The 131,935-nt window shown below is 64.9% G+C and overlaps 10 protein-coding genes across 25 annotated transcripts; 1 reads left to right on the forward strand and 9 right to left on the reverse strand.

The window, feature by feature from the left end:
- Nucleotides 1-18,444: 18,444 nt before the first annotated feature.
- Nucleotides 18,445-31,627, reverse strand: RHPN1 (rhophilin Rho GTPase binding protein 1). 3 transcript variants are annotated; one of them, XM_080646546.1, is made up of 15 exons: nucleotides 31,457-31,627; nucleotides 27,533-27,648; nucleotides 26,991-27,056; nucleotides 26,687-26,762; nucleotides 26,118-26,195; nucleotides 25,594-25,718; nucleotides 25,323-25,489; nucleotides 24,977-25,170; nucleotides 24,417-24,573; nucleotides 24,203-24,325; nucleotides 23,666-23,860; nucleotides 23,167-23,243; nucleotides 22,902-23,048; nucleotides 22,663-22,824; nucleotides 18,445-22,506 (listed from the first exon to the last, which is right to left on the reverse strand). In XM_080646546.1, exons 1-15 carry the CDS (start codon nucleotides 31,535-31,537, stop codon nucleotides 22,348-22,350), a joined length of 1,923 nt encoding a protein of 640 aa, XP_080502672.1. In that variant the 5' UTR covers nucleotides 31,538-31,627; the 3' UTR covers nucleotides 18,445-22,347. The 3 variants fall into 3 exon arrangements, with proteins under 3 accessions (XP_080502672.1, XP_080502671.1, XP_080502673.1); XM_080646545.1 differs by having other exon boundaries at nucleotides 26,991-27,119; XM_080646547.1 differs by lacking the exon at nucleotides 22,902-23,048 and having other exon boundaries at nucleotides 22,663-22,776; nucleotides 26,991-27,119.
- A 9,380-nt stretch (nucleotides 31,628-41,007) lies between these two features.
- Nucleotides 41,008-45,986, reverse strand: ZNF696 (zinc finger protein 696). Of its 4 annotated transcripts, none has more exons than XR_013959357.1 (4): nucleotides 45,918-45,986; nucleotides 45,435-45,524; nucleotides 42,893-43,979; nucleotides 41,008-41,124 (listed from the first exon to the last, which is right to left on the reverse strand). XR_013959357.1 is itself a non-coding variant. In XM_080647227.1 (3 exons), the coding sequence occupies exons 2-3, from the start codon at nucleotides 45,448-45,450 to the stop codon at nucleotides 42,943-42,945; spliced, it is 1,053 nt and encodes a 350-aa protein (XP_080503353.1). In that variant the 5' UTR covers nucleotides 45,451-45,524; nucleotides 45,918-45,980; the 3' UTR covers nucleotides 42,835-42,942. The 4 variants fall into 4 exon arrangements, 2 of the variants coding, with proteins under 2 accessions (XP_080503353.1, XP_080503354.1); XR_013959358.1 differs by having other exon boundaries at nucleotides 42,888-43,979; nucleotides 45,918-45,984; XM_080647227.1 differs by lacking the exon at nucleotides 41,008-41,124 and having other exon boundaries at nucleotides 42,835-43,979; nucleotides 45,918-45,980.
- A 2,829-nt stretch (nucleotides 45,987-48,815) lies between these two features.
- On the reverse strand, nucleotides 48,816-52,998 carry GLI4 (GLI family zinc finger 4). Its single transcript, XM_080646795.1, has 4 exons — nucleotides 52,962-52,998; nucleotides 51,486-51,644; nucleotides 50,543-50,656; nucleotides 48,816-49,854 (listed from the first exon to the last, which is right to left on the reverse strand). Exons 2-4 carry the CDS (start codon nucleotides 51,607-51,609, stop codon nucleotides 48,938-48,940), a joined length of 1,155 nt encoding a protein of 384 aa, XP_080502921.1. The 5' UTR covers nucleotides 51,610-51,644; nucleotides 52,962-52,998; the 3' UTR covers nucleotides 48,816-48,937.
- An 898-nt stretch (nucleotides 52,999-53,896) lies between these two features.
- Nucleotides 53,897-59,451, reverse strand: ZFP41 (ZFP41 zinc finger protein). Of its 2 annotated transcripts, none has more exons than XM_080646924.1 (4): nucleotides 59,331-59,451; nucleotides 57,802-57,946; nucleotides 57,181-57,356; nucleotides 53,897-55,641 (listed from the first exon to the last, which is right to left on the reverse strand). In XM_080646924.1, the coding sequence occupies exon 4, from the start codon at nucleotides 55,495-55,497 to the stop codon at nucleotides 54,922-54,924; it is 576 nt and encodes a 191-aa protein (XP_080503050.1). In that variant the 5' UTR covers nucleotides 55,498-55,641; nucleotides 57,181-57,356; nucleotides 57,802-57,946; nucleotides 59,331-59,451; the 3' UTR covers nucleotides 53,897-54,921. The 2 variants fall into 2 exon arrangements, with proteins under 2 accessions (XP_080503050.1, XP_080503051.1); XM_080646925.1 differs by lacking the exon at nucleotides 59,331-59,451 and adding an exon at nucleotides 58,688-58,751.
- Nucleotides 59,452-61,424: 1,973 nt separating this feature from the next.
- GPIHBP1 (glycosylphosphatidylinositol anchored high density lipoprotein binding protein 1) lies at nucleotides 61,425-67,590 on the reverse strand. 2 transcript variants are annotated; one of them, XM_080646374.1, is made up of 7 exons: nucleotides 67,568-67,590; nucleotides 67,393-67,465; nucleotides 67,051-67,117; nucleotides 64,186-64,320; nucleotides 63,560-63,685; nucleotides 62,349-62,462; nucleotides 61,425-62,248 (listed from the first exon to the last, which is right to left on the reverse strand). In XM_080646374.1, the coding sequence occupies exons 3-7, from the start codon at nucleotides 67,052-67,054 to the stop codon at nucleotides 62,019-62,021; spliced, it is 609 nt and encodes a 202-aa protein (XP_080502500.1). In that variant the 5' UTR covers nucleotides 67,055-67,117; nucleotides 67,393-67,465; nucleotides 67,568-67,590; the 3' UTR covers nucleotides 61,425-62,018. The 2 variants fall into 2 exon arrangements, with proteins under 2 accessions (XP_080502500.1, XP_080502499.1); XM_080646373.1 differs by having other exon boundaries at nucleotides 64,186-64,323.
- A 6,190-nt stretch (nucleotides 67,591-73,780) lies between these two features.
- LY6H (lymphocyte antigen 6 family member H) lies at nucleotides 73,781-76,482 on the forward strand. 2 transcript variants are annotated; one of them, XM_080646670.1, is made up of 5 exons: nucleotides 74,208-74,389; nucleotides 74,508-74,614; nucleotides 74,857-74,982; nucleotides 75,612-75,731; nucleotides 75,935-76,482. In XM_080646670.1, exons 3-5 carry the CDS (start codon nucleotides 74,916-74,918, stop codon nucleotides 76,168-76,170), a joined length of 423 nt encoding a protein of 140 aa, XP_080502796.1. In that variant the 5' UTR covers nucleotides 74,208-74,389; nucleotides 74,508-74,614; nucleotides 74,857-74,915; the 3' UTR covers nucleotides 76,171-76,482. The 2 variants fall into 2 exon arrangements, with proteins under 2 accessions (XP_080502795.1, XP_080502796.1); XM_080646669.1 differs by lacking the exon at nucleotides 74,508-74,614 and having other exon boundaries at nucleotides 73,781-74,389.
- A 10,896-nt stretch (nucleotides 76,483-87,378) lies between these two features.
- LOC308236627 (lymphocyte antigen 6H-like) lies at nucleotides 87,379-88,900 on the reverse strand (the record flags this gene model as incomplete). Its single annotated transcript, XM_080646481.1, has 3 exons — nucleotides 87,379-87,602; nucleotides 88,501-88,617; nucleotides 88,849-88,900. 3 exons carry the CDS (start codon nucleotides 88,898-88,900, stop codon nucleotides 87,379-87,381), a joined length of 393 nt encoding a protein of 130 aa, XP_080502607.1.
- Nucleotides 88,901-92,669: 3,769 nt separating this feature from the next.
- LY6L (lymphocyte antigen 6 family member L) lies at nucleotides 92,670-96,720 on the reverse strand. Of its 3 annotated transcripts, XM_080646289.1 has the most exons (4): nucleotides 96,525-96,720; nucleotides 96,068-96,204; nucleotides 95,810-95,926; nucleotides 92,670-93,259 (listed from the first exon to the last, which is right to left on the reverse strand). In XM_080646289.1, the coding sequence occupies exons 2-4, from the start codon at nucleotides 96,183-96,185 to the stop codon at nucleotides 93,033-93,035; spliced, it is 462 nt and encodes a 153-aa protein (XP_080502415.1). In that variant the 5' UTR covers nucleotides 96,186-96,204; nucleotides 96,525-96,720; the 3' UTR covers nucleotides 92,670-93,032. The 3 variants fall into 3 exon arrangements, with proteins under 3 accessions (XP_080502415.1, XP_080502414.1, XP_080502416.1); XM_080646288.1 differs by having other exon boundaries at nucleotides 95,810-96,204; nucleotides 96,525-96,673; XM_080646290.1 differs by lacking the exon at nucleotides 96,525-96,720 and having other exon boundaries at nucleotides 96,068-96,305.
- A 13,402-nt stretch (nucleotides 96,721-110,122) lies between these two features.
- Nucleotides 110,123-113,418, reverse strand: LY6E (lymphocyte antigen 6 family member E). Of its 4 annotated transcripts, none has more exons than XM_080646361.1 (4): nucleotides 113,342-113,418; nucleotides 111,187-111,295; nucleotides 110,932-111,051; nucleotides 110,123-110,844 (listed from the first exon to the last, which is right to left on the reverse strand). In XM_080646361.1, the coding sequence occupies exons 2-4, from the start codon at nucleotides 111,236-111,238 to the stop codon at nucleotides 110,627-110,629; spliced, it is 390 nt and encodes a 129-aa protein (XP_080502487.1). In that variant the 5' UTR covers nucleotides 111,239-111,295; nucleotides 113,342-113,418; the 3' UTR covers nucleotides 110,123-110,626. The 4 variants fall into 4 exon arrangements, with proteins under 4 accessions (XP_080502487.1, XP_080502490.1, XP_080502489.1 ...); XM_080646364.1 differs by lacking the exon at nucleotides 113,342-113,418 and adding an exon at nucleotides 113,211-113,307; XM_080646363.1 differs by lacking the exon at nucleotides 113,342-113,418 and adding an exon at nucleotides 112,920-113,224.
- Nucleotides 113,419-120,803: 7,385 nt separating this feature from the next.
- Nucleotides 120,804-127,630, reverse strand: LOC308236508 (cytochrome P450 11B1, mitochondrial-like; the record flags this gene model as incomplete). Of its 3 annotated transcripts, none has more annotated exons than XM_080646275.1 (10): nucleotides 120,804-121,573; nucleotides 122,368-122,426; nucleotides 122,593-122,787; nucleotides 122,873-122,951; nucleotides 123,271-123,437; nucleotides 124,771-124,925; nucleotides 125,253-125,456; nucleotides 125,630-125,829; nucleotides 127,037-127,192; nucleotides 127,395-127,630. In XM_080646275.1, the coding sequence occupies 10 exons, from the start codon at nucleotides 127,628-127,630 to the stop codon at nucleotides 121,414-121,416; spliced, it is 1,611 nt and encodes a 536-aa protein (XP_080502401.1). In that variant the 3' UTR covers nucleotides 120,804-121,413. The 3 variants fall into 3 exon arrangements, with proteins under 3 accessions (XP_080502401.1, XP_080502402.1, XP_080502403.1); XM_080646276.1 differs by having other exon boundaries at nucleotides 121,358-121,573; nucleotides 122,318-122,426; XM_080646277.1 differs by lacking the exon at nucleotides 120,804-121,573 and having other exon boundaries at nucleotides 122,186-122,426.
- Nucleotides 127,631-131,935: the final 4,305 nt, after the last annotated feature.

A 131,935-nucleotide genomic window follows, 5' to 3' on the forward strand; every position in this document is an offset into this window, starting at 1 on the left:
CATCATCACCACCATCACTTCTACCATCATCACCACCACCACCACCACCTTCACCACTATCACCATCATCATCATTATCACCACCATCACCTCCACCACCATCACTTCCACCACCATCACCACCATCACCATCACCTTCACCATCACCACCACCACCTCCACCACCATCACCATCACCTCCATCACCACCATCACCTCCACCATCACCACCATCACCATCACCTCCACCACTATCACCATGATCATCATCACCACCATCACTTCTACCATCATCACCACCACCACCATCACCTCCACCACTATCACCACCATCATCATCATCATCACCTCCATCACCACCATCACCACCACCACCACATCCACCACCACCACCACCATCACCATCACCTCCACCACCATCACCTCCACCATCATCACCACCATCATCATCATCATCACCTCCATCACCTCCACCACCATCACCTCCACCATCATCACCACCATCATCATCATCATCACCTCCACCACCATCACCTCCACCACCACCTCCATCATCACCTCCACCACCATCACCATCACCACCACCTCCATCATCACCTCCACCATCACCACCATCATCACCTCCACCACCACCTCCATCATCACCTCCACCACCATCACCATCACCACCACCTCCATCATCACCTCCACCATCACCACCATCATCACCTCCACCACCATCACCATCATCAACCTCGTGAATTTCTGAGAAACACAAGTGCCAAATTGGCTATTTTTGCCCATGAAGCAGTGAACAGGGAGGTGTCTCAGCTTCCAGAGGCCTGTGCCCGGCCACTGGGAGGGGGTCAGGAAGAACAGGTGGTGAGTTGAATAGCATGACCAGACAGGTTGGGGGGGGGGGGCGGCAGGGGCGTCCTGCACTCCAGGCCCCCGTGGGCCTGAGACAGAGGCTGCAGGGAGGAGCCTAGTCCCACACAGGCTCCCAGAGAAGAGGGCCGGACAGGGGTGTGGCCTCCAGGGTGGGGTCCAGGCCACCGCCCACCCTGCCCGGAAACTTCAGCTCAGCCTTCGGGAAGGTGGCCCGGGGGGACTCACTTCCAGGGGCATGGGGAGGCGGGCAGAGGGTTGGGGTGCCCCCAGGACCGAGGGTCTCCTGCCGGCCTGCCTCTCTTTGTTCATCCCCTACCCCACCCGCTGCGGTGACCAGGGTCTCTTCACATGTCTTTTCTGGTCAATAAACCTCGCCTGGGGGGGGGCCTGGGGAGCAGGCTGAGCGCGCTGCCCACCCCCGCAGACACTCGGCTGTAATTAAGCGTGTGCAGCCTAATTAATTGAGTGGTCAGGATGCTAATTAGCGGCTTGATTGAGACTGGAGGAGGGTGAAGGGCAACCTTGGCAGTGAGCACGGCCCTCCTGGGGGCCTGCTCCCTCCGCCCCGGCCCTGCCCTGCCCTGCCCACTGGGCTGCGGCCGCACCCAGCACCCTGCCTGCTCTGGCCTCGGCATCCCCTCCCTCTCTGTGGCTCCTCCCGCTGCACCCCCAGCCCCGGCCCCATGGCCTCGCTGTCCGCTCTGACCACCTCAGACACATGGGCTCTGGCCGCTCTGCACCCCCTTGGCATCGCTGCCCGAAGGCCGCGGTGGGCCCGTCTGTGGCAGAGTCCACTCCTTTCTGGGGACACCTGTCCTGAGCCTCCGGCCGGGCCCTGACGTCCTGGCCTCGGGCCACGTGCTCTTGCCCCCTTCAGGGTCTTGGCCCACCTGTGACCCCCAGGCTCCCCGCCCGGCTTCCCCTCCTCCACTCCACGCAGCCACAGGCCGATGGGCACCTGGACACCCCACAGGTCACGGGTGACAGCCCGTTAGGGGTGGGAAGGCGGTGAGGAGGGGAGGAAAGGCTGGGGGTGGGTGTGGTGGGAGGTGTGGGGTCCGTCCAGCCCACAATCCCTGAGCTGCACCCCAGCCAGGCCTGCCCCCTCCACCCCGCCCCAGGAGGTAGGCTCTGAAGACCACCTCTTGTTTCCGGAAGGAGTCACTGGGCAGGAGAGGAGAGGCGCCCTCACGGCCTCAGTTTCCTCATCTGTAAAGTGGGCGCTGATGGCCGGATCCGGACGCAGGCGGGGCCAGGGCTGGTGCGTGAACTTGACCCAAGAGCCGGCCCAGAGCTCTAGGTCGGCTTTGGGCCCCACTCGGAGGTCAGCGCACCCAGCCCTCCCTCCATGCCTCCCCAGCCACCCACCCATTCCCGGGGCGGGGAGGGGACGGGGACGCAAGGAGGGTGTGGGGCTCAAGGGATGGGGCCTGGCAATCCCGGGGAGATGGCGGCGACGGGGGCGGAGGGACAGGGAGGGGGTGTCAGATGGCGGCCCTGGGGGACCCCCGCCGCCGAGAAAGCATCTGGAGGGGCCCTGTGTCTGCTGCACCGCGCAGGGGGCAGGCGAGGTGACACAGGCCGGGCGCACGGGGTGGGACCCGCCGGCACAGCTGCCCCCGGCGAGCCTGTGGGGCGCCAGTGCGCATGCTCCGTCCGTGGTGGGGGGGCGGGGCGCTGCCTCCCACACGGGACAGGGGCCTGGCCTTCGGGTCCCCTTGGGCTGCTCCAGGGGGAGCAGTGTGGGTGGTGGTGTGGGTGTGGGTGTGGGTGTGGGTGTGGGTGTGGGTGTGGGTGTGGGTGGTGGTGTGGGTGTGGGTGTGGGTGTGGGTGAGGGTGAGGGTGTGGGTGTGGGTGTGGGTGTGGGTGTGGGTGTGGGTGGTGGTGTGGGTGAGGGTGTGGGTGTGGGTGTGGGTGTGGGTGTGGGTGAGGGTGTGGGTGTGGGTGTGGGTGTGGGTGTGGGTGTGGGTGGTGGTGTGGGTGTGGGTGAGGGTGAGGGTGAGGGTGTGGGTGTGGGTGTGGGTGAGGGTGAGGGTGAGGGTGTGGGTGTGGGTGAGGGTGAGGGTGAGGGTGAGGGTGTGGGTGAGGGTGAGGGTGAGGGTGTGGGTGAGGGTGTGGGTGTGGGTGAGGGTGAGGGTGAGGGTGAGGGTGAGGGTGTGGGTGAGGGTGAGGGTGAGGGTGTGGGTGAGGGTGAGGGTGAGGGTGTGGGTGAGGGTGAGGGTGTGGGTGAGGGTGTGGGTGAGGGTGAGGGTGAGGGTGTGGGTGTGGGTGAGGGTGAGGGTGTGGGTGAGGGTGAGGGTGTGGGTGAGGGTGTGGGTGAGGGTGAGGGTGAAGGTGTGGGTGAGGGTGTGGGTGTGGGTGAGGGTGTGGGTGTGGGTGAGGGTGTGGGTGTGGGTGAGGGTGTGGGTGTGGGTGAGGGTGAGGGTGAGGGTGTGGGTGAGGGTGAGGGTGTGGGTGAGGGTGTGGGTGAGGGTGAGGGTGAAGGTGTGGGTGAGGGTGAGGGTGTGGGTGAGGGTGAGGGTGAGGGTGAGGGTGAGAGTGTGGGTGAGGGTGTGGGGTGCATGCAGAGAGGCGCAGAGGGCAGGCTGCCTGCGTGTCTGCCGGGACCTCCAGGGCAGTGGGGTCCCAGGACAGTGGCCTGGCCCCTGTGGGGTGGCTCTGGGGCTGCAGGGGAGGCAGCCCCCCAACTCTCAGAGGCAGCGGAGCGCAAGGGTGCTGTGAGCACTGGGGCCCCACGGCGGGGTGCTGTAGGCCATGGAGGAGGGGGGCCAGGTGCACAGCGGAGACCCAGGCCCCTCCCTCACACCCCTCCCCCTGGGCAGCAGGCGGCCCTGGCTGGGTGCTGTGGGCAAGGGGAAGGGTGGGGCCTGGACGTGGAGGGTGCCCAGAGGGTGGCCACCTGGCCCTGGAGGAGATGGTGGCAGCATCCCGGGGGGACACCCTTGGGCAGGGCGAGCGCTGAGGGGAGAGGCAGGGGGCCTGGGGCAGTGGTGGGGACACAGCTCATGGAAACACAGCCCCGCGGGGAATGACTCCATCATCAGAGGGGACACCTGTTACCGCCCTGCAGCCGGGCTGGGGGCTGAGAGGGGCTCTGGGGTGTGGCCTTCTTTCATCTATTTTTTATTTTTTTAATACGTTTTTATTGATTTCAGAGAGGAATCGGGGGAGGGAGAGAGGGAGAGAGAGAAGCATCAATGATGAGAATCATCCATCAGGGCCTCCTGCACGCCCTCCACTGGGGATCAGCCTGCAACCTGGGCATGTGCCCTTGACCAGGAATTGACCCCTGACCTCCTGGTTCCTAGGTCGTGGCTCAACCAGCCGGGCGTGGCCTTATTTTGAAACCTCTCAGGCCACTGCTCTTTCCTTGAAACAAATTCGATTCCAGCTGCATCTCCTGACCTACAAGAGCGAGTGTAAAACACTGGCCGGGGATGGGGAGGGGAAGGGGAAGGAGGAAGGGATGGGGAGGGTGCTGGGGGGAGGGGAAGGAGGAAGGGAGGGGGAGGGTGAAGGAGGAAAGGGGAGGGGAGGGGAGGGTGCTGGAGGGGGGGGGAGGGGCCGGGGCTGCAGCCAGGGCTTCTCCCAGCTCCCTGGCCTCCCAGAGGCTCTGGTTCTGTGGGACCCCCAGTGCCCACCTGCACCTGGGGGACTCGGGGTCACCCTCCTGCTGCCCTCGCCCCACGCCCCGTCCCAGGCCCGAGCAGGTGAAGGTCACACACACCCAGGATCTGCCACCCACTCCAATGGGACGCTCATTAGGCCAGACCTGGGGCGGCGGGAGGGACAGGCCGGAATGGGAAAGGGGCATTGGTCTCACTGGGGGAGGCATCCATGGACCGACGGACAAGTGGACGGAAGGACGGATGCCTGGGGGTTCCGGACCCGGGGGCGCCAGGCAGGTGCTGGGACAGCCGGAGGCCAGGGACCTGCCTGGGGGAGGGACGCGGGGCCCATGGGGGGCGCCGGGGCCTCGGGAGCTGGAGGGACAGTGGCCGGGGCGGCCTCCTGCCTCTGTGGCCTCCCAGGTGACCCGCGGCCAGGCCGGGGCCCAGCAACCCGAGGCAGCAGGGCCCTGCCGGCCTCACCCCTGCTCACCTGCCAGGCCCTCCAGGCCACAGGCTCTCCCTGCCCCCACGGGGTTGGCAGGCGGAGGGCCCTGCACCGGAACCGGAGCCCCTGGCTTGGGTTTCAGACGCTCTGCACTCTGCGCATGAATAATGCAGCTGCTGAGATTGGAAGGTGACCTCAGCCCGGGCAGGGCTCCCCCAGAGCCCGCCGCCTGCCCTGCCCATCGGGACACAGGGTTCCCTGCTGGCTGTCCACCTGGCCCGGCCTCTGCTGTGGCAGCGGGGCTGGGTGGGGGGGCGGGCAGCCAGGGTGTGGGGGCATCCAGGGCGGGAAGCAAGCAGGGGGGGCAGCCAGCCCCCCAGCTCTGCTGACACCCAACGCGGGCCCCCCCCCCCCCCGTTCCGGGGTGTGGGCAAAGGAGGGCGCACGCCAGCCCCCACTTCCCAAGCTGAGGACAGAGACGGTCCCCAGAGCTGGGGCCGGGCAGGTCCCATGAAAAGGAATGGGAGAGACCAGAGCCCCCGTCCCGCCCACCCTCCAAGGCTGCGGAATAAGGACATTTTTAAAAAAAATTTGTATTGATTCCAGAGAGGAAGGGAGCGGGAGAGATGGGAACATCCATGATGAGAATCATGGGTCGGCTGCCTCCTGCTCACCCCACGCTGGGGATGGAGCCCGCACCCCGGGCCTGTGCCCTGACCGGGAATCGAACCATGACCTCCTGGGTCATAGGTCGACGACGCTCAACCCCTGAGCCACTCCGGCCAGGCTGGAGCGAGGCATCGGAGCCATGTGGGGTCCCCAAAGGGCTGCCTTCGTGTGTCCTCTCTGAGGAGGTGACCCGGCCGCGTGAGACAGCAGCGAAGGGGGGACATGGATCCAGGACAAGGGGGCTCCACGCAGGGGAGGCGGCAGCAGGTGGAGGCCCAGAGGAGAGGCCTGGGGAGGCCGCTGAGCCTCAGGGTGTGTCAGGCTGGGAGGGCCTCGGGGAGTGAGGGTGTCAGGGAGAGGGAGGGAGGGAGAGAGGGAGACAGAGACCGAGGGAGAGACAGAAGGAGGGGGAGAGGGACAGACAGACAGCAGTGGGGGGAGAAGAGGGACCGGCTGGGACCTGTGAGCCTGGGGCACAGCCGCTGGGCCCCCCTGACAGTGAGGAGCACCCGGGCGGCGGGTGGGGCAGGGCCGCTGAGCTGTGGGAGGAGCAGGCCGGCTGGAGCTGAGAAGGCACAGGGAGCCTCACAGCCTCTCAGACGGAGAGAAGCCGGCAGCCTCGCTGCGCTGGGGGCCGGGCGCTGGGGGCGCTGGAGGGCTGGGCGCTGGGGGCACTGGAGGGCTGGGCGCTGGGGGCGCTGGTGGGGCTGGTAGGCTGGGCGCTGGGGGCGCTGGTGGGCTGGGCGCTGGGGGCACTGGTGGGGCTGGTGGGCTGGGCACTGGTGGGACTGGTAGGCTGGGCGCTGGGGGCGCTGGAGGGCTGGGCGCTGGGGGCGCTGGGGGCGCTGGTGGGGCTGGTAGGCTGGGCGCTGGTGGGGCTGGTGGGCTGGGCGCTGGGGGCGCTGGTAGGCTGGGCGCTGGGGGCGCTGGCGGGCCGGGCGCTGGGGGCACTGGTGGGGCTGGTGGGGCTGGTGGGGCTGGTGGGGATGGTGGGGCTGGTGGTGCTGGCGGGCTGGGTGCTGGCGGGGATGGTGGGGCTGGTGGGCTGGGTGCTGGCGGGCCGCCCCTGGACCTCGCTCACTGCAGGCGGGCGGCGCCTCGAAGCCAGTGTGGCTGCTTCTCAGAAGGAAACATCCGCCCACACCCCACCGGCCCGCACGCTCCTTGGCGTTTGCCCACAGGAGGTGGGAACGTGTGTCCACAACCGTCTGTCACCGCCCGGGCTCGGCCACAGCCAGCGCTCCCCGCAGACGGCCCAGCGCTCCCCGCAGACGGCCCAGCGCTCCCCGCAGACGGAGGGCCCAGCGCTCCCCGCAGACGGAGGGCCCAGCGCTCCCCGCAGACGGCCCAGCGCTCCCCGCAGACGGCCCAGCGCTCCCCGCAGACGGCACAGCGCTCCCCGCAGACGGCCCAGCGCTCCCCGCAGACGGCCCAGCGCTCCCCGCAGACGGCGGCCCTGTGCTGAAGACGGAAGGAACCGCAGTGAGAGAAGCCAATCTGCCCGCCGGTGGCTCAGGGGCTGAGCGTCGACCCAGGAGCCAGGAGGTCACGGTTCGATAACCGGTCAGGGTCGGGGCACAGGCCCGGGGTTCGGGCTTGGTCCCCATTCGGGGGCTTGCAAGGAGGCCGCCGGTCCATGAGTCTCTCTCTCATCGTGGATGTTTCTCTCTCTCTCCCTCTCCCTTCCTCTCTGACATCAATAAAATATATTTTTTAAAGTGTTAATTTCACATATTTATCTCTGTCTGTCGGAGGGAACAGCAGAAGGGGGCCCTGCCCCCCAAAGGGAGGGAGGGGGTCTCTGAGGAGCTGGGGCTCCACCTTTTCCCCTCAGGCAGGTGGGGCTGGGCACACCGCTCCCTCTCCTCTCCTGCCTCTGAACTTCTCTCCCCATCTCTCTTCCTGTCTCTCTCCCAGTCTCTGTCCCTGGCCCCCGTTCCCTGCTCCCCTCCCCCCTCCCGCCACCCCTGGGCCCTGCTCTCCGAGGCTCTAAGTCAAATGTGTCACCTTGATCAGGGGCACAGGAGCCCAGGGACCAGCCCCCTGGCCTCCGCCCACCAGGCTGGGTCCTACCTGGCAGGGGGAGCGGTGGGGGGCAGGAGGGGGCAGCCTGGGAGGGGCTGGGGAGGTGGTGGGCCCCAAGGTGTAGCCAATGAGGCTGCCTCCAGCCCCCCACCAGCCACGGGCCTGCTTCCCTCACACCCAGGTGATCTCCCTTCAACAGACACCAGGACTGGCCTCCCTTAGGAGCGGCCCTGCCCCCACCCTGCCGTCCTGCCCTTGGCCCTCGGCCTCCCCAGCTCTGCAGACCAGCCCCTGCCCCAGGACATTGGGACCTGCCGGTACCTGCAAGGCGCTCTCCACAGCACCTGCACAGGCCCCACGGGGACGGGAGGAGGGAGGAGGGAGAGGGAGGAGGGAGAGGGAGGAGGGAGAGGGAGGAGGCACCGGTCTGGTCCTGGCTGTGGGCGCTCAGCCCCCCCCTCCCCCGGTGGCTCAGGTGTCCCTGAACCTGCACCCTCCCAGTCTGTGTCCACAGACCCTCAGCCTCCTCTTTGCTCAGGTGACACGGTGTCGGCACCGGCCATGCTCCAGGAGGCGAGCAGTGAGCAGCCAGGGCTCAGGCCTCTGCACCCTGCCCCCCCTGCCCCCCCCTGCGCCCCCCCCCACTCCCCTGCCCTCTCCTGCCCAGTGGGGGTGGGGCCAGCTCCCCGGGGCCCTGAGGCCCTCCCCACACTCCTCCTCCTGTTGCACTAACCACCTTTGTAACTAATCACAGCGATTCCTGGGGCCCCTGTCGCTGCCCCCCCACACTGGGGAGGAACCCGGGGAGCCTGTGGGCTGATGTCCCCCACGACCCGGACCTGGCCTTGCCCAAGTCAGACCCCAGCCTGTGGGCAGTGCCACCCCTGTGGTGAGGGAGGGTGCAGCCCGCCAAGGGCCATGGGGTGGTGGGTGCAGCGTGAGACCCAGCCCCCCTCCTGTCCCTGGAGACCCCGCCCCCAGCAGAGGCGGGCAGCCAAGGTCAGCAGCTGCCTATTGACGGCCTCGTCCACCCAGGCTTTGGGGGGGCACTCGGCTCGATAAGGCCCATCTTGTGAGACGATAAATTTGGCCATTGACCCAGCAAGCAGACATCGATAAATGAGCAGTTAATATAAACATTGTCCTCCCCAAATTAATCCCGGCAGCGGGCGGGGCCCAGGGCAAGTGGGAGGCTGGAATATGGGAAGGAGGCGGGCAGGGGCGGGCAAGGGCGGGCAGGGAGGGACGGGGAGGGACAGGCAGGGACTGGCAGGGGCGGGGAGGGCCCACTCAGGCCCACGGCCCACCCCACCCCCACCCCACCCCAATCCACAGGCAGGGGAGGGCAGGGGCGGGGAGGGACAGGCAGGGGCAGGGAGGGACAGGCAGGGGTGGGCAGGGGCGGGGAGGGACGGGCAGGGGCGGGCAGGGACGGGCAGGGACAGGCAGGGGCAGGGAGGGACAGGCAGGGGTGGGCAGGGGCGGGGAGGGACGGGCAGGGGCGGGCAGGGACGGGCAGGGACAGGCAGGGGCAGGGAGGGACAGGCAGGGACAGGCAGGGGCGGGGAGGGACAGGCAGGGGCGGGCAGGGACAGGCAGGGGCAGGGAGGGACAGTCAGGGGTGGGCAGGGGTGGGCAGGGACTGGGAGGGGCGGACAGGGACAGGCAGGGGCGGGGAGGGATGGGCAGGGGCGGGCAGGGGCGGGCAGGGGTGGGCAGGGGTGGGCAGGGGCAGGGAGAGGCGGGCAGGGGCGGGGAGGGACTGGGAGGGGCGGGCAGGGGCGGGCAGGGGCGGGCAGGGGTGGGCAGGGGTGGGCAGGGGCAGGGAGAGGCGGGCAGGGGCGGGGAGGGGCGGGCAGGGACTGGGAGGGGCGGGGAGGGGCGCGGAGGGGCGGGGAGGGACAGACAGGGGTGGGCAGGGGCGGGGAGGGACGGGCAGGGGCGGGCAGGGGTGGGCAGGGACTGGGAGGGGCGGGGAGGGGTGGGGAGGGGCGGGGAGGGGCGGGCAGGGGTGGGCAGGGGCAGGGAGAGGCAGGCAGGGGCGGGGAGGGGCGGGCAGGGGTGGGCAGGGGCAGGGAGAGGCAGGCAGGGGCGGGGAGGGGCGGGCAGGGGTGGGCAGGGGCAGGGAGAGGCAGGCAGGGGCGGGGAGGGGCGGGCAGGGGTGGGCAGGGGCAGGGAGAGGCAGGCAGGGGCGGGGAGGGGCGGGCAGGGGTGGGCAGGGGCAGGGAGAGGCAGGCAGGGGCGGGGAGGGGCGGGCAGGGGCGGGGAGGGACGGGCAGGGGCGGGGAGGGACGGGCAGGGGCGGGCAGGGGTGGGGAGGGACGGGCAGGGGCGGGCAGGGGTGGGGAGGGACGGGGAGGGGCGGGCAGGGGTGGGCAGGGGCGGGGAGGGGGCGGGGAGGGGTGGGCAGGGGCGGGGAGGGGCGGGCAGGGGCGGGGAGGGGGCGGGGAGGGGCGGGCAGGGGTGGGCAGGGGCAGGGAGAGGCGGGCAGGGGCGGGGAGGGGCGGGCAGGGGCGGGGAGGGACAGGCAGGGGCGGGGAGGGACAGGCAGGGGCGGGGAGGGACGGGCAGGGGCGGGGAGGGATGGGCAGGGGCGGGGAGGGACGGGCAGGGACTGGGAGGGGCGGGCAGGGGCGGGGAGGGGCGGGGAGGGGGTGGGCAGGGGCAGGGAGAGGCGGGGAGGGGCGGGCAGGGGCGGGGAAGGACGGGCAGGGGCGGGGAGGGACGGGCAGGGACTGGGAGAGGCGGGCAGGGGCGGGGAGGGGGCGGGCAGGGACTGGGAGAGGCGGGGAGGGGCGGGCAGGGGCGGGGAGGGGCGGACAGGGGCGGGCAGGGGCGGGGAGGGACGGGCAGGGGCGGGGAGGGGGCGGGCAGGGACTGGGAGAGGCGGGCAGGGGCGGGGAGGGGCGGACAGGGGCGGGCAGGGGCGGGGAGGGGCGGGCAGGGGCGGGGAGGGGCGGGGAGGGGGCGGGCAGGGGCGGGGAGGGGCGGGGAGGGGGCGGGCAGGGGCGGGCAGGGGCGGGCAGGGGCGGGCAGGGGTGGGCAGGGGCCAGCCCTGAGCTTCGCCCGCCGGGCTGGGGGTGCTGGCCCTTCTCTCCCCAGGAAGGTGCTCAGAGGGCGGACTCAGCCCGGAGCCCGAGGCCCGCGTACATTCAGATTGCAGATGGGCCACGGTTTGCTGTCTCACTTATTTCTCCGTTACTCCCCCACGCGGCTTTCCCAGTGATCTTTAGAGAGAGGGGAGGGGACGGGAGAGACAGAAACACATCCATGTGCCAGAACCGGGGATGGGTTGCCTCCTGCACCAGCCCCGACTGGGGCCCGGGATGAAGCCTGCAACCGAGCTACGTGCCCTTGGCCAGAACCGAACCCCGGACCCTCCCGTCGGTGAGACGATGCTCTGTCCACGGAGCCAAACTGGCCGGGGTTCAACAACAACATTTCCGTGTCCCACACACGACTGGGAGCTCACCCTGAACACCAGCCTCGGCCACACCAGTGAGCGTCTGTCTGACCCGGAGACCCCGGCAGGAGGGAGTCTGTGACCAGGAGCCGCGGGGCCCCAGGCTGCCGGCCCCCCCTTCCCCTTCCCACCACCCCCAGAGCCAGGACCTGCAGGCCCCAGGAGCCCAGGGAGCAGGCAGGGTGTGGGCGCAGTGGGCAGGTCCCACCCATGTGGCCCCACCTGCTTCCCCACAGGGGGCGCCCGGGGACTGCTGCCTGGGGGTGCACATGGGCCACCTTTGCAGGAGGCACCTCCCCCCGTGGCCCGGGGTTCCCCGGCCGGGCTGGCACCCCCAGGAGAGCCCTGCAAGTAACCGCAGCCCCAGGCCCGCCCAGGCCTCCGGGAGAGCCAGGAGCTGCCAGATCTCCAGCAGCGCCCCGCCCCCCGACTCCTGGCCGGCACCCCACGCTCAGGCCAGTGAGGCCAGTGGCTGCGCCCTGTCCCAGCCCCGGGGTCACGCTGGCTGCAGTGTACCCCCTGGACCAGGGATGAGCAGGCTGGCCCAGCGCCCTCAGGGTCCGCCTCAGGCCCCCCTCGCGGGCGGGCTGGGGGGGCATCGCAGACCAGCCCGGCCTGGCTCTCCGGGAACACGCTCTGGCTTGGGGAGCTGCTCCCCAGTCTCCCACAGCGTCCTTCCTGGACACACAGTTCTCTGGGGGGCAAAGGGCCCACAGTCAGGGGGGGGGGGCTGCCCTCAGAGGCCCCCAACCCAGACCAGGTGGAGGGGGCTGCAGACGCCAGGGTCCTTGATGGACAGGGACGTGGGGCTGTGGCCCCGCCCCCAGCTGGGCAGACAGGGAAGCAGCTGTCACCGTCTAATGGGCCGGGTGACAAATAGGGTGGGGGTGCCAGGAGCTTCCGATCTGTCCCTGCCCCCCACCCCCAGCAGGGCCAGCGGGCAGGGCAGTTCCGGCAGCAGAAAGAGGTCAGCGCTGTGCCCCCACCCCCCAGTTCTATGGAGGTTCCGGGGCCTGTGGGGCGGGGGAGGGGGGAGAGGGCGCTGAGGTGGGCCTGGCTGGCCACACGGGGATGCTGAGCTCAGCACCTCTGACCAAGGGCCTCAGGGACCATTAAACCCTCTCGGCCGCCGCCCGAGACATCCATTTGCTGCTGGACTGTAGTTACCGCTGCCGCTGCCTCCCCACCTCCTCCATCAACAGCACCCCTGGGGTCCCGGGGTTCCGGCCTCCTCCCCCCCGCCCCCGCCTCCCTCCCAACCACTGCTCGCCATGTGGGAACCTCTGACCCTGGCGGCCAGCTCAGCTGTGGTTTGGGGTGCGGGCGATGAGGGTGCAAGGGGGGTGACCGTGCTGCTGACCCTCCTGGCTGAGCTGCTGACCAGCCCCAGAAGCACGAGCCCCATAGGGTCCCCCGAGCAGAAAGCTCCGTGGCAGGAAGGAAGGGGTGCCGGGCGGGCAGACACCGTGGGAAGCTGTGTGATGGGTGGTGTCCTTTGGGAAGGGACGGCTCACCCCCCCCCACGGCACACGGAGACGGGGGCCTGCATGTCACCCGATTTCACCACGGACTCTGACGTCTTGAGTTCACACACTCAGCCCCACGGCCCACCCCACCCCCACCCCCACCCCAATCCACAGAAGCTGGACTGAGGGTGCCCCACGCAGTCTTTCTACCCCTGTCCCAGGAGGACAGGCACGGGTGGGGTGCAGGGACAGAGGGGCGGGGGGACAGGAGGGAGCTCCAGGCCTCACTGAAACCGTGCCTTCTGAGTAGCAGGTACCCCACCCCCAAAGCAGGATTATGGTTAGGGTTAGGGCTAGGGTTAGGGTTAGGGTTAGGGCTAGGGCTAGGGCTAGGGTTAGGGCTAGGGCTAGGGTTAGGGTTAGGGTTAGGGTTAGGGCTAGGGCTAGGGCTAGGGTTAGGGCTAGGGCTAGGGCTAGGGTTAGGGTTAGGGTTAGGGCTAGGGTTAGGGATAGAGCTAGGGCTAGGTTTAGGGTTAGGGTTAAGATAAGGTTAGGGTTAAGATAGTGTTAGGGTTAGGGCTAGGGTTAGAGTTAGGGCTAAGGTTAAGTTTAGGGATAGGGGCAGGTTAGGGTTAGGGTTAGGATTAGGGTTATGGTTAGGGTTAGGGTTAAGTTTAGGGATAGGGCAGAGTAGGGTTAGGGTTAGGATTAGGGTTAGTTTAAGGTTAGATCTAGGGTTAGATTTGAGCGATGTCTAGGATTAGGTCTAGGGCCAGGGCAGGGTTAGAGTTAGGGTTAGGTCAGGTTAGGGTTAGGGTTAGGTTAGGGTTAGGTTTAGGGTTAGGGTCAGGGTTAGGGTTAGGGCGCCGTGGGCAAACTACGGCCCGCGGGCCAGATCCGGCCCATTCGGCCGTTCTATCCGGCCTGCGGAGCCAAAAGAGCGGAGGGTTCTCTTGCTCTCCCCTCCGCTCCTTTACTTTGAATTTATATTAGTTCACACAAACACTCCATCCATGCTTTTGTTCCGGCCCTCCGGTCCAGTTTAAGAACCCATTGTGGCCCTCGAGTCAAAAAGTTTGCCCACCCCTGGGTTAGGGTCAGGATCAGGGTCAGGGTCAGGGTCAGGGTCAGGGGTAGGGTTAGGGTCAGGGTCAGGGTCAGGGTCAGGGTCAGGGTTAGGGTCAGGGTCAGGGGAAGGATTTGTGTGTAGCACCATCGTAGGGAGGGAAAGAAGCAGTGTAGGGAGGACCGGGGAAGCCTCGCCTTCGTGCTGGAAATGTTTGGACTTGGCGCCAGGATAATGCAAATCAGGGTCTGGTCTGGGTGGATGTTTGAGGTTTTGACTCTGCCGTGGCTTTTCACGCTCGAGCTGGTGGCTGCTGTGTCCGCTGACCTTGGAGGGGCTTTGAAACGCTCCCTGTCCCGTTCCGGCCGTCCTCAGGCACGGGCGGGGCCCTGGCAGGTGGACGGGCTCCCTGGCTCCCTGGAGCCGGCCGGCGGCTGGCACCCGCAGAGCAGTCAGCGGCAGCTCAGCGGCCATCGACCCGCGGCCGCCCTCCGCGGTGTGTCACCGCTAGAGAAATGGCCGCAGTCCGGGGTAATTGATCGGTTTTCCTCTTTAAGAATATTCATGAGCACCGGTTCCAAGAACAGGTAAATCTTAGTCGCCAGCCGCTCAGTCTTGGGGGGCGGCTGGAGGCACCCCCACACCCTCCCTCCCGGGCAGCGCACAGGGCACTGCACATGTGTGGGGGGGTGCCCCGCAGGGAATGTGGGGGTGAAGCCTGGGCCTCCCCTGGACGGCCCTAAGGGAGCGTCTAGCCCGCCAGCCTGCCCAGATGCTGTGTGACCCTGGGCAGGTGTGGGAACCGCTCTGGGCTCTCAGAGACGCCAGGCCCGGCCCACGGGCTGGTGCTGACCGAGGCTGCCCCCCCATGGCCCCTGCCCCCTGCCCCCTGACCCGGCCATGACCCCCCTCACTGCCCCTGGTGGGAGGCCTCTGGGCTCGAAGCGCTGGCCACGGCCCCACCCGCCAGGCAGCAGCAGCAGCAGCAGCAGCAGCGCAGGCTTGGGGGTCAGGCTGGCCCCCCTGCTGATTCCAGGGACTAGACAGGAAGCAGGGAGGGGAGAGGCACTGCGGGGGGCTCCATCCCCTCCTCTTGGGGACAGGGTGGCAGCCTCTGACCAGGCAGGGCCCAGGCCTCAGTGGTCATCCCTGTGGTGGAAGCTCACCCCCTGCCCCCCCTCGCTCCTCCCCCCGCAGCGGGGCGGCCTTGCCCACGAGAGCCCCTCGCAGGGCCCTGGGAGGCCGCCCGCTGGGCCAGGGAGACCACCGGGGCTGGGCGGGGCGGGGGGGCGGGCGGGGGGGAGGCGGGGAGCTCCAGCTGACCCCCGCCTGCTCTGGGGGCCGCACCCCAGTGACAGCAGGGCTGGGCCGTGGTCCGCCGGGCTCCCCGGGGGCTGAGGAAGCACTGCCGGAGGCTCCGCTATTGACGAGGAGGGACAGGAGGGCGGGCGGCCTGGGTCAGCAGATCCGCCGGGGGCTCAGAATGCGCCCGGCATTGATCGGCCACACACCGGCCTGGCCGGGCCCTGGGGAGGGGGGTGCCCGCCCAGCATGGCAGGCTGAGCGAGCTCCCAGCATGCTCTGCTCCACCCACCCTGAGGACCTGGGTCCCTGACGCTGCCCGGGCACAGCCCCCGCCCCCCGGGGCCTGGCAGGAGCCCAGGACACTCCTGGCACCCTACTCCTGCCGGGCAGGGACCCTCACCTCAGGCAAGGGGCTGTGACCTCTGCACCCTGGTGGGCACGCTGCCAATTCCATTCTGAGGGTGTGGGGAGTACGGACACGGGGAAGAGCCAGGTGCTCCCAGAGGGACCAGGAACGGGGTACCCGGGACAGGGAGGAGGCGTCCACCCTGAGACCGGGCTGCGGGGAGGAGCGGCCTCCTGGGAGCCAGGCTGGAGGGGGAGCCGGGAAGCAGGGCCCGAGGCACCGGGGAGGCCGAGTGGAGGTCCCAGGAGAGGACTGGGCCCCACCCGCCCTGGGCACCCTCACCCCTCAGAGGCAGGGCAGCCTCAGTCCCCCGTGCTGCCCACACCGCTGCCTGCCTGCGTGACTGGCATGGCGCACACCGATCGATGATTGGAAACAGGTGGCCACCCCGAGAACCGCAGACGGCCCGGGCCCCCGCCCACCCCACCGCTGCCCCGGCCGCACGCTAATGAAATGGGATTTTACCTGCAAGGCCACAGCCCGCAGCGGGACTGCCTGGCTCCGGAGGGCTGGGTGAGGGCGGGCAGCTGGAGCCGGGCCCCCAGCCCCTGAGGGGCCGTCCTGCTGGCCGGGGACCACCCGCGGACTCCTGCAGCAAGCCCCAGGGTGGATGAGCTGGGGGCCCGGGGCCTGCAGGCCCCCCACTTCTCCAGGCCCCCACGGCACCTGCCCCAAGCCCACTCCCGGGTTCGCCCCCAGCCCAGCCTCCTGCCCCAGACCTGGGCTCGCCTGTCGGCCCCCAGCAGCCCACGCACTCCTGGGGGCAGGGGACTGAGCCCTGTCCCTCTGGGCAGCCAGCCAGGCTCCAGGAGAGGCTCTGACGTGCGATGAACGAATGCACGAACGAATGGGGTGAAAAGACACCCCAGAGAACGCAGGAGGGCGGCACTTGGGGCGACTGCTTCTGGAAGGACCCACTTGTAAAGGGCTGTAGGGTGGGGGTGGGGCACAGGGCACAGGGAGGTTGGGGGCCAGGGAACAGGCAGGGGGAGGCGTGGACCCAGGAGACGGGCTGCCGAGTCCAGGCCAAAGGATGCCCCGGGGGAGCTGGCGTGGAGGGGCCAGGAGGGCTGCCGGCCCAGGGTGCCGGGACGGAGGGAGGAAGCCAGAGCCTCACCACCCTCACCACCGCAGTAAGAAACCGCAGACCGGCTCAGCCAGCCGCTCCCAGGCCCGGCCTCCGCCTCCTACCGGGAGGGAGTCCCCGGGCCTCCTGCCTGCCCTCTGGCTCGCCCGCCCGTGGCCTGGGGCAGTGGGACAGCGAAGGGCCTCCACTCGACCTCCCAGGCCAGGGGTGGGCAAACTTTTTGACTCGAGGGCCACCATGGATTCTTAAACTGGACCGGAGGGCCGGAACAAAAGCATGGATGGAGTGTTTGTGTGAACTAATATAAATTCAAAGTAAAGGAGCGGAGGGGAGAGCAAGAGAACCGGATAGAACAGCCGGATCCGGCCCGCGGGCCGTAGTTTGCCCACGGCTGTCCCAGGCCCTGCCGCCCAGGAGCTGCCTCTCGGGCGGGAGGGGGGCGGGCACGCCACAGCTGTCACCACAGTGACCTGTGACCACAGCCTCCCTCGTCACCCACGCGGGTCCTCCTGCCTCCACGCTGCCATTCCTGTCACCACCGCGGCCCCCACCACACCAGCCCCTCTGCCCCGCCGTCTGCCCAGCTTCACCTGCCTCACTGCGACCGTCTACCCGGCCCTGGCCTCTGGGCAGGGGAGCCTCAGGGCTGGGGCCTCCGGGTCTGGGGTGGGGGGGGGAGGCTGGGGGTGGGGGGGGGCGGCAGGTGTCAGTCTCAGATGTAAACACCGCGGGTAATGAATGGCCGCGGGGGCGGGGACTGACCGGCTGTGGAGCCACTGCCCGCTGGCGGCCGGCGCATTATGAAGGCTAATGGATTTTTGAAGCTAGATTGATTTTTCATTAATTTGGTAAAAATCTTTTCCTCTCCCCTATAATTCTGTCTTAAAACGCTCCCCCTGACAGCTCGATAAGTCACTCCGGCCTTAATGCACGTCTGGCTCACCCTCTGGGGTGGGGCGGGGGCTGGAGCGGGGGCTGGAGGGCCTCTTCAGGTAAACGCTGCCTTCGGCCAGGCCCCCCGCCCCCCCTGGCCCCTGGGAACACAGCCCAGCCTCCAGGGCCGAGGCAGCTGGAGACCAAGAAGAAGCTGAGGCTGGGGGGACCCCCCTCCCAGTGCCCGCTGCCCAGGCCTCCGGGCCAGCCTGCTCCCCCAGCTCCGGCCCCGGGCCTGGGAGGGTTTCCCCGCAGCCAGACCAGCAGGGCCCTGACCCCCTGGGCCCCACGCCCACCTCCACCCTCCAGAGGCCTCAGGCCCAGAGCCAGCCCACAGCTCCAGCCCTCACCTCTCAGAAGGGATGGCTCTGGGGGGGAGGTGGGGACACACTGACCCCTTTCTCTGCCTCCTCCCCTCCTCCCTCCTCCACTCTTCTCCCCTCTGCCCCCCGCAGCCCGGCCTCTGCTCCCTGGACATGGCTCAGCGTCTGTCCCATTCCAGGCTTTTCTCCTTGAGAGTCCTCTCCCAGACTTTACTTGGGGTCTCCAGACTGCTCCCCGCCAGCAGCTCCCTGGACGATGCCACCGGAGGCTCTGGGATGGGGGAGGGGGCAGAGGGGCAGGTGGGGTCAGCCTCCGGCCAGACAACCCCGAAATCCAGGTGCTCAGGCCACTGGCTCCAGGGGCCCAGCCACGTGCCTCGGAATCTGGGGGCGGGCAGCCTTCCCATGTGGGTGCTTCTCTCGGCCGCCGGGGCTGAGCCCCCCACTCCTCCACCCTGAGGTCCCGAAGGTCACGTCCATCCTGCAGAAGGGACACTGAGGCCAGCCGCACGGCCGTGGGGGGGCCGTACTGTTTCCAGCCGCTGTGCCAGCCAGTGACCTCCCCCGGCTCCCGGCCTCCCGGCCTGGCCCCCCCCCCAGGGTGCTTGGCTCCAACCACCTGGCCTTCCCAAGGCCCTTCCTGTCCTGTCCTGTCCCGTCTCCTACAGTGACGGGTGTCGGTGGGTTCAGGGCCTGCGGGGTAATCCGGGAGGACCTCACCCTGGTTCTTAATTACATGTGTAAAAACTCTTTTTCTTTCTTTTTTTAAAATATATTTTATTGATTTTTTACAGAGAGGAAGGGAGAGGGATAGAGTTAGAAACATCGATGAGAGAGAAACATCAATCAGCTGCCTCCTGCACACCCCCCACTGGGGATGTGCCCGCAACCAAGGTACATGCCCTTGACCGGAATCGAACCCGGGACCCTTCAGTCCGCAGGCTGACGCTCTATCCACTGAGCCACACCGGTTAGGGCCCCTTTTTCCTTTTTCTACGAAACATATTTTTATTGATTTCAGGGAGGGAGGGAGGGATAGAAACATCAGTGAGGAGAATCACTGACCGGCTGCCTCCTGCACGTCCCACACTGGGGATCGAGCCCAAACCCGGGCCTGTGCCCCGACTGGGAATCAAACCCTGACCTCCTGGTTCATAGGTCTACCCTCAACCACTGAGCCACGCCAGCTGGACCAAAGTCCTTTTTTCCAAACAAGGAGACAGTCACAGGTTCCCGGTGGCCGAATCTCTGGGGCCCGCATTGAACCCCCACTCTCTGGCCTCACCTCGGGCTGGCTCCCCAGCAGGGCCTCCCATTCCCTCCTAGGCGCCCCATCTCTGGGTCCCCAGGGCCCGGGGGTCCCCCTGGCTGGCCCTCAGGTGGCCGTGCAGCTTTGGGGCATCTCAGCCCCTCGGGTCCCCAGTGCCCTGTCCTGAGGGTTCAGCCAGGGGCAGACACCTGGGCACGGAAGGTCGACTGAGGCCTCGGAGGTTGGAGGGACCCGGGCTGGGCAGCAGGGGAGGAGATGGGGAGCCAGGGTTGAGGGGTCAGGGGAGTAAGGGGGGTGGAAGCCTGGAGGAGAGTGAACTGGGAGGGGACAAGGGGCAGAGGAAAGCTGGGAAGGGACCCCTCCAGGTGCGCCCCCTCCACGCTGCGCCCTGGCCCCGCCCTCTGGCTCCTGGGCCTCCTCCACGCTCCTCCTCACATCCATCCCTGCGCCAGGCTCGCTGCTGACCCAGCGAAACGGGGTTCGCCTTCCCTCCGCGCAGTTTCCTGTTGGCGAAGCAGAAAGGCTGGCGGTGCGCTCGCACCCGTTCCTCCGGCCGGGGGGGTGGGGAGCCGCTCTGCAGTCAGCCGCGCCTGTGAGGGCCACCGCTTCCGGGTAGCTCAGGGCGCACCGGGGACCCCGCCTGCGGCCCCTGCACCTCCCGCTCCGCACTGGGCCCCGGGGGCCAGGCGGTGTCTGCTGCCGCCTCCGCGCAAGGCTCCCGCGTGGAGCTGGTGGATGAGCCGATGAGCCCGGCCGTGACACAGGGACACACGGTGACGTGGCCCGGCCAGAAAAGGGAGGCTGAGCCCCGGACATGAGGCGGCCGAGTCCGGGGAAGGTTGAGGGGTGCCAGCCGGGAACCAAGAGGCGCAGAGAGCGAGGGGGCAGGAGCCAGGCTGGAGGTCCGGTGTGGGGCAGACGCCTGGGGGAGGCAGACTCTAACGCAGCGGAGCGCAGTGGTGGCCCCGCGGCGCACACCCATCTCCACACACGCCCCCCACGCGTGCACACCCTGAGCCGGCCCGGCCAAGGCGGCCCCGCCACTCGGAAAAGACCTTGTCCCTCGCCCAGGCTGGACGGGCCCCCACCCGGGCGCACAGGGCAGGCACTGAGCCACCCTGAGCCCCTGGCAGGGAGCACCCAGCGGGCCAGCGCAAGGCTGCCGCCCTCCCCTCCCAGTCCTGGTCCCCGGGGGGCACAGCATTGCTCCCCGGGTGGGGGGTGCAGGCCATGACTGACCTGGGGTGAAGCTGTGGGTCCGGCCAGGCCAGAGCCATGCCCTGGACCTCATCCCTAGACCGCCTGGAGCGAGGCCGGTGTGCGGGGCAGGGGAGGGGCTGAGGGAGGGGGGGGGGGCCACCTTGCGGGGGGCCTCCCTGACAGCCTGGTGCAAAGCAAGAGGCAGGCGGGGCTCCGGACCCCAGCTCTCCCCAGCGGAGCGCTCTGGGCAGGAGGGGTCACCGGTTCTCCGCAGGGACTGCAGCCTGCCGTCCCCGATTAGCAGGTACCGGCCTCCTTGACGCAGTTTTATTAACCAAACTAATTCCTGCGGAGGTGACCTTGGCCGGTTCTGCTGAGAGGCAGGTGGGTCGCCGAGAAACACACCTGTACCCCGCCGCGCGCCCCCCCCCCCACCGGGACCCTGAAGGCGGCACTAACGCGGGAGGGAGGCGGTGGGCGCGCCGGGCTGCACAGGCTGCTCCTGTTTGGGAACCCCACAAGGAGGAGGGAGGGGGGAGGGGGGAGGAGGGAGGAGGGAGGAGAGAGGTGGGAGGTGGAGAGGCGGCCCTGGTCTGCAGGGGGTCCTCCGCCGCCCGCCCCGCCCCTGCAGATCACGCATCCGCGCCGCAGGAGCAGGCGGCGGCTGCCCCCTGGTGGCCACAGGGATCCCTGACCAGCCGGCCCCCAACCCCCTCTGCCCGGTGGCATCTGGGGCCAGCCACCCCTCCTCCGCCCACACAGCCCTTCTCCCCCTTTCCCCTTTTTAAATCCTCACCCCAGGATATGTGTATTTTTTTAGAATTGACTTTTAGAGAGAGGAAGAGGGAAACATCAATGTGAGAAACACGGATTGGCTGTTAGGGGCCCCAACCAGGGATCAAACCCACAGTCTAGGTATGTGCCCTGGGGGTCAAACTGGCAACCTTTTGCTGCACTGAGCGCGCCCCAACCAGCTGAGCCACCCACCATCCTCAGCCAGCCACCCCACTGCCATCTCCCCCTGGACGGAGGCCGAGCTCCCTGCCGCCCTAACCACTGAGCCCTCACCTCTACTGCAGTGGAGGCCATGCCGGAGTGGCTCAGCGGCTGAGCATCAACCAGTGAACCAGGAGGTCCCGGTCGGACTCTCCGTCAGGGCTCATGCCCGGGGCAGGTGCCTGCTGACGGCCTCGGGGGCCGTCTCCTTGTGTGCACACAGCTTGGGGACACTGAGGCCTCGGTCTGAGGTGCCCAGCCAGTGCCGAGGGGAGGGGTGAGCACGGAACCGAGGGGCTGGGCTGGCAGGGGCACCCCTCGGTGCTGGGCCCAAGCCCGAGGGTGAGGTGGCCTCAGGCAGGTTCCAAGTGGGCCAGCAGCCCAGGAGCCCAGGCAGGGCTTCAGCACGGGGCCAGGACGAGGGGCGCAGGGGGGCTGGGAGGGGAGTGGGGGACACTGGGCAGCAGTGAGGGGCTGTATGAGACCCAGGCCCTGACACAAAGAGGGAGCGTGTCAGGATGAGGGGCCTGGAAGAGAAGCAGGGAGGGTCCCTGTTCTGTGCGCGCAGAGGGGACACAGCAGGTGTTGCTGGGGCATCGTGACTGGGACCCCACCCCGAGGGAAGGCGTGCTGAGGCCACCCCGGCTGCTGTGTGGAGGGCAGGGAGGGGCTGAGCCTGGCCTTGGCTGTGAGTGCCTGGAAGGTGAAGGGGTGCCCGGCAGGTGTCCTGCGGGCCAGGCAAAGCTTGGCTCCGGGTGGACCCAGCCCTGAGGGAGGGTGTGGACAGGGCAGGGCATGGTGGGGCAGGAGGGAGACAGGCCAGCTGAGGGGCCCTGGGAGGCCACCACGGGGGAGTGAGAGGACCCAGCTGCAGGGACCCACTGCTGACCCCCCCCCCCCCCCCCGTAGAGGTGGCTCCTTCAGCTCAAAGATGAGGCTAGACCCCCACCCCACCTGGGAGCAGCCCTCCTTGGGCCAGGCCCCGGTGAGTGACATTTCCCGTGAGTGGGGTGCAGGGCCGTCCCCACACTGGGCTGACACGCCTCATCTGACACCGTCATTAATGGCAGTGTGGGCACTGGGCAGGGCAGCGAACTGTCTACAAGGTCCTCCGGGGTTCGGGGAGGGCACGATGGGGTCCCCGCTCCCAGCCAGCTGGAGGCCAGGCTGGGCCAAGCCGTGGGGAGCCCGCCCCTCACGCCTCCTCAGGCAACCAGGGGTGAGGCGAGCAGCTCAGGGCTGGGGGGCCGGGGACAGCCGCGCCCCCGTCTTGCCCCTCTTGGCCTTGCGGCTCCAGCCGAGCAGGGGCCTGGGGCTGCCTCTGGTGGGCGCAGACTCCCAGCCGCGCTCCTGGTTCCTCAGAAGCCCCCGCAGGGCTGGCCGGCGGTCCCCCTGCGGCGGGAGAATGCACAGCGGTCAGCGGACGGGCGTGGCCACCAGCGGAGGAGGGGGGAGTGTGGGGCACGTTGGGGGTCCCCCCAGGGTGGGCTGGGCCTCAGGCAGGGCTGGGGCTGCTGCGTGGAGGCCCCCAGCGAGGGCGGGGCTCACCGTGCTGGGCGGCTCGGCGCTGGGCAGCAGGGTGGCCACCTGCAGGCTCACGCCCTCCTCGCCCACGCCCTTCAGCCGGGCCACCACCTCCGCGTGCTTCCACCACCTGCACGGCTGCCCGCCCACGGACACGATGTAGTCACCCTCCTGGAGGCCGGCTGCCTGCGGGGGCAGGGCATTGCGGTCCGCGTCCCAGCAGACAGCGTGCCCCCCAGCCCCGCGTCCTCCCCCAGCCTTACCGCGGCGTGGCCCCCGGGGATCACGGCGGCGATGAGCACCGGCGAGTCTCCCCGCAGCGTGAAGCCAAAGCCGCCCTCCCCTCGGGTCACGTGCACGGGGCCCACCAGCCGCCAGCGGTTCTTGGCTGAGAACACGGACAGGGGCCCCTGGGGGCACCCCCAGGTCAGAGGCCTGGCCTGTAGCACCCCACCCAAGCTGTACATCCTGGGGCAGAAACTAGGGGGTGCCGGCAGGGCTGGGCCGCGAAGGCGGGAAGGCGCTCACCAGGCGGTGGAAAATGTCAGCCACCTTCACCTGCGAGAAGCTGGGGGCCCTGACCTCCGGCCTCTGGTACGTCTTGGCTGAAAGGGCAAAGGTGAACGGGGGGCAGGGCTAAGCCCACGGCTCACGGCCCCGAGAACACGGCTGGATGCGGCTCAGCCACACACAGTGGGCGACAAGCGTCCCTCTCCGACATCGGGGGCCTGGCTGCACCCCCACTGGTGGGAGGAGCCGCGGGGGTTCCCTCCCAGGTCACACACGGGCCTGAGGGGGTCTGCCTCCCAGGGGCAGCTCCCGGCAGAGCCAGGTGCGGGGCGGGGACCGAGCAGGGGCGGCAGCGTGGGTGCCCTCCAGCGCCCTGCTTCTCGGCTCGGTTGTGGGCGTGGAAGCTGACGCCTTCATCCCAGCAGGGGCAGGGCTCCCGCCCCGCCGCCACGCCCAGGACACACCCGCCCCGCCCCGCCCCCACGCCCAGGACACACCCACCCACGGCGCTGCTCACGCGGGATGTCGGGGGCCTCGGGGGCCTCGAAGAAGTCGTCCTCCAGGTCCAGCTCCGAGTACTTGGCCAGCGAGCGCCGCAGCGCCTGGGCCAGCACCGCCTGCAGTGGGTCCAGGCGGCGCAGGGCGCGGCCCACGGCATGCAGCCTCAGCGCCGCCTCCTGCCCCAGGATGGCACGCCTCAGGTGGGCCTTGCCTGCACAGACGCGGGGACAGCGCACATCGCACAGCCCCCCGCGCCCCAGCCCCCCCGGCCCCCGCCGGGATGGGACAGGGGAGCTGCCGGGTGAACGCTGGGCCCGGAAAAGCCGCCCACGTGTGCCCCTCCTGCCCTGGGCATCACCCACCAGTGGGGGGTGGGGGGCATCCAGGAGGCAGGCTGGCTACCCCACCCGCCAACTTTGGGGTACCAGGCGTGCCCAGAAGGAGTGACCTATGAAGGGCAGAGTAGGGTGGGGTGGCCCCCGGGGATCATTCCCCCCCCCTCCCCCCCCCCCCCCGCCCCGCAGGGCCCCGCCCTCTCCCGCAGCCGCCTCACCCAGCTTCCTGCGCTCCTCCGGCTCCTGCGGCAGTGCCAGTGCGGGGCGCTGGGGCTCAGGGCGGTCCAGGGGCTCCAGGAAGACCTCCTGCTCCCGCACCAGGAGCTCCGCCTCGGCCGCCACTGGGGTCAGAGAGGGCCATGAGCCCCTGCTGTGAGGCCTCCCCCCGCACGCACGGTCTCCCGGGCACGCAGCGCTGGGTGGGGCACTCACCGGGGCCGCCACAGAGGGCCGTGGCCATGTGGAAGTGCGCCAGGGCGCGGAAGTGCTCGGCCTTGACCATCACCAGCGTGGTCCAGGCGAAGGGCACGTAGTCTCGGACAGGCGGCTGGGCCATGGCCCGGCGCACCTGCTCATACTCGGCTGCCACCTGCCAGGGCCAGGGCAGGACAGTCCGCGCCCGGCCCAGCCAGGGCCCCCCCCCCCCGCCCCCGCAGCCTCAGCCTCGCCTCCCCACCTGGGGACCAGCCTCCACCGGCCCTGGCCCACGTGGGTCCCAGCAGCCCCCCCCCCGCCCCCCCTCACCCCGCCCCCGCGGCCTACACGGGACCCAACTTGGGGTCTGTGCCCCCAGTTCCTGTTCTGGTTAGTGCCGTCCCAGAGCCGGACTCAGGACCTTGGGTCCCGACCAGCCCTCCAGGGACCAGGGACCAATAGGAGACGCAGCCTCCGTACACCGCCCAGGCCCCCTGCTCACCCAGCTGGCAGCTGGGCCAGGCGGGGGCCCAAGGTGCTTGTTCGGGTCTCGCTTGGGACAGGGTGCCCGTCCTCACCTGGGCGGCCTCCTGCGCCAGGCGCAGCTGGGCCAGGCAGTCGTGGGGGGCGGCGGGGGCCGGGAGCGAGAGGCCCTCGAAGACACACTCCTGGGCCTGGGCGGTCATGAGCTGCTCCAGCACGCAGAGCGAGGCCGGGCTCATGTCGGGGCTCGGCGCCTGCGAGAACTTCTCCCGCAGGAGGCTGAAGGCGCCTGCAAAGGCGGTGCTCACAGCGCAGGCAGGGCTGCCCGCACCCCTCAGCCCTGAGCACCCCACACGGGTACAGGCTTAGCCCCTCTCGCTGGGGGTCCGTCCTACCCACCCCCAGCTCTGGCCCCCGAGAACGGCCGGCTCCTGCCCTCACCTGCGGCCCTCTGAAAGGCCTCGGCTGCGCAGCTGGCGCCCCCGGGGCAGGTGCGGTCCTGGCGCGCCCCGATCTGGGTGTGCAGCGCCCCGATGTTGAAGAGCACGCTGCCCTTCTCGAACGCCAGCGACCGCTGCTGGGCCGGGACCCCCGTGAGCGAGTCGTACCTGCGGGGCCGGGTCAGGCTGGGTGGAGTTCCGAGGCAACAACCCGGAAGACTGAGCAACGGGGTGCAGGCAGGGGAGGCCCCGGGGCCCCCACGCGGCCCTACCAGTGGAAGAGCAGCCCCAGACCCCGGGCGGGGCTGACGAAGCGAGCGTCCAGGAGGCAGAGCTGGTTGTAGTAGGACATGAGCAGCTCCAGGCCGGCCTCGCTCCTGCTGGGCGTCCGCATGGCCTGCGGGAGGGAGCAGCTGACCCACCCTCCGGGCCCATCCCCGCGAGCACCCCACCCCGAGAGCCTCCTGGGCCATCACAGCCCAGGGGAGCAGCCGGGTCGGGAGCGGACGGGGTCACACTGGGCATCCGTCCTTCCTGGGCTGTCGTGGGCCTCACATTCGCCCCAGGAGCCTGAGGGGCCCGGGAGGGACAGGCAGGGCCCCTGGGAGGGGACAGGCAGGGGGCAGCCGTCCCTGAGGGGAGTGCCCGGGTGCAGGGCGCTGGCAGGCATCGGAGCCCAGCAGCCATCCCCACTGCCCGAGGCTAGTCCACAGTGAGCCCCATTGTGCTGCCAGGACTGAGCCCCAGGGGTAGACTGGGTGTGGCCGGTCTCCCTGTGGGTGGGCGGGGCCCCTACCTGCCGCAGGTTGGACAGCTCCCTGATCTCCGCCTCATAGGTGGTGCCATCCTCTCCAAAGTGCCCAGAGATCAGCTCCTGGGGGGAGGGGGGGCGGGCACTGGCCTTCCCTGGAGTCTCCCAGCCAGCCCCACATCGGGGAGACCCAGAGTGGGGGGAGGCCCCGCCCCCGAGAAGTGCCGCCCGGGTCCTCGCCTCTGGCCACCCCTCATTGCGAGACTCTGCGCTGTTTCTGCTCGAGTTACTGTGCTAAACCCTGGGTGGCAGGGACCGCAGGCCACACGGGCCTGCCGGGCAGTGGCCATCTGGACAGGACAGCCCGGCTCCTGAGCCCCCACAAGACTGGGACCAGTCGGTTCTCACCACAGGCACTGGCAGTGGGACCCTCAGAGCGAGAGTTGGGGACCCTGGGGCTCTCCTCCAAAGCCTCCCAGTCAGAACCCCAAGCTGGGGGAGGGGGCATCCCCAGGCCAGACGCTGCCCCGCGGGCCTGTTTCCCGTCCGTCCAAAGAGACGGCCGGACGGGGAAGCCTCCATGACCCCCGGCCCGGCCCGCAGGCCGCACTCACCCTCAGGGCTGTGGACCAGTCCAGCTCCTGGGTCTCCTTCAGCCCCAGGGGGATCAGGGGGACGGCGATGCCTCCACTGGAACCAGAACAGTGGTGCCGACCCTGAGGCTGGCCCGGCGTGCCCCTCACTCCCCGCGGGACACCACACACCTCCCCCCGACTCCGAGAGGCATCCTTGCACACCCACACACGCCACACAGGGCTGCCCCAGGTCACGTGCCTCGCACACTGCACGTACACACACACACACACACACACACACACACACACACACACACACACACACACATATATGCACGCGCACCTCCCGGGCCCGTCCGTGTCCCCGCCGCAGTCCAGCTCCTCCAGCTCCTCCTTCAGCAGCTGCAGGCTGGAGTTGACGTAGCTCAGCTCCAGGGCCACGGTCTCCCTGACGCGGGTGTTGCTGGTGGCTCTGGGAAGGCCGGGCCGAGGTGAAGGCCAGCCCTGGGGGCGGGCCACAGGCCTGGGCCACGCTGCAGCCTCGCCAGCCCCCGCTCCAGAGCCCACTCCTGGGGCAGCAGCGGGTCCAGGGCCACGAGGTGGTCCCCTTTCCCGAGTCGCCTGAGGCTTGTGCCAATTCCTGCCCCCGCGAGCAGCTCCTGGCTGTCCCACGGCCTCCAGGGCACAGCCGCCTCCCCCAGGCGCAGGCCATGCCCCCTGCCGACACTCGGAACCCACTTCCCAGGGCGGGCGGGGCAGACCGCCGTGCTGCATCTGGGTGCCCACAGAGGGGCCAGGGATGGGCCAGGAGAGCAGGCACTGCCCGGGGCACGCCCTGCCCTCTGCCCGCGGGGCCCGCTGCCTGAGGCCCGTGGCCGTCCGCACCTGTACAGGTTCTCGGCGCCCGCCCGCATCCGGAGCTCCTTGCTGATCTGCTGGTGGACGCGGGCCCTGCGGCTCTGCAGGCGGCCTCGCTGCATCTGCGCCAGGGGGTCGCCGCCCTGCACGGAGGCCACGGGTCACAGGCTCAGCACCCCTGAGGCCGGGCCAGGGGTCTCCTGCCCGTGCGGCAGGGCGTGAGCCGGCCCACCTGGCATGGAGCCGGGGCTCAGAGGGTGATGCCAGGAGGAAGGCAGGGGGCCGGGGGGACACGGTGGATGTGGGACACGGCTGGGCTGATTGGGGCCCGGCAGCAGCGTGACGGGGCTCTGGTCTCGGCCCAGCCTGGACACCCACCCCCTCTGGGAGCCCCGGGCAGGAGGCAGCCAACTGCTCACCACGCAGCCTCTGGACTTCTCACCCGTAGCCCCACTCACACCATTTCCCTAGCACCGTTAGCCGGGAGGGGTGCCGGGGGACAGAGACCGAGGCCTGGAGGCTGGCTCTCGGGCCCCCCCTCCAAGCGGCGCGCGGCCCCTGCACCTTGAGGCTCTGCTGGGCTCCGTTCCAGCTGATGACTCGTGGGGACCCTTTGGCATGCGCCCAAACCACAGGCCCAGGGTCGCTCGCTCACAGGCAGCAAGCCAGGCCTCCTGACTGCCCGCTGCCCGCCTGGGCTCCTCACGCTACGGGCAATGGTGCCAGCCTGCCCGCGTTTGGGGCCGCAGGTGAAGAGCGGGGCAGCTTAAAGCAGGGACGTGCGGACTCCTGTGAGGTGACAGCCAGGGCCACCACGCCTCCTCCTGGCCACACAGGGACCTCCTGCTTGGTCAGCCTCCAGCCAGGGGTCAGGAAGGACTCAGAACCACCTTCCCTGGTCGATGCCCACATGGGCACTCACTCCACCCGACCCGCAGGGGAATGAAGACAGTGCCTCTTGGGACGCCGCTGCTGCTGCAGGGGCCAGAGGGAGGATTTTCTCCTGCAGCGCTGCCTCGGCTTCCTGCTGTCTGCTGTCTCCCATTACCCCAGCATGTAGCGTGTTCTCGGCACGCCCCCCACGCACAGGCAGTGTCAGGCCTCCTGGGCCCCAGCTTGCCCCAGCACCTGGAGAGCGCCCCCTGAAAACGGCCTCTCCCCCCCCATAGCAAACGCTGCTGGCGCACAGCCACCTGGGCTTACGCCCAATGTGTCCAGACTCCAGTGTTCTCAACAGGGCAATCAGGGAAGACTTCTTGTAGGAGGAGGCACTCTTGTGAGACATGAAGGACAGGAGGCTGGGGAGAGGGGGCGTGTCCCTCCCAGAACTCGGGGAGAAAGAGCAGTGGTGGCGGGGACTCCCCTGGCGGGGTCCTGGGGCCGCATCTCTAGATGGGGTGGCTGGTCTCAGGATGGCACACCCCGCAGCGCCCACTGTGCAGGAGGCCTGGGGGGGGGGGGGGCGGCGGGCAGAGCCCAGGCTGCATCCCGCTCCCCTCCTCGTGAAGCTCTGACGGCCATGGCCGTCTGCCCGGGTAGGGGGTCCTGTGCTGGGCAGAGGCTGCAGGATCAGCAGGGCTGTCCTCACCAACACGGGTCCTTTAGTCTCTGTGTCCAGGGCTCCCAGAGAGACGTACCGGGAGTGGGGACCCCAGCCTTCGAGCCGGGCCCACTCTGAGTTCTGGGGCACCCCTCATGACCTGGACCCTAACACTCCCACCAGGCCAGCGGCTGGAGCCCAGGGCGGTGGCGTGAGACGAAGCAACCGCCTGACCTCCGCGGCTGGACAGGCGGACGGAGCGCCCGCTCAGGACTGTCGCCCCTCCGGTGGAGCTGGGCCCGGGGTGAGGGGTCGGCTACGGGAAGGGGTGCAGGCGCCAGGTGACCAGCGTTCCCCGTCCGGAGCCCAGCCGGGGGGAGAGGGGTGGAGAACGGAGAGGCGACCCCCTTACACCCACGGCCGCGGCCCTGACACGACAGGACGGGCGCGCTGGCTGCCAGGAAGCCCTGGGCCTGCGGCCCCAGCAGCCCAGGAGGAAACACCCGGGGGGGGGGGGGGCGGGCAGTGGGACAGCTGGAGGACAGTTATGTCAGCACAAGCCGCGCTGGAACAAACAGCAGGGCCCCCGCCCTGCGCAGGCTCCCCGCTCCGCTGGTCCCCAGACAGAGGCCCTCACGCCTGGCAGACCAGCTTCCCCCCTCTGAGCCCTGGGGTCTGCCTGCGATGCCCAGCCTCCCCCCGCCCCCAGCCTCAGGGACCCCCCTCCCTCCCTTGGTCTCACCTGAACACAGAGGACCTGGACACCCCAAGGAGTGGGGCCCAGCATCCCGCCCTCCACCTCTGCCATCCCCCCAACACTGCTGCCAGGACACGGTGGCTGCAAGCACACACATGCCAGGTGGACCACAGACCAGGCCCCTCAGGCCAGCGGGTGACCCCCGCCCTTCCCCGCGCCCTCTCCGAGGCTCACTCGGGCACCGGTGGCCTCTGGGGCCTTCAGACGGGCCCCACTCCCAGAGCCCCTGCTAACTGGGCCCTTCACTGGTGTTGGGGCGTCCCCACTGGACACCAGGGCTGGGGGACCCACTGACACCCGCTCTCAGCACTCTTGGGGCAGAGACACCGCCCACACTGGCGTGGCTTTCCGGGGCATGGCTGGCGGCCCTGTCCTGACTCTGAGCACTGTCACCCGGACAGGGACCAGCCTTCCGCCAGCCCAGCAGCAGCGGGCAGGTGAGACCTTCCAGGGAGCAAGAGCCACTAGGGCAACAGAGGAGTGTGTGCAGGGTGCCATCCAGAGCCACCCAGGGCTGCGGTCCACCCCACCTCCCACCCAGCTCCCAGCCCAGGCCTCCTTGGGGACGGCGGGCTGCCCGCTGCTGGGTCAGCCCCGGGAGCAGGCTGGAAAGTTCCAGCGCCTTCCCAGGGTGCCTTGGGGCAGAGCGCCCTCGAGAACACCGTGTGTGAGTAGCCTCCCCGGCATTCCACCCGACACCACGTGCCAGGGCCCCCGCGGGAAGTGGGGTCACGAAGGGCAGTGCCCACGTTTGGGGGCCACTGCCCAGTGTGCTCCCCACACATAGTTGCCACCGCACCCGGCATCTCCTGGGGGTGAGGAGGGAGGGCCTGCCCCCCCTGGGGTCTGGTCAGCGTCACGTGGCTGGTAACCTGGGGCCCATGTCCCACCAGACACCCCCTTCGCCCCCTGGAGGCCCGGCCCCAGCCCACCGAAGCTGAACAGAGCAGCCTGACGTGGGGGAGGGAGGGCAGGCACCGCGGCGGGGACACCGGCGTCTGCTTCGGAGCGAGGCCGCCAGGGCAGCCCCTCTTCCCACACACGGGCAGGCCTCCACCCGCGGCCCTTCCGGCGCCTCCCCGGCGCTCCTGGGGCTGCCGGTCCACAGTCCACAGCCGGCGCCGGGGTTGGGGCTTCCCGGGCGGGTGTGCAGGGACGTGACCTCCCGCCCGTGAAGCTCTCCAGCCGTTTCCTGTGCCTGCGAGGCTGCAGCCAACACCGAGCCGGGTGCCCAGGGCGAAGCCGGAGCCCCGAGGGGGGCGGGAGGAAAGGTGCAACGGGCGGCGCGGGCTGTGCCCGACCGGAGCCCAGCACCTGCCGACCAGGGAGCCCGGGAAGCGGCGAGCTGGGATGGCGCTCTCCCCTTCCCGAGCCGCCCGGGAGGGGCCTCCGGCTACTTCCCGGACTTGATCCCGACCCGGCAAGAGCGGAACCAGCGCAGGCAATTATCGCGGGGTCCCCGGGCCTCAGTTTCCCCAACAGTGCGCCCAGCTTGCCTTTTGGGGAGAGCGAGGTGTGGATGGCGGCCACCTGGGAGTCTTCCTTGCATTGCGCTGGGACACGGGAGCAACGCCGCAGACCCAGCCCCGCGCCCGCCCGCTCCCGGCGCCCTCCTCCCGGCGCTCCCCCCACCCCCCACCCCGGGCGCGCCCACCTTGCGGACGCTGTCGGCCGCCTGCAGCCGGGTGCTCTCCTCGCCGGCGCCCGGGCCGTCTCGCCTCTCCTCCGGGATCATCGCCGCCCGCCGCTCGGGCCGCGCCCGCCTGGAAGCCGAGGCCCGCGTAGGTCCCTCCCAGGCGCCGCGTCGGGTCCCCCGCACTGTCCTCTCCCCGGGTGGCGGGCCCGGCGGTCGGGAGGGGCGTGGCGGCCCGCGCCGAGCGTGCGAAACTTTCCGCTGCCCAATCGGCGACGGCGGCGGTTCCGACGGACAGCAGCCTCGACCAACCAGAGGGCGAAGGGGGTGGCTCCGGGCGCTCAGGCTCCGCCCACCCACCCGCGGAGTCCTAGGGGAATGCGGTCGCCCCTGGCAACCGCCCGGCCCGACGCCGAACTCGGCCGCGGGGCGCGCAGTGCGCGTGCGCGGGCGGCCGCGAAGTGCGCCGAGAGGTTAGGGGAAAAGGAAAAAATAACGCGAAACGTGAAACTCGCTCACTGCTCCCGTCCCGACCGCCTCGGCCGCCTCCCCGCGCGGCTCCCTTCCCGCGCAGGCGCCACGTTTTCCGCCGCGCGGGTTTATGCCGTCCTCCGGCAACAGGGGCCCCCCGGGGGGCTTGTCCACAAACGTGCACGTGGAGTTCTTAACGGTTCGGAGACGCGGGGCTGGAGCGAGGTCGTAAACAAGGCTGCTTCCTCCTCCCGCCGCCGCCGCGGGCCCCGCCGGGCCCGCTCCGGGTGGGTGACCTCTGCAGGTCCGGCGTCCTGCGCCCCCAGAACCTGCCTCCCTGCCTCCGGAACCTGCTTCCAGAACCATTGCATGTCCACAGCCTGCTTCGGAACTGACTGCAGAACTGGCCCATTTCCAGGATTGCACTCCCCAGAACCCGCGCCCCTGCAGGGTGTCCCCAGCACTGTGCCTCCACCGGGTCCCCTCCTAACTTCCCCGAGTTCCCGGTGACTCAGGAACCCGCTCAGGTTTCCTGTGGGTCCGCCTCCCCTAGGAACACACCCTTTGTAGGGGCAGGAACACCAGAGCCTGAGCAGAAGCTAATCTTTTATCAGTTTCCCTCTAAAGTTCCAGCCTGCTCCCCCCCGCCCCCCCTCTCCGCCGGGCCTGGGTGCTGAGCCCTGCCCGGTGCCCTGCACACCTGATCTGCCTCCCTCCCCAGAGCTGAACCCTGGAAGCTGAGCTCCCTCCGCCTGCCTGGCCACAAGGAACAGGAGCAGCTGTGCAGGAAGTAGAGCCATCCCTAGAATAGTGCCCGACTGGGTGCCCGTGTTCCTCATTGCCATAGCAATGTTCCCAGATGTCCCGGCGGCCGGCCCGCACCATTGCGATGTGAGTCTATGGGGGCGGGGGGGGGGGGGGGGGGAACCCTGTCCTCCTAAGGCTAAGCCGCGAGCTGGGCCTGAGTTAGTAAAACCCCAGCGGCAGAAGCATGTTGTTCGAATGTGGATCCGATGCCAAGTCATCAGCTCCAGGAGCCACGCAGGCCGCCCAGGGAGGGAGTCTTGCTGAGCAGGTCTGAGAAGCCGGGCCCTTCCTGGCAGTGCGATCGCAGGGTTGTGTGTCTAAAGAGGGGACGTCTAGGAATTGGCCATAAAAAAACATCCAAAAAAGAACAGCCATTTGGAAGTGAAAAGGTATTTTCTGAATGAGGTTTGAATTAAAAGACAAAACAGCACATCACCTAAAAAGTAACTAGAAAGCAAATAGCACCATACAACATTTTTTAATATATAACATCATATATAAACTAGAGGCCCAGTGCACGAAATTCCTGCACGGGTAGGGTCCCTAGGCCTGGCTGGCAATCGGGGCCAATCTGTGGGGTGACCGACAGGACGATCAGGGGGCCCTGCTGGCACCTGCCTTGGCCGGCCTGGGGGCTGGGGGCAGCTCCTGCATTGAGTGTCTACTCCCCTGGTGGTCAGTGCGTGTCATAGCGACCGGTCGTTCCACCCATCATTCTGCTGTTTGGTCAATTTGCATATTAGGCTTTTATTATATAGGGTAATATATACATTATAACTAACAGTATATAAACAACATTATGTATGTATGGAATAAACACATAAAATTCTGTAAAATCAGGTGAGTTTGTTGCATATATATATATATATATATATATCCTATATAATAAAAAGCCAATATGCAAATGGTCATCACGCCCTCACGCCCTCATGCCCTCGAGCCCTTGCGCCAGGGCCAGGGGACCTGAGGCTGCACCCCCACCCTGCATGGCTTCATGGGGGTGGGGCCAACTGGGTTTGAGTCTCCCATGATTTCAAGGTGCACAGGGGTGGGCGGGGACTTGACTCTGGGTCCCATGGTGAGCCCCAGACTCTTGACAGGAGGGAGATTTTCATATACATTTTACTAATTTTCTTTCATCTCTGACACTTCTATTACAGAGAAAGGGCAAATAGCAATATTAAAATATTTTCTCTAATTAATTCCCTTCTAATGTGCATGAATTTTGTGCACCGGACCACTAGTTTATATCTAATAAATTAACCGAATCAAAAGAAAGTAGCAGAAGGAAATTACTAAAGGTTAAAAGCTGGCATCGGTCACACAGCAAAAAGCTGAGAGAAAGGGAAACAAGGCTGATTAACCCCCGAGAGGCTCAACAGGGGGAAGCGATGGTCTGAGCCGATGCGCCTCTGCTGCACGTGGCCGGCATGCGACGCGGTGGCTTATGCAGGTCGGTGACCCCCACCCAGATCCCCCCATTCAGAGGTGGAGCTGGGGTGCAGCCACAGGGCCCCCACTTACTCCTCGGGCGGGTCCTGTGTCCTGGGAGGAAGAGAGGAAGGCAAACGGCCGAGATGCCCTCGGGGGCCGAGGGGCTGCTGTCCCGCCCGCTCGCCGCCCGCCCACCGCCTGCCCAGCCGCTGGGGCTCTTCCTCAGGGGAAGGAGAGCGGGGCCGGGTCGCCGGGCAGTGGCTGCCCAGGGCGAAAACACAAATACACGACAGGCAGAGCGAGAACCGGGCCGGGAGGCGGTGCCAACGGGAGAGACGCTGAGAAACGGTGCTCCGGCGCCCCGACGGGTGATGGAAGGAGAGGGGAGACGCGGGTGACCTGCCAGGGCACCGCCGCCTCCTGCAGGGGGTCCCTCTAACCTGCAGACGGGGCTCCGGGGCGGGTCCAGCGTTCCAGCTGGGAGAGGGCAGCCCAGCTCGCCGAGCTACAATGCCAGCATCCACCGGAGAGGCCACCTCTCCTCACTGCCGATCTGCGCCACCCCCCCCCCCCCCCACACACACACACACACACACGGGTGTGGGCCTGTGGGTGCCCGGCCCCGCCTACCTGCCCTGCCCCTGTTTGCTCCTCCTCCACGGCCCGGCCGCGCGGGGCCTGTCTCAGCCCCAGAGGGCGTAGATAACGAGGTGCTGGAATGTGAGGGGCAGGACGGGGATCACCAGGAATCGCTGAGGCCTGGCCATAGGGGCTCCGTGGTGGAGCATCAGTGATGAACCAGGAAGTCAGGGTTCAATTCCCCGTCAGGGCACAGGCCCGGGTTGTGGGATCGGGTTGTGGGATCGGCAGGAGGCAGCCGATCAGTGACTCTCTCTCATCATTGATGTTTCTCTCTCTCTCCCTCCCCCTTCCTCTCTGAAACCAATAAAAACAGTTTTAAAAAACAAACAAACCATAGTTGCCTTAGTCTCTGGTTAGGATGCGGCTTTGGCCCCGTGGGCAGGAGAGGAGGGTCCAGGGGCTCCTGGGAGAGCCCCCCAGGGGAGACCAGTCCCCCAGCCCAGACGCCTGTGATTGGGGAGGCGGGGGTGGGGGGGGCTGGTCTGCAAGGGCAGAGAGCCCTGGCCCTGCTCCTCTCTGACTTGTTTGGCGAGAGAGCAAACCTCCCCTCGGCTCAGACACTTGGGGGGGGTGGTGGGCTTCTGGTCCCTGGCGCGTGATGGCAGGAAGACGGCTCTCCGCCCGGCGCCTTCCCAAGCCCCCCGGTGCCCATTTTGCCACTCGTTGTTCAAAAGGAGGTGCAGGCGGGGAAGCCAGGCTCTCACCCCCACTGTGATCGCCGCCAGGGCCGCCGAGATCCCGGGCTCGGGGAGGGAGGCCCCGCGAGGAGGGGACCCGGTAAATGGAAATAAATAACCGTGAGGCAGGAGGAGACGGTGACGGAGTGCCTGGAGGTGACGGATGGGGCCGGGGCCGGGAGCCTTAATCGATGGTGGCAATGGCCGCTGTCAGCCGGGCAGGGGTCCGCAGGCCGACCCACGAATTGTTTGTAAACAATCGACGCTTCTGTGTTGGCGGGAAAGCCATCCGTCACCTGGAAACCACCTTCGTAAAGGATGCACCTGCCTCGGGGAGACGGGCCATTAATCCCCGGTCCCCGCGGCCGTGGCGAGCACAGAGCACATTTGTTCTCGTTTGAGGGCAGGTTGACAGTCCCCCGGGCGCCGGCTTGCCGTGGGCACAACGCAGAACCTACTTGGAAATGGCCCCGCGGGTGTGGCTCAGTGGCGAGAGCGCCGGCCTGTGGACGGAAGGGTCCTGGGTTCGATTCCGGGTGAGGGCACACACCTCGGTTGCAGGTTCCCTGGTCGGGGAGCGTGCTGGAGGCAGCCAATCGATGTGTTTCTCTCACATGGATGTTTCTCTCTGTCTCTCCCTCTCCCTTCCACTCTCTCTAAAAATCAATGGAGCCCTAGGCTGGTGTGGCTCAGTAGATAGAGCGCCGGCCTGCGGACGGAAGGGTCCCGGGTTCGATTCCGGTCAAGGGCACGTGCCCGGGTTGTGGGCCCGATCCCCAGTGTGGGGTGTGCAGGAGGCAGCCGATCCATGATTCTATCTTATCAGTGATGTTTCTATCTCTCTCTCCCCTCTCCCTTCCTCTCTGAAATCAATAAAAATATATTAAAAAAAAATAAAAATCAATGGAAAAATACCTTCAGGTGAGGATTAACCAAAAATAATTTTTTTTTTAAAATAAAAAGCTACTTGGAAATGAAGAGACTGCCTTAAAGGCCCCTCTGTCTGGGCGCCCTGCCCGGGGACCCCGGCAGGAGGGGCTGGGGGAGCCTCGTGTGCTCAGCGCGCTGTCGACCTGAGGCTCTGGGACTGGCCTGACCACGGGCCTCCCACCCTCTGCGGCGTCCCAAGGGGCTGGGGAGAGGGGCCTGCCAGGGGGCAGAGGCCCGGTGGAGGCGACTGCTGGGCGGAGCTGGGGCGAGGCTGCAGACAGAGCCTGGCGTGGGGTGTGCGGACAAAGGGCTGCTTTGGCGAGGATCACGTGTGGACCCGCCCACATCTGGGGCGCTCTGCTTAGGGGAGCAAAGAGCTGGCAGGTCGCCTGGTTGTGGGGCCAGAGAAAGGCCGGGGGGGGGGTGTGGTCGCTGGCCTTTCAGAGCTACGGACGGTCTGACCGCAGGAACAGAAGGCGGAGGAACGGCACACGGTGGGCACATGGCGGGGACGGGGTGCACACGCTCCCGTGGACTGCTCCTGGGTGTCGGTGACCCGGAAGCAAGGCCCCCACTGAGCGTGGCCGGGAGGGAGGCTGGAGGCCCGGGAGGGGGCTGGAGGCCCGGGGGTGGGAGGGCTGGAGGCCCGGGAGGGAGGCTGGAGGCCCGGGAGGGGGGCTGGAGGCCCGGGAGGGGGGCTGGAGGCCCGGGAGGGAGGCTGGAGGCCCGGGAGGGGGGCTGGAGGCCCGGGAGGGAGGCTGGAGGCCCGGGAGGGGGGCTGGAGGCCCAGGAGGGAGGCTGGAGGCCCGGGAGGGGGGCTGGAGGCCCGGGAGGGGGGAGGAGGGGACCAAGGCCCGGGGCTGGGTTTGCGCAGGGCTGCGGGGGGAGAGGGGCCTGGGTAGGCATCTTGCCCGCGTAGCCTGTGGCCCGTCCAAGGGAGACTCAGCCCGAGGGCTCGTCACTGTGGCCTGAGCCGGGAAGGTGGCCCTGATCTCGAGTGAGGGGTGACGCTGCCGTCACTGCTGGCCCCCGTGACCCCCGTGTCCGGCGGGTGGGTGTAACTCACAAAGTGACTGTGACCCCTGCCCAGCCGGTCCACGGCAGCAGGGCTCCCCCCGAGTCGGGGACCCCGGAGACAGCGGCCCTCGGGAGTATTTATCGTCAGGAAAACTCATCGTTCAGTTACCGAGCGCGAGAGGGCGTTACTCCTCCCCGAGCAGCCGCTCCGTCTCCACGTGCGACTCATTCGTAATCTCGGGGTGAGCGTAACGCCGGCCCGGGTGCTGGCTCGGCTGTTTAAGCAGCGTGATCGATGGCCTGGCGGCGGCCCCTCCTGGTGGCCCTCCCCGTCCCCGGGGCGCTCTGAACAGACGGGTTCAGCCTCCTGGGGCCGGTGAACCGGGCGCAGTGGTAGATGAGCTGCCGTCTTTCAGCCAAGCAGCCGCGCCCCCTCGGAGCGTCGCCGTTACCGACGCAGGAAAGCAGCCATTTACCTCCGTCCGTTTGTCGGAGGCAGGCGTGGCCTCTGTCCTAACCTCACGCAGAGGCGCTGTGAGGTCAGGGGGCAGGGACATCACGGCCCCCATGTCCCCAAGGGGCCCCGCAGGCAATTCCCTGTCCGTGCAGGGCTTCAGGGTCAGAGGGCAGCTCCGCCCCCTGCCAGGCTCTGCTCCTGTCCCCCCATCCTCAGCCCTGGACAGAGGCCCGGAGCGCCCCACGGCCTCCCTGTGCCCTAACCACTGAGGGCCCTCACCTCTAAAACGCAGTGGAAGCCCCCAGCGTGGCTCAGTGGCCGAACCCCCTTTTCTCGGAGTCTGGTCTCCGCCGTGGGACCGGGACCCGCCCGCCTGTGCTAAGCCGGCGCTCGCTTCCTGTGCAGGAGCCCAGAGCCGCGGACTGCAGGGTCCCCGTGACCGGCCGGCCCTCGCGGGCAGGAAGCGGATCCGCACATTCCTGGGCGCAGGGTGGATGGGAGGCCAGTGTCCCCCCCCCCCGCCCCCCTCCCCGCCCCCTCCCCGCTCTGTCCTCCTTGTGGTTTGTGTTTAAATAAATGATCTTGTCGGGAACCTTCATAAACCTGCTATCGATCAAGGTAACCACATCTTTTTCAAAGAACAGAACCAAGAACGGTTGGAAAGGCGTCGGCACACAGCGTGCGGCCTCCCCGCCGGCCTCCCCGCCCGCCTCCCGCTCCCCGCCTCGCAGCCTCGGGTGTCGGGTGAACGGCTTCCTTTGTGCCGAGAACAAAGGCCTGAGGGGAAAGCCAGCAGGTTTTGCTCCTGAAAAACTTGGTGCCACGAACACCAGCCGTGGTGAGAGCTGTGATGACAGGCGTGGTGAGAGGCATGGTGACAGGCTTGGTGGCTGGAGTGGTGATAGCGTGGTGACAGCCGTGGTGACAGGCGTGGAGAGGCGTGGTGACAGCCATGGTGAGAGCTGTGGTGAGAGCCGTGGTGACAGCCGTGGTGACAGCCGTGGTGAGAGCCGTGGTGACAGCATGGTGAGAGGAGTGGTGACAGGCGTGGTGAGAGGCGTGGTGAGAGCCGTGGTGACAGCGTGGTGAGAGGTGTGGTGACAGGCGTGGTGAGAGCCGTGGTGACAGCGTGGTGAGAGGTGTGGTGACAGGCGTGGTGAGAGCCGTGGTGACAGCGTGGTGAGAGGTGTGGTGTCAGGCGTGGTGAGAGGCGTGGTGAGAGCCGTGGTGACAGCGTGGTGAGAGGCGTGGTGAGAGGCGTGGTGACAGGCGTGGTGACAGCGTGGTGAGAGGTGTGGTGAGAGGCGTGGAGAGGCGTGGTGAGAGCCGTGGTGGCTGGAGTGGTGATAGCGTGGTGAGAGGCGTGGTGAGAGGCGTGGTGGCTGGTGTGACAGGCGTGGCACCTGTGCTCCCGTGGCTGGGATGGACGTTCGGAATCGGGGTCTGAGCAGCGCTGCGTCAGATAGCGTTTCTTTTTAAAAATATATTTTATTGCTTTCAGAGAGGAAGGGGGAGAGAGAGAGAGAAACATCAATGATGGGAACCACGGACCGGCTGCCTCCTGCACGCCCCCCACTGGGGATGGAGCCCACAGCCCGGGCCGGTGCCCTGACCCAGAATCAAACCGTGACCTCCTGGGCCATAGGTCGACGCTCAGCCCCTGAGGCCCGCCGGCCGCGCTGTGAGCCGTGGGTCCCTCCTCAGCGGGTGCGCGGTACCCGGGCCCCCACGCTCCAGGCTGCCGGGCGCTCCGGTTGCAGAAATTGGGGTCTTTAGGGTGAAACGTCTCTGGCGGCTGGAGTTTTACAAAGACGCTGGGCCAGGCAAGCAGAAGGCGGGCGGCCGGAGGGAGTCGCCGTCACCGTCCAGCTTCCGCGCTGTGCCCGGCGCCCTCCTCACCGCCGAGGCCCGGCCCAGGGGACACGTCTGGGCCACGGGGGACCGCACAGGGCCAGGAGGCGAGGGGCTGCAGGTGGTGGGGGGCTCCTGCACCTGCTCAGGGCTCTGCTGGGGAGCCTGCGCTTTTCCTTTGCCCAGGAATTCGTGGGAGACGTGGCTTAAAATGGCAGCCTGTTGACCCCAAGTCCCCAGGTAGGTGTCGCGGCAAAAGGAAAGGTTACAGCAGGAGAGACAGCGGCAGAGGGGGCGCCGGGGGCGCTCTGGGCCGCGTGCCCACCTGCAGGTGGTGCCTCCGGTTCCGCTCAGGGCCTGCGTCTGTGCTTCTAACGAGAGGAACCCCTGGCCCGCGGCTCGCTCCCTGGTTGGGGTCGTGCAGGGGGCAGCCGATCTGTCTCTCTTCCTCTCTCAGAATCAATGAAATCGGATCCTCGGCTGAGGGTTGAGAAACGATCCAGGAGCCGTTGCTGCGTGAGAACGGGGTGCGGCTCCCCCTCAGGTCTCTGTCCACAGGAAGCCCTGCAGCTGAGGTCAGCAGCCTGTGGGGGGTGGTCCCTGGGGTGGAGCTGGGGGGCACAGGAGTCGCCCCCAGGCCCCTCTGCCTCTGCAGAGCCAGCACAGCAGCAGCAGGTGGCGGAGGCTCAGGAGGAGGGGAGGAGGGGAGGGCGGGCCTCAGGTCCGGGGGGACAGCAGGTCCAAAAGGTGAGCGACCCGAGGGCCCCCGCCCAGGCTCCGGCCTGCGGGCCTTCCGAGCTCTCGGGAGACGCCCTGCGCGAGCCGGCGGTGGCGCCCGCTCCCAGCTCCCTGCAGGAGCGGCGGCTGAGCACCCAGGCTCCGACCGGGGGAGAGCAAGCAGGTGGCCCTGGGCACCTCCAGGCTCACCTACCTGGACCCCCATCAGCATCGCCTGGTGCGTGACCCAGCTCCGGCCGTGCTGTGGTCAGCCCGGGGCCTTCCTGGGGCGGGGCCCACTGACCATGTGCGCCCCTGGGCCTCCCACTCGGAGCCGCTGCCTGGGGAGCACCCCCCACACACACACTGTCTGGGGACCCGGCCTCCTGCAGGTGCAAGAGGTCCCGGTGCCCGTGGACATCAACAGACACAGAGGGAGGGGCTCGCTGTCGCGGGACTGGGCGGCGAGGACTTTGCATTCTAAGTGGGCTCTCCCCGCCTCGCCGGCCTGACTGCGTGGCTCACTGTGAACGCAAAACGGGAATTTCTAGGGTGAAATGTTTTTTCTTAAACATGTTTTTATTGATTTCAGAGAGGAAGGAAGAGAAATATCCATGAGGAGAGAGAATCACTGACCGGCTGCCTCCTGCACGCCCCCCACTGGGGATCGAGCCCGCACCCCGGGCCTGTGCCCTGACCGGAATGGAACCGTGACCTCCTGGTTCCTAGGTCCACGGGGTGAGGGTGAAATGTTTGCTGTCACACAGAAGGTCCCGTCCTAGAGCTCCCCCCCCCCACACCGCACCCGCGCTGTGGCGCAGGGTTTCTGTGGGGGCGGGGCTGTGCCGGTAGAGCCCCTGAGGACCCCCAGGGGGCGGGTCAGGCGACGCAGGGAAGGCCTGACTGCGAGGCCTGTGAGCCCCCGCCCCGTCCCCACGCTGGGCGGGAGCCCCTCAGACACTGCGACCCCAGAGCAGAGGGACAGCGGGGCCGGGGGGCCTGCCCGAGCTCAGTTCCCAGGGGGGCTCAGTGCCCACAGCCGGGTGCCCCTCCTCGCGGTCCTGGGGCGGGAGGTGCGGCCTGATGGAAGGAGTCCACCTGGGCTCAGCGAGCGGGCCCCCCGCCCCGAGTGCAGGCGAGGCCCTCCTGGGACGGGCGTGGGGCACGGAGCTGTCTCGGGGGACGGTCCTTCGGGTGAGGTCCGGCTGGGTGGCAGCACCCGATGGCTGGGACACGCAGGCGGGGCCACGGGAGGACTGGGACGTCCCGACATGCATGCTGGGAGGGACGTCCCCTCTGGCCGGGTCCCCACCCTGCCCACAGCCCCTGGAGCTTACGGTCCTGTGTTGGGGACAGTTTTTCCTTCCAGTTTATCAGTCTGACCACAAAGCCGAGAGCAGCAGCCACGGGAACCGGGTGCCGGGGGGCGGGAAGTGCTGTGGGGCGGGAGGTGGGGGGGGTCAGGAGGTGCCTGGGGGTCAGGAGGTGCTGTGGGGGGGGTGCCTGGGGGTCAGGAGGTGCTGTGGGGCGGGAGGTGGGGGGGATGGGAGGTGCTGTGGGGGGGAGGTGCTGGGGGCGGAGCAGACAGCCGTGGCTCTGGGGGGCGGGGGACATGAAGCCGGTCAAACGGCGGCTCGGCTGGTCAGGGCGCCATCCCCGCACGGAGCTGCAGGCTGTCGGTCAGGGCACAGGCCAGAACCAACCACGGAAACAAGGGGAGCAGCGAACCGACGTCTCTCAAGCCAGTGAAACAACGGGACGAGGAACCCGCTCGGGCCCTGGCCTGTGGGGTCTGTGGCTGGAGCGCCGGGCCGACCCTGAGTCAAGGGCTCGTACTGGGCTCTGGGCTCCCCCCTCCCGTCCCGCTCTCTGAAAGGCGAGGCGTAAACACCCTCGGGTGCCGATTAACAATAAAACCTGGTCCCGCGTCTTCGCAGCCTCCCCGCGGCACCAGGTGTGCCCGGCCCTGACCCTCTCGGCCTCCGCGGGCAGCCCCCGCCCTGGCCCTGGGCCACCCCTTGGCCGTCGGGTGGAGGCCTTGGCTGAGGGGCCTCCTGCGAAGCAGACCGGGGAGCAGGACCCCAGGTAGCGCCCCGGGGGGCTCGGCGGGAGCTGGCCACGGCCCGGAGGCCCGACCACAGGCAGGCGCCCCACCAGCGACCCCTGCATTCCGCGAGCGAGCGCCTCACAGGGTCTAGTGCGCCGACCTTGGCTGCGCGCACACCGTCTGCCCAGACTCGACCGTGGAGGGTCCCGCCAGGCTCCTCCCCGGAGCCGACCCCGTGCTCCTGGCCGCGGTGGGTGTCACGGAGACTGAGCGTCTTCGCGCCTCCAGCCCGTGAGGCCCTCGGGTGCGGACGCTGCCGCCCACGGAAAGCACGGCGAGCAAAGCCCCGGCCAGGAGGTCACGGTTCGGTTCCGGGTCAGGGCACAGGCCCGGGCTGCGGGCTCCACCCCGTGTGGGGCGAGTCCCTCTCGGAGACACGTGACCGCAAGGGGCGGGGTCACTCCCGGCCGTGGAGCCTCTGGTGCTGGATGAGATGGAAGCTCAGGCGGAAGGCGCGCCCGCACTCGGTGCAGCGGAACGGCCTCTCGCCCGTGTGCACCCGCTGGTGCCGGAAGAAGCCCGACAGGGCCCGGAAGGCGCGGCCGCACTCGGCGCACGCGTAGGGCTTCTCGCCGGTGTGGATGCGCCGGTGCTCCCGGAGGAAGGAGCTGCGGCTGAAGGCGCGCCCACACTCCTGGCAGGCGAAGGGCTTCTCGCCCGTGTGCACCCGCTGGTGCTGGATGAGGTTGGAGCTCTGGCTGAAGGCCTTGCCGCACTCCCGGCACGCGTAGGGGCTCTCCCCGTGGTGAGTCCTCCGGTGCCGGGCGGCGTTGGAGCCGTGGACGAAGGCCTTCCCGCAGGCCCCGCACTCATACAGCCTCTCCCCCGTGTGGATTCTCCGGTGTTTCTCGGCGTCAGACCGCTGGCTGAAGGTCCTGCCGCACTCGGCGCACTCGTAGGGTCTCTCTCCGGTGTGAACCCGCTGGTGGCGGATGAGGTTGAAGCTCTGGCTGAAGGCCTTGCTGCACTCCCCGCACGCGTAGGGCCGCTCCCCGCTGTGCACTCGCTGGTGCCGGACCACGTGCGAGCTGTGGACGAAGGCCTTCCCGCAGTCGCCGCAGGCGTAGGGCTTCTCCCCGCGGTGGGTGCTCTGGTGTCGGACGGCCTCCGCGTGGCACCTGAAGCTCCGCCTGCAGGCGCTGCACCGGTAAGGCCGCCCGGTCCCGGAGCCCGAGTTCAGGACGACGCCCGACCCGGACGCACCGTCCTCCTGGCCGCCCTGCCCTCCGGTTTTCTCAGAGACAGCTGGTCCCTGCGGGGCCTCCCCGGGGCCCTCTCCGGTGTCCGCATTCCCACGGCGGCCCAGGCACAGGCCGGGTGCCCTCTCTCCACGGTGCTCCCCTTCTCCCGAAGCGGCCTGCCGTGGCGCCAGCTCCCTGCTCCGAGCCCCCTGCTCAGCAGCCTGGCTGCCCGCTGACGCCGGTGGGGAAGGAGCTGGAAGAGAGCAGCGGGGAGGCACGTTTTAGACGTGAGAAACCATTAATTACGCAAGTGAGCTCGAGGTGGCCCTGGTGCACCAGACGCCCTATGGGTCCCGCCAGCTCTCCCTCCCGCTGACTCCGTGGGGCCAGGAAGGGAGGAGGGACTGGGGACTCGGGCTCTGTCCATGACTCCAGGAGCCGAGGGGACAGGCCCGGCACAGCTGTGCCCACTCCACCACCAGCCGGGGACGCAGGGCAGAGGTGCGGGAGGCGCGGGGACGCAGCCCTGACGGCTCATGTCCTGGTTCCCACTTATCACTCTGACCCTGGACTCCCAAGACAGCACTGCCCTTCACACCCCCCAGGCCTGCTCCGTGCAGAGGGACCAGGTGGGTGCAGAGGGACCAGCTCCGAGCAGAGGGCCCAGCTGGGTGCAGAGGGACCAGGTGGGTGCAGAGGGACCAGGTGGGTGCAGAGGGACCAGTTCGGTGCAGAGGGACCAGGTGGGTGCAGAGGGACCAGGTGGTGCAGAGGGACCAGGTGGGTGCAGAGGGACCAGTTCGGTGCAGAGGGACCAGGTGGGTGCAGAGGGACCAGTTCGGTGCAGAGGGACCAGGTGGGTGCAGAGGGACCAGGTGGGTACAGAGGGACCAGGTGGGTGCAGAGGGACCAGTTCGGTGCAGAGGGACCAGGTGGGTGCAGAGGGACCAGGTGGTGCAGAGGGACCAGGTGGTGCAGAGGGACCAGTTCGGTGCAGAGGGACCAGGTGGGTGCAGAGGGACCAGGTGGTGCAGAGGGACCAGTTCGGTGCAGAGGGACCAGGTGGGTGCAGAGGGACCAGGTGGTGCAGAGGGACCAGTTCGGTGCAGAGGGACCAGGTGGGTGCAGAGGGACCAGGTGGGTGCAGAGGGACCAGGTGGGTGCAGAGGGACCAGTTCGGTGCAGAGGGACCAGGTGGGTGCAGAGGGACCAGTTCGGTGCAGAGGGACCAGGTGGGTGCAGAGGGACCAGGTGGGTACAGAGGGACCAGGTGGGTGCACAGGGACCAGCTGGGTGCACAGGGACCAGCTCGCACATCAGCACCAGCGAGAAGCAGCCTGCAGGGGTGGGGGTGCCACCAGTATGGCCACAGTCCCCATGGCTAGTTAACGAGATGGCCGTGGCTAGTTAACAAGGTCCTGTGGCTAGTTAACGAGGCCCCCATGGCTAGTTAACGAGGTGGCCATGGCTAGTTAACGAGGCGGCCATGGCTAGTTAACGAGGCCCCCATGGCTAGTTAGCGAGATCCCATGGCTAGTTAACGAGGTGGCCGTGGCTAGTTAACGAGGTCCCGTGGCTAGTTAACAAGGCCCCCATGGCTAGTTTAACGAGGTCCTGCGGTCAGACTCGGGGAGCCCTGGCTCCTGAGGTGTCCCGCCCCCTAGTCCAGGCCAGCCCCTCACTCCTCCGGGCCGGGCCGCCCCCTCACCTGCGCGGGTGTCCATCAGGGCGGCTCTCCCCGCGTCCTGGAGACCAGGCCCGGCTCCCCTCCCTGCAGACGCTCCAGGAGTGGGGACACCTGCTCGGGCAAAGGAAGGAAGGGAAGTGACGGGAGAGCGAGGGGCTCCCGGGCCCCCGCCACTCGCCGACCTGCCAAGGCCCTGAAGCCACAGCGACTCCCGACACTGGAACCCCGGTCCATCTACACGGGACGGCGCCTCCGGCGTCACAAAGGGACCCTCGCGGTTCTGCACTTTCCCAAAGAGAACGGACAGGTGACCCACGGAGCACCTGGGGCGCAGCGCCCCCTGGCGGCCGTCACTGGCCGGGGGCCGCAGCCGCAGCGCCGTCTTCCGCTTCCACTCTCCGCAGCGGATGTGCGGCTCTTTCTCCGCGAGAACCCAGGACGGACACGCGGTCCTGCGCCCCGGCCTCGCGTCAGCCGACCCCGACCCCGCCCGCCGCCTCTCACCTGCAGTCCCCGCTGCCAGCCCGAAGCGACTCAGGCCCCTTCATCCGCTACGCGACCCTTCGGCGACTCTCTAGGCTGCGGGAGGACTGTGCACTCGGCTGCCCGGGAGGCCGCGACGCAGGCATTTCCTGCGACGCTCTAGGCCGCGGGAAAAAAAACAAACAAAACTTGGCTGCCATGGAGACCACGGCGCGAGCACATCCGGCGACGCTCTAGGACGCCGAAGAATTGTGCTTTCAGCTGCCCTGAAGGCCAGGGCGCTGGTACTTGCGGCGACTCTCTAGGCCGCCAGAGGCCTGCGCTCAGCTGCCCTGGAGGCTGCAGCGCAAACACTTCCGGCGACGCTCTAGGCTTACGGAGAACTGTGCACTTAGCTGCCCTAGAGGCCGTAGCGCGGAACTTCCGGCGACGCTCTAGGTCGCAAGAGAAGTCTGCGCTCAGTTATCTTGGAGGCTGCTGGGCAGGCGGGCCGCGTGCCCAACGCTGGCCTCCCTTTGAGTCTTTTTTTTTTTTTTTTTAAATATGTTTTTATTGATTTTAGAGAGAGAGGAAGGGAGGATAGAGAGACAGAAGTACCATTGATTGGCTACCTCCTGCAGGCCCCCTACTGGCAACCCCGCCCGCCCTCCTGCCACCGCGGGAATTCAGACTCGGGACCCTGCCAGCCTGCACACCCCAGCCGCTGCCTGCGGCACCTACCGCCTCCCCCTGGGCTCCGCCGTCCAGCCGGGGGCGGGGGTGAATGAGGTCGGGGAAGTAGGTCTGGGTTTGGTGGCGGAGCTGACCGCGCAGTGAGCAAATGAAGGAAACCGGCGCTGGCGGAGAAAGGGGGCGCCGGGGCCACGCCCACCACACCGTCTTGTTTGTTTGTAACAAGTCATACAAAACATGCACGGAAACGCTTAACAAGGGTGATCTAAGAGCGGAAACGGGTTTCCCCGCATCCCCGGGGGCCCCGCCCCCAGGCACTCCACCTGCACCCGGCGGACGGCCCCGCCCGCGTCCTCCACATCCCGGCCAGCCCGGCTCTTCTCCCGCCGTGCAACCGGGAAGGCGCCCTGCTGGCCCAGCCTGCGCCCGCAGGACCCGATGGAGAACCAATCGGGCAGCAGCTGGGGACCGGCCCGGGGGACCGGATTGGGGAACTGGTGGGAGGACCAGCGGGGAGACCGGATCGGGGACCGGAGAGCCTCAGGGCGGCTGGGCGCGCGCCCGGCGCTGTCCGATGTGCTGGGCGGGGCGATGGCCTGGGAGGCTGCCCGCCAGGCAGAGACTCTGGGAGGGAGGGAACGAGCGAGGAGCACCCCACTCAGGCCTCTAGGACACCCCTGTGGTGGTGGCGGGGGGGGGGGGGGGGGACGGTGTTCCGGGAGTCGAAGTCCGGGTGGTTGGGGGACACGGCTGGCGGCTAAGGCACGTCTCCTGTGACCCGCGGGCGGAGCCGAGGCTCAAAAGGAACGGGGGCGGGGGGGGGGGGGGGGCCCTGGGCTTGGCCGCTGCCTCCCGAGGCCGCTCCTGGACGGGCAGCCGGGCGGTGACAGCGAAGGCAGAGCTGGGAGCAAGCAGGGGTGAAAGGGTGGACTCCGCACCAGCGCCCCGCAGTTCTGCCCCGAGCGGGCGGTCTGGGCAGGACAAGACCCGGCTGTGAGGGGCTGGATGGGACCCGCACGAGGCCCCCAAACACCAGGGCAGACGGGCGCCGGTGTCGGGAAGGGCTTCAGCGGGAACGAGGGTGGGGCCGAGGCCCGCAGGTCCGCACCCTGAGCTGCGCGGGGACTTGCTCTCACACAGGCTGTGCCCAGGTGTCAGCCGCAGCCTGCGAGGCCCAGAAGTTACTCCAGGAGAACACGGGCCAGGTCCCCAACGAGCAGGTCCCCTTTCTAGACCGCAGCCCCCCAAAGTTCTCCGGCCTGCAAGCCTCCTGTCCCTGAGAGAAGGGGCCGCCAGACCGGCCGTCGTGTGGACATGGAGCCCAGCCTGGGCGCTGAGGCTGCAGGGTGACCCCCCCCCCCATCACACACTGACCCCGCTGCCCGTGAGGCATGGCCAGGCTGTACTGAGAGAGCCGGTGGGGGGAAGGCGGGCAGTCCCGTCCCCCCCTCTCCAGGCCTCAGGGACAGAGTTCCAGGTGCCTCTGACCCCAGGATCCGCACGGAGGTGAGGAGGTGAGGAGGTGCTCCGGCCCCTGAAGCGATGTCCAGAGAGCCTGGCCTCCAGGCCTCTGCCCTGGGCGGCTCTCGCCCCGGGGGGTGCCGGGTGGGGAAGCCCAAAGCGCTCGATGCCCTGAGTGCGGCCTGGTGAGGGGCCCCATGGGCCGGGTCCCAGCAGGAGGCTCGGCTCCCAGTTGCAGTCTTGCAGTCGTGGGAAGCCAGGCCCTCCTGCACCCGGGGTGGCGGAGCTGCCCTCTCCAGCAGGAAGCGGCAGGGCAGGAGTGGGCACGCGCTGTGGACACGGACACAGCCCTCCCACCCAGAACTGGAAGGCTCATCGCCACAAGGCGGACATAGCTGACCTGAAGAGGGGGCACCTGTTCACGGAGCACCCGGGCCCCTTGGGGGGGGGGCGGGGCCAGAGGCCAGCAGAGCACGCCAGGGGCTGGCTGCGCGGGGAGGGGACTGTGTCCCCGCGCCCAGGACAGGGGCTTCACCAGGCGTCCTCCCCGCACCCTGGGGTGTCTGCACCCGCGAACACCCGCCCTGAGGTGCCTGACCACCTGAGTGTGGCTCCGGGTAAGTCATGACCCCTCCAGGCTTGGTCCCTGGTGAGCTCAGACCCCCGGGGCCCCAGACTACCGCCGCACTGTTAGGGCCCCAGGTCCCTTCTCCCCCGAGACAGGCCCTTTGGGGACAGGAAGCCGCCCCATGGCCGGCCCCGCCCAGGCAGGAGCAGCTCCGATTTCCGACAATTAAAAGGAATTTATTCGGGGACGCTCTGTGCGCGTGTGCGGTGCCAGCTGGGAAGGAGCGAAGGCTGCAGCCCCCCCGCCCCCTCCCGCTGGAGCTGGAGGCCCAGCTGGGCCGCTACTCGCGCGAGTGCACGCGCTGGTGCTGGATGAGCTGCGAGCTCTGGCCGAAGGCCTTGCCGCAGGCGCCGCAGGCGAAGGGCCTCTCGCCCGTGTGCGTCCGCAGGTGCCGGAAGAAGTGCGAGCGGCCGCGGAAGGCCTTGCCGCAGGCGCCGCACTCGTAGGGCTTCTCGCCCGTGTGGATGCGCTGGTGCTCCATGAGCACGGAGCTCCAGACGAAGGCCTTGCCGCACTGGCCGCAGGCGTAGGGCCGCTCGCCCGTGTGCAGCCGCCGGTGCCGCGCCAGGTTGGAGCTCTGGCTGAAGGCCTGGCCGCACTCGCCGCACTCGTACGGCTTCTCGCCGTTGTGCACGCGCAGGTGCTGCGTGAAGTGCGAGCTGTGGCTGAAGGCGCGGCCGCACTGGCCGCACTCGTAGGGCCGCTCGCCCGTGTGCAGGCGGTGGTGCTGGATGAAGCCCGACCAGCCGCGGAAGCGCTTGCCGCACTCGTGGCAGGCGTAGGGCTTCTCGCCCGTGTGGATGCGCTGGTGCTTCAGCAGCAGCGACTGGTACCTGAAGCTCTTGCCGCAGGCCTCGCACCGGTGCGGCCTCCCGCTCCGCGGGCCCTGCCGCCCCCCGAGGCCTGAGTCCTGGCTGAGGCCTGAGTCCCCCAGCTCCGGGCCGCCCTCGGTCCCAAAGGCGCTCTGCGGCACGAGCGTCCTGCGGCCGGCGCCCCTCTTCTGGGAGCAGGACCTGGGCCCTGGCGGCTGGTCCGCCGGCTGCTCCAGGCCGGGCGCCTGCGCAAAGCTGTCCGCACACGCGGGTCTGCGGGGGAGGCCCCTCAGCAGGGCCCTCAGCGCCCCGCCCTGGTCCGCCCCGTCTGCAGGGTCCGGCGGGCGGGGAGACCTTAGCGCCGGCTCGGGCTCCGACTCGGAATCTGAAACGAGGAGCCGAGAGGTGGATGGCGCCCGCCCAACGCACCCACCCGCCCATCCATCCGCCCCTGGGCCCGGCTATGCCGCTGGGGGACCCGGCGGACAGGGGCGCCACAGACTGCGGGAAGCAGAGCCGCTGCTCCAGAGGGCGCTGCCCAGACCCGCAGGAGGGGGCGCGGTGCCCCCTCCACGCAAGGAGGTGCCTGACCTGTCTCTGAGCTACAGCACCTCCAGGGGCCCAGCCCCGCCCCCTCACCGCTCTCCTTCCCCAACCCCACCTCAGACCTGACACCAGCAGGACCTCCGGGTGGGGCGGGGCGCCGGGGATGGCTTCTCAAGGGCAGGAATGGGGGGAACTGAGAGCTGAGGGCCCAGATCAGCGCAGCCCAGCCAGGTGCGGGGAGAAGGGGTTGGGAACCAGAGCTTGATTTGGGGGACAAGTGGGGGAAGAGGGGCCCAGGGACTCCCTAGTTGCCACCCTGGGGGGCGGTGGTGCTGAGGAGGAGCCCCCAGTCCCACAGGCAGGTGGATCGGGGGTCTGGTTGCGCTCGGGGCCTCGGGAAGCCTCCGGGAGAGGGGTGTCGTGGGGGAGGGGCGCGGGCAGCGGCGCGCAGGGCCTGGCAGCGTGGGGCCTGGAGCAGTGAGGCTGCAGAGCCTGGCACGCGGCTGGCGGGCAGCTTCCGCTCTCACCTGGCCAGCAGGCGTCCCTGCCCGCCTGGACCTCCTCGTCTTGGACATGCTGGTCCACCAGATCCTTCTCCCACGGGGGCTGCGAGAGCACCTCAGGGCTGTGGCCGCGGGAGCCTGGGGGTACAGGGGGGCTGGGCTCATCTCCCGCCTCTCCAGCCCAGGGCTCTCTCAGCAGCTACAGGATGCCACCTGCTCCTAGGTCATGACCCCCAACACACAGCACACCTCCTTGCCCCCCAAGCACCCCCCCCCCCAGGGCCTGTCCGGTGGTGGAGGGCCGGGTGCACCAGACGAGCAGGGCCAGGAGGCTCCTGGCAGCCCAGCCCAGGGTGCTGCTGGGAACTCAGGTTCCGGTCCTGCAGTGCCCTTGGGTGACCTCAGGCCACCCCAACCTTTCTCATCTGCTAGTGCCCCAGAGGCTGCCCCGGGCTTCCGACCCGCCCAGAGCCTGGCACTCAGCACAGCCGCTGCCCCACGGACCTCAGCTTATTTGTGTCCGCGGCGAGGCCAGGCCTCCTGGGGACGTGGGCGTGGACGGGCCCTCTGAGCAGGAGCCGCGCCCAGGGGCACCATGTGCTCGGGGCTTGGACATCCTCCCCTCGGGCTCCTTCCACACCCGCACAACTCAGACCCCGCGGGGGTGCGGGGGCGGGGCTAGGCCCCTGGGCCCGCCCACACCAGCCCGCCCAGAATTCTGGGCACCATTTTCCCAGGCTGGGGAGGGAGATACGGTGACTCGCTTCCATCTAAGACCCAGGCACTGAGGATGCTGTTCTGTTTGCGCCTGACGCCCCTCCCAAAAGGAACAGGCCCAGGGGACTGTCCCCAGGAACCACTGCTCACAACGCTGCCCCCCCCCCCCCCAACCAACACTGCCTGGGCCCCAGGGTTCCTGAGGGTGCGGGAGCCCAGCAGAGAAAGCCGGGTGAGTCCGGGTGAGTACCGGTTTGGTGGCTGAGGAAGAGAAGCGGGGCCTCCTGGTGGTGGGTTCCAGGCGTCCCTGGTGGCTCGAGACTGGCAGGGGGCGGGATGCGAGGGGGCTCCTGCCTGTCCCCCAGGGCTGCCATCGCCCCCGGCCTGATGGAGGTGTGCACGCCTGGACCTGGGGAATGAAGAGCATGGCAGGATGAGGGGGTGAGAGGGGTGCACTGAGGCGGGGGAGGGGGACACCAGCTGCCCATCAGCCACAGGCGAGCTGGGAGGGACAACAAGACGGCCCAGAGGTATCGTGTGGGGCCTGGGTGCCAGGGACGTCGTTCCACGTCATCAGCACAAACCGACCCGAAAAGCTGTCCCCCGAACGGCCGGGTGTGTCCCCCACCCACCCAGAGGAACCTGCACTGCCTCAGGGGGCCGCTGGCCTGGGGGAGGTCGAGGTCGGAAACGGGACCTTGTCTCCTGGAGCATGAACATTCTAGGCTGAATCTCACTGAGACTTTCCCCAGAAAAGCCCTCCTCAGACCCGCAGGGCCCCGGAGGCTGCAGGAGGTACCTCCCAGCCCTGCCCATGGCGCTCAGCCTCTTCTGGGGTCAAAGACACTTTCCTTTAACCCGGTGAGTGAGGCCGGCTTGTGCGATGAAGCAGGATTCCTCATGGGGGAGGCGGGACATGGGAAGGACAGTCGATGCTCGCTCTGCAGTGGGACAGCAGCTGCAGGAGGAAGCGGGAGGCCCCAGTAGGGGTCCCGCCAGGGCCCCGACCTTCTGGGTCAGCCACCGGCAGCCTCATCCCTAACAATGGGAAGGGTCTCGGGCAGCCAGGTGGGTGGACACAAGGCGGGGCTGCAGTCACGAGATGTGGGTGCAGGTCCTAAACCCCCAAATCACCTGAAGTGCTTGGTTAAGGTCCTGGGGCTCATCTGGGAAGGAGCAGGCTCGGCCCAACGCTGGCTGTCACACGGGACGCCCACAGGGACACGGGCACACAGTGAGCGCAGGGTCCACGCCGCCGGCCCTGGAGCAAACCTTGCTCCACCCCCCTCTTCCCAGCGTGGAGCCTGTGCCCGGGGGTAAGGCTCGACTTGTTGGGGGTGGGGGGGACGCCTGCCTGCAGAGAGCAGCCTGCCCGGCCGGGTCAGATGCTCACACGCGCTGGCCGCGGACCTCGGACCGGGGACTTCTCAGCCTCAGTTTACCATCTGCAAAGCGGGCCTGACGGTTCCCGTCCCTCGGGTTCCGGGCGCGTGGGGCGGCGCCCGCAAACAGACACGGCGGTCGCCAGGGGCCAGTGCGCCGCCACCCGGCGGAGGCCTCCTCTCCGCTCTGGGGCGACCACCCGCGCCCCCGAGGCCGGGGTCAAGGTCACGCGGCAGCGGCGGCTACGGGGCCGGGTTCGCCGGGACAACGTGCGAGCGCAGACCGAGCCGGGCGCCCCCGTAGCCGCCGCACCCGTCCCCGCTCCCTCCAGGTGCCCACTCACCTTGCAGACCGTGGTGGCCACCGCGCCTGAGCAGACCGGAAGTGATCCCGCCCCCCGCCCCGGCCGCGCGCACTTCCGGCCGCTCTGGGCGCCCGGAGGACTGCCGCCTTGGTGGCCCCAAGGCTTGTGATGGAAGCACACACCTAACTTGTTCCCGACTGTGTTGTCCATGAGTGGACAAGGGCGGCGGGCCTGACCCTCACCAGTTCCCCTTTTCTGTCTATCCCGCTTCTCCTTGCCCGGCCACCCTATGTTGCCCTGGGCCCTGGGGGGACAGGACCTGGGGGTTCTGGTTACTCCTTGCGGAGAATTAGCCAATCGCGGGGTTCCTCCCTCCCCCATGTTCGGGGTTACCGACCCTGCTAGCTTCTCCCCTTGAATGGCATCTGATCAAGCAAGTGCTCAGGTTTCTGCGGACAGCTCCCCTGACCTCAGGGTCGCCCTATGGGATCCCAGCAGCTTCCCTGCCCCCACCTGTCAGTTGTGACAACAGCAAACATCCCTAGACATTGTCCGCGATCCCTTCTGAGGCAGACTCGCCTCTCCTGCTCTAAGGCAGGCAGAGTGAGCAAGGGTGTAGGACCTGAAGCGGGGAGCCGCAGGTACCAGGAAGCTGGCCCGGTGCCTCCCAGACACCCCTGTGGGTTGTGACTGCGTTTCCCAGGTAGGGAGGGCCACAAAGGTGGCGCCTACAGAGGGACTCGGTATCTTGTCACTGCAGGGGTCACTCCTGTTCTGATTTGTGTGTTCTCTCTTAGGGGTTTGGCTAATGTGAGGCTGCCCCCCAAGACACCCACGGAAGGCAGCAACCAGCTGGATCTCTGGCCATGCTGGCCCAGGCCAGCTTCTCCGGGGGGCGGGCGCACGTTGGTGGCTCCCTGAGGAATCCCAACTGCACCCCCAAGCTGCTGAGGTCAACAGAACACAGGGAAGGGGTCAGGACAGATGTTTATTGCTGGAGAAAACAGGTGCCAACAGCCCAGGACAGGAGGCATCATGCCGAGTGTGGGGCCGTGGAGTAACCAGGAACCAGTGCGGTAGGCAGACCAGGTGGACGCTAGGCCACAGGCGACCACGGGAAGCAGAGAGCGCCCTCCGAGGGTGTGAAGGGACCACAAAGTCAAAGTCAACCACTCTGACTAGTTAGGGTTAAACTTCTGGACGATAAATGGACAGCGGGAAGCACCACCACGGCCCAAGGCCACCAGCTGCGTGTGAGCGCGCTTACGGCCACGGCCACCTTGAGCCCAGGGGACGGGAGGAGAGGCCAATGCACCGAGTACACAAGCCCGCCAGGAAACAGGCGCCAGGAGGCGCAGACACGGAACACAGAACCAGGATGCCGCGTGGGTAAGGCCGCAGGGACACTGGGCACACGTGGAGCAGTGCGTGAATCCTCACGAGCTCCCCAGTGCCAAGACCCAGGCATGCACTGGAGCCGAGGCATCCTGGGTGCTGGCCCAGAGGGCGGTGACTTCAGGCCTCAGAAACCAGGTCCGCAGGGGAGTTTGGGCAGCAGCACCCGCCCTGCCCCCCGGCCAACCTGGATCCTGACAGGACCCTGGTCACAGGAGGCCACCCTGCAGCTCACCCAGCATGACCTGATCCATTCCACACACAGCTGAGGCTGGGGTCTGTGTGGCAGGTCACATCCGGGGCAGCACTCAGGCCTGAGGAGCTGTGTGCCACGTGGCCCATCCGGGTGAGTCGGGCAGCTCATCTGGGACGATGGCCGGCCCGGAGGACACACAGGGGCTGGTGCTCTAGCCCGAGAGGGACCTCACCGCAGCCAGCCGAAGCTCTGCCGTCAGGCTCGGGGCCTCGGGCCTCCTGCCGGCTGCGTGGGCACGGGCTCGGCACCCAGTGGCCAACGATCTCAAAGGAGCAGGTGAGCGGCCGCAGCCCGAGTGGACACCACAGCAGGGCGGCAGCGGGAGGTGCTGAGCGGACAGCTCCCCGCTCAGCGCTTCTTCCTGGGGTGCCGCTTCCGGTGGCGAATGAGGCAGGAGCTGTAGGCGAAGGTTCTCCCACATTCCTTGCATTCGTAGGGCTTCTCTCCAGTGTGCGTTTTCCGATGTTTTAGGAGATTGGAGCCGCAGTTGAAGGCCTTCCCGCACTGGCCGCACGTAAAGGGCTTCTCGCCGGTGTGGACCCGCCGGTGCTTGGTGACGTCGGAGCTGTGGCGGAAGGCCTTCCCGCACTGGCCGCAGCGGAAGGGCTTCTCCCCGCTGTGCACGCGCTGGTGGCGGCCGAGGTCTGCCTTGTGCTTGAAGAGGCGTGCACACTCCCCGCACTCGTAGGGCTTCTTTCCCTGAAAAGGGCCGAGCACGGGAACCCCCTCCAAGTCATCGTTAAAGGAAGCATCGAAGGCGTCCAAGATGTGGGCCTCGTCCCCGGGGCTCAGGCCGGGCTCCCTGCCGTGCTTCTCGGCCAGATGGGCTCTCCGGCGGGGCCCCCTCCCCGCGGACGCCGGCTCGTCCTTGGCGGCGCCCCCCTCCATCTGTGTCTTCCTCTTCCTGCCCATCGGCTTCTCCATGTCTCCGCTCCCAGGGGCGGAGGGACCACGGGAGCGCCGGGAGGGGGAGAAAGGCGGGCGGGCGCGGTCCTCCAGCCTCACAAAGGCCTTTCTCTGGAACCTTCCTCAGGGCCCTGCCTGTGCACTCGGCACTTTCCCGCGGACCTGCAACAGAAGGAGTGATGGCGACCCTGCGGGGGCTGAGCACCGGGGCGAGCACACAGGAGCCTGAGGGCGAGGGAGGGCGGGAAGGGGGAGGGGCCACGGGGACTCCCCTTCCCGCCCCTGCTCCTGCGTGGCCACCTGACCACCTAACAGCACCTCAACGGGACACGACCAACCAGAGCCCCGGCCCCCAGAACCCCTGCCCTCCGGCCGGCTCCCTCATCTCCAGAGGGCAGAGGCGTCTGCTCAGCTGCTAACCAAGGAATCTTCTGCCAGGAGACGGGTCCCCACACCTGTGTCAGGTGCCGGGCATGAGCCACGCCTCCTTGGCGGACCCCACGCTGGAGTTCCTGGGTCCGTCACTTCCTGTATTCAGGGCCAGAGGGCGTGCCTTTGGAGCCACAGGGGGCGGGGCCACACGGGGGAGGAGCCACGTGCCCCTCCCGGAAGGCACCACCCACCACCTCGGCCTGGATTCCAAGCTGCATGACCTCAGGGTGGACTCCCTGGTGGCCGCCCCAGCCCTTCCCTCCCCTCCCTCCTGATCCATTCCACACAGCAGCCAGTGCCCACACCCCCCAGGGCTTCCCTCACACCCCACACACTCCTGCCCCCTCTGGCCCTGGCCCGCCTCATGGCCGACCCCTCACTCCCTCCATCCATCCAGCCTCCTTTAGGTCCCAAACATGCCCAGTTTTTCCAGTCCGGTGCCTGGCTGCTTCCGGAAACAGGCCCTGAGGGCGGGCACTGGTGCGCTGGCCCTCTCCCATTCAGAGGCCGCCCTGCACCACCCACACCTCCTCCTCGCTGCTCCCTTGCGCACCCCCTTTCCTGGCGGCACATCACCTGCGCTAGCTCACCCATGGAGGGCCAAGCCCAGGGTCTGAAAATCCAGTATTGCTGCTCCCTAATTCCATCTAAAGCATCCCAGCCCCGGCCGGTGTGGCTCAGTGGATAGAGCGTCGGCCTGCGGACTGAAGGATCCCGGGTTCGATTCCGCTCAGGGCACATGCCTGGGTTGCGGGCTCGATCCCCAATTGGGGGGTGCAGGAGGCAGCCAATCAATGATTTCTCTCATCATTGATGTTTCTATTTCTCCCTCTCCCTTCCTCTCTGTAATCAATAAAAAAACCCAAACATTCAAAATAAATAAATAAAAGCATCCCAGTTCCACACATTCAAACAGGACCTGGCTGTCCCAGCGACAGGCCAGGCCAGCTGCTCACGCCCCCCGTGGGTGGCTCAGTGGTTGAGGGTCAACCTATGAACCAGGAGGTCTTGGTTCAATTCCCAGTCTAGGCACATGCCTGGATTGTAGGCTCAATCCCCAGTAGGGGGCGTGCAGGAGGCAGCTGATCAATGATTCTCATCATTGATGTTTCCCTCTCTCTCCCTCTCCCTTCCTCTCTGAAAATAAAACTTAAAAAAGAAAAAAGCTCCCTCATCTGTCTTTCCCCATCGGCCCCTCTGTGCCCACCGACGGGATTCCAGCATCGCGCCTTCACACACAAGCTCTGTGACGCTCCTGAGAGTAACTACCCAAGATCCGGAGGCAGCACTGTCCTCTGGGCCTGGACCCCGCAGAGCGGCTCCGAGTCCTCAATCCATCGCTGCAGGAGGCGCTCTTAGCTGAGGCGTCTGGTGGCTGTGCGGGTTACCCTTGTCTGCGAGCGGCCTGTCATCCTGGCAGGCGGTCTCACCCCAAACGGTGGGCTCTAGGAGACAATATTCCAAGTTGCAAATGTTGGAAGGTACAAATGCTTTGAATTCTCTGTTAGGTCACAAGGGGATACCTGGGCGGCCCCTTCTCTAGCACGCGGACACAATGCGTTCAGTGACCACATGGCCTTCCCAGCTTGGCTAGGGCTGCGCATCTGGTTCCGGAGGAAAAGTGCAGATACACCTGACTGCCGCTCGGCGGCATCGCTCAGAGGGGGCAGCAGGGGGGAGCCAGCGCTGGGGGTGAAGGGCGGTGGTCTGGGCTCCGGGGAGCATGCAGAGAGAAGGGGGCGTCTCCGCTGAGCAGTGTGTGTGTGGGGGGGGATCTCAGCCCCACTCCACCAGCTGCAGCTCAAGGCTGGGGCCTCGATTAAGTGAAAACCGAGAACCAATAGGAAAGCGCAATCGGCTGGGAGGCCTCCAGGGCCGGTGCAAACTCACCTCCATGTCCCTCGGTCCTTCTCGGTCCTGACCCCTCCGGGGCTCCACACCTGCTGCCGGAGGCCTGCGTGGGGCTCCTCTGTGTTGCAAGCGTGGCTCCCTTCTGAGGATTCTGGCCGCTCTCCACACTGAAGCGGCCGTGTCCCTGTGGGGCGCGGGTGGAGGGCAGGGTCGTGTCCTTTTCATCCCCGACCCCCTAGTTCCCGGTCTAGAGCGGACGCTGCTCGGTGCTCAGGACACCGGCAGCCCGGCTCCGGCTCCAAGCGCCTCACGCAGAGACTGGGTCTCCTCCCGGCTTCCTCTGCGCGCTGTGCACACCAGGAACAAAGCGATGCTGAACACGGAGACGACCAGGCCTGCAGACAGAGGGGCCGCCACAGGGACACGCACGCCTCGGCCCCACTGCGGGCTGGGCGGGGGCGCTGCGCCTGCTGTGCAGCTTCGGGGTCCCTGTGCGGCTCCCGGGACCGCGCCCCTCGGAGCCAGCGGCTCCGGGCTCCCGGGAACCTCGCTCACCGCAGCCCCGCCCCTCGCCGCAGGGGCCTGGGTCTCAGAGAGAGACCGCGTCCCAGCGGCTGTGAGATCGGGGCAAACGGGCGCCGCCTGGGGCCCCGGCTGCAGCGGCCGTGCCGAGGCCGACGCGGGAGGCCCAACAGGGCAGCGCCGCGCCGACGGCAGAGCCTCGCCAGCCGCGCGGGAGACGCCGTCACCTCCATCCGCGCGGAGCTGGTCCTCGCGCAGCCTCGCCCTCCGCCCGCGGCGCCGGGAGCCCAGGCGTGGAGGCCCGTGCCCGGAGCCCACACCCCCTCGGAGGGACCCGGGAGCCCCTGGCTGAGGGCGGGGCGGGGAAGGAGGCCACCCTCGCCGAGTCCGGCCGCCGACCCACCGCTCAGACACAGACCTCGGCAGCAGCCCAGCCCCGCAGCCGGGCCATGGCGCCTGCCGGAAGCGCCCGCCTCTGGGCCCGCCCCTTCCGGTGCCGCTCTAGGAGGCGAGGCTCCCGGCCTCTCTGTGGTGCGTCGCGGAGGACTCCGCCCCCCCAGCCGGCTCCTCCCACTGCCGTGGGGTGCCGCTGGCCCCTCACTCTCCCTGAGCCCCCCTCTTGCACCCCTGCAGCCCCCTCACTCACCGCTGCTTCCCTCGCTCACCCCTGCGCGCCTTCCTTCACTCTGTGTCCCCTCACTCTCCCGCACTCCATCACTCACCCCTGCACCCCGCTCATCTCGGGCAGGAATAATGGGCGGTGATTAAGAGCGGGGACCACACGTGAAGCCTTTTCTCACGTTGCTCCAACCTTCTCCCCACTTCCCCGCCCCCGCCCCGCCTCTCTCCACCCCCCATTCTCCGAGGCCGGAGACCCAGCCCTGGTCCCAGGGGCGCGCTCCTCCCGGTGGCGCCTCCCTGCGTCAGCTGGGTGCTGAGCGCCGCCCCCGGTGGGACCCGCCCTGAGTCAGGGGTCCTGCGAGGTGCACAGGCCTGAGGTCACCCCTCTGCTCCGGGAAGTTCCTGCTGGCCGTGGGGACGCTGACCTGTCCTGTCCCTGCAGACCCCGCTGTCACGGAGCGTGGGGGGCAGTCATGGCAGTCTCCCTCCTCAGGAAGGTCCCGCTTTGGGTGACTCCTGCCTCCTCCTCACCCCCTTCTCCAGCTCGAGAACAAGGACAGGAAATGCGCTGCGGCCACCTGCTTCCTGTGCTGGCAGAAGCCAAGACTGGGTGGGGTGGGTCAAGCGAAAATGGCAGGTGCCCCACAGGACAAAATGGATCTGAGTGGGGGCGAGGGGGGAGGGGACCCGCGGTCTTTGGGGAGGATGAGAGCTGCATGGGAGGGGTGCCTAAGGAGGCTCTGCTCCCCAGGGGGCCCCAGAGGCTGCTGGGCCCAGATAAGAAGGGAACACAGTGTCCCCCCTGAGCTGACTCCCAGTGCCAGGGCTGGGGGGGGGGGGGACACAGGGCCCTGCCGTGGCCCCAAGGGCTGGTTTCAGGGTGGGGGTGGCAAGGCAGGGAAGGGGTGCTTTAGCCCAAAGGCTCTGTCGATAGCGGGCACTGCCCTCCTCATTAGGGGCAAGTGGAGGGGGTCACTGAGGGAGCAGGGCCAGCGGGCTGACCCAGGGCCGGGGAGAGGGACAGACGGATGCCCCACAGGTGAGAGCACAGAGCCAGGGCCAAGGTCGGAGCAGGGACCTGAGGCCTGGTCCGCATCTCAGCCCTGGGCCCCCACAGCCCCTTTATTGCCCTGAGGGCCCCTGGGTCCCCCCAGTCATACTGAGGGAAGATGAGAAGCTCCAACAGCATCTGAGTTGCAGGCAGAGCATGGCCACGTGGCTCCGGAAGCTTCCAGCATCGGCCTCCCTCGGCCAAGGGCCTGCAGGCCAGCTGAGGGGCGGCTCTGGAAGGCCTCCCTGCGGCTGGGGCAGGGGCAGGGGCTGGAGAGAGCCCTCTGAGGCCTGGGGCTGGCTTCCTGCTTCCCCAGGGGCTGGATGGGGTGGAGTGGGAGGGGCTGTGCACTCAGACCTCCTCAGATGACAGCGCCCAGTACTTCTCTGGAGGGCAGGTCCGAGGATATTTTTTCATTGATGTTTAAAGAGCGGAAGGAAGGGGGACAGAGAGAGGGAAATATCGATGTGAGAGACACATCGATTGGTTGCCTCCCCTGTGCGCCCCAACTGGGGCTGGGGCTGGGGATCAAGCCTGCAACTGAAGTACATGCCCTTGACCAGAACCGAACCCGGGACCCGTCAGCCCGCAGGCCGACGCTCTCTCCGCTGAGCCAAACCGGCGAGGGCTCATGAGGTTGCTGGTCCTAAGGGACTCCCTCCCCATCAACGTGCTGGCAGAGAAGCCACCTGGGAGGCCCAGAGTGTGGGCTGGAGGGCGTGGCCTAACATCTGAGCCAGGGACCGTGACCCCTGCTGTGCCCCATCCGCTGCGCCTGAACGGGCTGTGAGTGTGTCCATAAGTGTGTGCACACACATGGGTGTGCGCGCGCGCGTGTAAACATGCAAGGGACAGAGAAACCGAAGACAACTGGCTTCCGCACCCAGAAGTTTCTCTCCAACCCCGGGCCGGTATACCCGCTCCAGGTCACCCGCGATCCCGGCCCTTCCTCCACGCTGCCCCGTCAGTGTCAGAGCCGCCTCGTGGCACAAGGGGCATGCTGAGCGCCAGCCCTCATTCCTGCCGGCAGGAGGGCGGAGGGGAAGGGGCCTGCCACCTTCCAGCGAGGTGGCGTGAGGACTCTGGACTTCCCAGCCCACAGCCCAGGGATGTGGCGCTGGTGGGGGACTTAGGGGCCCTCTACGCTTGTTCCATAACTGCTCTGATGGGGAAACTGAGGCCCAGGTCAGGCCTCCGCCCCCCACAACTCAGGGCTGGTGAAAGCAGAGTTTGGTGCGGTCAAGAAGGCCAAGCACACCCGGCCGGCGTGGCTCAGGGGTTGAGTGTCCGCCTATGAACCGGGAGGTCACGGTTCAATTCCCGGTCGGGTCACATGCCCGGGTTGCAGGCTCGATCCCCAGTGGGGGGCGTACAGGAGGCAGCCGATCAATGATTCTCTCTCACCATTGCTGTTTCTCTCTCTTTCCCACTCCCTTCCTCTCTGAAATCAACTTAAATTTTTTTTTTTAAAGAAATCCAAGCATGCAGCAGCCAGCACACAGCTCAGCACAGCCAGAGCAGACACTGGGAGCCCAGAGGGACAGGGACAGGGCCACCCTTGGCCCAGGCAGGCTGGGCGCTCCTCCCCATGCCCTCCCACTGCCCGCTCCCCTGCTCAGGAGCCCACAGGCCTGCTCCAGCCCCTCCGCCAGCTCCTCCCACCTCCTCCCACTCCGGCACCCACCGGGCTGAGGGGGTGGGAGAAGTCCTGTCTTGGCTCACCCCTGCCTCCCCTTTTCTCCTCTCCAGCCCTGTCATTATTCTTGGCCACCCCCTGCCCCCGTCTTTGCAGCCCCCGCCCCCCCCCATGGGAGGCAGATAAGTGGACGGAGGCAGGTAGCTGGGGGGAGGGGTGGACTTCCCAGGCCCATAGCCAGCAGCTGAGGCCTGCTCAGCCCTCCACGCACAGGCAGAGGGAGAGGAGGGCAGACGGGGAAACTGAGGCAATGTAGGTGGGCTGGGAGGAGCCAGTGCTGGCCTCCAAGTTTATTCTCCAAAACTGGGGCAGGAGCGGACGATACTGGGCAGGGTTCTGGCCGGGCCGGGGGAGGGCCCGCTCCGCTCAGGACCCCACGGCCCCGCGGCCGCCGAGGAGCAGGCTGAGCAGGAGGGCGGCGGCCACGGTTGGGGGGCTGCCCTGGGGGCCGCTCGCCCCGCTGTCCTGCCAGGGCGGGGAGTTGCACAGGACGGTCTGGCAGCAGATCATGGTCATCTCCGTCCCCTCGACCGTCCTGGCCACCGGCTTGCAGGCGTCTGTGCACCAGCCTGAGTAGGTGGTCAGAGGCGCCGATTCTGGGGGGGCGGGGCAGAGAAAGGGGGAATGACGCTGGAGGGGGGTCAGGGAGGAGGCCCTCGGAGGGCCGCGTGCCTTGGGGTGTTCGTGGCCACTCACCAATGTCCCACCGCGAAATGATGGACTTGCAGAAGCGCTGGCTGAGGGGGCAGCGGAGGGTCTGCTGGCAGGTCTCCCCCTCGTGCAGGGACGAGCAGGTGTAGCACCGCAGCCCTGGGGACAGGGGCTCAGCCTTGGGCACCGCCCCCACCCCCCCCAGCTCTCCCGCAGCCTCTGCCCTCCGGGCCCCCCAGCTGGTCCCAGGCAGAGCCAGCCCCTCCTCCTCCTGATGGCTGGCCCTCAGAGCCCACCCTGGCTGAGGCCTGGGGTGTTAGAGCTGCGGGGAATTCGGGGAGGGTGTGGGGGGGCAGACATCTGGGGGGGGGGAAGGGCAGCAGTGCTGGGAGTCCCAGGCCACGCAGGCTGAATGCTGGCGATGCCCTCGGCTTTATCCCCGTGGGTGGGACAGAGGAGGTGGCCCAGCCATCTGGTGAGGGCTTGGGTGAGTCTCCTCTGTGCTCCGCGCTCTGCTCTAAGCCCCTCGGGCTCCCTCCTTCCTGCAGGAGCCCACCCAAGCCGGCCCGGGCCCCCCACCTTGCCCTCCCGCCGGGCCAGGCTGCCCCTGGGTTTTTGTTGTTGCCCATCCTCCCCTGAGGATATTTTCCCACTGATGGTCAGGGAGAGTGGGAGGGAGAGGGAGACAGAGAGAGAAACACTATGTGAGAGAAACACATCGATTGGTTGCCTCCTGCATGAGCCCCTCCCAGGGCCTGGGCCAGGGAGGAGCCTGCAACGGAGGCAGGTGCCCTGGACCGGAATCGAACCCGGGACCCTTCGGTCCAGAGGCCGACGCTCTATCCACTGAGCAACACCGGCCAGGGCTGCTGCTGTTTTTCTGATGGGACTCAACCGGGGTCTGTGTGTCCCTGGCCTCTCCATCCTGGGCCCACTGCACCCCTCTGCTTGGTGAACCCCTGCTCAAACCCTCCCCCCCACCCCCCACCCCACCCCCCTCGCACCATTGCCCCTCCCCCTAGTGGCTCTGCTGGGCTCCTACTCTGGGGGGCAGTCAAGGGTCCCGGTCAGGGTGCTGATGAGGGTGCGCTGAGTGTCAGGCTCCCTCCTTCCCTGCACCCCCTGGCTGGGAGGTAGGTCCCCGTGGGGCCTGTCTGTCCATCACTCCAGCCCACACCTGGCCTGGACTCCAGTGCCCACAGGAAGGGCTGAGCGTGAGGAGCGCGTGCTTGCGGCCGGGGGTCAGTGGACGGTACCTCTGTCCCCGCTGCCAGCCACCACACCAGGCCCCTCGTCATCCTCTTCCTCCTCGTAGTCATCGTCATAGCTCTCCGGCCCCAGGTCCTCGTCCTCCTCCGCCCCGTCCTGTGTCTGTCCTCTCCCTGGCCACGGGGACCCCATGAGCCTCCGCTCCTCGGTGCAGAGGGCGCGCTGGGGGTGGGAGGGACGGCCCTGTGCGCACCCGCCCCGTCTCCCAGGCTGCTCACCTCCCTGAGTGTGACTGGGCACTGTCCTCACAGCACCAGCTGCTGTGGCCGGCTCTGGACAGCAGCCCCCCCCCCCCAGGATGGCCTGCCCACCTGCCCATTGTACTGAGGGGGAAACTGAGGCTGGAGGGGAAACCCCAACGCTTGTGTTTCAGAGAGGTGGAGTCTGGGGCTTAGGGGAGGGGAGCCCGTGCCCCCAGGACTGGCTGGGGCTGGGGCTGGGGAGGTTTGGAGACTGTGGGGGCCCAGGGCAGCCCCCTCCACCTCCCTCCGGCCTCCTACTCTGGCCTCATGCCCTCCTTCCCAAGCTGCGTCTTGTCCCCAGGCTGCGGGTCCCCCTGGGCGGGGACTGTGTGGCACCCCCTGGCTGCAGCACCGGCCCTCTTGCTGAGTACCTGGCTGCTTGCACAGCAGCAGGGCGAGCAGGACGGCCGCGAGTGCCTTCATGCTGCGGCCGTGGTCTGCGCAGGCCGTGGTCTGCAGGCCGTGGTCTGTGCGGGTCTGTGCAAGCCGCGTATCTGCACTCTGTCCTGCTGGGGCCCGGGACCCGTGGGAAGTGTGATAAAGAGCATTGCTGAGGGGCTTCCTGGAGGCTCCTGCCCCCCCCGCCCCCCCAGCTCCAGCCTCAAACAATTGGACAGTTTCCCTCCCGGACTTCAGGGACCCAGGGAAGGGAAGTCAGTGTGGTTGGCCTTGGGGAGCCCCAAGCATCTGTGCGGCTCTGCCCAGCCTAACGCGCTGCCCCACGCCTCAGCCCTGCAGCGCCGCCTGCCAGCCGGGCCATGCATGTCCTTTACTTTAACGAAGTGGAACTCAGCTCCCTCAACTGACCGTAAAAAACCTCAGAATAGCCATGGCTGGTGTGGTTCACTGGTTGGAGCGTCAGCCTGTGCATGAAAGGGTCATAGCTTCCAGGTCAAGAGTACTACCTGGGGCCAAAACCGGTTTGGCTCAGTGGATAGAGCGTCGGCCTGCAGACTGAAAGGTCCCAGGTTCGATTCCGGTCAAGGGCATGTACCTTGGTTGCGGGCACATCCTCAGTGGGAGGTGTGCAGGAGGCAGCTGATCGATGTTTCTCTCTCATCGATGTTTCTAGCTCTCTATCTCTCTCCCTTCCTCTCTGTGAAATATCAATAAAATATATATTTAAAAAAAAAAAAAAAAAAAAAGAGTACTACCTGGGGCCCTGACCGGTTTGGCTCAGTGGATAGAGCATCGGCCTGCAGACTGAAAGGTCCCAGGTTCGATTCCGGTCAAGGGCACGTACCTTGGTTGCGGGCACATCCCCAGTGGGAGGTGTGCAGGAGGCAGCTGATCGATGTTTCTGACTCTCTATCCTTCTCTCTTCCTCTCTGTAAAAAAATCAATAAAAAAAAAAAAAAAAAAAAAAAAGCACTACCTGGGTTGCAGGTTCAATCCCTGGCCCTGATTAGGGTGCCTGTGGGCGGCAGCAAGTCAATGTGTCTCTCTCACATCGAAGTTTCTCTCTCTCTCTCCCTCCCCTCCTCCACTCTCTCTAAAAATCAATGGGGAAAATATCTCGGGTGAAGATTAGCAAAAAACAACACAAAAACTTCAGAATAACTGCAGGGATCTGTGCACCATGGAGAGGAAGGAAGCAGCTCGTGTCCTGAGCCAGAAAAATATTCCGTGGAAGAAGCGGGCAGAGAGCACACACTGTCCTGTGTGTGAAAAGGGAGGAAGTAGCCCTGCCTCCCCCGCTTTGCATCTGTGCGGAGCTTGGGCCATCTGGCTGCCCCAGGCCCCGCCTCCTGGCTGCCCCAGGCCCCGCCTCCTGGCTGCCCCAGGCCCCGCCTCCTGGCTGCCCCAGGCCCCGCCTCCTGACTGCCCCAGGCCCCGCCTCCTGGCTGCCCCAGGCCCCGCCTCCTGGCTGCCCCAGGCCCCGCCTCCTGGCTGCCCCAGGCCCCGCCTCCTGGCTGCCCCAGGCCCCGCCTCCTGGCTGCTCCAGGCCCCGCCTCCTGGCTGCCCCAGGCCCCGCCTCCTGGCTGCCCCAGGCCCCGCCTCCTGGCTGCCCCAGGCCCCGCCTCCTGGCTGCCCCAGGCCCCGCCTCCTGGCTGCCCCAGGCCCCGCCTCCTGGCTGCCCCAGGCCCCGCCTCCTGGCTGCCCCAGGCCCCGCCTCTTGACTGCCCCAGGCCCCGCCTCCTGACTGCCCCAGGCCCCGCCTCCTGGCTGCCCCAGGCCCCGCCTCCGGGCTGCCCCAGGCCCCGCCTCCGGGCTGCCCCAGGCCCCGCCTCCTGGCTGCCCCAGGCCCCGCCTCCTGTCAGCAGGGGCCCACCCTCCTCAGGGGCTCCCGGCCCCACCGGCCTGTCCTCAGCTGTGGGACAGGCAGCACTGGTGGCCGCCTGAGAGCCAGCCGCTGGGCAGCACCTTCCAAATCCCAACCCAGGGGCTGGAGTCTTGCCTGGGTCCAGGGCTGCAGCCCCGGCCGGGAAGGCTCAGACCCGCCTCCACCTGCGGTCCCACAGGTGCTGTCCCCTGAGCTGGACACACCCTTCTGCTGACATGGAGGCCACGATCGCCTCTTTCTTCAGCGCAGCCCAGGTGCCTGGTCCTCCGGTGCCTCGTGCCCTGACCTTCAGCGTGTGGGCCCCACAGAGTTGGGGAGGACTGCTGAGCCCTCTCTCCAAGCAGCGGGAGGCCCCGGAGGGGAGGGCGGCCTGACCTGCAGGTGTGTGTCCCACTGGCCGCTGGGTCTGACCCCAGTGGAACAGGCAGGTGCGGGAGAGAAAGCAGCCTCAGGGGGCCCCACCCAGGCCCGCAGGTCAGCAAGATAGAAACAGGGGTGCTGGTGCTGGTGCTGGAGGGGACGCAGGGAGCGCACCAAGGGGCAGCGGAGGCCTCTGGCGGGCGGCGGGGGGCGGGGGCGGGCAGGAAGTTCTGTGAGTTTGGACACATGTCTAAGGATGTGAGTCCACCATTACAGTAGCATGCAGAGGGTTCTCACAGCCCCCCAAACCCTCTGCGCTCCCCTACTCCTCCTCCCCACCCTCGCCCCGCTGCACCCCCTTCCCCGCGCGACTGCTGGTCCTGTCACGGTGTGCACAGCGCTGCCGTTGGCGTCTGCCACGCCGGCTGGACTCATGTACTGTGTTCCCTTCCCAGACGGGCGCCTTCCCTCGGGAGCAGTGAGTCTCTCCACGTCCCGGGATTGATAGCTCGGAGCCCTTGAGCGCCGGGTCACAGGCCACCGCCTGGATGGACCGAGTTCATGTGCCCGTCGCCTGCTGACGTTTACTTACCCATTGCGGCTGCTCCACGTTCTGACGATTCGGGGGGCAAAACTGCCGTGCAATCGGTGTGCAGGTTCTGTGTGGACACAGTTTTCATCTCCTTGGGTAAATGTCAACACAGATGGTCCCCCACACACCCATCTGCCTCCTCTGGGTGACCCCGCCCCAGGGGGTGTCGGCTCTGGGGAGGGGGCTCCCACCTCAGCTGCAAGATTCAAGGGCTCCAGACACCACGGGGCGCAGGGGCGCGCAGAGCCCTCTGGTGGAGGCTTCCGGGATGTTTAGGAATCCCCACTCCCCCTCCCGGTTCCCCCCATCACTCCCGTCCCCACCATGGCCAGGGAAGCAGACCTGCCGCCCCAGTTCTTGGCAGCCAGGAATCAGGGGGCCCTGAAGGACCTGGGCGTGGGAGGAAGCTGATAGACTGGAACCAGAGCAGAGACCGGGCACTGAGCAAACAGACTCTCTCGAGTGACGCCTCCCCGACCTCCAGCTCCCGCCCCGGGGACCCGCGTCCAGCTCCCACCCTCCCTGTCGGGCTGTTCTGCCTCACTGTCTCCTGCGTCCCCTTCTTGCTCCTTCTCTGCATCTATTGCCCTCGCGAATCTGAGGTGCAGAAGCCCGTGCATTTCCAGGGTGTCTCTGGGGTTGGCTCGTGAGGGCAGCAGCTTCTCTGGCAGAACGGAACCGGGGCCAAGGCCTTCGGTATCCCAGTCATTATGTTTGGCCCCAACGTGCGGTGTTCTCTCCAGGACGCCGTGTCCTGCCAGTGGGGCCTGTCACCTCCGCATGTCGCATGATTGTGACGAAGTTGGTGAAAGTCTAAGTTCTGTGCTTTCTGCGGGAAGTGCCCATCTTTGCTCTGAGGTGCCCCGCCCAGGTGATTCCTGCCCAGGCCCCCTGCACGCCCCCTCCTCTATGTCCATGCCTCCCTGCCACCCTCTCGGTGGCAGGTTACCCCCACCTGTCCCGGCCACGTCCCTCAGTGACCACCTCACCTCCTGTGCCCTTCCCTCTGCCTCACCCCGCCAGCCCCTCCCGAGGTCACATCAGCACGGCCACCCGTGGCCGCCCACAGCTCTGCTCCAAACCTCACCCTCGGGTTTGCAAGGTGCTTCTGTGCTGTCCGTGGGTCGGGGGGAAAAGGGCGTGACCCAGAGGAGGGACGGGGAGGGGAGGGTCCCGCCTCGGTCTGCACGTGGCACCCTCTCCTTTCCTTTATGGGGACCCCAGGACTTCATCTCCGGGTCCGGAACGTAATTCCATCTGCAAAGACCCTTCTTTTCTTTCTTTTAAAATATATTTTTATTGATTTCAGAGAGGAAGGAAGAGAGAGACAGAAACATCCAGGATGAGAGAGAACCATGGATCGGCTGCCTCCTGCACGCCCCCCACTGGGGATGGAGCCCGCAACCCAGGCATGTGCCCTGACCACCGGGAATCGAACCTGTGACCTCCTGGTTCATAGGTCGACGCTCAACCACTGAGCCACGCCGGCCGGCAACCCTTTTTTCAGTAAGGTCACAGTCCCAGGTCTGGGGTTAAGATTTGGACATCTTTTGGGGGCCACCATTCAGCCCAGCACACATCCCACCCCTCACTATCCCGGGGCCCCTGCAGGAAACGTGCTGTGTGGGTGACAGATGTCCCTGCTGACCCTCGGCTGGCCCCTCGGTGAGGCCACGCTGTCCGTCTTTTGGGAAAGCAGTCCTTCGTAACACGGCCGCCAGCCACATCCCCAGTCTCCGAGGTGTGGGGGAATCCGATGGTATCCCCGCAAATACCGGGTGGGGACCCCAGCCTCGGCCCTTCCCCGCCAGGGCCCGAGCCAGAGGCCTGTTCTCTGGGCTTCTGAGCCCCAGATGCCTGGCCAACGGCTGGAGAGCCGCGGCCTCTGACACTGTCCCTGGTCCTGACCGCCGCGGAGAGGCTGTGCTGTGGGCCTCGCTGGCCCATGGTCCTGGACCCAGAGCACAGAGTCGCCCCAGGCTTCGGGCAACTTGCCAGAGTGGCACCTGTCAGGGCAAGATCCCGGTGCCCCTCGCCAGGATCTGGGCACCTGGGCGGGGCAGGCTGGGAAGAGGGAGGGCAGGCCAGCTGTCACCCCTCCGGGCCAGAGGGGCCAGGCCCACACAGGGGCTTCGGGCTCTTGGCCCCTGAAAGACAGCCCTTCCTTTTGCTACTCATGGCAGATTGTCACTCGTGTTTGCACAGCCCTGATAGGGTGAAGCTGACCCACGTGTGTTGGGAGGGAGGCAGAGTAGCTTGGAAACCGGGATAGGAATCTCTGTTTCCTTGGCAACCAAGCCCGGCGTGGGAGAGCCCAGGTCTCCGCTCTCTGGGGCCCAGAGCTGCATTCCCCAGGGGCTGGCCCCACCTCCTGAGGCAGTAAATGGCTTTGGACACCGGGCTCCTGCCCCTCCTGCCCCCATACTGCCCCCCACCCCCGTCATGCCCACGCCAGGCCCCCGTCACGCCCCGCCCACCTGTATGCTCTTTTGCCGCATTACAGATAACCCCAGAAGGTAGGGGCTTAAAACACCAGCACGGATGGCTGGCAGTGTCTGGGACAAAGTAGAGAGAACTTGGGAATGGCTTCAAGGTCAGTGAGCAGCGATCAGGAGGACCTGGCTCCTGCAATGATGGAGGCTGGACAGTCCAGCATCTGCACGGCGGCCCGGTGGCCAGCGGCCAGGGGAGTCAGGAAGAGCCAATGATTCAGCTCAAGTTCAAAGGCCACCTGCTGGCGGCATCCCCCCCGCCCCTCGCCCCTGCTCAGGGCAGTCAGTCCTCAGTTCCATTCAGCCCTTCTACTGATTGGGTGAGGCCCACCACGACCACGGGAGGCAGTCTGCTCGGCTCACAGCCCGGCGGCAGTGGCGGCAACGCTGATCTCAGCTACCGCCTTCCGAGCACGTCCCAGCCTTGATGTCACCGCCTCTGGGCTTTCCGTGCTGCTGTTCGAACGCTGCCGCCCGTCCGGCTGCCAGCCCTTCAACGCTGACCTCCCTCCCTTTTGGCTGATTTAAAGCTCTTTCATCTTTTTGGTTTTTTTTAATATATTTTATTGATTTTTTTTTACAGAGAGGAAGGGAGAGGGAGAGGGATAGAGAGTTAGAAATATCGATGAGAGAGAAACATCAATCAGCTGCCTCCTGCACAATCCCTACTGGGGATGTGCCCACAACCAAGGTACATGCCCTTGACCGGAATCGAACCTGGGACCCTTCAGTCCGCAGGCCAATGCTCTATCTACTGAGCCAAACCTGTTAGGGCTCTTTTTTTAAAAAAAAAAAAATAGAAATTGACTTTATTTAAAAGTGTATACGCCCTAGCCAGTGTGGCTCAGTGGATAGAGCGTCGGCCTGCGGACTGAAGGGTCCCGGGTTCGATTCCGGTCAAGGGCATGTACCATGGTGGCGGGCACATCCCCAGTGGGGGGTGTGCAGGAGGCAGCTGATCGATGTTTCTCTCTCATTGATGTTTCTGACTCTCTATCCCTCTCCCTTCCTCTCTGTAAAAAATCAATAAAATACATTTTTTAAAAAGTGTATATATCTTACCCTACAAAAGGGTAATATGCAAGTTAACCATAAAGGTCTTTCGTCTCCGCTGGTGTGCAGTTTGTCGGTGTCATACCTAGGTGTGGATTGTTTGCCTGTTTGTTTATTCTGTTTATTTTTTTTAATATTTTATTAATTTTTTACAGAGAGGAAGGGAGAGGGATAGAGAGTTAGAAACATCGATGAGAGAGAAACATGGATCAGCTGTATCCTGCACACCCCCTACTGGGGATGTGCCCACAACCAAGGTACATGCCCTTGCCCGGAATCGAACCCGGGACCCTTCCGTCCGCAGGCCGACGCTCTATCCACTGAGCCACACCGGTTTTGGCAATGTCTTCAAATATTTTTTTTTTAATATATTTTATTGATATTTTACAGAGAGGAAGGAAGAGGGATAGAGAGCTAGAAACATCGATGAGAGAGAAACATCGATCAGCTGCCTCCTGCACACCTCCCACTGGGGATGTGCCCGCAACTAATGTACATGCCCTTGACCGGAATCGAACCCGGGACCCTTCAGTCCGCAGGCCGACGCTCTATCCACTGAGCCAAACCGGTTTTGGCAATGTCTTCAAATATTGACTCTCTGTCCTTTGGGGCTGATATTACTCTCCCGGCACACTGTTTCTTGTGTATTCACATTTCTTTTCTTTCGTTTGTTAAAAATATTTTTGTATTGATTTCAGAGAGGAAGGGAGAGGGAGAGATAGAAACATCAGTGATGAGAGAGCATCATTGATTGGCTGCCTCCTTACGCCCCCTACTGGGGATGGAGCCCACAACCCCAGCATGTGCCCTTGACTTTGGAATGGAACCCAGGCCCCTTCCGTCCTCAGGCCGACCTCTATCCCCTGAGCCAAGCCCGCTAGGGCCAACGTTTCTTTTCTATTCCCCACCTCCTTATCCCTTGTGCTATATTCTTGATCGTGTCTTTCGATTTACATTCCAGTTCACAAATTCCCTCTTCACCTGCGTCTAACATGCTGCCTAACACACTTGCTGAGTTTATGTCAACAGCCGCTTTATTGAAATATAATCCACATCCTATAAAACTCACCCTTTTAAAGTATACAATTCAGCGGTTTTCAGTGTATTCACAGACTTGTGCCACCATCATCACTCCGTATTTTTAGAACATTCTCATCCCTGGGAAAGAAACCCCTTGGATCATTAGCAGAAACGACCCATTCTTTCTTTCTTTCTTTTTTTTAAAAAATATATTTTATTGATTTTTTACAGAGAGGAAGGGAGAGGGATAGAGAGCTAGAAACATCGATGAGAGAGAAACATCGATCAGCTGCCTCCCGCACACCTCCCACTGAGGATGTGCCCACAACCAAGGTACATGCCCTTGGCCGGAATCGAACCCGGGACCCTTCAGTCCGCAGGCCGACGCTCTATCCACTGAGCCAAACCGGTTTCGGCTTTGCTGACTTTTAATTCGGTGCAGTGTATTCACCGCTGGAGGTTCTGTGGTTCCCACCGGAGCAGGGTCAGTTGTCACAGATCGCAAACTCCGTCCAACAGGCCGGCTATCTCCGCCCAGACCTGAGGCCGTCCATTCAGAACGGCTGCGGGATGTCAATGCCACTCATCATTCCGGAGGCTTATTTTCTTCGGGTATTTGTGGATTGTTGACTTAGAGCTCATGTCTGAGTTCTGTCCAACCCCTGAGTCAGGGTTGCTGTCCATGTCCGCCTTCGCCTTCCTTCCTCTGGAGCAGGAGAGCGGGAGGCCAACATCCGTGGCGTCACCGGTCACCGTGTCACCGTGTGACCTTGACAGGGAGCACGCCCTCTCGCTGCCTCGGTTTCCTCCTCTGTAAGATGGGGATGATGACAATACCCGTGGGCAGGGATGCTGTGAGGCTGTGCTGAGATATAGATCAAGGGTTCATTTTAAAAAAATACTTTTTTTTTTTTATTGATTTCAGAGAGGAAGGGAGAGGGAGAGAGAGAGAGAAACATCAATGATGAGAGGGAATCATTGATGGGATCGAGCCCACAACCGGGGCATGTGCCCTGAGCGGGAATCAAACCGTGACCTCCTCCTGCCCTGGCTGGTGTCGCTCAGTGGATAGAGCGTCGGCCTGCAGACTGAAGGGTCCCAGGTTGGATTCTGGCCAAGGGCGCATGCGGGGGTTGTGGGCTCAATCCCCAGTGGGGGGCGTGCAGGAGGCAGCCAATCAATGATTCTCTCTCATTATTGATGTTTCTATCTCTCTCTCTCTTTTTTTTTTAAATATATTTTATTGATTTTTTTTTTTTTTTACAGAGAGGAAGGAAGAGAGATAGATAGTCAGAAACATCGATGAGAGAGAAACATCGATCAGCTGCCTCTTGCACACCCCCCACTGGGGATGTGCCCGCAACCAAGGTACATGCCCTTTTTTTTTTTTAATGCTTCTTTTTTTTTTTTTTTAAATATATTTTATTGATTTTTTTACAGAGAGGAAGGGAGAGGGATAGAGAGTTAGAAACGTCGATGAGAGAGAAACATCGATCAGCTGCCTCCTGCACACCTCCCACCGAGGATGTGCCCGCAACCAAGGTACATGCCCTTGACCGGAATCGAACCCGGGACCTTTCAGGCCACAGGCCGACGCTCTAGCCACTGAGCCACACCGGTTTCGGCTGTTTCTACCTCTCTATCCCTCTCCCTTCCTCTCTGAAATCAATAAAGAAATATTTTTTTAAAAAGTAAAAAAAAAACACAAAAAAATCACAAACAAACCGTGACCTCCTGGTTCATAGGGTGCTCAACCCCTGAGCCGCGCCAGCCAGCCGGGCCGGGCACTTTGGAGCACACAGTAGGTGCGATTGGCGCATCTCAGGACGACACATCAGCGACCATCGTCTGTCTCATGTGCGATTCTCATCGTGTTGTCGGGGCCCCAGGGCGCGCTAGGCCAGCAGCGGGGAGAACGCGAGGATAAATGGAGGCAGGATGCAAGGAGCGACCCCCACGTTTGCTCCGCGGCTGCGGTTTGTTCAGGCCCCGGGGACCAGGTGCAGAGGAGGCGGGCGAGAGACGAAGCTGAGCCGGCAGCCGGCGGCAGCGGGCCTGGAGGTCCCGCTCGGGAGGGGGGACTGGCCCCTGGGTGTGTGTGTGGTGGAGAGGGCAGTCCGGGGGCTGCTTGTGGGGGGGGGGGTGTCGACAGGGGCGCTCAGAGGGAACAGCTCCAAACCACCAGAACCGGGTTGGGTTGGGTTGGGGAGGGGAGGAGCCCAGGGCTGTGCGCCCTGAACGGGACTTGCACCCGCACCTGCGCTCCCTCCCTTCCTCCCTCTCTGCGTCTTTGTGCGTTTCGCTTCCTTTCGCAGTAAACGTTCCTCCGAGAAATTCCGAGGGGACCTCCGCCGAGCAGAGAGGGGAGGGCTCCCGCCCGCTCCGGAGTCGGGGAGCGGAGGCGGCGGAGGGAGCGGGCGTGGGAGGGCGGGCAGCGCCGCTGGCTCAGGCACAGGACGCCCCGGACAGCGACCAGGCTCGGACCCCGGAGCCCCCGGAGCCCCCGGCTCCCCGGCCTCGCGTCTCCCGCCGCCCCCGCCCCCGTCCCGCGCGCCCCCGCCCCAGCTCCGCCCCGCCCCGCCCCTCGCGCGGGGTCCGCGTCTGCGGCTGCGTCCCCCGAAAGACGAGGCTGCGCCCGGGCTCCGGTCCGCAGGGAGACCGAAGGACACCGCTCCCCGCGCCCGCGCCGCCCGCCCGGAGCCTCGGAGCGCCGACGCCCCGGGGATGTGAGTGCGCCCCCGACCCGCGGCCTGCGCTCCACGCTCCGATCCGCGGTGAGCGCCCAAGCGCGCGCGGGGGCGGAGGCAGGAGGGGGCTCTGCGCGGGGTTCCTGGCTCCCCAGCCCAGGGGTGGGGGTGGGGACGTGGCGTGCGCTCCTCCCCCCGCCGGCAGGTACCCGGCCTCGCACCTGGCCCTGCCCTTTCCTCTCCGGACGCACCGACCGCCCCCGCCCCCCCGCCCAGGAGAGGACGCGCCCGGACACCACCTCCATCCCACAGGTGCTGGGCGCGGGTGGGCACCTCGGCCTGTCCCCGTGCCCGGCGGGCAGCCCTGGTCTCGCCGGAGGGGATGCCGTGGCGGTGACGCCTGGGGGATGGGCGGGGGGTGGGGCTGTGCGCGCTCCCAGCGACCCCGGCCCTGGATCCGTGGCTGGAGGTCGGTTTGGAGGCTGAAAAGGCGAGGGTCCTTCGGGCCCGGCCGGCCGGTGCCCGAGTCTGCTGACCGGGCTTCTCCCCGCCAGGCCCGCGCCCCAGAGGACCCTCCCGCAGCCCCCACGCCTTCGCGAGGCCCGCCCGGAGCATGCTGCCCCCGGCCATGAAGGGCCTCGGCCTGGTGCTGCTGGCCGCCCTGCTGTGCTCTGCGCCCAGTGAGTCTGGGGCAGCCCACCCGGTGGGCCAGGTCTCCGGGAGAGCCAGGGTGGGCCCCCCATCAAACCCACCCCCCTCCTGGGCCCCCAGCCCGACCCTCGCTCCCTGGCCCTCACCCCAAGACCCTCACCCCGCGGCCCTTGCCCCCTGGCTCTCCTTCGGCCGCTCCACCTCCAGCCACGCGCTCCTCCTCTGGGCCTCGCACCGGCAGGTCAGGCAGGGATGCCCTGGCTCAGGGCAGGGGTCCGGTACCCCATCACCCTCTGAGCCCCATCCACACGCCCATCAAGTCCTGTTTGGTCCTTGGAAGCTTAGAACCAACCGAGCTCTGGGAGGGGGCGGGGTGCAGGAGGGCAGCTCAGGTGTGGGTGCACCTCTGAGGGGCAGGGAGGTGGCTCCGGAGCCCCAGGGCTGGGATCCCCCCACCCCACCCCATGCGCTGGCAGGAAGCCAGGCGGCTTCTCCAGGGCCTGCCCTCCGGTGCTGGTCTGGCCCTGTCCCTGTTGGTCGGTGTGTGTGTGTGGGGGTGCCACAGCCGCATGGCAGCAGGCAGGTGGGGGTGCAGGGGGCTGGCCGCTAGGCCCCAATCCCTCTGATCATTCCCCTCCTCCTCCTCGGGCCTGCCCAGCTCACGGCCTGTGGTGCCAGGACTGCACGCTGACCACCAACTCCAGCCACTGCACCCCGAAGCAGTGCCAGCCCTCGGACACAGTGTGTGCCAGCGTCCGCATCACCGACCCCAGCAGCAGTAAGCCAGGCCCAGCGGGTGGGCGGGGGGGGGGCGCACAGGAGGTGCCACCTGGCCCGCGGCGGGACAGCGAGCGGCGCCTGTCCAGCCCTGGTCCCTCCGGGCCCTTCCCAGGCCGTGGGGCAGCGTGGGTGGGTGAGAGCCGTCTGCTGGGCAGAGAGGACCAGGCAGGGCTGCCACCTCGGCCCCCTCCCCCACCCCAGGCAGGAAGGACCACTCGGTGAACAGGATGTGTGCTGCCTCCTGCGACTTCGTCAAGCGGCACTTTTTCTCAGACTACCTGATGGGCTTCATTAACTCGGGGATCCTGAAAGTAGACGTGGACTGCTGTGAGAAGGATTTGTGCAACGGGGTGCCGGGGCCGGGGGGCAGCCCCTGGGCCCTGGCAGGGGGGCTCCTGCTCAGCCTGGGGCCCACCCTCCTTGGGGCTGGGCCCTGAGGTCCCCCCTCCCCAAGGGCTTCTAAGCTTGTTCCCTAGGCCTGGCTGCCCCTCCTCAGCCTGGCTCGGCTGGGCCTGGCTCCACGTCCGAGGCCCTTGCCCCTCCCTGTCTCTCCACCAGCTCTGAGTCCCAGCCAGCCGGTCACCTCCAGGCCACGTGTCCGTCGTCCGTCGGGTGGCAGGAGGTCTGGGGGTGAGGGCAGATGGCTGGGGCCTCCAGGTCTCGGAGGGGAAGCTGGGCCACGCCAGGCCCAGCCCAGCAGCCCAGCTGTGAGCCTCTTCTACAGAAATAAAGTCACTTCTGAGTCTGGAGACCTGGGTCTGAGCCTGGGGGGTGGCGGGGGGGCTCCCGGCAGGGTGGGAGGGGGATGCCGAGGGAGGGAGAGCAGGTAGCGCCAGTCAGGCGGGCACCGGGCGGGCGGGCGGGCCATGGTGCTGGGCTGCTGGGCCTGGTGAGGTTGGGAGCAAGGCGGTGGGGGAGGGTAAAGCCCAGATGGACAAGGTCATAGGTGGGCCTGGCATGCGTGTGCACAACGTGGACGGCAGCTGCGCACAGATGTGCAGACTCACGCCCGCACACACAGATACGGTGGCACACACGCCTGCAGCATGGGACACCCGCATGCATCCACGCCCCTATTCACACGCTCACGCCCTGGGTCCTGTGAGCAGGTGGGAGGCCTGCACACACTCACACACCTGACTCTGCCTCTGAACCAGAGATTCCAGCCCGCCCCCCTCCCCCCGCAGTGGGCGCCGCGTGGACGGGATCCTGTGGGTGGCACAGAGGGACTGGGGCGTTTGGGGTGGGAGGGGGTGGGGAGGACCCTGGTGTGGCGTAGCCTGGCCCTCCCTGCTCCAGCCGTGGTCCGTGGCCCCGTCCCTGCGTCGAGGCCAGCCCAGCCTCTGGCGCCCACTGGCCGTGTGGCCCACCTTGTTCGCTGGGCGACGCTGGGCGGCCACTCCAGGCTGCCCCTGGGGTCAGGACTTCGTCCAGTTCCTCCTCATTCCTGTGTGGCTGCCGCAGGCCCTGGTCCCTTGGGGTCCTGAGCTCTGTGGGAAGGACAATGATTCCACTAAGAGCCGGCCTTGACCTCCCACCCCCACTCGGCCGATGAGCCCTGGAGAGGGGCAGGGGGCCTGGGGGAGTGAGCCGGAGGAGACAGCGCGGCCCCTGGAGACTGGCGTCCACCTCCTGCCAGCGGCAATGGCCGAGGGACTCAGCCGGGGCACCTGGGCTCTGCTTGAAGTGGGCTCTGCCCGAACCTCAGGAAAGCGTGTGGCCCACCGCGTGTGGCCGGTGCTTTGGGCGTGGGGACGCGCCGCTGCCGGTGACCCAGGGCAGCTCGCCCCGGGCCGTGAGGAGAGACGCTGGCAGCTGTGATGAGTGCTGGGCGCCCCGCGGTCCTGGGAAAACCACCACCGGCCACACCCTGGGACGGTTCAGAGCAACGTGATGTCTATCTCTGTGCGCGGGGCTTACCGTTTCAGGGAAGTATTTACAACAGGAAAAAGGGAAACGCTCCCAGCGTTCAAAAATACATTTTCATTGCCCTGGCCGGTGTGGCTCAGTGGATAGAGCGTCGGCCTGGGGGCTGAGGGGTCCCGGGTTCAATTCCGGTCAAGGGCATGTACCTTGGTGGCGGGCACATCCCCAGTGGGAGGTGTGCAGGAGGCAGCGGATCGATGTTTCTCTCTCATCGATGTTTCTAACTCTCTATCCCTCTCCCTTCCTCTCTGTAAAAAATCAATAAAATATATTTAAAAAAATACATTTTCATTGATCTCAGAGAGGAAGGGAGAGGGAGAAAGAGTTAGAAACATCAAGGATGAGAGAGAATCATGGGTCGGCTGCCTCCTGCACGTCCCCTACTGGGGACGGAGCTCGCCACCCGGGCATGTGGCCTGAGCGGGAATCGAACCGGCAATGCTCAACCACTGGGCCCACAGGTGGAGCTCTTCCACTCTCTCTAAAAATCAGTGGAAAAATGTCCTCAGGTGAGGGTTGAAAAAGAGAACAGATGCCTTGAAAGAGGCCCTGTAAAGTTCCAGTCCCGCCGTCCCCCCTCTTTCTGCCCCCCGCTCCCTCCGCCACCCCGCTCTCACCAGCAATGGACGTGATCCGACTCTAGGAGTGTTTGCCCGGCTGGTGGACAAACACTAGCCAGCCGTGGGCAAACTACGGCCCGCGGGCCGGATCCGGCTGTTCTATCCGGTTCTCTTGCTCTCCCCTCCGCTCCTTTACTTTGAATTTATATTAGTTCACACAAACACTCCATCCGTGCTTTTGTTCCGGCCCTCCGGTCCAGTTTAAGAACCCATGGTGGCCCTCGAGTCAAAAAGTTTGCCTACCCCACTAGACTCTCGTCGAATTGCTGTTTAAAAACGCAGGAGCGACAGCGACCGTGTGGTGTGTGGTCAGCCGCTGTGTTGCTTCCGGAGCAGCCGAGGCGCCCTGGGGTCCTCCCTCCGTGGGGTCTGTCTTTCCTGGTGGATTCGCAGACCGTGTTGTGTATCAGGAACGCGGTCCTGCCCGGGGTGGGCGTTTCCCAACGATTCCCCGTGCCCTCGCTGTCCCGTAGGCCCGGGGTTGGGTCCGATGGTTCTCATGGTTTCTGGGTTTCAGATCTTAGAAGAAACGCCTCTGCCCTTCCCGTAAGAAAAGACTCTCCACGTTTTCTTTCTCAGAAGCATGTATCTTTATCGATTTCAGAGAGGAAGGGAGACGGGGCGTGAGAGAGAATCATGGATCGGCTGCCTCCTGCACACCCCCTACCGGGGATCAGCCCGCAGCCCAGGCCTGTGCCCCGCCAGCGACTGGAACCGTGAGCTCTTATCTCAGCCACTGAGCCACAGGGGCCGGGCCTGCAGATGGAGCGGAGGGTCCACGGGTCCCGTTCCAGAAGAACGCGCTCCGAGTTTTTAGGGGGTTGCACGCCTGTGGGTATGGAGTTGGGGAAGGCGGAAGGCTTCTCTGTGTGACGGCTCCCCCTTTGGAACCCGGAGCAGCGCCTCGTTTGCTCGGTCTCCCCAGAGGGCCCCTCGGCACGATTTCACTGCCGCGGCACGCATTCCGTGTCTTCGCAGATACGTCCATCGCTGGCCGTTTATCGTTGTGTGGCGTCTTAGCGGGATCCCTCCCCTTCCTTTACGTCGAATTTGTCATTTCTGGTGTGGTGAGTGATGCCTTCCATTTCCTGCATGGCGGCTTTCCCTCCGTGCCTCCCCACCCCCCACACAGCAGGACCCTCTAAGCAGGATGGCTGGGGCGGGGGGAGGGGTTCACAGGGCGGACAACGGGTGGGCTGGGCCTTTGATCGCTGGGGCCTCTACCCACCGTGCCAGGGCATCTTGGACACAGACGCCAAGGCAGGGGGAGCGAGTCTCTGGAGAAGCCCCTCCAATCACGTCCCGCCCGGCCGGTGCGGCTCAGGGGCTGAGCGTCGGCCTAGGAACCAGGAGGTCAGGGTTCGATTCCCGGTCAGGGCACAGGCCCAGGTTGCGGGCTCCATCCAGTGTGGGGTGTGCAGGAGGCAGCTGATCAGTGATTCTCTCTCATCATGGATGTTTCTCTCTCCCTCTCCCTTCCTCTCTGAAATGAATAAAAACAACCAACCAACAACACACTTGAGGGAGGGAGGGAGGGAGGGGCCGCCCTCAAACCGGGGAGAGACCCCCTGGGCCTAGAGCAGCCATGGGCAAACTATGGCCCGTGGGCCGAATCCGGCCCATTCGGCTGTTCTATCCGGCCCGCGGAGCCGAAAGAGCGGAGGGTTCTCTTGCTCTCCCCTCCACTCCTTTACTTTGAATTTATATTAGTTCACACAAACACTCCATCCATGCTTTTGTTCTGGCCCTCCGGTCCAGTTTAAGAACCCATTGTGGCCCTCGAGTCAAAAAGTTTGCCCACGCCTGGCCTAGAGGGAGAGGGGTGGGCAGAGTGGAGGGGGGTCCTGAGGAGCAAGGCGTCAGCATGGTCATGGGCGAGGATGGTCCTGGCAGGGCCCACACACGGCCTCAGGCCTCCATGCTGTGGGGTGGCCCCTCGACAGGACACCATCCTGGGAACGAAGATGGATTCTGCATCGACCGAGACGTCAGGGTCAGCCAGCCCGGCGGAGTGGGTCCTGAGAGGAAACTTGTAGAAGGAATGGGGTCCCCTGTTCGCCTGAGAGTGGGGGCTCTCACTCTGCGGGGGGGGGGGGGGGCGGGCGGGCTGGGCGCTGCCCCTGCCCTCCATAGCTCTCTTGTTGGTGACGCCTGGACGTGTCTCCCTGGCAGAACTGCAGTCATGTACCGAGGGGGCGGGAGGCTGCAGAACGGAGTTTCTGAGTCCCCGGTGCACAGCGCAGGGCTAGCACCGATCGGCAGAGGGTGCGGGGGGCGGGGGGGGCATTCACAGACCACACTGCAGGCAGGGCGGGTGGGGGGGGGGCTCCCTGCTTCCCAGCCCATCTTTTCCTCATGTCACCGTCAGCAGGGTCTCAGCTTTCCAAGGCGTGCGACCCGATAACCACAAAGGAAGGCACCTGACCCTCCTCGCTCGGTGTTGGTGTTGTTTAATTTTTTAAAAATACACTTTTATTGATTTCCGAGAGGAAGGGAGAGGGAGAGAGAGAGAAACATCAATGAGGAGAGAGAGTCATGGCTCAGCTGTCTCCTGCACCCCCGCACGCTGGAGAGCGAACCTGCAACCCTGTGTGTATGTGCCCTGACCAGGAATCGAACTGGGACCTCCTGGGTCATAGGTCCACGCTCAACCACGGAGCCACATCAGCCGAGCTAATTTTACATTTTTTTATTGATTTATAGAGAGAGAGAGGAAGGGGGAGGGATACAGAGAGAGGAACATCAATGGGAGAGGAACATTGATCGGCTGTCTCCTGCACACCCCCTACTGGGGATGGAGCCTGCAACCCAGCAGGAATCGAACCATCAACCTTTCAGCCTCCCTCCCCCCTCATCCTCCCGCTCCCACTCTCCCAGGAGGGCTGCAGGGGGAGGGGGAGGCTGTTCTTTGGGAGTAGACCAGTCCGGGCCATGGACAGAGACCCAGGAGCCAGGGTCTCAGGCCGGCCCTGGCAGGCAGGGGTATTTTGAAGGAAGGCAATAAAATAGAAAGGGAACGAAGGAGTTGGGTAAGTCGTGAGCCACGGGTCAGTGAGAGGAGGGTTGTCTGATGGGTGCTGACCAGAAAGGGTGGCGGTGCCGGGGGAGGGGCGGGAGTGAGACCCTTCTGTGGGCGGGAGCCCCAGGTCAGCACTTCCTGTCCACCCTTCTCCCGGCTGCCCGCCTCCCACAGCTCCCTGTTCTGAAGGGGAATGCGGGGTCCTGCTCCATCCGTCCTGGCGCTGGGCCCTCGCCCCTCACATGGGGGCCTGAGGAACACACCTGCCCAGCCGGGCAATGAGGTGGACAGACTCCAGGATGGACAGACAGACAAGCAGTCATCTTCGTGGGGCGACATGATCTGGGTCTCGGCCCAGGGTTGCCTCGAGGGGCGAGCTGGTGTGTGTGAGGGGACAGGGCTGGGAAGGAGACTGGCGACCGGCCGATCCAATCAAGTCGTTCTCGGCGACTGTCCCCAGCGCGCACAGGAATCACCATGGTTACCGTGCCTCCGCATTCCATTTCTGAGAGCCACAGAGACACAAAGGAGTGGGGAAGCGCGCCAGCAGCACGGGACGGAGTGGACAAGGCCCAGCAGACGCCGACAGCTGGTCCCGCACATGCAGGCTTTCTTCTGCTGCTGCGTGTGCTGGTAGAAAAACACAGCTGCACAGGCAATAGCGCTCTATGGCGTCTGTCATCTACCTCCCCTGTCTGTCTACCCATCCACCCATCTATCCATCATCTATCTACCCATCATCTGCCTCTCTATCTACCTATCTATCCATCTATCTATTCATCATCTATCTACCCATCATCTGCCTATCTATCTATCTATCCATCTATCTATCTATCTACCCATCATCTGCCTATCTATCTATCTATCTATCTATCCATCTATCTATTCATCATCTATCTACCCGTCATCTACCTATCTATCCATCATCTATCTACCCATCATCTGCCTATCTATCTATCTATCCATCTATCTATTCATCATCTATCTACCCGTCATCTACCTATCTATCCATCATCTATCTACCCATCATCTGCCTATCTATCTATCTATCTATCCATCTATCTATCTACCCATCATCTATCTATCTATCTATCTATCTATCTATCTATCCACCTACCTATTCATCATCTATCTACCCGTCATCTACCTATCTATCATCTACCCATCATCTATCTATCTATCCATCTATCTATTCATTATCTATCTACCCGTCATCTACCTACCTATCTATCTATCTATCTATCTATCAATCATCTATCTATCTACCTATCTATCCATCTATCATCTATCTATCCATCCATCTATTCATCATTTATCTACCCATTATCTATCTATCTATCATCTATCTATCTATCTATCATCTGCCTATCTATCCACCTATCTATTCATCTATGTATCCATCATCTATCTACCTATCTATCCATCTATCATCTATCTATCCATCCATCTATTCATCATGTATCTACCTGTTATCTATCTATCATCTATCTATATCTATCATCTGCCTATCTATCTACCTATTCATCTATCTATCCATCATCTATCTACCCATTATCTATCTATCAGTCTATCATATATATCTATCATCTACCTGTCTATCTATTCATCTATCCATCTATCTGTCTATCCATCTGTCATCTGCCTATCTATCTACCTATCTATTCATCTATCTATCCATCATCTATGTACCCATCATCTATCTATTTATCCATCTATCTATCCATCTATTATCTATCTATCTATCTATCATCTATCTATCATCTACCTGTCTACCTATCTATTCATCTATCCATCTATCTGTTATCTGCCTGTCTATCTACCTATCTATTCATCTATCTACCACCTATCTATCTATCCATCTATCCATTCATCCATCCATCCATCTATCTATCATCCCCAGGGTGGAGGAGAGCAGGATTTTGCAGTGGAGAAAGGGAATGGGCCCCGGGGAGGAGCAGGAACCACGGGTATGAGGACAAGTCACCCTGTGATGGGCTCGAGACAGTGAGGTCCAGCCAGAGCGATGCTGGTTGTACGCGCTTCCCCAGGCTTCTGTGACAAATGACCCCAAACGAGTGGCTGGAAACAACAGAAATGTATGTCCCCACAGTCCTGGAGGCCAGGAGTTGAAATCAAGGTGCCGGCAGGGCCAGATCCCTCTGCGGGCTCTAGGGGCCCATCCTTCCTCGTCTCCTCAAGTTTTGGGGGCTCCTGGCATTCCTTGGCTTGTGGCCCCATCCCTCCAGCCCCTGCCTTCATCTTCTCTCTGAGGCCCTGTGGGTCCTTTTCTCTCTCTTATAAGGACACTCACGTTGGATTTAGAATCTAATCCAGGATGGTCTCAGCCTCAATCCTTACCTTAATTGCTCTCACAAAGACCCCATTTCCAATAAGGTCACGTGCTGCTTCTGTATTTCATCTCCCACACCGAGAATCCTGGGGCACAGGAGGAAGAAAAGTTAGGGATTTTTAGAACTTAGGTATCTCGTAATTGCTCACTTATGTCATCCCCATCCACAGACACAATGGTCTCCGAGTAGCAACACCGAAGCCACCACCATCGCCCTCACCCAACTCCTGAGTGCATTCAAGTCCATCTCATCTCGCCTTCCCTTTGCATGCTGTGGTGGCGCCGGGTCTATGATGTCCAGGCAGAGTCACTGTGTATTGTGTGCCCCCCCCCCCCGCCCCACACACACATCCACAGCCTCACAGCCTTTCCTCCCGTGGGTCCCGCAGGAACGACTCAGAACAGAATCCCCGAGGCCACTGGATGCAGCCAGCGTGTCCGTTTCTCTGGATAGAAACCCTCGAACCGCGCGCTCCCTTGCACTCTGAGTGTGTCCTCGCGTCCACGCCGTCCTGGGAATGCACGCCAGGGGCCCTCGGTGTGCCGCAGGCGTGAGGGGGAGCGGGCGGGTGTCCCCCCAATTCCCCCGTGCTCCCCCCAAATCCGCTGCCCACCCTGGCGGGCCTCCACCCTTCCAGAAACTCTCCTTGGCTTTGAGAAAGCCCTGCCTGCTCACAGCATCACTTACGCGGAGCCGCCCCTGGCTGCTGGCGCCTCTGATCTGCTGACAGTTCCTCTGAGAGGCAGCGTTCAGACCGGGGCGGCAGGCGGGTGGGAAAGAGGCCAGACCATCCAGGAGCCAGTGGGAGAAAGCAGCTGAGGCAGCAGACAGGGCTCTGAAGTGAGGGTGTGGGCGGCCCCTCTGGGCTGGCCAATGCCACATGTGCCTGTGTGTGTGTGCATGTGTGTGTGTGCGCGCGCGCGTGTGTGTATGTGTGTGCATGTGTGTGAGATGGTGGGGGGCAGGCGGGCTCAGGGCAGTGCAGAGGGGGTGTGCCCCAGTGCCCTCTGCACTATGACCCTAAATGTCCACGGCAGCACCTGGGGACCCATCAGCTGTCCAATCAGCTCCTTGTCCCCCCTTCCCGGAGCCAGCCCCGGCCCCAGCCCCAGCCCCATCCAGCATCCGCCCGCAGGACCCAGCTCAGCCCTGCCCGGCTCTGCTCACAGCAGTCTGGAGAGTGAGAGACCCTCCTGCTGCCTGAGAGAGCAGAGGCTCCCCCCTCCCCCAGCGCAGGGCGAGCCGCACCACGCACAAGGCGGGGCCCACCCGCACACCACAGCCCGCGTGTGAGCGGCTGCACCTTGGGGCCGCAGTCAGAACACAGCCCTGGGGAGGAGAGGGCCTGGCTAAGTTACCGGACGGGCACTCTCCTGCCCCCCCTTCCCAGTCCCCTCCCACCTCACTCCCACCTCCTGGACACACCTTTCCTGTCCCCTCGGCACCCCTTCATTCCTCAGATTTTTTAAAACATATTTTTTTATTGATTTCAGAGAGGAAGGGCGGGGGAGAGACAAACATCAATGCTGGGAATCATGGATCAGCTGCCGCCTGCACGCCCCCTACTGGGGATTGAGCCCGTAACCCGGGCCTGTGCCCTTGACCCGAATGGAACCCAGGACCCTTCAGTCCGCAGGCCGAGGCTCTATCCACTGAGCCACACCAGCCAACGCTCAAGTGTCCTTTTATGTTGCGGTTCTCGGGTCATTAGCGAGCCACGACAGAGGCCACACTGACCAGTGATTCCTTCCGTGACTCAGTCTCCCCGGAGTGTCCAATCAACAACCGCCCCCTCCCGCCCACCCCCAGGCTGGCAACCGACCTCACAGGCTCGGGTGCTGCCCCGGGAGGGAAGGGGTGCCCTCTCCTGGCGGCGGCGGGCGGCACCTTTGGATTCGCATTTACCTCGATTGGTTCCCAGCGAATTTCCCCGCGAGGGAGGCGGGTCTCAGGGGGAGCGCGCCCTCTGGCGTCCGTCCGTGGGGTAGCGCGCTTCTAGGGACATGGTTTCCGGCTGCTTTGGCCCCAAGACCAAACCCTAAAATCCCTCTTGGACTTGGGGGGGAAAGGGGGTGGCATCCTATCCTTTACCAGCGCACACGCTGTGCCCTGGACATGCGCAGAATTCATTCCGTTTGGGTGGGTGGTACTTCCAACCACGTGTCCGTGAGGGTGACCTCCGGCCCGCCTGGCTGGGTCAGACGTCCCTGAACCTCCGGGGCGCACCTGCAGGCGGGGCCGGCGACGCCCCAGGCCGCTCGGTCACACACGCTCCGCGGTCCACCCACGTCCACACCTGGTGTCTTCGGAGGAGCCAGCCAAGCTCCCACCCACCCTGGAGGAGGAGGCGGCCGCCTGTCCCCGCCCCGCCGCCCCGCCGCCCCGGACCCCGCGGGCAGGTTCCCGCCCCCAGGAGCCGAGCCGAGCCGCCCCCCGCCGGCCCCGGGCCTCATTCGCACGGGTCCTCGCAGGTCCTCTGACAAATGACCACATGGCAAATGCGGGCGCGTGCCCAGCGCCAGCGGGCGGCGGCGAGCGGGGCGCCGAGGGCGCGGCTCACTTCTGCGCCCGGGTCGCCAGGAGGCGCTCGAGGCCAGAGCTCCCGAGGCCGCAGGGTCCCCGCCCCGAGGTGCTGGGCGAGACACCCGGAGTGTCAGGGAGACGTGGACAAGGCGGGGTGGGGATGTAGAGGGGTGTGGATGTGGGAAGGGGTGTGGGGAGGGGTGGTGGGCTTGGCACAGCGGGAACCCCGCCCCCGCCCATCGTCATTGGTGTCGCCTCTTCAGGGAGGGGCATTCACATCCGTTTGTCACTCAGGCCTCGCTCCACCACCCAAGGGCTCCTTCCGCACTAGTTCACGCCTCCACCCGCCCTGTCTGCACCCAGCTTCCGGCCAGCCCCATGGGCGCCTTTCTTCCTGCGTGTATGGAGCCGCGCCCCGGTCGCCCGCCACGCGCACCTGCGAGCCTTCCCAGGAGACGTGACCTGCAGGGTCCGTGCGGGGAACAAATGCCACCACCGCTCTCGCTGGCACAGAGGGGGCGGGGATGACGCTTTGGCAGGGCGAGGCCCCTCTTATTTTTAAAAAATATGTTTTTAATTTATGTTTTGAGAGAGAGAGAGGGGAGAGAGAGAAACATCGATGAGAAACAGCATCCACCGGCTGCCTCCTGCACGCCCCCTGCTGGGGAGCAGCCGCAATGCAACCTGCACCTGTGCCCTGACTAGGAGTCCAACAGGTGACCTCTTGGTGCGAGGGCGATGCTCAAACACTGAGCCAGCAGGCGCCAGGCGAGCCCCTCTTAGAGTGAGCGACAGGAAGGGGCTGGAGCAGCGGCACCCGCCACTCCACAGGGGGACAGGGAGGAAGGTGGGATGGGACCACTTCTTTTTTTTTAATATATATTTTTATTGATTTCAGAGAGGAAGGGAGAGAGAGAAACATCAATGAGGAGAGTCATTGATCGATTGCCTCCTGCACGCCCCCTACTGGGGATGGAGCCCGCAACCCAGGCATGTGCCCTTGACTGGAATCGAACCCAGGACCCTTCAGTCCGAAGGCTGGCGCTCTATCCACTGAACCACACCGGCCAGGCTCAGGGCCGAGTCACACCAGGGGAGGCTGTGAGTCTGCGCCTCCCCCACCGGGAACCCTCACTCAGAGAGGACAGGCCCGGGCCCCCAGTGCACACCCAGAGGGTTGGGGGGGGGCAGGAAGGGGAGGGGTCGTCACAGCAGATGGTGTAGGCCGAGCCCCATGCCCAGCAGGAGCCCCCGGTGCCAGGTCCGGGCGCTGAGGCCCCCGGGGGCCCCCCCGTTGCACAGGCTCTTAGAGCAGCAGAGGGCCTTGGCCAGCACGATCATGTTGGGGGTCAGCAGGTCCCACTCGGGGGGGCTCTTGAAGACGCAGGTGCTGGTGCAGCTCCGGGTGATCAAGGTGCGCTGCTGGGAGCCTGAGGGGGGGGGCACAGCGGGTGCTCACGAGGGGCCGGCAGCCAGGAGGGGCGGGCTTCCCTGGCGTCACCAGGTGTGAGCCTGGGTTCCCAGGTGTGCTGTGCGAGTAGGGGGGCAGAATGTAGGGGAGCAGGCGAGTCCCAGCACCTGCAGGCGCCTGGCCAGGCTCGGCCCTTCCTCACTCGGGGGCGTGATGGGGACGGTCAGAGGTCTCTGCAGGACCCCCCCACCGACCCCCCACAACCCGCACGGGAAAGAGCGTGCCAGGAGCCTCCAAGTTGAAGAAGGGGCCCTGGCCGGGGTGGCTCCGTGGACAGAGCGTCCGCCTTTGGACTGGGGTCCTGGGGTTCCATTCAGGTCAAGGGCACGTACCTGGGCTGCAGGCTCCCCAGCCCCGGTTGGGAGAGTGTGGGGGAGGCAACCAATCATTGTGTCTCTCTCACATCAATGCCCCCCCATCCCTTCCACTCTCTCTACAAATCAATGGGAAAATATCCTGGGGGAGGGAGGGAGGGAGAGAGGGAGGGAGGGAGGAAGGAAGGTCCTTGTGGGAGGAGGGGTCCAATCTGAGATCAAATCTCCAGGGAGAGCCCGCCCTCAGCCAGGACCAGCCCCCCCCACCCGGCGCCCCCCCCCCCGCCCCCGCCCCCATATCCAAGCCCGAGATGGAAGGAGTAGAGACTGAGGAGAACCCTGCACCTCTGCACCTTCTCTCCATTTGAGCCCAGCAAACAGGAGGGGCCCGTGGGCTCTGAGGCCTCCCGGCCTGCGGGCTCTGCAAACTCAGGTCCCTCCCTCCCGGAGGGGAGAGGGAGCCCACGCGCGGAGGGGGGAGCCCCTCGGGGCGGCCGCCATGGGCCGTGCACCGTGGCCTCCGCCCGCCCTGCAGGGACTCACCGAACTTGAAGATGACCTCGTGAGAGAAGCACAGGATGCTGGGCGGGGTGCACGTGACGGGCTTGCAGGTGGAGGTGTTGTTGGTGGCCAGGCAGTGGGCGCATTGCAGGAGGCCCTCTGCGGAGAGGGGGGCGGGGCAGGCTCAGGGCGCAGGCCCACCGCCCCCAAGTGACACGCGGGCTCCTGCACTCACCCCCGGGGTCCCGCACTCACCCCTGAAGCGCACTTCTCACCCCCGGGGGTCCCCCCACAGAGCGGCCCTCAGGGAAGCCCCACGCGCATGCGCACAGGAGCGCCCGAGCCCCACGGCCAGGAGACCCACGGAGCTCCCCGCGGCTCGGGCCTCACCTTTGTTGGCACACACCAGCGCGGACCACAGCATCAGGAGGACCCCTCTCATGGCGGGCAGTCAGGCCTGATGGGGGGACGCAGAGGGAGAGCCTTCCTTACCCAGGACCCCTGGCGCGTGCACCCCGACTCCTGCCGCCCCGCCTCCCTCCCGGTCCCGCACCCCCTGTTGGCATTTGCATATGCCCCCCTGGACCCTCAGGTCCTTTGTCCCGCACCCCAGGGCCCCTCACCTGAACCCAGTCTCCTCCACCTGCCCTGGGCCTGAGCTGGGCGATGGAGGACAGTCAACCCTGCCCGTCTGGCTTCTTAAGTCAGCAGCCTGGGCAGCTGGGGGAGGGGGGGTGGGGGGTGGAAGGGGAGTTGCCTCCGGCCCAAGGGAGCGGGGGGAGCGGGGCAGGGCCCTGGGCTCCCCACCTGTGGGGCCACCATCGGGCCAGCCTCCAACTCAGCCACCAGCTCCGATGCCCCCCTTGGCCTGTGACTGACCCACGGAGCAGGCCACTGGCATCCACACCGTGGAGCATAGGGGGCACCATTTGTGGGGGCCACCATGGGCTGAGGGACAGACCCAGAACCCCTGAGCTCCGCGGTGGGGGCCAAGGGCCGCGATGGGAGAGGACCTTCATGTTAAATTCGTGTTCCGTGAAGCCAAGGCCCAGGGGGCACCCTGGGGCTCCGGGTGGAAGTGATTGAACACCCAGGCCCCCAGCGGGCCCGGCCTTCAACCGAATCCGAACAAGACCTTCTGGTCTCCGATTTGGTTCAACCTGTTCCGATCGTATCGCTTCACACCTCAGGGCCATCTTCCCTGCCTCGCCGGCCACTGAGTCAGAATCGATGAGAGGGAAGATGAGCCTTTTTCCCAGGTGAGAACGAAAAGGCAGCACATTGAGAATTAACAGTCTTTGAAAAGGCCTTCCGTACACGTTTGAAAATACCCGGAACAGATAGAAACATCACTTCCCGGCACGTTTGGGATCGACGAAGGGTAGTCGTTTCGACAAAATGTACTTCCTCCTGAACATTGGCCAAAGACAAGATCCTGTTCGGAGGCTCATAATCGAAACTCCATTTTGAAATCCTCTCAAGTCCCTAAAAAGGTTGCCGACAAGCGTAAGAATCGCCCTAGGGAACTCCCTTACACCGGCTTCCCAAACCTTGGCCCCGACCCCGGCTGTAGGACAAGATCAAAGTCACAGAATGAAGGTGGACGCAGCCCTGGTATCTACAGGTCATGCCCCTTTCACCGGCCGCCCCCCCCCCCCCCCAGCGCCTTGCTCTCATCCGCTTCTGCCCTCTGCTCCAAGGCCACGTGTATCTCCGGCTCCTGGTCCCCTGCAATCTGGAGCAGGCTGTCTTGTCTGGATTTCTTTCACACCCTGGACACTTTTGAAGAGGAATGGCCAACTATTTTGTAGAAAATGTCATGTGGGCCTGCTGTTCACTCCCGAGTCCCTTCAGCTGAAGCATTTTGGCAAAAAAAAAAAAAAAAAAAAATCACCTTGCCAAAACCGGTGTGGCTCAGTGGATGGAGCGTCGGCCTGCGGACTGAAGGGTCCCAGGTTCGATTCCAGTCAAGGGCACGTACCTTGGTTTCGGGCACATCCCCAGTAGGAGGTGTGCAGGAGGCAGCTGATGGATGTTTCTAACTCTCTATTCACCTCGTCCGGCCGGTGTGGCTCAGTGGTTGAGCGTCGACCCAGAAACCTAACGGTCACCGGTTCAGTTCCCGGCCAGAGCCCATGCCCAGGGTGTGGGCTGGGTCCCCCAGCAGCGGGGGTGCGGGAGGCAGCCCACCCATGATGTTTCTCTCCCGTGGCTCTCCTTTCCTCTCGCTCTAAAAACCAATAAAAAATATTTTTTTAAATCACCTAACTGCAGTGGTTCCCAGCACGGCACATCAGACAAGTGACACTGCTGGTGCCCTCGCTGGCGGCGGTGACTTCGGACCCGTGGTTAAGGTGGCACCCGCCAGATTTTCCCTCCGGAAAGTTACCATGTGTCCCGTTGCATCGAATCCGGGTCTGGTGAGAGGCACTTTGAAATTATGTAAAAGTCCTATTCCACATAATTCGCTTGCCCAGGGAGGTAGCATCAATGATGGCTCGTTCCTGAAGTGATTTATGACTGTGGGTTTTTGCCAAATGGTGGTTATGCATTTCCACCCTCGTTTCCACGTCGAAGAGCTGGCATTCTGATGCATTTCACTCTATTTCTCCTCTCCATCCCCCAGGATTAGTTTTTTTTTTTTTTTTTTTTTTAAAGTCCAGGTTCCTTTAAGAAGGAAATGGCATTTCATGGTATTTAAAAACCACCAGCTGGGCCAGTGCGTGTTTATTGCTGGTGGGTGCTTCCTTCAGAGACTACGTAGTCATACTCTTACCGCTTTCCAGTGGCTAAGACATTCCACAACCCCTCCCCGCTCCATACTTTTTAAAAATATATATATTTTATTGTTTTTTTACAGGGAGGAAGGGAGAGGGATAGAGAGTTAGAAACATCGATGAGAGAGAAACATCCATCAGCTGCCTCCTGCACACTCCCCACTGGGGATGTGCCCGCAACCAAGGCACATGCCCTTGACCGGAATCGAACCCGGGACCCTTCAGTCCGCAGGCCGACGCTCTATCCACTGAGCCAAACCGGTTAGGGCCCCCTCCACACTTTTCATCTCTTTCTTCCCACAGGGAGAACCCCGACGTGTGACATCACTGTATTGAAGCAGTTCGATTATGACATGTCTGAGCGAGTGAGTATTTGTTTGGATTTTTCTTTCCGGTATTCATGTGGCTTCTTTAAAAAAAAATGTTTTTATTGATTTCAGAGAAGAAAGGAGGGGGAGAGAGATAGAAACATCAATGATAGAGAGACTCAATGATCAACTGCCTCCTGCACGTCCAGCCCCCCCTACCCCCGCCCCACTGGGGATGGAGCCCGCAACCCCGGCATGTGCCCTGACTGGAACTGAACCGTGACCTCCTGGTTCATAGTTCAATGCTCAACCTCTGAGCCACGCCAGCCGGACCCCACCTGGATGTTGATGTGAACAGACTGACTCCGACCTTGGGGCACCCCCACCCTTTCTCATCTCAAGCTTCAGCTCTGACTGAGCTCACGGGTCCCAGGCGGCAGCCCCAGGCCTGGAGTTAGGGACTAGCTGTGGCCTGCGAGCCCACGCCACGGGGTCACGCTGCTCCCTGTCGGGTAGGGCGCGAAAGGCAGAACAATGGAGACAAAGGTCAGACTGGTGTTGGCGTCGGTTCTACACGGTTATCCGCGGTGAGTTCCTGGAGGTGCGTCCTGGCCCGCCCTGCTCCCTCTGCCTGCCAGTCACCAGCAGGTCAGCTCCTGCCAGGCCTTGGTGTGTCCACTGCTGTGTATCGGGGTCACCGGTGCGGCGGGCGGGGTCCCTTCTGCTCCGGCTCACTGCACACAGCCCAGCTGGATGGTTTCATCCAGACGTGACCAAGACCCAGGCATGGACGACAGGTGACCACAGAGGTCCGCTGAGAGCCGGCCAGCGGTGTGGTCCCATCATGGCGGGGGGAAATGGCCGAAGGAGCCCGGCCGGCTGGCTCAGGGGTTGAGCATCGACGGGTGGACCAGGAGGTCACGGTTGGATTCCCAGTCAGGGCACACATCCCGGTGGCAGGCTCCATCCGATCCCCAGTGTGGGACGTGCAGGAGGCAGCCGATCAATGATTCGCTCTCATCATTGATGTTTCTATCTCTCTCTCCCTCTCCCTTCCTCTCTGAAATCAAGTTTTTTTTTTTTTTTTTTTTTTTTTTAAGGAAACAGCGGAAGGAGCTGGAGAGGGTGTGGTTGAAGAATAAGTTTATTGTCTTTGGGAGGAGTGAAGGTCGTGGCCCCAAAGCCGGGGTGGCACCCACAGTGCAGATGGGCGTGGGCCCCTTGGACAGAGGCGTGGGGGCGGGGCTGGCCAAGGAGTCAGGGCTGCAGCCCCCGGATCGCCTGGGCTCTCCCTGCCCCTCCCGGCCCTGGACAGTCTGTTCTGGGCCAGAACCCTGGGCCAGGGAGCCGCTACCCCACACCGGCTGTTTCATCCCCCCAGGAAGCGGGCTCCCTTCTCCAGGCTCCGTGGGCAGAGGGCCTGCGCGGACGGGAGAGGAGGCCGCCCGCTGGGGTGGGCAGACCGGGGCTGCGGGCCGCGGGGAAGGGCTCACTGGGAGGCGGCCAGGAGGCTGAGGCCCAGCGGGAGCAGCAGCCCGCCTGGCCGGGCCCAGGGCCGCCCCGGGGCGGGGGCCGCCGCGTTGCAGAAGCTCACGTTGCAGCACTGCCTGCGGATCCTCCTGAAGAGCCAGGGCTCCGACAGCCACTCGTAGGCCATGTTGGTGTTGGGGCACCGCGGGGCGCAGCGCTTGCTCAGGAGAACCCCCACCTTGGATTCTGCGGGAGAAAGCGAGAGCGGCGGCTGGCCCCCAGGAGGGAGGACCAGGCTGGCAGGGGGTGCTGTCCGCGGGCCAGGCCCTGGGAACCAGGCGGTGGGCCTCACGGGTTCCCCGACGCTCCCCCTGGGGCTCCCCCCGGCCACGCCCTGCAGAGCTCGGGGACATGGCTGCCCAGGGCCGGGGACTGGGGCCCTGCTGGGGCTCTGCCCTGACACCGTCCAGCTTTGAGGGAGAAGCGGGGCAGAGGCAAGGATGGAGACCCGAGACCCAGCTGTGCGCTCAGCCGCCCCTTTAAGGACGTGGCAGAGCCCAGCCGGTGTGGCTCAGGGGTTGAGCATCAACCTGTGAACCAGGAGGTCACGGTTCGATTCCCGGTCAGTGCACACGCCCGGGTTGAGGGCTCCATCCCCAGTGTGGGGTGTGCAGGAGGCAGCCGATCCATGAACCCATCGTTGATGTGACTATCTCTCCCCCTCTCTGAGATCAATAAAATGTATTTTAAAAGATAATCATGTGCCCTGACTGGTTTGGCTCAGTGGATAGAGCGTCGGCCTGCGGACTGAAGGGTCCCGGGTTCGATTCCGGTCAAGGGCATGTACCTTGGTTGCGGGCACATCCCCAGTAGGGGGTGTGCAGGAGGCAGCTGGTCGATGTTTCTCTCTCATCGATGTTTCTAACTCTCTATCCCTCTCCCTTCCTCTCTGTAAAAAAATCAATGTATTTTTAAAAAAATAAAAGATAATCATGCCCTGGCTGGTTTGGGTTTGACTCAACGGATAGAGCATCAGCCTGAGACGGAAGGGTCTGGATTTGATTCCGATCAAGGGCACATGCCTGGATTTCGGGCTCCGTCCCCAATAGGGGGCGTGCAGGAGGCAGCCAATCAGTGATTCTCTCTCATCATTGATGTTTCTATCTCTCCCTTTTCCTTCTTCTCTGAAATCAATAAAATATACTTAAAAAAATAAAATTAAAATACAAAGATAATCATGCCCAGCCTGGCCCCTAGGACTGGAAGCCGGAGCGGGAGGCAGCTCTGTGTGGCTGGCAGGTCCCCAGGAACCAGCCCAGCAAACCATGACCACAGGTTCTCGGCTTCTCGGAGGACAGATGGCCGCCCGCCTCCCCCCACTCCGGCCATTTGCTCGCTTCTAAGTGGCTCGCTAGTGACACTCACTCCCGCGGGCTCCGGACGCGTTCACATCTGAGTGTGTAATCTCCCGTCAGGCTTGTTTGCGAAGGGGACTCCCACCAGGTGAGCCCCACAGCCCCGTGGGCACGTAGCCAGGTGGGCAGCTGGCGGGGCCGCAGGTCCTGGGTGGAGCCCCCTGGCCCCCCTGTTCCCACGGCCTGGCCTCCAGCACCCTCCCCCCAGCTCTCCCCAAAGTCAGGTACCCTGCGCCCTGTCCTGCGGGGATGACTCTTAGTAACTGGTACCTCCGAAGGAGGCGGAGCCAGGCGTGTGGCTCAGTGGTTGAGCCTCGACCTATGACCCAGGAGGTCACGGTTCGATTCCCCGTCAGGGCACATTCCCCGGGTTGTGGGCTCCATCCCCAGTGGGGGGTGTGCAGGAGGCAGCCGATCCATGGTTCTCTCTCATCATGGATGTTTCTCTCTCTCCCTTCCTCTCTGAGATCAATAAAACACTTTTTGTTGCTCTAGCTGGTGTGGCTCAGTGGATAGAGCGTCAGCCTGCGGACTGAAGGGTCCCAGGTTCGATTCCGGTCAAGGGCATGTACCTTGGTTGCGGGCACATCCCGAGTGGGAGGTGTGCAGGAGGCAGCCGATCGATGTTTCTCTCTCATGGATGTTTCTAACTCTCTATCCCTCTCCCTTCCTGTCTGTAAAAACCAATAAAATATATTTTAAAAAAACAAAAAAACCCACACTTTTTGTTAAAGGAGGAGGGGGACTCTTTCCCCCTCCCCACGTGGGAGTCTGTACTTGTTCTTCAATAAACTTCCGCCTTTGCTGTACCAAAATAATAATAAATAAATAAAACTAAAAAGGAGGAGGAGCCCTAGACGGTTCTGCTCCGTGGACAGAGCATTGTCCTGCCGACCGCAGGGTCCCGGGTTCGATTCCTGATCAAGGACACGAACCTCGGTTGCAGGCTCCTCCCACCCGGGTCCCTGGTCTGGGCTCGGGCAGGAGGCAACCAATGGACGTGTTTCTCTCACATCGATGTTTCTCTCTCTCTGTCTCTCCTCTCCCTTCCGCTTTCTCTAAAAACCAATGGAAAAATAGCCTCGGGTGAGGATTTTTAAAAAATAAAATAAAATAAAATAAAATAAAATAAAATAAAATAAAATAAAATAAAATAAAATAAAATAAAATAAAATAAAATAAAATAAAATAAAATAAAATAAAATAAAATAAAATAAAATAAAATAAGTAAATAAAAATTAAAAAGGAGGAGGTAAGCACAGCCCAAATTCAGAATCTGTGCGGGAGGAGAGAGGCGGGTGCCCCGGGACAAAAGGTCTCGCGCCGCCCCGCCGCCCCACCCGCGGAGCCGAGGGCCCGCCTCCCGCGCCCCGGCACTCACTGTAGGAGAAGGTCACCGTGTGGCCCACGCACACCTGGTCGGTGCGGGCGCACGCCGCGGGCTTGCACAGCTCCATCGCCGGGGCTTTGAAGCAGCGGAAGCAGGTCAGGTTCACACCTGCGGGGCAGCGCGGCTGCAACAGGACTGCGCCCCGCGGAGCGCACAGCGCACAGCGCACCCAGGTGCGTCCCGGCCAGGCCTGCCGCCCCCAGCCCCCCCGAGGCCGCCGCGGCCCGTCCCGTCCAGCCCACCCCTCACCTGTCTGTGCTCTGCGGTCAGCAAAGTCCAGCGGGGCAGCCCCGCGGCCCCCGCGGCCACGCTGGACCAGGACCGCCAGCAGGGCCCACCGCGCCAGCGCCAGCGCCAGCGCCTCCATGCCCGGCGCGGGGCTCAGCCTGAGGGGAGCAGAGAAGGAGGCTTCACCCAGAGGCCCCAGCCGCGCCTCCCCGCCCCTAGGCCTCCCCTCCTTGGAACCGGTCACTGGGTGTCCCTCCTCCCAGCCCCACCCCCGTCAGCCCCGGCTCCCCAGCTCCCGCGCTAGGGGGTCCCCGGGTCCCTAGGACCACAGCCTCCACCCTCGGCACCTGCAGAGGCGTGGCCGGGCTGCGTCTCCCCCAGGGCCGCCCCTGGGCCCGCTCAGCCCTTGCCGCCTTCTCCTCCTGTAACAGACCCCGGGGGCGGGGCGGGGGGGGGGGGCGCAGGGCCTGGTTCTCACCCTGGGGACTGGGACCAGATTGGAGCCCAGGATGGAGGTGGTGGGAAAGGTGGAGGGCTTCAAGGAGGAGGGATCATCGGAGCCACAGAACAGCTGGCAGCTGGACAATCAGAGCTGACACTCAGGGCAGTCCAGTGGCAGAGACCGGTGAGCCTGGCCCAGAGCAGGCACCCAGGAGAGGGCCAAGCTCAAGGGCAGGAGGCGGGAGGGGGTGGGGGGGAGAAAGAGAGGAAGGAGGAGGGAGGAAAAGGGGGAGGAGGCGATGGAGGCACTGAGTCTTGACGCTTTTCCTCCTTTCTGAGTGCTTGGGGCCATTTTCCAGAAGGGAGGGCTGGTGGGGAGGCCCTAGGGCAGGACGAGAGCGCTGAGCCGGGTCACCAGGTTCGGGAAGGCGCCCCCTGAGGCTCCCAGCCCCGCAGGGCACACAGCTGGCCGCCTCCGGACTCTGGAAGGTCCCTGGGCCCTGCAGAGGGTGGCAGCCCCCCTCCCCCTCATCTGCTTCTGCTGCTTCCCAGTCACCAAGGTGTGCTCCGCCCACGCGTGGACGGTCTGCTACACTGAGTCCCTGTTTTACAGCTTTTCTGTAATAAAACTTTGCTTTCGCTCAAAAAAAATATATGTTTTTTATTGATTCCTGAGAGGAAGGGAGAGGGAGAGGGAGAGAGAGATTGTGGGCATCACTGATTTCAAGGAAATCTCGTCCTATTAGTTGAATTGGGGCCGATTTGATGAGCAAAAATATATGTTGTCGCCCTGGCCGGGTGGGTCAGTTGATTGGTGTGTCATTCTGTACACCAAAGCGGTCTTGGGTTCGATCCCCGGTCAGGGTGAGTACGGGAGGCAACTGATCAATGTTTCTCTCACTCTCTCTCTCTCTCTGAGGATTATATATATACAGTACCATAACATTGCCTAGTTGGAAAGGAACAGGCCTTGATTTATTTACTTTTTTAAAATACATTTTTATAGATTTCAGAGAGAAAGGGAGAGGGAGCCATAGAAACATCAATGATGAGAGAGAATCATTGATGGGCGGCCTCCTGCACGCTCCCTACTGGGGATCGAGGAGCCCACAACCGGGGCATGCGCCCTGACTTGGAATCGGAAGCATGACCTCGTGGGTCATAGGTCGATGCTGAACCACTGAGCCCCGCCAGCTGGGCAATCCTGGACATTCTTTAAGGGATTCCAGAAAAGCAGCTTGAAGAAAGCCTATATGATCAATCATGATGCTTGTTATATTTATGCAAATAAGCAGGCCAAATGGAAACTGGACTTCATGCAAGTAAATCAATTGCTCTTAATTTGGCTTTTTGATGAAAATGAGGGTGATTTTAGGGGGAAATTGTGTCCCAACAGAATCTAGAATACACAGTTGTGAAGATTAAACTCTAGTTCAGTTAATTGTCTAAAAAGTTTTGTTTTCCATCCATGAACTGAACTGGATCCTGAATTTTTCTATTTTTCTTAAGTATTTGGTTACTATTCTTCACACTAACGTTTCATTTTCTCCCATCCTTTGACTTGAAAGTTATTGAGAACTAAAACTATTTTTCCTCCCACCAACCATTCATCACAGTTCTTGTCAGTCCAGCTTTGCCCCAATAATAGATATTTGTATTTTTTTAAAAAATATATTTCTTTATTGATTTCAGAGAGGAAGGGAGAAGGAGAGAGAGAGAGAAACATCAATGATGATAGAGAATCATTGATCGGCTGCCTCCTGCACACCCCCTACTGGGGATTGAGCCCGCAACCCAGGCATGTGCCCTTGGCTGGAATTGAACCTGGGGCCCTTCAGTCTGCAGGCTGACACTCTATCCACTGAGCCAAGCCGGCTAGGGCAATAATAGACATTTGTAACACAGTTTGTCTCCACCAGGTTACAAGCCCAACTCGTACTCAGGGAATCCTGCTCTCTGCCAATTCTGGGCACCATCACCACCTCCTTCTGTGCCCAGGCCTCTGACAGAGAGCCAAGATCCTGAAGGGAAACGTCGGCCCTCTCCAGCAGGAAGCAGCTACAGAAGAGACCCCCGTGCCCCTTTTCCCTTAAAGAATTCAGAGCCTGCCCTGGCTGGTTTGGCTCCGTGGATAGAGCGTCGGCCTGTGGACTGAAGGGTCCCAGGTTAGATTCCGGTCAAGGGCATGTACCTTGGTTGCAGGCACATCCCCAGTGGGGGGTGTGCAGGAGGCAGCTGATTGATGTTTCTCACTCTCTATCCCTCTCCCTTCCGCTCTTCCGCTCTGTAAAAAAATCAATAAAATATATTTAAAAAAAAAAAAAGAAAAAAGAATTCAGAGCCGGGAATTCTTCAGGGCGGAATGTGCCGGCAGCTAGGCAATTAGAGAGACCTGAGCAGAGCAAGCACAATGGGCCAGGTATGGAAGGTCACCGGGGCTGAAATTCCCAGGTGCCTAGTATTACTGTATAAACAGTCAAACCTGTAAAGAATTTTTGTGCCGAAACCGGTTTGGCTCAGTGGATAGAGTGTCAGCCTGTGGACTGAGGGGTCCCAGGTTCGATTCCGGTCAAGGGCACGTACCTTGGTTGCGGGCACATCCCCAGTAGGAGGTGTGCGGGAGGCAGCTGATTGATGTTTCTCTCTCATTGATGTTTCTGACTCTCTCTCCCTCTCCCCTCCTCTCTGTAAAAAAATCAATAAAATATACTTTTAAAAAAAAGAATTTTTGTGAGTTTATTTGAGCCAAACTGTCAACAATTGCTGGGAAGCAGAATCTCAAGGGATTGGAATAATGCTCCGGAGAATGGACGTTTCTCACCTTGTTTTACACATGTCAATCAAAAGAAAAGATGTAAGTGGGTTACCCAAAATCCATTGGTGACAGATTAGCGGGTGGGAGAAAGCAATGTGGGGGTGGCGGTGGGGAGGGACCCCTGGGATTGGATAAAAAGTGAAATGATGGACACATACTTAGCTGGGTGCAGGGACAATGAACATGATAATGAAGGGATTTGTGGTCTCTGTCCTGGCGCCCACCACATTAGGTTGTGCCCCAAGGGGTCTGGAAAAAGGGAAGTTACCCGTTACCCAGACATTTCAAGAACATATTATCCTAGATGCAAAAAGACAGATAGGCTGCCCTGGCCGGTTTGGCTCAGTGGATAGAGCGTCGGCCTGTGGACTGAAAGGTCCCAGGTTCGATTCTGGTTAGGGGCACATGCCTGGGTCACGGGCTTGATCTTCACTAGGGGGCGTGCAGGAGGCAGCCGATCCAGGATTCTCTGTCATCAATGATCTTTCTCTCTTTCTCTCTCCCTCCCTCTCCCTTCCTCTCTGAAATCAATAAAAATATATTAAAAAAAAAAAAAAAAAAAGACAGGCTCAGTTAAGGTAAAGGTTGACCTTGTCAGGGAAGATACCGGCCTAGGACGTGACTACCCTCCACAACTGCTTTTACTTAAGTTTAATTTCAGACCATCCTTTGTGGTGACTTTAGGTCTCTGAGTTTGCAAGACGGCCATGCAGGCCTCCCCTGAGCCGTCAGGTCAGCATGTGGCCCCTTTGGTCCACAGCCAGAGCTCAAGCACCGCGGTGGCCGAGCTGAGGTCCAGTCGCTGGTCACCTTCCGTGCAGGTTTGCAGCCAACAGACCGGAGCACCGCTGAGGCCCCGCCCCCAGCTGGCCTGCTGCTCGGTCCGCAGGCCCCACTGTGCTGTGGTGACTGGCAGGGCAGTCAGGACGCTGAGGCCTGGGCCCCGGCCAGAGCTGCTGTGTCATTTCTGGGTCTCCAGCCCTGCCGTCCTCCCCCCTGACCAGATGGCCTCCATCCCACGTGGGCCCAACGCTGCCCAGGCGGACTCTCCATCCTCCTGTGAAACAAAGGCTTAACTGCCAGGGCTGAAGGCCTTTTTATTTTATTTTATTTTTACTTACTTATTTTAAAAGCTTTATTGTTGGAAGTATTACCTATGTCCCCTTTTTTCTCCCATTAACCCCCTCCAGCCCGCCCGTGCCCCAGGCTGAACGGGTTTACCAGGCCATTGCGTCCTGGAGTCGACCGGCTCTTTTATTCCTGCACGCCCCCTACTGGGGACCGAGCCCCAAACCCTGGCATGAACCCCAAGCTCCGGGTTCCTAGGTTGACGCTCAACCACTGAGCCACACTGGCCGGGCCCCATTTTACTGTCAGGGTCACCGAAGGAGGAACGCACGAGGCCTACGGGGTGAGGGATAATGAGTTTATTAGGTCATCTGGATACCAGGTGGACTGAGTCCCCAAATGGCGTCAGCACCCGGGAAGGGGAGTCAGAGGTTTGCAAGGCCTTGAGGCGGCTTTTTCCGGGCGGAGAATTCGCTGGGCGGGTCCAGATGCTGGGAAAGTCCGGAGGGGAGAGATGATGGTCTCAGCCCTGGAATGTCCGGTGTGCACTGGCCCAAAGGTCAGTGCCCAGGGGAAGGAGTGTGGATTCTGACCTAACACGTATGTTTAAAAGAGCCCGCAGCCCCCAGGCAGCCGTTTGGAGAGAATCCGCATGGGCTGCAGGTGGGTGGGGAATGAGGACGGGCCCTGGGCCGGCCGGGCAACTGTGGAAGGAGGCGTGGCTGCCGGGAAGTTCACGTGCAGATGAGGCTGAGGCCCGGGCCCCAGGCTGCCTGGACACGTAGCTCCCACATGCGGGGGCTACGTGCCGGCCTGCCTGGCGGCCTTGCCAACTCAGAGACCCGAAGGCAAGCACACAGGATGGTCGGAAGTGAAAACTTCTTAAAATTAAAAAGCAGTTTCTAGTGGGCAGTCCTGTCCTAAGCCAGTATCGTCCCCGGCGAAGCTCAACGCCGATCTTAACTGAGTCTGTTGTCTTTTTATTTATTTACTAGTGGCCCGGTGCACGAAATTCGTGCACATTAAAAGGGGATTAATTAGAGGAAATAATTTAATATTGCTATTTGCCCTTTCTCTGTAATAGAAGTGTCAGAGATGAAAGAAAGTCAGTAAAATGTATATGAAAACCATCCTCCTGTCGGAGTATGGGGCACACCATGGGATCCAGAGTCAAGTCCCCGCCCACCCGCATGCACCTCAAAATCGTGTGAGACCCAGACCCGGCCGCCCCCCCCCGCATTGGGATAGATCCAGACCTGGCTAGTCCCACCCTTGTCAAGCCCTGCCGGGCAGGGAACGTAGCCTCAGGTCCCCTGGCCCGGCGCCAGGATGGGGGGGCATGGCCTGAGGTCCCCCAGCCCAGACCGGGGTCGGGGGGCATGCCTTGAGGTCCCCCGTTAAGCCCCACCAGGTGTGGGACATGGCTTGAGATCCCTTGTCAAGCCCTGCTGGGTGGGGGGCATGGCCTGAGGTCCCCTGTCAAGCCCCGCCAGGCGGCGGGGGGAGGGGGGGGCGGGTGCAGCCTCAGGTCACCCAGCCTGGCACCGGGAGGGGGGAACAGCCTCAGGTGCCCTGTCAAGCCCCATCGGCACGGGGGTGCAGCCTCAGGTCCCCCCTGGGCGGGGGGCTTGGCCTGAGTTCCCCCGACCCAGCACTGGGGGTGCACCTTGAGGTCCCCTGTCAAGCCCCGCCAGGCAGGGGGGCACAACCTCAGGTCCCCTGGCTCGGTGCTGGGGCGGGGGGTACGGCCTGAGGTCCCCTGGCCTGGTGCTGGGGCCAGGGGAGCAGCCTGAGGTCCCCTAGCCCAGCACCAGGATGGGAAGCACACCTTGAGGTCCCCGGTCAAGCCCTGCCAGCCTGAGGTCCCCTGTCAAGCCCCACGGGGGTGGGGGAGGGTGTAGCCTCAGGTCCCTGCTGATTGCTTGGTAAGGCTCCTTATGGGAACTTGGCCTCAGCTGTGGGTGCAGCCATCTTTTGTGATGGAGTGATGGTTAATTAGCATATTCCCTCTTTATTCGATAGGATTTATTTATTTATTTTGAATATATTTTATTGATTTTTTACAGAGAGGAAGGGAGAGGAATAGAGAGTTAGAGACATCGATGAGAGAGAAACATCGATCAGCTGCCTCCTGCACACCCCCCACTGGGGATGTGCCCACAACCAAGGTACATGCCCTTGACCGGAATCGAGCCTGGGACCTTTCAGTCCGCAGGCCGACGCTCTATCCACTGAGCCAAACCGGTTAGGGCTTTTTTTTTTTTTTTTTAATATATCTTATTGATTTTTACAGAGAGGAAAGGACAGGGATAGAGAGTTAGAAACATCCATCAGCTGCCTCCTGCACACCCTCTTCTGGGGATCGGAATCGAACCCGGGACCCTTCCATCCGCAGGCCGACGCTCTGTCCACTGAGCCAAGCCGGTCAGGGCGAGCCTGTTGTCTTTTTGCAGCAAAGACAACACCAGTGAAACGCCAGGTGCCTTGTAACCGCCCCTTTTCTGGACCCCTCAGGGCACAACGAATGGCACCAACAACCCCCCCTTTGCTGCCATCCTGATAGTTGTTGGCTGTTAACTGCCCTGCACCCCCCTGAGTAAAGGACGCACGTGTCCATCATGTCACTTGTCACCCAATCCCAGAGCTCCCCTGCTTTGCTTCCTCCCGCCTCCCTAACCCAGCACCAATGGATTCAGGAAACCCACCTGCATCTCCAGCCTTGCTGGTGACTTAGAAAACAGGTGAGGGGCCGAAACCGGTTTGGCTCAGTGGATAGAGCGTCGGCCTGCGGACTGAAAGGTCCCGGGTTCGAGTCCGGTCAAGGGCATGTACCTTGGTTGCGGGCACATCCCCAGTGGGAGGTGTGCAGGAGGCAGCTGATCGATGTTTCTCTCTCATCGATGTTTCTAGCTCTCTATCCCTCTCCCTTCCTCTCTGTGAAATATCAATAAAATATATTAAAAAATAAATAAAAAATAAAAAAAATAAAAAAAATATATAGAGAGATTTCCGAGAGGAAGGGAGGGAGAAACATCAATGATGAGAGAGTCACTGATCGGCTGCCTCTATCCACTGAGCCACCCTGGGGAGGAAGACCACAACCCGGGCATGTGCCTGGACTGGGAACCAAACCATGGCCTCCTGGTTCATAGGTTGACGCTCAACCGCTGAGCCACGCCGGGGCCCGGCCATGTCCTGGGTCTTCTGATGTCTCCCCAGGGAGCGGAGTGTAAGTGTGGTGTGTGCGTGGATGGGGGTGGGCGCCTGGGCCTCCTAGAGAAAGCGCCCGGGCCGCCCCACACCCTGTCTGGGTGCCCCCCCAGCTCTCCGCCTCTGTGCCCTGTGCTCAGGGGTGGGAACACACAGAGCGGGGGAAAGTGAAACTTGGAGGTTCACCAGCCCACAACCTCCCTCCCCCGCCCCCCGCCCCCCCCCCCCGCCCCCCGCCCCGAGTCTGGGTGGAAAACATCCTGAACAGAACACAGCTGCCTCCCTCCCAGCGGACGGCCCGGCCCTCCTCCCTGAAGGCGCCCAGAACCCCCCTTTCTTTTTCATTTTATTATTATTTTTTTAAAATACATTTTATTGATTTTTTACAGAGAGGAAGGAAGAGGGATAGAGTGTTAGAAACATCGATGAGAGAGAAACATTGATCAGCTGCCTCCTGCACACCTCCCACTGGGGATGTGCCCGCAACCCAGGTACGTGCCCTTGACCGGAATCGAACCCGGGACCCTTCAGTCTGCAGGCCGACGCTCTATCCACTGAGCCAAACCGGTTTTGGCTCTTTTTTATTTTTTTTTAAAATACTTTTATTGATTTCAGACAGGAAGAGAGAAACATCGGTGATGAGAGGGAATCATGGATCGGCCGCCTCCTGCACGCCCCCCACTGGGGATTCCCGGGATGTGCCCGGACCCCCTTTCTCAGGTGGTGTGGAGAGGCAGGGCTCCACTCCGAGCCCCAGGTGTCCGCCTCCTGGCTGGGCCCCAGGTCTTCAGCCACGTGGATGAGGTCACACAAACGCAGGTTCCTTTTAAGAAAAAAAAGAAGAGGGATCACTGGGCCGACGAACCTACTGGGCTGGAGGGTCCCTGGGGGGCCAGCGCAGGAGAGGGGACGGGCCAGAAAAGGGCGTGGAGGGGCTGTGTCCAGGGCTTTCTAGGGGTGACGGGGAGCAGGTATTGTCACCCCAAAATGTGCCTCTTTTTTTTTTTTTTTTTTTAATTGATTTCAGAGAGGAAGGGAGAGAGAGAGAGAGACATTAATAATGAGAGAAAACCATGGATCGGCTGCTTCTGCACGCCCCTCACTGGGGAGCCCACAACCTGGGCATGTGCCCTTGACTGGAATCGAACCCAGGAGCCTTCAGTCTGCAGGCCGATGCTCTGTCCACTGAGCCAAACTGGTGAGGGCAGAATGTGCCTCATATTTGATAGCCTGGTTAGTTCCACCCGACCTCAGACACAGAGGCAGCTCTGCGTGGGGGTCACCCCCTTGCAGAAGGCATTTCCATTCCTACGGGAAATCTCCCTCCGCAGAGCTCCTGTCTCTCCGCCTGCCGGTGGTCCCCTCCATAGGCCCCGCCGCGGCCCTCACCCGGCTCTGGGGCTGGGCCCAGAGGCCCCTGGGAACCCACTCTGGACTCACCACTGCAGCTGGCAAGGGGCCAGGGCTGGGAGGGGGCACGGATCTGTAGGGAGGGCAGCATGGGGAGTTGCTGACGCTTAGCCCCATGGAGTCACAGGGAGGAGACTCTGGGACAGGGTCCCCCAAGGGCCACAGCAGCAGTGTGGGGAGGCGGGGCTGAAGTCCTCCCCTCTCCAGTCTGCAGTCCTGGGGGAGGAGCTGTGGGTCCACAAAAGGAAACCTCAGCGAGGGAGTGAGGAGCCTGAAGGGGAAGCTCTCACACCGTATCACTGGCGGTCAACCACAGACCCCAGCAGGAAGAGGCATGCCTCAACTCTCCCAGGAAGGGTCTCTACTGCTCCAGCCCGAGGGAGATTTTCTCCTCGCCTGGGAAACAGACAAGCCAATGAGAAACCTCCATGACTCGGCCAATAGGCAGTGAGAACAGAGTGGAGAAGTGGAGTCACTGTGGTTAAGCTGTTAAATTGCTTAAATCAGAGGCATAGGACACAATCTACTCTTGCTTTAACTGACTGGGAACTTAAACGTTTGTAGTCTCCAGTTATGCTAGGAAATCTATATCCATCCATCCATCCATCCATCCATCCATCCATCCATGCATCTTATCTATACTAATAAAAGGGTAATATGCTAATTAGACCGGACATCTACCTGATGTCCTTCCAGACAAAGCCATGGTGGCGGGGGGCCGAGGCAGAGGCGGTTAGGGGCGATCAGTCAGGCAGGAGGGAGCAGTTAGGGGGCGATCAGGCAGGCAGAGGGGAGCAGTTAGGGGCGATCAGGCTGGCAGGCAGAGGCAGTTAGGGGTGATTAGGCAGGCAGGCAGGCAGGCAGGCGAGTGGTTAGGAGCCAGCAGTCCCAGATTGTGAGAGGAATGTCCAACTGCTGATCGGATATCCCTCCAGGAATCCCAGATTGGATAGGGTGCAGGCCAGGCTGAGGAGACCCCCCCACCCCCGTGCATGAATTTCGTGCACCGGGCCTCTAGTAGATAAATAACCCTCTGATTACCTCCTGAAGGTTTTAGTGTTGTAGGTGTGGGCGCAGCACTGGTGTCAGACTGGTGGGGTCAGACTGGACTGGTGAGGTTCACCAACCTCGATACTTGAATTCTGGCGAAGAAAGAATTCAGAGCCAAGTCTCAAACTATAAGAGAACACTTATTTATAAAATCACAGGAGTGGCAGAAGTAATTTGCAGAAGAAATGGGCTGAGGAAACAAGTTACAGAGGCAAAGGAAGGGCCCGTGGAGCTTGGGAGTGAGGAAGGTGAGGGTAGGGTAATGGTGGTGGAGGTGGTTGGTGGAGTTGGTGGAGGTGCTGGGGGTGGTGATGATGGTAGTGTGGACGAAAGGGGCCACATGCTGACCTGATAAGCTCCGGGGAGGCCTGCATGGCCGTCTTGCAAACTCAGAGACCTAAAGTCACCACAAAGGATGGTCTGAAATTAAATTTCAACTAAAAGCAGTTGTGGTGGGTAGTCACGTCCTAGGCCGGTATCTTCACTGACAAGGTCAACCTTTACCTTAACAGCCTATCTGCCTTTTTGCATCTATGATAACATACCCTTGAAATGTCTGAGTAACTTGTAACTTCCCTTTCTCTGGACCCCTTGGGGCACAACCTAATGTGCGAGGCTCCAGGGCAGAGGCCACAAATTCTTTCATTGTTATCATGTTAATTGTTCCTGCACCCACCTAAGTATGTGTCCATCATTTTACTTTCTATCCAATCCCAGGGGTTCCCCCCCCCCCCCCCCCCCCCGCTTTGCTTTCTCCCGCCTCTCTAGTCCATCACCAATGGGTTTCATGTCACCCACCTATGTCCCTCCTTTGATGGCCATGTATAAATACAGATGTAGCCCGCCATTCTCCGGAGCATCATCTCAGTTCCTTGAGGTTCTGCTTCCCGGCAGGTGTCCACAGTTTGGCTCCCATAAACTCACAACAACGCTTTGCAGGTTTCAGTGGTTTTCTACGTTCACAGTATGATGGTGGTGATGGTGGTGGAGGCGGTGACAGCGAAGGAAGGGGCGGCAGGCAGGGCGGCTGGAGCTCCGGGCCCTGGTGCTGAGGGTGTGGGGAGTACAGGGCAGGTCCCAGGGGAAGGTCTCAGTGGCAGCTCCAGCAGCTCCACGTGTGTCCTTTCAGGGTCCAGGTCTCCCCGGATGGGTTGGTCAGAGCTGGGCGGGCTGGGAGGGGGCGGGAGGGGGAGGGGGAGGGGAGGGGAGTGTCCTTATTCACTGCAGCTGGTCCCCAGGTCGCTGGCCTGGTTCAGCTGCTGTTCTGGGCCTGGAGCTGAAATTCAACTGAGGCCCAGGTGTTATCTCCAGGGGGAAAAGGTCAGGGGGGCCAAATCGCCCGCCCAGAGAAGCTAGGTGTAAGGCCAAGCCCCACCCCCTCCCGGTCAGGGGAAGGGTGTGTGTGTGTGGGGGGGCAGGGGCCCCAGGGAGCTGAGCAGCTCACACCCGCCGACCAGCCTCGTCAGACTGTCCTTGGCCAGCACGCAGGCCCTCGCAGCACGGCCCCTCCGCTTCCCCTCCGCCAGCTGCTGGATCGGCCCTAGCACAACCCTGGCCTGATGCCACGGGGACCCCACTGGCTAACTCAGTCTCCCGTCCCAACTGCCCCACCCCCAGGCCCAGAACTGTGGGTGCTCACTCCCCCCTCGTCCCTCACCCTGGACTTCCCACCCAAGGGTGTCACCAGGGCTGCCCTTCCTGAACCACCTCCCCCAGAAGGGCCCAGACAGCTCCGGCTGGGGCTCCAGGGCCTGCCCGCTCCTGCGCCTGGGCCCTTTCGGAGCGCTGTGCCGTGGCCCAGCCCCCAGCCCCTCCAGTGGGGAGCAAGGCAGAGGTCACAGGGGCAGGGGTCACAGGGGCAGGGGTCACAGGGGCAGGGGTCGCAGGGGCAGGGGTCACAGGGGCAGGGGTCACAGGGGCAGGGGTCGCAGGGGCAGGGGTCACAGGGGCAGGGGTCGCAGGGGCAGGGGTCGCAGGGGCAGAGTCACAGGGGCAGGGTCACAGGGGCAGAGGTCACAGGGGCAGGGTCACAGGGGCAGAGGTCACAGGGGCAGGGTCACAGGGGCAGAGGTCGCAGGGGCAGGGTCACAGGGGCAGAGGTCACAGGGGCAGAGGTCACAGGGGCAGGGGTCGCAGGGGCAGGGTCACAGGGGCGGGGACACAGGGGCGGGGTCACAGGGGCAGGGGTCACGGGCAGAATCAGGGTGTGGGAGGAGGAGGTGCAGGGCCGATGGGTGTGGGCAGCACTGGAGCAGGAGGCTGGGCGGTACCATCCCTCCCGGAGGCGGAGGCGGGCCAAGGAGACGGCAGCCTGGGAGGCAGGGGCTGTGGGCCCCCCATCAGACCCCCTCTGTGGGCGAAGGCATGAAAGTGGGGGCATCCCACCTGCACCTGGACGCTGAGCCGGGGGAGTCCCGACTCCTGACCGTGTGCCCAGCGGACAGCACTGTGCCCGGCACCTCACGGCAGCTGGGCAGGTGCCAGGACAGAGACTGGGGCGCGGTGCCCTCCGCAGGCTCCCCCTCCAGAGCCCTCCCCCCTCCACTCCCCTTTCCAGTCCACACCCTTCCTCCCCTCCCACAGGCTCCAGGAAACCGAAACTCCGATCCCCAGCTCCTCCCCCGCCCCCTCCCGGGACCCACCAGGCCGCCCTCCCCCCAGCGCCCCGCCTCCCCCCTCCCCAGGGAGGGGCGGCAGAACCCGGAGCCGCTCCGGATGCCCCAGGAGGTCAGGGCCGCCTCCACCCCAGCCCTGGAGGGACTTTGTCCTCTCCTGAGCCGAGGGGCCGCCCTGCCTCCAGGGCCCCCGACAGCCCGGCAGTGGCTGCAGCCTCCGAGCTGTTTCCACTTAGCAAAGGGAGGGGGTTCCCAGCCCCACCTCCGCGCAGCGGGTGGGTCACACAGGCCTCCTGTCACTGCGGCGGCCGAGTCAGCCCCAATTCCTCACTTCCCGTCTGTTCCCTGGGTAGCTCTCTCTCCCACAGGACTGCCCGGCCCCCTGGACTCACTGGCCCCCGTCCCTTCAGCAAAGTCGCCTGAGGTCCCAGTGTTCCTGGGGACACGCTGGTTCCGCGCCCCTTTGCTTTTTAAAAAATATACTTATGTCGATCTGCTGCCTCCTGCATGCCCCACTGGGGAACAAGCCAGCAACCCGGGCACGCGCCCGCCCGGGTACATGGGATCCATTCCCACTACCCGCTGAGTCTCAGCCAGGAGCTCCTTCCCCCAGTCTCCCGCTGGGTCACCCGACTTCCTGGGGCAGACCCTCCTCCCGCCAGCCCCTTGGGGGCTGTTACTCCCTCCGGCCCTTGTGACAGGACCCTGTGCTTTCAGTGACCCCCCTGTGGGAGCTCCGGCCCTGCCCCTGACCTCAGGGATCCGGGAGACAGGCCAGAATCCCAGCACCCATGGTGCCCACTGGCCCACCCCCGGACAGGGCACCGGAGCTCCCGGCCAGCCTGGGTCGGAGCCTCGTGGGCCTGCACCTGTCACGGTCCGAGTGTCCTGAGGAATGAATGAACTCAGCGGAGCCTGACTTCTGGGGTCTCTCACCCCTTCTGCTCTTGCCCACCGGCCAAAGCCCCGTGGCTGTGAACACATGTCCCCCACAGCGGGCCCCCCAGACTCTGCCCTGGGCCCTCCGTCCCGGTCCTGCAGCCCACAGGCTGCCCAGTGGAAGGGGGCACACCGCAGGTCTAGGGGCTCGGGGCCAGCACCCCTGCCCTGCAGCCAGGGCCTGAGGCTTCCTTCATAGGCCCTTGGCCACACACACACTGCGCCGCCCGCCCAACTGGGTTTGTGGGTGCTCCTGGCCCCAAGTCCCAGGCCCCCTCACGTCCTCTCCTGTCCACCCCGTTCCTTCCAGAGGCAGGCTGCCCCCGCCCTGCCCCCTCCTCTCCTGTCGGAGAAAGAACTTCCCAGGAGAAAGTGGGAGACAGCAGCGAGCTCTGGACTTGTCCCCCGCCACCCCCGTCCCCCCGTGGGCCTCAGTGAGGCGCAGTATCACAGGGGATCCCGGGTCCCCCACACGTGGCCACGGCTGGGCTGGGGCTCCCAGCAGAACAGATCAGAGCAGAACAGGACGGGGCGGGCACGTCTGTTTATTTGAGGCACCGAAGCAGCAGGAGGCTCAGTGTGAGGGGGCACGGTGGGGGCCGCAGCTGGACGTGGGGGTGGGAGCCGATTCCTGGGCCCGCGGCTGCTGAAGTGAGTGGGGCGTGGCGCCCCCAAGGCCTCACAGACCCCTGCGTGTACAGCTGGGCGCCCATACCCCAGCACCCACTTCCGCGCCACTGTCAGGGGCGGACTGGCCCGATGGACAGGCCTGGGCTTGGGCCTCCCACGGTGTGTCCCCATGACCCAGGAATAGCTGCTGACCCACAGGCCCCAGGGGGACCCTCCGAGGAGCTCACATCAGGGACCCTGGAGCCAGGGCAGCCAGCGCCGCTGGGGGCAGGTGTAGATGCGGGGGACAGGCCTGCGAGGGGACCGAGGCCGAGGGGTGGGGGTCGGGCGGTGTGAGGGAGGGGCTGGGCTTTCTTTCCTGAGCGGTGGGCCGGGTCAGGGGCCGGGGTCAGGGGCCGGGGGTCAGGGACCGGGCCGCAGCAGGGCCAGCAGGCTGAGCAGGAGCCCCAGGCCCAGCAGGGAGGTGCTGGCCCGCAGCCCGCCGGCCGCGCTGATGTTGCACAGGAAGCTCTGGCAGCAGTGGGTGCCCACGGACGCCACGCCGATGTTGATGCCGGGGGGCGCGGGGCAGATGGGGGAGCAGCCCTTGTTCAGGCTGTAGCCAAGGTCCACCATGTTCCCTGCGCGGGGAAAGGGGGTGGAGTGGAGGCAGCAGGACGGGCTGGGGTGGGGTGGGGCGGGGCGGGGCGGGGCGGGGCGGCACTCACCGATGCCCGCGGCCGCGGAGATGGTGACGCAGTAGCTGTCGGTGTCCTCGCAGACGGTGGGCTTCAGGCAGTAGAAGTTGCTCTTCTGATTCGTGCAGGAGAAGCACACCAGGGAGTGGGCTGCGGAGGGAGGAGGCTGCAGGCGACACCCTGGCCAGGGGCAGGGGGCAGGGTGCGGGGGGCAGGGGGCAGGGGGCAGGGAGGACCTCCGGGAGGGAGGAGGTCACAGCACCCACAGGCCCGCCTGGGCCTCACCTTGCTCCACACCCAGGAGGGCGGCCAGCAGCACGGGCAGGAAGACCTTCATGTTGGAGGGACGGCTCTGGTCGGGCCTCACATGCAAAGAGAGCCGCTCTGCTTTGTCCTTTTTAAAACATATATGAAGATATTTATTGATGTCAGAGAGGGAGGGGAGGGAGAGAGACACCGATGAGGAGAGGGAATCGTGGGTCGGCTGCCTCCTGCACGCCCCACACTGGGGATCGATCAAACCTGCAGCCTGGGCCTGTGCCCTGACGGGGAATCGAACAGTGACCCCCTGGTTCATAGGTCAACGCTCAACCCCTGAGCCACGCCGGCGAGCGCCACTCTGCTTCAGAGACACAGCTTGCCAGTCGGAGGGTGACCCCCCTTGTACGGGGGGAGGGGCCCTGCTGCTTCCAGCAGCAGAACATGGGGTCTTTCTGCTCCACCCTCCCCTCCCCTCCCCTCACTGCAGCCTCCTGGCTGAGACCCTCCCGAGCCTCAGGCTCCGGCTTCTGAGAAGCACACAGCCCAGGAGGTCAGAGTGGCTGCCCCTGGTCCTGGGGGGTGAGGGTGACCAGAAATGCTAACTGGCTTCCAGAGCTTTCCATGGGCCAGCTCCACGCTGGACCTGGGGACCCAGGGGCTGGGTGGGAGGCATACCCAGCGGAGCACCTGCCCGGGGCTGCCTGGCGCTTGGGACTCAGATGTTCCGGGAGGTATTGATGCTGAAGACCGAGACCCCGTTAAGTACCTGCTTCTCCCCAATTTTGTGGCTGGAAACAGGCCCAGGGAGAGCCAGTGGGTGCTCCGGGCAGGCACGGGCATGGGCATGGGCATGGGGAAGCTTCCATGGTGGGTGTGAGCCTGAACCCGGGGCCACAGGGGCCGGAGCCACAGAGCCCGAGGCTGTGAGTGGGCAGAGCACTGTGCGTGTCCCTGGCTGAGGCTCTGGGCCTGTTTCAGGAGGCGCCGTTGGGGAGGGTCTGGGGCCTCTGCGGCCGGCTGTGGGGGGCGGGGACTCCATTCGGGGCTCCCTGGGAGGAAGCACAGCAGGGAGAGAAGAGACTTGGGGAGGGAGTCGCCTGCCTGCCCTGGGCCTGGGCCAGAATCTGGGGCTGGGCAGGGGCTGGGCAGGAGCTGGGGGTGTCCTGGGCCCAGTGCAAGCCCAGCCGGCGCGTCCCTGCCCAGGTGCTCTGCCCAGGTGCTCCGGGAGGAAGCCTGCTCCTCCTCTTCCCTAAAGTGCGACGCCCTGCGCTGTCCTCACAGGAGCTCTGGTCACACAGCCACCCACCAACAGTCCCAGCCAGGCGGGTCCATCCAGGCCCCAGCCAGGCGGGTCCATCCAGGCCCCCAGCCAGGCGGGTCCATCCAGGCCCCCAGCCAGGCGGGTCCATCCAGGCCCCCAGCCAGGCGGGTCGGGACGCCTGGGGTGGATGAGCATTTGCGGGGTCAGGTACAGGGACAGCCCGTGCGCTTCCGGCGGTGCCATCCAGGACTCAGGCTCCCCACTCCTCCCCCCTCCGCCCCCGCTCCGCACGCGGCCCCTCCCTCTTCCTGCCTCCCCCCGCCCCCCACCACCCCGGCTCCGGGGCTGATTTCTGGGAAAGCCGGGCACCCAGGACTCGGGCCAGCGGGAGAGGCGGGAGCCTGCCCTGGTCCCCAGGGATGAGAAGGGACCAGGTGGCCCAGCGCCGGGGCCCGGGCTCCCAGGCACCACATCTGCTTGCGTAATCGATGCCAACCAAACAGGGCGCCTCGCCGCTGGCCTGGGCGGGCCCTGTCCCGGGTGATCCATCCGGAGGCGGTCAATTCTGCTGCCGCCGAGATCCCGGCCCCTTCTCAGGTGAGGACGGCGGGCCCTCCCCAGTCCCCACGCGAGCGGCCGCGTGGAGCCCAGCGCGGGGCGACGGGCCCGAGCCTGCGCAGCCCCGGCCGCCAGCAGGGAGGGCGCCTGGTCTCCGCGCGCTCCACCCCAGACCTTTGGAAACATTAGGGCGCTGGGAGGCTGGCTCAGCCCCTGCGGCCGGGCCCACCCGCTCTCGACTCCCAGGACCTCCCCCGCGGCGCCCTCGCTCGCTCCCCTCCGGGCCCCGCAGGGCGCCACCCGCGGCGCCTGGGCCGCTGTCCCGCGTTCTCGTCCGCCCCGCCCCGGCCGGCGACTCACCGCGCTGCGCGTCGCTCCTCCGCCAGCAGAACTGCCCGAGCCGCACTCGCAGGCGGGACTCGCAGGCGGATGGCGGGGCGTGCGGGGGGCGGAGCCGGGGCGGGCGCGGGCGGGGCCGGGCTTTCCCGCGCGGGGGGCGGAGTCGGGGGGCGGAGGGGACCCTGATCCTGACCCCACTGGCAGGTCCCGCCCAGGCCGGCAGGTCCCCTGGTCCCCAGCGAGCCCGAGGCTGTGGGGAGGGGCGCTCCCGTGCGCGCGGGCGCGAAGGCCCACAGGTGGGCGGACGGGAGGGCGTGCGTCCCAGGAGGCCGACGGGGTAACCGTGGACTCCCTCCTGCGGAACGGGCGGAGGGGGAGGGGCAGGGGGAGGCCTTCCCGTGGCTGACCCTCCCGTGGGGGCTCAGGGAGGGGTGGAGTGATGGCACCAGAGCGGGCGGTTGGAGGAGGGGCTGCTGGCGGTGACCCCCCTCGGGAGAGCAGGCCACACCAGCGTCCATCCTCGCAGGCTCTGGACCCTCCTCCCCTGCGCGCCCAGACCCTCTGCCAGATGGACTTCAGCCTTTTGTGAACCCGGGACCCCCCGTCTGCAGTGAGGGGCCACTCACAAAGCCAGCCGTCCCGACCCTGGGCCCAGAACCCGAGGCCCCTGTGAGAAGGAGCCGGCATCCTTGGCCTGGCGTCGGCCTCCATGTGCCCCGGTGCCCGCTCAGAGCCTGTCCTTCCCGCATAGTCACAGCACCTGGGCGTGCGGCCGGGCGGGCCTGCACCCCCTCATGGCCAGCAGCCGCTCCTGCTCCGGCCGCGGGATGGGGGCCAGCGGGTCAGCAGGCGGGCAGCGAGCAGCTGGGCCCTGGCGGCCCCCTCCCCTTCCCCTGCCCCATGCGGCTCCCTCCTTCCCGAGAGCCCCCTGTGTGCCCGAAACTCACACCTCACCTCACCCTCTTACAGCACGTCGCAGGCAGCAGCTCGCACCTGACCTTTTGCTCACCGTTTCTGTGTGTTGGCGGTGAGGCTGTGACAGTGACGGCCCAGGGGAGGGCTTCTTAGCTGTGCGGTGGGGGGAGGGGGCGGGGAGGCGGGCCGGAGGCAGGGTGGCAGGTGGAGCTGGGTGAGAAGGGCCCGGGGCAGGGACCGTCCTGTGGGCAAGGCCTAGGAGTACATTAGGTACCAGGTGAGTGCGGGAGTGTAAGTGTGTGTGCTTGAGAGTGTGCATGTGTGTGAACATTGATGTGAGTGCATGAGTGTGAGTGCGTGTGTGCATGTGTGAACGTTGATGTGAGTACATGAGTGTGAGTGCATGCGTGTGCGTACGTGTGTGCATGTGTGTGAACATTGATGTGAGTGCATGAGTGTGAGTGCGTCATTAGTGTGAGTGTGTGCGTGCATGAGTGTGTGTGCATGAGTGTGAGCATTGATGTGAGTGCATTAGTGAGTGTGTCATTAGTGTGAGTGCGTGTGTGCATGAGTGTATGTGCATGAGTGTGTGTGCATGAGAGTGTGTGTGTGCATGTGTGAGTGCATGAGTGTATGCATGTGTGTGTGAGCATTGATGTGAGTGCATTAGAGTGAGTGCGTCATTAGTGTGTGTGCATGTGGGAGTGTGCCTGCGGAGTTCTGTGCTCCGGGGCAGCTCCGTGTCTGGTCTGTGACGTCAGGTCACAGGAGCAGGGAAAGGCAGGCTTGGAACTCCTCGGACTTGTCCTTGGAGGCTGAAGTCCAGGTTTGTGTGCCCTGGGCTGTCCCGCCCAGGTGTGGTGACACTGGTGGTTCCAGAGCCCTGGGGTGAGGGCCCACTGTCCCAGGGACACGGGCGTGCAGCAGACCCCTGCCCTTCAGGGGGCAGGACTGGAGCCTGGGCAGGGCGGCCTCGTCCCGTCCCAGGCAGCGGCCTCCCGCATCTATCCTGAGCTTCGGGCTTGTCCTGAGCGGGGGTGACATTCCTCTGTCCCTCCGGAGCGGGGCGCTCTGGGCCCCTGCCCACCTGTCTGGGCGGGAGCCGCACTGCACGACCTGTTTGGGCCCTTTGCTTGGTGCCTCCCCCAGAACATCAGCCCTGAGCCCGGGGGACGTGGCTTGTGTCCAGCCAGCAGAGCCTCGGCCTGTGGCAGGAGCTCAGCAAACACTGGGGGGGAAGGCCCGAGTGGGCTTTGCCTCACACAAGACAGGCCCCTGCGGCTTGCCAAGCAGCTGCATTAGGAGGGCACTCAGGATTCTGAACGACCAGCTCACCTGTGTCCCGGGGTCCCTGCTGCGGATCCGACGGGAGACTCGGGCACCCTTTGAAAATGTGTCCTGCCGGGCCGGCGTGGCTCAGGGGCTGAGCGTCGACTTATGAACCAGGAGGTCACAGTTCAATTCCAGGTCAGGGCCCGGGCCCGGGTTGCAGGCTCCATCGCCAGCGTGGGGCGAGCAGGAGGCAGCCGATTGTTGATTCTCTCTCATCACGGATGTATCTCTCTTCCCCTCTCCCTTCCTCTCTGAAATCAATAAAGAAAAAGAGAGAAAATGTGTCGGACTGCCCGTGGCCGAGCCCCCGGTCTGTGTGATGCCAGGTTCCCAGTAGCCTGTGGGAGTCCTTCGGAAAATCGGGGCAGGCGGCTGGCAGGTAGTCCAGCCGGTCCCGTCTGAGAGGGTGGCTGTTGTGGTCACGTTAGCTGCTGCCCTCGGGGGGCCCTCCAACTGGTCCCGCTGTGACCCTGTGGCCTCCCTGTCCACACAGACTTTAACCTCTGACCTGTGCTCCACCAGCATACACCCTGAGTCCCCAGCGCCCAGGCCAGCACCTGCTCTGTGTCTGGTGTCCGGCCGCCCACCTGCTGGGGTGACACCGCTGTCGCCGGGCCTCAGGCCGGGAGGAGGCAGGTCTGAACTAGCCAGGTGTGTACCCTCTGGCCACCTGGCCTGGCACAGGTCCTCAGGAATGTAAGTAGGCGATTTGGTTGCCTGGGTCCCTCTGCCGAAAACATGGGACAGCAGCCATCGGGGTGTGGCGGCCTGGGCAGGAGCCAGCCAGCGGTCACGGCACAGCCCAGCATTCTGGGTCCGCCTGAGGCGGGAGCTGGTGTCTTCCCCACCGCTGTCAGGGAGGGCCTGGCCCTGCGTCTCCTCCCACCACCCACCAAGGCAGGCCACAGGTCGTTGGCCCCAGTGGCCTCTGGGTCGCCGTCTCCTTGGGGGTGAGCAGCTCCTTCCGGGGTGAGGTGGGTCCAGAGCTGAATGTCCCATCTCCCCGGGGCACGGAGCCACCGCCTCCCAGCGTGGAGGGGGACCTGGCTAGCAGTGCCCTGTAGGCGTGGCCCTGGTTGCGATGATGGATGTTGGTTGTCTGCCTGTGAGGTCTGTGTTGCTCTGTGGTCAGCGCCCCGGGGCTAGGACGTGCCCTCCCACTGACCTTTCAGGGGCAGAAGATAATTCCCCCAGGACGCGCAGCCGGTGGCCCGCGCCCGCCATCCCTCCGGGTCCCAGGGTTCTAACCAGGAGGCAGCCCACCCTCTCAGGTGCTCCAGTGCCCTCCCCTCCTGCCATGGACGCCCCTGGCACTGCCCCACTTTGAACACTGCCTGGCATGTACGAGGTGCTCAGCAAATAACTGGATGAGCACCTTTACACGGAAGTACGGCTCGAGAGATGGTGTTGTGGGGACTGAGAATTCATTATTATTTTTAAAATATGTTGTTTATTGATTTCAGAGAGGAAGGGAGAGGGAGATAGAAACTTCAACGATAAGAAAGAATCATGAATCGGCTGCCTCCTGCACGCCCCTCACTGGGGGGTCGAGCCCTCAACCCGGGCATGTGCCCTGACCGGGAATCGAACCGTGACCTCCTGGTTCATGGGTCGCCGCTCAGCCCCTAAGCCCTCCCCCCCCCCCCCCCCCCCCCCGCCGGGCAGGACAGAATTAGAAGCACGGTGTGTTTGGGGGATGACGTGGCAGTTCCTTTATTTACCAAGGCCACGGCTTCCTGGGTGCACCCCCTGACACCCTCCTAGGACTGCCTGGCCCGCAGGGTGGAGGAGCCCTCGAGGCTCAGCGAGGAGGCCTTTGTCAGAGCTGATGGCACCCTCCGATCCGTCAGGGCTGTTTTCCCCAGAAGACGGTGAGGTGACGGGCTGTCCTAGTGGGACCTTAAGGGTGTTATGAGTGGAGACCCACTTTGTAAGTCTCTCCTAGTTACGGAGAGAGATGGGGGAATGGCAGGTGGCGGAGCTGCTCACCCCCACGGACACGGCGACCCAGAGGCCACTGGGGCTGACGACCTGTGGCCTGCCTTGGTGGGTGGTGGGAGGAGACGCAGGGCCAGGCCCGTCCTGACAGCAGTGGGGAAGACACCAGCTCCCGCCAGGCCAAAGTCCTACATTATTATTTTTAAAAATATATATTTTTATTGATTTCAGAGAGGGAGAGAGAGAAACATCCACGATGAGAGAGAGTCATTGATCGGCCGCCTCCTGCACGCACCACACTGGGAATCGAGGCCGCAACCCACGCGTGTGCCCTACGGCTGGCATCGAACTCGGGACCCTTCGGTCCGAGGATTACGCTCTACCCACGGAGCCAAACTGCCCAGGGCCAAAGTCCTCCATTCATGCGGCTCAGCCATGCAGTGGCCCTTCAGTCCCACCTCCCACCAAGTTCTCCGCCCTCCTGGAGGCCCCGCGGGCCCCTGGGGCTTCCTCCACACCCTTGGGAGGGCCCAGGAGGCCTGGGGAGCACCCCTCCGCGCCAGCCAGCCAGCGGCGGGGCCCCGCGTCCCTGTCCCTGGTGCTGGTCCTCGTCCCGCGCCCCTCGCGCGCCCCCTCGTGGCCGAGGCTCGCGCTGCACCGTGTGATGCGGCTCCGCGGGCAGGTCCTGGGGGCGGTTCGGGCTGGCGGGGACTCGGTTTCCGGTTCCATTCGCGACCCCGCTGTGGCAGCCGCTGTGGCTGACCGCCCGCAAAGGTCACCGTCGCCAGCGTGGCTGAGGCACCAACTTCCGTCCCTTGGGGTCGCGGGCCTGGTGCCCTGCCCTCCCCGGTCCTGGCTGAGCTTGGAGCCCCTCTTTGGGGAAGGTGCGCCCTTTGGGACCACGTGGGGAGATCAGGGCCCTCGCCAGCAGCCCCGCCCCCTGCTGCCCATCCCCCCGCCCCGGAAGGGGAGGCTGCGGGGGGGGCGGGGGAGCTGCGGGGGACGGGGAGGCTGCGCGGGGGCGGGGAGGCTGCGGGGGGGGGCGGGCGGGGGAGGGGAGGCTGCGGGGGGCGGGCTGGGGGCGGGGAGGCTGCGGGGGGGCGGGGAAAGGGGAGGCTGCGGGGGGGGGGGCGGGCGGGGGAGGGGAGGCTGCGGGGGGCGGGCGGGGGAGGCAGCCCCCCTCGCTGTGAGGGCCGAGTTCTCCGTTCTTTCCCAGGAATTGTCTCTCCTTTCCGGACAGGTTTTATTTCTTCCTTCTTGGAAGCCTCTCGGGGTGAGCGGCCAGGGAAGGGGGACTTCCGGCCCCAAGCCCTCCAGTTGTGTGAGCTGGGCGTGCCCCCCGCTGAGTCCCCAGCGCCTCCCCTCTCGCCTTAGGCACAGGCGCTCTTGGGGCTCTGCCTGATTGGGCGGGGCGGGGGCGGGCTGGGGAAGAGGGGGCGGGGGGCGGGCGGGGCGGGGGGCGGGCTGGGGAAGAGGGGGCGGGGGGCGGGGCGGGGGAGGAGGGGGCGGGCGGTTCTGGGGAAATAGAAACTGGAGCACCGCCTGGGTCTTGAACAGGATGCTCGGTCCTGAGGCTCCTTTGGCGTAGCACCGCCTCCCTACACACGCAGCACACACGTGCTGCCCACGACACACACCACACCTGCACACACACATATGCACGCACACCACGCATGCACGCACACCACACAGGCACACCCCACACACAGGCACCCCCCCCCCCCCCAAATTGCAGACAGCCTCGTCCAGGCACTGTGCTCCCGACTCCCTATGTGCGTCCCTGCCAGGTGTGACCGGGTGTGACTAGCCGCTGGCGTGGAGGGAGGTGAAGCCACCACCCACTCCACAGAAAAGCCCCCCGGGGCAGGCCTGGGGGACCCAGCGGGGCAGACACCAAGTCTGGGACAGACAGGAAGGCCCCCCTGAACTCGTCAGCCAGCCTTCTGGAGGCCATGGCTGGGCAGGCCTGTGCCACGGGCCCCTCCGCGGTGGGGGGCTGCAGAGGGTACCCGAGACCTCACGCTGGCAGCACCAGGAGGCCCCGGGGGCTTGTAGTTCACAAACACACAGGTGAACCCAAGTGGGTGCCAACGGTCAAGAACCGGGCGTGTGATGGGTGATTAGGGGTCTCAGACGGGACGCCGTGGGGTGAACACCCTGGACGGGAGCCCTGGGCGGTGGGCGGGGCCGTCCCAGGTGAGGTGCCAGCTCCGGGCGGCTCTGGACCCCAGGCAAGGACGCAGGTGGACGGGGGTGAGGGGGTGGGGGTGGGGGTGGGGGTGGGGGGTGATGTGAACACGGCTGGTGCCCGGATCAGTGAGTGACTTCCTGCCTCAGCCTGACACGGTTAGGTCAGAGTTAGCACCTGAGGAAGCTGCAGAGCGGATAAAAACTGGACTATTTTTGAAACTTCTTTGTAAGTGTGAACTGATTTCAAAAAGGAAAGTTAAAAATGTTTGCAAAGCAGTGTGAAATGGGGGGCGGGGCGCAGGGGCTCTGGGAGAGGCCAGCAGGGCGGGGCACGCCTCCCCCCCACACCCTCCCCCTGAACCCCCACTGCACAGGGTGGGGTGTGTGGTGTCACGGCTCTCTCATGGGGGCTGGGCAGACAGGCAGGAGTGTGGAGGCAGGCAGGAAAGGGGGGGTGCTGGGCAGACACAGGAAAGGGGGTGCTGGGCAGATGCAGGAAAGGGGGGGGCTGGGCAGACGCAGGAAAGGGGGGGTGCTGGGCAGACGCAGGAAAGGGGGGTGCTGGGCAGACGCAGGAAAGGGGGGTGCTGGGCAGACGCAGGAAAGGGGGGCTGGGCAGACGCGGGAAAGGGGGGGTGCTGGGCAGACACAGGAAAGGGGGTGCTGGGCAGATGCAGGAAAGGGGGGTGCTGGGCAGATGCAGGAAAGTGGGGGCTGGGCAGACGCAGGAAAGGGGGGTGCTGGGCAGACGCAGGAAAGGGGGGGTGCTGGGCAGACGCAGGAGGAGGTGCTGGAGCTTCCAGATTCCCTGGCTCCAGCGGTCCCGCACGTGCCCCTCGCCAGGCCCTGCACTTCCTCACAGCCCAAGGCATGGGGAGGATGGCCCCCGTGTTTGGGTTTGGGGCTGCATCTCCCTTTCAGCTCAGGGGGTGAGAGGACCCCTGGGAGGGGTCCCTGCTGTGCTCCCGGGCTCCCCCCTCCCCCTCCCGCGAAGAAAACGGAGTGGGGGCAGGGGTCCCGTCCCAGCGGCCCCTGGAGGGCGAGGCTGGTGTCGTGGGTTCTTGACTTCACGCAGGAACGTCCTCAGGACACGGGGCCAGGTGGTTTTGACCCGAGGTTTATTGAAGCTGGGGGCTGCGGGAGGGAGGGCGGGCTCAGGGGAGAAGCAGCCATGGGCGAGCCCAGGCGGGGTGCGGGACCCCCCAGGAGCCACAGGACGGAGTGCCCCAGACTGGCAGCGCAGACCCCCTGCGGGAAGGTGACAGACGGAAGGGCCGAGACAGGGCTGCCCCTCTCCCCCACGGCCAAGTCAGAAGCGAGCCTGGGAGACAGGTTGGGGTGAGCCGGGACAGCTGCCTACCGCCCACTGCTCCCCTGGTTGAGTCTGTGGGGACCCTTAGGGCTTCGGGGAAAGAGAGTGGAGATACGGGCGCGAGGGAGACGGCTGGGGTGCTCTAGAGAGAGGGGGGGAGCGCCCGCTTGCTATCGCCCTCCTGCTGCGGAAGTCCCAGGGGTGGTCTCCCTAGAATCTTCACCAGCTTTCCCCGTGTCACCTGGCCCTAACCGCGTGGGACTGACTGCCAGGCCTGCCAGCAAGATGACCCCCTGCTCAACACCTCTCCCACCCACGAGGCCAGGGGCCCCAATCCTGAGGGTCAGTGCGAAGGGCAGACAGAGGACTTTATTAAAGGGAGCACGTGGGCCCTGGCTGGTGTGGCTCAGTGGATAGGGCGTCGGCCTGCGGACTGAAGGGTCCCAGGTTTGATTCCAGTCCCGGGTTGCGGGGTCAGTCCCCAGTAGGGGGCGTGCAGGAGGCAGCCGATCCATGATTCTCCCTCATCAGTGATGTTTCTCTCTCTCACCCCTCTCCCTTCCTCTCTGAAATCAATAAAAAAATATATTTTTAAAAAAGGGAGCCCGTGGCTGCGCTGCCCACCCCCTTCTTCCAGAGGCTTCTACGTAGGCACCCTGATGCCAGCCAGTGGGGTTGGCCATCCTTCCTGCTTTCAGGGGGTATCATTGGCCCAGATGTCCAATTGGGCCTCTCGGTGGCCATTCTAGTAGACGCTGCCATCTACCCAGCCCCGTGGCTGGGAGGCTCAGCCACAGCCGCAGAGGATGGCGGTGCCAGGAGGGCCGTGGCTGAGAACAGGCAGGTGGGCAGACAGCGGCTCAGCTTGACGCTGTGCTCTAGGCCAGAGGGCGGCAGACAAGGAGCATGGCGTGTGACGTGGCCCCGAGCAGGACGGGACCACGCTGTCGGTCCTCGCAGGGGAAGGGCAGGACTGGACGGGAGGCAAGGGACAGGGTCCGAGGCCCCGTGGGTGGACACACGAGGAGCTGGAGCCAGTCCTGGGTGACAGGGTGGGGCTCAAGGCCCTCGGATGGTGTTCCTCGTAGGAGAAGGCGCTGGGGGGACTGGGCACATGGTCCTGGCCTGCAACCAAGACTCATCCCCAGCTCTGCCCTGACCTTAGAGGGCCTGGCTGTTCCGTTGGTGGGGGTGCTGGCTGGACAGGTGTGACTCAGGAAGCAGGGCCCCGGGCAGAAGCAGGCAGGGCCTGGGGTCGGGCAGAGGGGAGCTGGTGGCGCGGCGGCGGGGGGTGCGGCGAGAGGACTAACTGAGGGCCCGGAAGGTCAGGAGCGGGGTGACGGATGGCATCAGGACGAACCGGTAGACCATCTTGATATCCTCTTGCGTGAGCGTGTCCACCTGGAAGTGTTTCAGCACCTAGGACAGAGGTGCGGTTCCCCCCAGGACCCGGTCAGTCCCAGGGCCTGGCCCAGCCTTCTCTGCCTTCCTGGCCGCTCTGAAGCCCCGCCCAGTCCAGCCCCACCCACGCCGGCCCCGCCCACAAGCCCCGCCTCTGCCCACAAGCCCCGCCCAGGCCGCTCACGTGGTGCAGCAGCAGCAGCATCTCCATCTCCGCCAGGCGCCGCCCCAGGCACTGTCGGGGGCCGAAGCCGAAGGCCAGGTGGGGCAGCCTGGCGCCGGAGCCCCGGTGCAGCCAGCGCTGGGGGTGGTAGAGCTCGGGCCTCGCGAACACGGAGGGGTTTCGTCCCATGTGGTAGAGCTGCACCGTGATCAGCGTCTGCAGGCAGGCGGGAGGGGCGGGGTCAGCAGGTCGGGGTGAAGGTCCCTGCTTGGTCTGCGGGAAGGACGGGGGCCTCGCTCACCCCTGCCGGGATGTGGTAGTTCTGCAGGACCAAGTCCGAGTTCACCAGTCGGTCCACAGAGATGCCCACGGGGTACAGCCTGTGGACAGGGGCAGCCAGAAGGCTCGTCAGTGGGAAAGGGCCCCTCCTCTCCCTCGGCCAGGCCCGGCACCCAGGGCAGGCTCCCTTTGGGACTGAGACCTGAGGCCACGCCCCTCCTGAGCTCAGCCCAAACTGCTCCCCAGCCCCAGCGACCTGCAGTGAGGCCCGGGGGGCAAGGAACCCCTGTCCCTGACGGGGAGGGGGAGGGGAAGGGGGAGGGGCAGGGGTGCACCCTTGGGCAAAGCTGCCCACAGCCAGGACCCGTGCTTGAGCCCAGGCAGTGGTCCAGGTGGCTGGGTGCCCATGAGCGCACCCACCTCAGGGTCTCCTTGAGCGCCGCCCGCAGCAGGGGCAGCTCGGCCACGGCGCTCTGGGGGTTCTCGGAGATGGTGGCCTCGGCCTGCAGGCTCTCCTGACGCAGGGCCTGCTGCACCTCGGGGTTGCGCGCCAGCTCGAAGAGGGTCATCAGCAGGGGGTAGGCCGTCTGCGGGAGCGGGAAGCGGGGACGGGCTCAGACCTGGCGCAGGCCTGTGCCTCGGCCCCGGCCCCCTCCCCGGGCAGGTGTCTCAGGCCCAGGGGATGTGCCTGCTGACAGCAGGATGGAGCCCAGGGCGCCGACACTGCAGGCAGGACCCCAGAACCCACCTCCTCTGCTTTCCCCGAGCCCCAGCCCCAGGGAGACGGGCCCTGCCACCTCCGGCCGGCTCCCACCCTCCTCTGGCTCCAGCAGGGCCCCCCCTTGCCATCTATTTGGGGTGGCGCCTGGAGCCCAGGTCCATCTGCCCCGGGGCAGCTCCTCCCCTGGGCCGTTCCCACGTGCAGGGAGAGGCACCCCTAGCCCAGCCTGAGACCTGCGGGATGGATGATCTGCTAATCTCATCACCATGGCAACGTGCCCTGCATCTCCGGACACAGGGCAGTGACCTGTCTGCTGCCCCTTTGCTTGTCCATGCTGCTCCCTGTGGTCAATGGGCCCTTCTCCGTTACTGGGGGGACCCATGCTCCAGGCAGCCTGCAGGGCGATGAGGCCTGACACTGAGGCCCTGCCTTGCAGAGGCCCTGACCTCTGCCCTTATCTGCCCCCCACTCAGCCTCGCTGCCTCCCCTTGCTGCCTGCTGCTGCCCCGGGACTGCTGCCCTCCGCGCCCCCCGCAGGCCTGGCTAGCTCCTGTGTGGTTGTTCCACATTCAGCCACAAGTCCCGCCCCCAGGAAGCCTGCCTAGAGCCGCCCCGAGGCACATCCCCCCTGGGCTCGCTCGCCACGTGAGGGCGTCTTGGCTTCTGGTCGGGGAGGGTTTTGCCGCTGATCTGTGCCAGGCCCAGAGCGGCCGGAGAGGCGGGGGGAGGCTGGGTCTGGAGGCAGGAGGCACTGGCTGCACGCCACGCTCCGGCCCGCCCTGCCCGCCACGCGGGGTTGCCATCTGCTCTCTCCTTCACGAGCGGGAGCCTGTGCTGCCCTTCCTGCCACCAGCTGTCGCCTCCACGGGATCTTTAAGGAGACCAAATGCCACTGTCCCCGGCAGGGCCCTGTGCGGCCCGGCGTGGGCTCTGCCCTCTTGCTCGCACCCCGATGGTCGGCAGGGGCCACGCTGCGTGTCCCCAGGCCCGGTCCCTCTGCAGGCTGCGGAGCCTGGCTCCCCCCAAGTGAGGGCGAACCTGCCTGCGAGGTCACTCCACTGCCTCCCCTCCGAGCTCCTCATTTCCCAAGTGGGAGCGCCAAGACCGAACAGGAGGGGCGGGCAGCAGACCCTCGACCGAGGACGCTTCGGGGAGCCCCGGGGCCCCAGGTGCTGCGGGCCGGCGGGGGCTGGCCTGACCGTGTCCACGCTGCCGGCCGTGAGGTCGATGGAGCTGGCCTTGATGGCGTCCAGCGTCATGTCCGCGTGCAGGAGCAGCTCCGCCACCACGCCGCTGTAGTGCTGGGGGCGGCCGAGCGCCAGCTCCTGGTAGATTTTCTTGATGGAGCTGTTGGCTGTGGGCAGACAGCCCTCCTGCCGTCAGCGAGTCAGCCCTCCGTCCGGCTCCATGCTCTGCCCCCGGGGCCCTCTGTGGACCTCTGTTCCCTTCTCCCCGACTGAGGACCCAGGGGTCCCAGCCATGCAGCCCACCCGGCTCAACCCCCTCCCCCTTCCTCTGGCTCACCCCCGCCCCGTCCCGTCCTCCCCTCCCGCTGCTCGCCTCCCCCGCCCCCTCTGCCCACCCTGCCTGCCACTCACCACCCCCCACCCTGCTCGCCTCCCCCTCCCCCTTCGCCCCGCCCGCTCACCCCCCACCCCCCTCCCCCCTGCCCGCCGCTCACCATACTGGAAGATGCAGTCCCAGGCCTCGAAGTGCTCCGTCCACACCTTGGGGCTCGTCCAGCGGGACAGGCTCCGGGGCATGAACATGAGCCGCATGGTGGACTCCAGCATGGCCTGCAGCGCGTGGATGAAGTCCAGGCTGGCCCGGCTCGGGCTCTGGCTGAGGAGGCCCAGCCGCTCTCCAAAGAGGACCAGGTTGCTGGCTGTGGGAGGAGGGGCCGCTGAGGGCATGGCAGCCCAGGGCCTCACCGCGGCCTTCTGCCCGCCCCTGCCCCCCGGCCCCCTGCCCCTGCCCCCTGACCGCCAGCTCCTGGCCTCTGACCCCCGGCCCCCGGCCCCCGGCCCCAGCCCCGGCCCCGGCCGGCCAGAGCCCCACCTTCCAGGGTGTAGTAGAAGATGCTAGGCTGGATGTCCAGGGTGAGGCTCCCCCGTGCATTCTGCTGCACCCTCGCCCTCAGGGCCCCGCAGAAGTCCCTCGCCACCCTGTCCACCATGGGGACGAACTTCTGGACGGCCTGCGGCGACATCACGTCGGGGTTCAGCCGCAGGCGGTCCAAGCGCCAGGCCGGCCCGTTTCTGTAGAGCAGAGAGCGTGCTTCAGGGCACCCCGAGTCAGCAGCAGGCCCCCAGCTCTGCCCCATCTTCCTCCTCTCCAAGGGCACGGGTGGGCAGGGGGTCGCTGCTGGTTCGAGGGGGTCCCTGCCACAGGCTCCCTGTCGGGGCGGCCCAGTGGGCTGTGCCCGGGCGCGTGAGCCCACGGAGGGGCTGCGACCAGGCCTCTGGCTGAGCGTGCTGCAGGCTCACTGAGTCCTGCACTCGCGCCCCAGCCAGGCCCTCGGCACTAGGGAGGCCCCTCTCGGAGGCGGAGGCTGGCCCTCGGGTCCAGCAGTGCCCACCCTGCCCACCACACCCCGACGACGCAGCCCCTGTGCCAGCCACGCCTGCTCCCCGCCCTGCAGGGCCTTGAGCTCCCCAGCACACAAACCAAAGGAGCAGGCCCTGGGGGCTGGGGATGCGGGGGGGGGGGGGGGGGGGAGGGGAGGGAGAGACAGGAATCTCAGCCACAGGCAGGCCTCAACACCTTCTTTCCTAAGGCCGCCGCCTACAGGTGCTGAGAACGGCCACACGCACACACACGCACACAACACCCGCAGGCACGCACACGTGTGTACACTAACACCGAGAACGTGCAGGAAGCACACGAACACAGGCACAACACACACACACGTGCAGATGCACGCCGGCAAACACACCACATGCATGCACACACAATGACCAAACATGTGCACCCACACAAACCCGTGGCGGCCTCCGTGGCACGCACACACACATACATGTGCACACGCTAGCACCCCAACATGGGCAAACACACACCCACTCATACTTAGAACACTTCCACACGCACGGACAGGCACAGACACGTCCACGCAGCAGACAGTCCCCACATGCGTGCTCGCACAGGCCCCGCCTAGAGCTCAACTTCTGAGGGGTCCCGCCCGCCCAGCCCTGTCCCCGGAGCGAGGTTTGCCTTTTGGGACCCGCGGGCTCCGGCACCGGCTGACGGCCCGGCCAGCGACTCCCTTGTCCAGGCTGCCGGAGCCGGGAGGCCTGCGCAGACCCGGCTCCCTGGGGCGCTGCTCCTTCCTGCGCCCCAGGGTGGGCTGTGCCCTGACCCCCGGCCTGGCCCCGGGGTTGCGCGCTCCCCTCGCCGTGGCCCTGGTGGCTCCCTGTCCCCTCCGCTCAGCCTGGGCTGCCCGCCCGCCCCCGCGGCCGCCGCCCTCACAGCAAGAACACGCCGTGCTTGTGGCCGCGCTGCTGCCGGTGGGCCAGCCAGGGCTCCAGGACCATCCTGCGGGGCTGGCGGCCCTCCGCCTGCTTCAGCTTCTCCACGTCCTCGGGCAGCGTCACGCACACCATGTGCCTCCCTCCCACGTCATACCTGGGACAGAGCAGAGCCCGTGTGGGCCACGTCCCGGGCCCACGCGGAGACCTCCCCTGCCCTCCCCGGGGCTCCGCGGGGCAGCCCTCCCGCGGTCCCCTCTCGACTTCAGGACGAGCCGGGCACGGGCGCTGCCCCGCGGGCCCAGCCCACCTTCCGAGGGCGCGGAGCCCCAGGCGGGGTGTCGGGGGGTGCGGCTCACCTGAAGATGGGCCCCAGCTCCTGGAAGGCCTGCTGCATCTGCAGGTGCAGGTCCTCGGAGCCCTCCCTCCAGGCGCGCAGCACCCGCAGCCACCGGCTGCCCGGGCACCGGGGCATGGCCTCGAAGGGCAGCGCCGCCCGGGGAGCTGCAGCCGCGCTGGTGGCCAGTGCCCGCGCCCAGCGCAGGGGCTGCTGGGGCCCTGCCATCGCCACGGCCGCCCTGGCCCGGAATGCCATGCCCGCGCCCTCCGCCCCTCGCCCAACGCTCTTATCTCGCTCAGAGGCCTGACTGGCGGGCTGATGGCGTCATGGGAGAAAGTGTCCCTGGACCAGGCCAGGATGCCCGGGAAGGGGTCAGGGCTGGGGGGTCTCCCAAAGGAGAGGGATGAGGTGGGTGGGCGCCTTGTCCCAGTTCCGTGCGGCCTGCTGCGGGCTGGTGGGTGTCCCGGGCAGGTGCGGGGTGGGACTGGGGGCTGGATCAGGCTGGGCTAGACCAGGCCTCGCGCCCCCCCACCTGGAAGGGGGCAAGATGGATGGGCTCCTTATCTTATCAGATGAGAGAGAGCGGCCTTGGGTATTTTTATCTCATTTCAGGAAGGCGGGGGCTGTGCGTTCATTCCCTTTACCGTGTGGATGTGGCTGATGCGGCTGCAGGGAGCGGAGACAGATGCTGGCCAGGGTCCCTCCCAGGGAGGACCTCCCACCCCGGGCAGTTAGGGAACCCACAGGCGGAATTGGGGTGGCACCAGGGACCTGTCTGTCTGTCTGTCTGGTCCAGCTGCGTGAGTGCCCAGGAGGTGAGGGTCACTCCTGAGGCTGAAAGATGAGCCACAGCTTGCCTTGGCCGTGCCCGGTGCCCACACCTGCTTGCTCACCCTGAAGTGGGCTCTCAGGGGCCCAGGCCGCGGGGGGGCGGATGGAGTGGCGGTGGGCTCCCCACTCCTGGGGTCGACCCAGCAGGCGCACCGCGGAGCTGACCTGGGTGGGCAGCGTTCCCACAAAGTGGGTCTCGCCATCGCTGTTCCCATTTTCAGACAAGGAGACTGAGGCCCAGGGCTTCTGTGACCTCCCGAGGTTCCCTGGCACGTCGGGGTCCCCAGAGCTGTGCCTACCAGCCTGACCCTGATTTGGGGCTGGAGCTGGGGCCACGGGGCCTCGGCTCAGGCTCCGGAGGCAGGACGGAGGGCGTGTGCAGGTTTAGCTGGGAGGGCCATGCTTATTTTTTTTCTAAATATATTTGTACTAGAGGCCTGTTGCATGAAATCTGTGCATGGGTAGGGTCCCTAGGTCTGGCCGGCAATCAGGGCTGATTTGTGGGGCAACTGGCAGGGCGATCAGGGGGCCCCCCCCGCTGGCACCCGCCTTGGCTGGCTTGGGCCTGCAGGCTGGGGGTAGCTCCTGCATTGAGCATCTGCCCCCTGGTGGTCAGTGCATGTCATAGTGACCGGTCGTTCCACCATTTGGCCGATTTGCATATTAGGCTTTTATTATTATAGACTGATTCCAGAGAGGAAGGGAGAGGGAGAGAGAAACATCAATGATGAGGGAGAATCATTGATCAGCTGCCTCCTGCAGGCCCCACACTGGGGATCGAGCCCACAACCCGGGCCTGTGCCCTGACCGGGAATCAAACCGTGACCTCCTGGTTCACAGGTCACTCAACCACTGAGCAACACCGGCCAGGCCAGTGTTGTTTCCTCCTTGCCCTGCTCCTGAGCCTGCCCCAAGGACTCTTCCGCTGGGCGATGAGTCAGGCCGAGCCAAGGCCCCTTCAGACAGTGGAGACGGATGGTGTACCTCAGCGCCCAGTGGTGACGGCCGTCCTTGGGCAGGGACGCAGGGCGTGCAGCCGGACCTTGGCCAGCAGGTGCACCAGCCCAGCCCCCGCTGGATGCCTCTCCTGCGGCCCGCCCTGCCTGCGTGCCCTCCACCCACACCCTCTGGTCTCCTGCTCTGTTCTTGGGGTTTTGGGGGATGTAGACATGTGCCCCCCCCTTTGATGTCCCCCACACACTGAGCCCCAAGGAAGCTGGGGCCAGGGCCTGTGCCTCGCCCGCAGGAGCTGTGGAGACAGCGTGACATGAGGCGCCAGCCGCGGAGCCCAAGGCCGGCCCTGAAGTCAGCAGCCAGGTCCCAGCAGAGCACCCAGGCGACACCTCACACTGATGAGCACAGGTGAGGGCTCGGCGCGCCCGGCCCGGTCACCACTGGGCCCCCCACCAGACCAGACCCACCGGGGCCTCGTGGGCAGGAATCGGGGGGCTCCCACCTCAGAGCTGTGGGATCGCATGTCACCCAGCACTGTGGTGGCATCAGTGCACACCGTGTGAGGGCACTGAATCCACGTTGAACTTGCCCGTGTTACAGGACAGCTGCATCTCAGTACAGCTGGAAAGCAGGTTTCTGACATGAGTGAAAAAAGAAAGAAAAATTCTTTTTTAAATATTGTTTAAAGTATTACATATGTCTCCTTTTCCCCCATTGACTCCTCCCCTTCTTCTTTTTTTAACACTTTTTGATTTTAGAGAGGGACGGGGAGAGAGAGAGAGGGAGGTGAAATAGATGGAGAGATGGAGGGAGGGCCCCTGCTCGCTCGGGCTGCAGGCACTGAGCCAGCGTGACTGTGACTTTTTCCAAATCCGTGAGGCGGTCTGGCTGGAAGGTGCTGGGATTTCCAGCTCCCTGGCTCGCTGGTCAAACTATACAAAGGCCTCCCCAGGCCCCCGGGGGGTGGGGGCAGGGTTCCCAGCTCGAATGTGGTGACTTGTCATTTGGCCCAAAGAAAACAGCCCGGAGAAGCCCGGCTCCTTCCCCGTGAGCACCGCGTGTCCCGGCTCCTTCCCCGTGAGCACCGCGTGTCCCGGCTCCTTCCCCATGAGCACCGTGTGTCCCGGCTCCTTCCCCATGAGCACCGCGTGTCCCTGCTCCTTCCCCGTGAGCACCGCGTGTCCCAGCTCCTTCCCCATCAGCACCGTGTGTCCCGGCTCCTTCCCCGTGAGCACCGTGTGTCCCGGCTCCTTCCCCGTGAGCACCGTGTGTCCCGGCTCCTTCCCCGTGAGCACCGTGTGTCCCGGCTCCTTCCCCGTGAGCACCGTGTGTCCCGGCTCCTTCCCCATCAGCACCGTGTGTCCCGGCTCCTTCCCCATCAGCACCGTGTGTCCCAGCTCCTTCCCCATCAGCACCGTGTGTCCCGGCTCCTTCCCCGTGAGCACCGTGTGTCCCTGCTCCTTCCCCGTGAGCACCGTGTGTCCCGGCTCCTTCCCCATCAGCACCGTGTGTCCCGGCTCCTTCCCCGTGAGCACCGTGTGTCCCGGCTCCTTCCCCATCAGCACCGTGTGTCCCGGCTCCTTCCCCATCAGCACCGTGTGTCCCGGCTCCTTCCCCATCAGCACCGTGTGGCCCGGCTCCTTCCCCGTGAGCACCGTGTGTCCCGGCTCCTTCCCCGTGAGCACCGTGTGTCCCTGCTCCTTCCCCGTGAGCACCGCGTGTCCCGGCTCCTTCCCCGTGAGCACCGCGTGTCCCGGCTCCTTCCCCGTGAGCACCGCGTGTCCCGGCTCCTTCCCCGTGAGCACCGCGTGTCCCGGCTCCTTCCCCGTGAGCACCGCGTGTCCCGGCTCCTTCCCCATCAGCACCGTGTATCCCGGCTCCTTCCCCGTGAGCACCGTGTGTCCCGGCTCCTTCCCCATGAGCACCGTGTGTCCCGGCTCCTTCCCCATGAGCACCGCGTGTCCCGGCTCCTTCCCCATGAGCACCGTGTGTCCCGGCTCCTTCCCCATGAGCACCGCGTGTCCCGGCTCCTTCCCCATGAGCACCGTGTGTCCCGGCTCCTTCCCCATCAGCACCGTGTGGCCGTCCGTGTGGACTGTCTGGTGGCTGAGGTGGGTGTGGGTGCTTCCAGGGGAAGTGCCAGTGGCTCTGGCTCAAGAGATGCACTCAGGCCTCCGTGCGTGTGGGCAGTGCACCTGTGCACGTGTGGTGTGAACGGGTGATGTGGTGCCCTCATCTGCGTGTCCCAACCCCCAGGAGCTGGGCACTGTGGCAGTTCTACCGAGAGAAACAGCGGCTCACAGAGGTCCCTCCACGGCCAGGACTTGTACGCAGCCTCTAGGGTCCGAGCCCGCTGCTCTTCCCTCCCCGCGCTGCAGGGACAGCCTGCCAGGCGCTCCGCTCAGAAATGAGGGTCCCTGTGCGAGCAGGGGAGAGGATGCATGAGCTAGAACTGAGCTTTGTAGGGGATACACAGACGGAAGCATGGAGAGGCCCTGGGATGGAACAGACAGGAAGAACATGAGAGCGTGCGAGGCACTGTGTAGAAGTGTAACGTGTGCGGTGACGGTCCGAGGAGGGAAGGAGAGGAGGAAGCGGAAGGGAACACGGAATTCAGACGTTTGGGGTCACGAAGGGCTGTCAGCATTTCTCCCCAGCTCACCCACACGCAGAAGGAACACTGAACGCCCATCAGGCAGAGGGAAAAGGACCCCCGGTGAAGGGAGAAAATGAAGTAAGAATAAAGGGCGCCACAGCAGAAGGCAGATAAAATAG

The sequence above is a fragment of the Plecotus auritus genome (assembly GCF_963455305.1).
Source record: "Plecotus auritus genome assembly, chromosome: 11".
Taxonomy (NCBI): Eukaryota; Metazoa; Chordata; class Mammalia; order Chiroptera; family Vespertilionidae; genus Plecotus; species Plecotus auritus.

Bases quoted from the DNA above. Each gene is read 5' to 3' on its own strand.
- RHPN1 (XM_080646545.1), bottom strand. From the start codon at position 31,537: ATGATCCCGGAGGAGAGGCGAGACGGCCCGGGCGCCGGCGAGGAGAGC. The intron at 23,861-24,202 runs GTGAGGCGGCTG...GCGTCTGTGCAG, and splicing joins GGAGGAGCGCAGGAAGCTGG to GCAAGGCCCACCTGAGGCGT. The intron at 22,507-22,662 runs GTGAGCCCCGCC...CTCCCGCCGCAG, and splicing joins GCGCCGAGCCGCCCAGCACG to GGGGACCGCCGGCCAGCCCT.
- GLI4 (XM_080646795.1), bottom strand. From the start codon at position 51,609: ATGGCAGCCCTGGGGGACAGGCAGGAGCCCCCTCGCATCCCGCCCCCT. The intron at 50,657-51,485 runs GTACTCACCCGG...CTGTACCCCCAG, and splicing joins CTTCCTCAGCCACCAAACCG to GCTCCCGCGGCCACAGCCCT. The intron at 49,855-50,542 runs GTGAGAGCGGAA...TCCTCGTTTCAG, and splicing joins CAGGGACGCCTGCTGGCCAG to ATTCCGAGTCGGAGCCCGAG.
- ZFP41 (XM_080646924.1), bottom strand. From the start codon at position 55,497: ATGGAGAAGCCGATGGGCAGGAAGAGGAAGACACAGATGGAGGGGGGC.
- GPIHBP1 (XM_080646373.1), bottom strand. The intron at 63,686-64,185 runs GTACTCAGCAAG...CCCCGTGGCCAG, and splicing joins GCTGCTGTGCAAGCAGCCAG to GGAGAGGACAGACACAGGAC. The intron at 62,463-63,559 runs GTACCGTCCACT...CCCTGTCCCCAG, and splicing joins GGCTGGCAGCGGGGACAGAG to GGCTGCGGTGCTACACCTGC.
- LY6H (XM_080646669.1), top strand. From the start codon at position 74,916: ATGCTGCCCCCGGCCATGAAGGGCCTCGGCCTGGTGCTGCTGGCCGCC. The intron at 74,983-75,611 runs GTGAGTCTGGGG...GGGCCTGCCCAG, and splicing joins CCTGCTGTGCTCTGCGCCCA to CTCACGGCCTGTGGTGCCAG. The intron at 75,732-75,934 runs GTAAGCCAGGCC...CCCCCACCCCAG, and splicing joins CATCACCGACCCCAGCAGCA to GCAGGAAGGACCACTCGGTG.
- LY6L (XM_080646288.1), bottom strand. From the start codon at position 96,185: ATGGAGGCGCTGGCGCTGGCGCTGGCGCGGTGGGCCCTGCTGGCGGTC. The intron at 93,260-95,809 runs GTGAGTGCCGGG...TTTCTCCCGCAG, and splicing joins CACGGTGACCTTCTCCTACA to AATCCAAGGTGGGGGTTCTC.
- LY6E (XM_080646362.1), bottom strand. From the start codon at position 112,201: ATGGAGTCCCCGCCCCCCACAGCCGGCCGCAGAGGCCCCAGACCCTCC. The intron at 111,052-111,186 runs GTGAGGCCCAGG...CTCCCTCCGCAG, and splicing joins CCTCCTGGGTGTGGAGCAAG to CCCACTCCCTGGTGTGCTTC. The intron at 110,845-110,931 runs GTGAGTGCCGCC...TTCCCCGCGCAG, and splicing joins CTCCGCGGCCGCGGGCATCG to GGAACATGGTGGACCTTGGC.